Source organism: Microcebus murinus, chromosome 18 (assembly GCF_040939455.1).
Source record: "Microcebus murinus isolate Inina chromosome 18, M.murinus_Inina_mat1.0, whole genome shotgun sequence".
In the NCBI taxonomy this organism is placed as follows: domain Eukaryota; kingdom Metazoa; phylum Chordata; class Mammalia; order Primates; family Cheirogaleidae; genus Microcebus; species Microcebus murinus.
The window spans coordinates 58,999,307-59,121,202 of NC_134121.1; the positions used below are offsets into that span (position 1 = coordinate 58,999,307).

Sequence of the window (121,896 nt, forward strand, 5' to 3'; positions counted from 1 at the left end):
GAAAGGGCAGCGGAGGGGACAGCTGATGTGCATCAGCTCTGGCCTTGAACCAGCCTCAGCATCCGGGACTGTGGCTTGTTCCACTAACCCACCGGCACTAAGTCTGCTCAGAGGTCGTGGCTGGCCACCACGTTGAAGGGAGCTCTGTGACAAGCTGGACTTCAAGGAGAAAGACAGGACTGGATGTGAGCAGTGCGAGGGGCGACCCATATCAGACACTTCCTTTGTGTCCCTGCAGATCCTCTGCTCCAGCCACTTTCCAGGCTCTGAGCAGTTTTCTAATAACTCTGTACCCCACGCTCGTGCAGCGCACTTCTTGCGTTTCCTTCTGGGACTTCTCCAACACCACTGCGGGATTCCCGCAGACCAGGGCCAGCACTCTCATGTCTCATTAGTTACCTGTTGCTGCATAACAAATCACTCTGAAACTTAAAGCAACAACAACCCCTTATGGCCTCCCACGGGCTGTGGGTCAGGAATTATGGGGGGCAGGGTTCACTGGGTGGGTCTGCTGCAGGGCTCCTCACAGTAAAGACGTTGCCCCGGACCACATTGGTCTGAAGGCTCCACTGAGGCTGGCCGGACGATTTCTTTCCGGAATGGCTCACTCGGGGTTGTCAAGTTGGTGCTTCTGTTGGCAGGACGTCTCAGTTCCTTGCCACGTGGACCTCTCCCTAGGGCCACATGACGGTCCCCAGCACATGGAGGTTGGTTTCCTCCAGAGCGAGTGATCCAAGGTGCAGGGCAGACGCTGCAGTGTCCTGTGACCTGGCGCCAGTGCTTGCACTCCACCACGTCTGCAGTATCCTCCTGGTCACACAGTCAGCCCTGTCCAACACGGGAGGGGATGGTCACCGGTGGCTGTCTTGGATCTGGCCGCCACACATCTGAACAACCTGGAAGTGCCAAGGAGTTTACACCTGACGAGTCAACTTGGACCCGTGGGAGACAGGAGCCAATGGGCAATGCTTCCCCTCTGCCCTTCCAGGCAGATACTTCCAAGACACGTTTCAAAGGGTTCCTGAGAAGGTCTCGGGGAAACCAAGCACCTGTCCCGATGGCAAAATTGATGATATATTCGTCTACTGCTTTTCCCTCCTCCCCTGTCCTCTCCACCCATCCTTCACTCCTGCCCCCTGGGATCACTTCCCAAATCAAGAGGTCTTTGCCTCTGGCTCTACTTACCATGTGTGTGTTTCCATGTGTGTTGGGGAGAGGGGACAGGACTCAGGCTAAGACAGCTATGTGGTATTTGTGGTTGGCTGCTTATTTATTGAGGTACAATTATATAGTAAAATGCACAGCTCTTAAGTGTATGCTTCGGTGAATTTTGATAAATGTATATACACCCCTAAGACTAACACCCCAAATCAACGTATAGAGTACTGCCAGCACCCTAGAAAATTCCCTTGTGTCCTTTTTTTTTTTTTTTTGAGACAGAGTCTCGCTTTGTTGCCCAGGCTAGAGTGAGTGCCGTGGCGTCAGCCTAGCTCACAGCAACCTCAAACTCCTGGGCTCAAGCGATCCTCCTGCCTCAGCCTCCTGAGTAGCTGGGACTACAGGCATGCGCCACCATGCCCGGCTAATTTTTTCTATATATATATATTAGTTGGCCAATTAATTTCTTTCTATTTATAGTAGAGACACAGACTCACTCTTGCTCAGGCTGGTTTCGAACTCCTGACCTCGAGCAATCCTCCCGCCTCGGCCTCCCAGAGTGCTAGGATTGCAGGCCTGAGCCACCGCGCCCGGCCACGTTTGAATCTATCTCCCCTGCCCCAGAGGCCACTGCTACTCCCACGTCCATTCCTCTAGACCAGCGTCGCCTGAGCTTGGCCTTCATGTCTGTAGGTGGAGCAGACACGCAGCATTCTCACCGTAGCAGTGGCTGAAAGACGGCTGCAAGTCGTTGTCACTCCCAGTCAAGAGACGGAGTCTACTTCCCCTTCTCTGAGTCGGGGCTGGCCCTGTGACTCGCTTTGTCCACCGAATGCTGCGTAAGTGCAGCTGAGATCGCCAAGGCCGGGACTTTGGAAATCTGCAGCTTCCGTGTTCCGTGTTCGGGGACGCTCCCTCCCAGGGCGGCACCGGCGGGCGTGACGGCGGTGACGCGCTGGCCGCAGCTGGAGTGAGCAGCTGTAGTCGGGCCAGGAAGACCCTGGGCGTGCAGGAGGGGAGCTCGATGCGACGCCAGGAACGTGACATGCAGCCAACGTCGGGCTCAAGGTCATTGAAAAGCCCGAAATGCGTGTACTAAAAATAAGAAAGGTGGGAAATAGATGAGTCAAACACTCAATCCAAGAAGCTAAGGAAAAAGACAACAAGGAAAAGCTAAAGATAATAGAATAAGAGGGGCAATAGGTAAAAGCAAAAATTCTTGAAATAGGAAACAATAAGAGAGCACCAATAAAACGAGCTTTTTTTATTTGGAAAATCTGATGAAATAAAGAAAAACTGTCACCAACTGAAGCAAGAAAAAAAGAGAAAAAGAGAAACAAACAATGTCAGGAGTAGAAAACGGGCCTTAGCTCCAGACCTAGCAGGGTTTTTTTTTTTATTATACGTAAATATTATGAACAACTTTATGTCAATACATCTGAAAATTTAGATGAAATGGGCAAGTTTATAAATGAATATAAATTATTAAAATTCTTAAGGATAGAAAATCTGAATTAAAAAATTAACATTAAAGAAAATAAATCACAATCTATAAGTTTCCTATATTCCCCCCACTCCCCAAACACTGAGGAACAGATAATTCTTACCTTAAAAAAATTTTGTTCTAGTAAAAAATGAGAGGGAGGGGTGGTGAGAGGGAGGAGAAGGACTCCCCAATCTAATCTAAAACCCAAACTGGATAAAGGCAGTTTACTGAGAAAGGAGAAATAAAGGCCAGCTCACTTATGAAGGTATTAATAGATGCAAAATACCTAAATTAAATAATAGCAAATTTAACTCAGCAGACATATAATAAAATGTATCTTGCTTTATCCCAGGAATACCAAAACAATACATCATACTATCTCTTAGTGTTGTTCAGATTAAAGGAGAAAAGCTTTTATATGTGGCCATCCTTAATAATCAGAGAAAAAAGAAATTCAACAATATTCACAATCATTCTTGATTTTAAAATACTGTAACAAACTAGAAGTAGACAGGAACTTTCTTACTTGATAACTAGGATTCATTAAAGATCTACCATAAATATACTTAATGCTAAAATTTTAGAAACAGTGGCATTGAAATCCTAAGTAAGACAAGAATGGCCCAATTTCTTTTCAACATTGTACTAAACATAGCAGCTGATACAAAAAAAGAAAATGAAGTTTAAGCATTTGAAAAGACAAAGCAGGCTTATATAACTACCCACATAGAAAATCCAGAAAAATCTATAAACTATTAGAATTAATAATAGAACTCAGTAAGATTGCTAGGTTTCAAGTAAATGTAAACATATAGACAGTGGTACCTCTGTATTAGTACTAATAGTAGACATGTATACTGCACAAAATTCTATGTATGAATAATAACTAATGGAATCAAAGGAAATTTTAATTTGAAAAATAAGATTCCATTAACAATAAGGATATATTCAGAAGGAGCAATCTCTATAAAAAGTTTTAAATTTAAACTTTAAAAAATGAGACAACAAAATAAACTATGTACAATAAAACTCCCAGAAGATATGGGGACACCCATGTAGAGAGCGTAAAACAACTTTTTGAAGGACGTGAATGAGGAGAGAGACATTCCATATCCACTCAAGGGAAGACAATATTATATGGGCATCAATTCTCCCCAAAGTAATGTAAAAATTCAGTGTAACCCCAATCAAAAATCCAATAGAGCTTTTCATGAAAACTTGACAAGATGATTATAAAATTCATAAGGAAAAGCAAAAGACTAAAAATAATGAAGACGTTTCAGACATGCAGAATAATGAGAGATATTCATGAGCAACTGCTCAGAATAGCAGTTGGGACTTAGCACCTTGCTTCGGTGGGATGCCCCATCCCCCAGGCTGTGGAGGTGTCAGGTCAAAAGGGCTCAGCTGGGCTTTAGGGACCATCACAGACCGGACAGACGGGGTCTTCCCTGTGGTCTCCATTTCGTCCTTATAATACATATATTCCTTCATTTGGTTAATAATCCCTAAGGACAGAAAAGACAGTGTTCCACATAGAGATTCAGAAAATGGGAAGGGGGGAGTTACTTTCCTCTGGAAAGAGAGTTCTAGAAGTTGCAGTTAAAGTTTTCGGAAGGAAAGAGAACAGAAGGGAAGAGAAAGCACAAAGCAGTGTGGAAGGGAATCAGGGCGGATCGGAGACGACGCCTTAGGAGTTTGCCTTTGGGATGGCAGTCAAGCATTAAGTTGGGGTCACAATCCTGGTGCTCTTGGCCTTGAAATATCCAAGGGATGTTTTAAAAAATTAACTGGGGGGTTATAAGGCCAGAATGGCCTTGGATTCCTATGTAAGCAAACCAGAACCCAAATCCACGTAAACAGCAAAACGAAACTTAAGATTAACCAATCAGAAACCGCCAGCTAACCTCTAACCAGGGACTCTAAGGCGACTGTTCAACTTTAACGAATCAAATGTTTTCTTATAAAAATCTTCCCCTTGCGCCCCCTCAGCGGAGTCCCGAACCCCCTTCGGTTTGGTGCTGCTGTTCGATTCTTGAACCACTGTTTGCTCACATAAACTCTTTACGTCTTGATGTGCCTAAGTTTATCTCTTAACAGTGAGTTGGGTGCTGATGCTGTGACACTGGGTGACCCATGCTGGTCACCTCTGGTTAGAGGCTTTCCAGAAACTTAACCGAGTGCTTACGCTTTACCACACACTGTGGCAGGCTTGGGGGACACGCAGATGTCCCTAACCAGCAGGGTGACACGCAGGCCCGGTGGCCCTGGGCATCGCTGGGAAAGTGCACGATGTGACAGAGCCACAGCAGGTGGGGTACAGGGCACAAGGGGGCACCCGGCTCCCTGTATGGGACCAAACGATACTTTTCAAACAGTCGAAATGTAAAATGAACCTGTAGATAATTTTATTCAACTAGTTAGTTAATGGGAGAACCAATAAGCTGTGGAGACCAGTTGAAAGGAGGATTTGAAAATCAGCCGTAGACAGCAAAACCAGGAACACGGGGACAAATGTGCTAACACATGCAAAGCTGGGCAGCGTCCTATCGGGCAATGAAATGTAATGTCCAGGCCGGGAGAGGTGGCTCACATCTGTAATCCTAGCACTCTGGGAGGCCGAGGCGGGAGGATCGCTCAAGGTCAGGAGTTCGAAACCAGCCTGAGCAAGAAGACCGAGATCCCGTGTCTACTAAAAATAGAAAGAAATGAATTGGCCAACTAAAAACATATAGAAAAAATTAGCCGGGCATGGTGGCACATGCCTGTAGTCCCAGCTAGCTGGGAGGCTGAGGCAGCAGGATCGCTTGAGCCCAGGAGTTTGAGGTTGCTGTGAGCTAGGCTGACGCCACGGCATTCCAGCCCGGGCAACAGAGTGAGACTCTGTCTCAAAATAATAATAATAATAATAAAATAAAATGTCATGTCTAATGTCATCTGTTCTAAAGGACAGAAGCCAATTGTATCTCTGTGGACAAAATCCATTTGCCTTGCTGGGGACAAGAATTATTTCAGTTTCCTACTATTTAACGTCTCCCCTTTTAGAGTTGTGAAGTAGCCTCACCAACAGAAAGGCCAGCCAAGGCACGGACTCCTGAGAGCACCTGCAACCCCAGAAACGGGCTCCGCTCTGAGAGCATGCGGGACCTTTTGCCCATCTCCAAGTGTTGGGCAATTTCTCCTGGCAGGGGACTAGCTCAGTCGGTTCACACATGCAGGACCATCTAGGGCTGTGGTCCCCAATGCCTGGTCCGTAGCCGGTTAGGGACTGGGCCGCAGGGCTCCACCACCCCTCTCACAGCTCCCATCTGTGGAAAAATTGTCTTCCATGACAGCAACTGAGCAAGTGAAGCTTTATCTGTATTTACAGCCGCTCTCCATTGCTGGCATCATGGCCTGAGCTCCACCTCCCCCCAACCCCCCCCCCCCCCCCGCCACCCGCACACCCCATCCATGGAAAAATTGTCTTCCAAGAAACCGGCCCCTGGTGCCAAAAAGGTTGCGGACCGCCACTCTGGGGCATCTCGAATCTGGCGCACCAGAATCACCCAGGGAGCTTCTAAACATCCTGATTCCCAAACCACAACCCACACCCATAAAACCAGAATCCCGGTGGGTAGTGCCTGGCTGCAGAATCTTTTAAAGCTCCCAGGTGACTCTGATGTGCACCCGCAGCCGAGAAGCACAGGCTGCCTGCTCCCCACTCCCACCCTCCACCTCACCCTCCCCTTGCTGGGCTTCCTTCGTGCCTTGGGGGTGGGGGTTGCTGCAACCTCCTCAGGCTCCTGACTTGTCCCTAGTATTTTGCAGAAGTGGTTGACAGAGGCAGCCCAGGACAACTCCCCTTTCAATGCCTCCTTCCTGGGCGTCCCAAGAGATGGCATCTTTGAAAGGGTTTTGCTCCAGGACATGGAAGGAACCCACAGCTTGAGAGCAACTAATGGATGAGGAATCTATCAGCCTCAGAAAATTGCTTCCTGGCTGTCCCGCAGAGTGACAGTAATCACAGAGGCCTCTTAGAGTGCCCGGCTAAATAAATAGGTTTAATAGGAGTGATCCAGGTGCCAGCTCGGAAGCTTGCAACCGCCATGTGGGTGGGCTTGGGGCTGCCTCTTGGTGCCCCACCCACGCCCCCCAAGAACGGAAATCCGGGCACCAGGAGGAGAGGCTTCCGCTCTGGATCCTTCACCAAGATGGGGGTGGCAGATGTCCCTTTCAGCTACCAGGGGTGTGTCCAGCCTGGGGACAGGGGAAACCACAAAACTCCCCAGGCCCCCAGCCCGACCCCGAGGAGCGGCCCCAGGGAAAGGGTCCGGAGAATAGGACTGGCCACTACTGGAACTGGCCAGGTTTTCTGGCAGACAAAACCCAGAGCAAGTTGATGGGCCAGAAACAAGGTTTGGAGGGTAGGAAGCAATGGCCAATTTGGACTTGGCCACTGGGATGACCTCAAGGGCATCACTGATTCCAGCAGACCATGGGACAGTCAGGGAGTTGGAAGCATGACATTTTTACTATGTTTCTTATTTGCTGGGTGACCTCAAGCAAGTCACTTAACCTTTCTGAGCCTTTAAGAAAATAAGCAGAATAATACCTCATTCCCAGGTTTGCTTTGAAGTTAAGTGACATGATGTATGAGAAAGCACAAAGCTGGGGCACCCAGCCTGCTGAAGTGATAATGTCACTTTCCCTCCCTCCTTCCTCTCTTCCTTCATATCCGAAGAGTTAAGGGGTTGGACTTGGGGAGACAACAGTCCTAGATCTGCACCATCCAATGTGGCAGCCACGAGCCCCACGTGGCTACCAAGCACTGAAATATGGCCAGTGTGAATTGAGAGGTGCTGTGAGTATAAACCACACACTGATTTCTAAGACTTAACACAAAAAGTGTAAAATTTGCCTTATAATTTTTATATGATTATATGTTGACATGATCATTTTTTTTGTCTGTTACATTATTAAAATTAACTTCACTCTCTCTTTCTTTCTTTCTTTCTTTCTTTCTTTCTTTCTTTCTTTCTTTCTTTCTTTCTTTCTTTCTTTCTTTTTTTTTTTTTTGAGCCAGGGCATCACTCTGTTATCTGGGCTAGAGTGCAGAGTGGTGCAATCATAGCTCACCTATAACCTTGAATTCCTGGGCTCAAGCGATCCTCCAGCCTCAGCCTCCCGAGTAGTTGGAACTACAGTCACCATGGCTGGCTAATTTCTTTTAGTTTTTGTAGAGACAGGGTCTCTCGTTATGGTGCTCAGGCTGGTCTCGAACTCCTGGCCTCAAGTGATCCTCCCGCCTCAGCCTCCCAAAGTGCTGGTGGGATTACAGGCGTGAGCCACCACACGTGGCCTCTTTCTATTTTTAATGTGGCTTCTGGAAATCCTACAATGATGTGTGTGGCCTGCCTTCTATTTCTATTGGATGGGGCTGCCCTGGATGGAATCAAATGATCCATCCCAAAAGCCAGAGCACGGGCTCCGGATGGGGTCCCGGAGCCTGCGGTGTCGGGGCTTTTCTGAAAAGGGAAAAGCAGTAACTGTTTAGCCAGGTCACCCCGGTGGCTCCTGCCTGCCTCCCTGGGAGAGCTGGCATTTCTTCTGTGCCTTCTAAGTGCTTTACAGTAGTCCCCGCTGAATCCTCAGAAGTTCCATGAGATGATAAATTACTATTCCTGTGTTGCGGAAAAGGTAACGGGCAAGAGGTTAATAAACTTGCCTTAGAGCGAGCGAGCGAGCCGGAGAGCTGGTATTTGCAGCCGACCTGGCTCTCCCCTGGTGCTGCGGTCTGGATGTGGTCCTCCAGATTCACCTGTGGGAAGCTGAGTCCCCGAGGCAAGATCTGGGAGGCAGGTCCAGCGGAGGTGATCAGGGCATGAGGGCCCTGACGGATGCATTAGCGTCGCTATAGAAAGGGCTGTGGCCGGCTCTACAAAGCCAGAACAGGACATGTGCTGCCGCGTCAGTACAAGGGCGCACACTTCCCGTGACACTGTGGCAGTCAAACCTCAGGGCTCCCCCACCCCGACAGGAGGTGGTGGGGTGCAGAGGGCAGCCCTTGCCAGCTTCTGCCGAAGCCCCTCAGCCTCCGAGTGAGGACGCCCAGAGCAGAGACAGGGCTCTGCCAGCGGCCTCCTGGGCCTGCCCGAGCCGCTCCACTAGAAGGGGCTAAAGAGTCCTTATTAGCAAGAGCGGAAATCACTCAGCTGACTGCCAGGCAGCGCTCCAAGCTTTCTGAGGACTGTTTCCTCCTCTTAATCACAACTTCTGCAAGATGTGTCACTGCATGATGAGACTGTTTGTTACATCAGAGTCAAGTGTCCCATAAATCAGTTGATCACTCCCAGTCTGCAGAGGTCCTGTCACAAGTGTGCATGTGCCCAGTGTTCAGAGGGGACATTTGAAAAGAACTACCCTTCAGCAGACGTCATCTCAGAGTCCCAGCTGATGCCTGACCCTTCACCCTGGAGCCTTCCGACACCCTGCAAGGCGTTGACACACAGTCACCTCCCAGTAGTCGCTGTCCGCTTCTGGGCAACAGGAACGCCCAGTGTAGGGTCCCCCCAGGCCCCGCTGTCTTTCTGTGTCCTGACCTAGAAACAGAGTGACCTGACCACCCTGTGGCCGGCCAGCTGCATGATTCCCCCGCAGACTTGACCCCAAGCCGGGGCCTTGCACCTTCCCAGGCACTGACGATGATGTTGACGTTGTTGATGGAAACACTGAGCGATCTAGCACACGTAGAAACCAGCCTCTGCCCTGAGCCAAATTCCTGCAACCCTCCTATAATAAACTCTGCACCCCAACCCCCCTGTGGGCGCGCCTGGGCAGAGCATCTCTCTTCTCCATTACCTGCTCCAGGATGCCGAAGCCCTTGGTACGTAAGGGCCCCTAATAAATGCTCTGGATTCACCACCTGGGCGCTTAGCGCCTCTTTCTTTGGAATCCCAACCAGACCATCTTGGGAGGTTTGGGGCAGTCCCTTTCTAAAAGTCTCCTGCTGCCACTTTTGGGGTGACTCTAGCCACAGTTCAACTGGACGGGACACCCAGGTGAAGGCTACACTTCCCAAACTCCCTTGTAGCAAGGTGGACAAACCAAGGTGCTGGCGGGGCTGGCTCCTTCTGGAGGCTCCAGGCGAGAGTCTGTTTTCTTGCCTTGTCCAGCCCCACTCCCTGTCCCCCTCCCTCTGCTTTTGTTCTCCCCTCCCCTCTCTACCTCCCACCCCCTGCCTCCTTTCATAGGGAGGGACCCTGTGATTACACGAGCCCACCTGAATAATCCAGGGTAATCTCCCCTTCTCAAGCTCCCTAACTTCATCACATCTGCTAAATGCTTTCTTCTGTGTAAGGTGACATACTCACAGGTTCCAAGGGTTGGGGTCTGGCCACCGTGGGGGGATTATTCAGCCAACCCCGCAACCATCCTTTCCCTCCCACACCCACCATCCCACTGTCCCTCACGGCCTTGCCGATGAGGTCCACTGAAGAAGGCTTTGGTCTTGGAGTTCCCAGAGGAGAGCCAGCACCAGCCTCTAGCGCAGATTTGTCCCACCTTCAGGGGACACGTGTCACATCCCCCCCCCCCCAAGAACTCTCTCACCACATCCTCCCTGGCGGCAGCGCCGGGATGGGCTGGCAGGGGTGCAGCTGGCCAGGGCTGAGATGCTGCCTGCAGCCCTCCCCAACTCCGGGGGATTCTCCTGGGGTCAGCCCCCTTGTCTTGGGGTGGGGCAGGGCAAAGACGATTCTGCAAACCTGTCTTCCCCACGAGGGGGGAGGATGCTGACAATGTCCCGCCTTCAGAGAGAACCGCCCCACCCAGCGGGAGCGCCCCACCCAGCGGGAGCCCAGACGTGCTCATCAACAGATGCAGAGCAAATAGCGCACAGGACGAGTCAGGTAAGTGCAGAGAATCAGTACTAAGGAGCGTCCACAAAGAAGCCATCTCCAGGGCCTGAGCTGGCTTGGAAGGACAGGTGGCTCTGCCGAAGGGATTGTGCCTGGAGCGTCTGGAAGCCGCGTGATCACGATGGCCGGAGCAGGGCGTCGAGTGGGGACCAAGCTGTGGAAACAGGAGGTCCCATTAACGGGCCGGTGGAGCCGGGCTCTGGGGGGCTCGAATGCCCAGCAAGCTCTGAAATAGCACACACGGACAGCGGTGCGTCGCGCGTGTCCGCCCGGCTGAAACGAGGCGAGAGGACCCGTGGCAGGTGTAGGTTGTCCGGGCCTCGACTGCGCTGGGCGCGTGGACTTTGCAGCCTTTCTTCCCACGGTTTAACTCGCTGGGGTGCACGGGGGATTTGTTGGGTTTGGTGTTTTTTTCCCTAATGAAACAGAAATGGAAAAGGAGGAGGAAAGCAGCTTTGGGGCTTTAGCCTGCAGGTCAGGCTGAGCTCGGGAGAAGACCTGCCAGGGGCGGGTCTGGCTTGCTTCTGGCCCCACCTGTGGTCAGCAGCACCACCAACAGCCACCACCAGGGGGCACAGGTGGGGCCATGGAGTAGCCGCCTCGCGTTTTCACCTGCCCGGGACACCTGGATCCCTGCTGCCTTGGGAAACGTCCCTCTCCCGCTCCAGGTGGTTCTGATAGAAAACGGAACAAGGGAAGCTGTCTTAGCAGACGCCCGTCTCCTGGGCGCTCCAGCTCCGGGAAGGCCCCGTCCCCGTCCATGAAATTCATGCAGTGGTGCACGTGGCCCTAGGGACTGGGGGCTCCTCTCTGGGAATACCCGGTCTCTGCTGCGACCCGGTGAGCCCAGTGCTTGCTGAAAGCCACTGTGTTGTTTCCAAACCTGGTTGTGCCGGTTAGACTTATTATATAACCACATGATGCAATTATTATGTAAACTAATGAAATAGGGTAGAACAAACCAGAATTGTTGCTCCTGCCCCAAAACAAAAATCTAAGTTGAATATTTTGGAGTGAATAAAGCTAAAAATACTTATCACTGTACTGGACGTGAGCCAAGACAACTCTAACAGATTGAGGGGGGCAGGGGTCATAAAAACCCAAACGAGTTTGCTCTCATGTTATTTTGCAAGCGTCTTTAAGACCCGAGAAAGAGGAGCCAGGCGCCTGTAACCCCAGAGACCTGGGAGGCTGAGGAGGGAGGCTTGCTTTAGTTTGAGACCACTGTGGGCAACATAGCAAGACCCTGTCTCTTAACAAAATGCGGTTCTGATATACGCTGCATCGTAATGAACCCAGCAAATTTTATGCTCAGTGAAAGGAGCCAGACACAAAAGGCCACATATGGTACCATTCATTTATTAATATATGAGTGTCCAGAAAAGGCAAATCCACAGAGGTCAGAGGTTAGCAGGGGCTGGGGGAGGGGAGGGGGGTGACTGCTACTGGACACAGGGTTTCTTTATGGAGTGGTGAAAATATCTTGGAACCAGATAGACTTGGGGGTTGCACATTTGAATATACTAAACACAAAACAATATACTAAACACAAAACACTGAACTGTATACTTTAAAATGGTTAAAATGAAAACTTTTTATGTTATGCGGTTTAAAAAAGGAAAAGCCCCGTCTGCTGCTCTGCTGCTGTCTGCACTTGCACCTGTCAGCTGCCTCCGAGCCGGAGCTGACGGCCGTTTCCTTACAGGTTTGCCCCTGCGACATCCCCTCGGCCCACCCCCACTCTGTTCCTTGCACCTGTTTGTTTAACATCCAGTCCTCCTGAGAACGCCCCCGTGGAGACCCTCCTGCCTTCCTCCCTGGGATCAGTGGAGAACTGTCTGGATAGAAGTACATTTTTCCAACAGCTCAGCTGTATTCCACTGCAGTGCTTCTAGCCTTGGGTTCAATACCGAGCTTTCCTCTAAACCTCTGTTTCCCCAGAGGCTGAGGGGTGTGTCTGACTTTGTCCAGGGTTCCCTTTCAGGGCCACTCGCCTCATCATAGGACGTTAGACCCGGAGAGAGCTCTGGAGGGTGTCCCACGCCTTCTTCTCTGCTCTGTGGGCCTGAAGGGTCTCCAGAACCCCGCAACAGACCTCTGGGACTAGGGGTACTCCAGGCCTCGGGGGCCTGTCCTGTCCACCAGGGCATTGCCCAGTTTATCTGATTTTTCTTAAACATGTGAATATTCTTTATTATTTTTTAAAATAAGCGTTAGACTTGGAGGTTGCGCAACATTTGAATACACTAAACACAAAACACTGAACTGTTATACTTTTAAATGGTTAAGATGAAAACTTTTTTATGTTATACAGTTTAAAATAAGCGTTAGCATACCAAACAATATTGTTCCACACTTTGCTTTTTTTCTTCACTTAAAAATGTATCTGGGAGGGTGGGTTTTCTAACCACTTCCTCATTCTTTGTGTGTGTGCATGCTAAAATACATACTACATAAAATATGCCATTTTAACCATTGTTTTTAACTAGAAAAAAATTTTTATTGTGGTAAAATCTACATAACATAAAATTTACCATTTTGACCATTTTTAATGTATAGTTGTGGGCAGTTAGTACATTCACAATGTTGTGCAACCATCACAGCACGGCTATTTCCACAAGTTTTTTGTCAGCCCAAACAGAAACTCTATAACCATTGAGCAATAGCCCCTCATTCTCCACTTCCCCCAACCCTGGGAACCTCTTACTGACTTTGTCTCTATGAATGTGCATATTCTAGATATTTCATATGAATTGAATCCTGCAATATGTGTCCTTTTCTGTCCTATATCTGATATATTTCACTTAGCATGTTTTAAGGTTCATCCATGTTTGTAGCATGTATCAGAACTTCATTTTCGTTGGCCGGTTGCAGTGGCTCACTCCTGTAATCCTAGTACTCTGGGAGGCTGAGGCGGGAGGGTTGCTGCAGGTCAGGAGTTCAAGACCAGCCTGAGTGACAGTGAGACCCCGTTTCTACTAAAAATAGAAAAAAATTAGCCGGGTGTGGCGGCGTGTGCCTGTAGTCCCAGCTCCTCGGGAAACTGAGGCAGGAGGATTGCTTGAACCCAGGAGTTTTGAGGTTGCTGTGAGCTAGGCTGACACCATGGCACTCTAGCCCCAGGAACAAAGCCAGACTCTGTCTCAAAAAACCCCCACAAAACTTCATTTTTATGGCTGAATAATATTCTGTTGTATGAACAGACCACGTATTGTTTATCCATTCGTCTGTTGATGGACATTGGGTTGTTTCCACCTTTTGGCTATTGTGAATGCTGCTGCTATGAACCTGGGGCCAGCGGCGCCACACTGCTGACAGGTGACTCCTCTGCAGAAGTAGAAGGCCCATGACTTAAGGGCCGATGACTGAAGTAGAGTGCTTTTAAGCCAACGAGGGCGGCGACCCGGTGTCTTCCAAACTTCTGCCATTTCCACAAGCCCAGCAAACTCTTCCTTGGTTGTGGGGTCGGACCTGGAGTAAGTCTGCTGCCCAAACTGCTCCCTCTGCCCCCTGAGACACTGAGCTGCCGGGACCCTATGGGGTGCTGGTCTGTTGGCGGGATGAGCTTTCCAGCGGCTGTCCCGACAGGCAAAGTCGGCCCCGGCCCTCCCCAGGCCACCCGGGGTGCAGACCCAGCGGGGCCGGGAGCAGAACCACGCGGGTGTAAGCGGGCGCGGTCCCTGCACCTGCTCCCCGGGGACCGGTGGCGAGGCGCAAAGGGACGAGGCCCACATGACTCCCGGCACCCAGCAGGCTCCCAAGAGATGGGATGTCTCTTCTGCTTCCCTCGCTCTAGGGCCCTCCCCTCCCGTCCAGGCGCTCGTCTCTGTTATTCAAATCTCCGCCTGCGTCCCCTTTAAGACCGCCTTGGAGGACCAAAGTCGAGGGCGGCCCTCTAGCTGCTGTCTCGATGGTAAGTCGTCCTCGCTTCCGGCCGGAAGTGTGCGGGCGGAAGTGCTTGCGTGCAGGAGGGTCGGCAGAGAGTGGAGACGTGTGCTTTGTTCTGTCGGAGGGGGAACCCGCTCTCGCCTCCTGCTGGTCGCCGGTCCCCGGCCCGCTGGGCGACGCGGGGCGGCCGCAGCTTCTGCCGCCGCCGGGCCCTGCCTGTAGAGTGGGGCCCTGGCCCGGATGTTAACGGAGCTACTTCGGGGGCGGGAGGCGCTGCCCCGGAGACCAGAGATCCTCCCCGCGGGGCCCGGGTCTCCAGGGCCCGCTCCTCCTTTAGCAACCGGGGATGGGATAGGGGGTCGGGGGCGACAAAGGGAACTTGGTCCGCACGCAGCCACCGAAATTGCAGTGCGAGGCTGTAAGGAGGCGCTGTGGCCTGCAGAAGAGCCTCGGGGCCCCAGGCCGCCTTAGCTCGGGTTTCTGGGGCTGCGGTAAGCATCGAATGACTTATGCTTTTACTCTTTCCACCCAGGGTGTCCGCTGAAAATGAGAAGTGTCCAGTCCCCGACGGTTGGCTGAAGCTATGCGAGGATTATATCCTGCTCCGCGTTGGTGCGAGCATTCGGAGCGACCCCTCAGTTTGGGGAATCCAGGTGTGTCAAGTGTGGAGCCAAAGTGTGCTAAGGCAGATGGTCTGGGGAAAGGCTCCTGTGTTGTTGAACCCGCCCAGTTGTGGGTGCAGCCTTGTACCAGGCAGCCCAACCCTGACCTAAAGAAAATTCCCGGATGTCTTTCCTGGGATTTGAATTTGCAGTAACAGGTGTGAGCATTCTAGCAGCAGTTTGATGATCATGTATGATACTGCAAACAGGACCTATGCTGAAAGAAGGATAGTTAGTATCACAGAGCAGGTAGTTTTTAAAACCTAGTAACAGTGTTGATGTTATCTGTTTCATGCAGTAAATATTTACCGATGCTTTGGCCAGGCACCATGCTAAGTGTTATGGATACAGAAATGAACAAAACAGTCATGGCCCTTATTCTCAGGCAGCTACACCCCAGGCAGGGAGACAAGGTTAATTGATCACACTTAAGAGGGTGTAATTCAAGCCAAAGTGAATGCTCTGAAGGAAGGCACAGTCCTGTAAGAATTTATATCACAAGGACACTGGAAGGCTTTCCTGAGGATAGGGCCCTTGAGCTGAACTCTGAAGGGTGAGTAGCAGTTTGCTGGGAGGGACAGGGACAGCATGTGCCCAGTGGCCTGACGAGGGGCTGGTGAAGGAACTGTAAGTAGGCCATTATAGCCCAGAAAGCAAGGTGGAGAATGGTGTGGAATGAAGCTCAAAAGGTAGGAAAGGGCCAGACCACACAGAGTCTTGTGGCTCAGGTGAGGGTTTTGGTCTTTGCCCTGAGAATAGTGGGATACCATTGTGGGTTTTAAACAAGATAATGTACAAAAGTCCGTGATTTGTTCTTTTTTTTTTCTGCATTGAGCAAAAAGTCCGTGATTTGGAAAGATCACCATGTACAGAACAGTGTTGTCAAACCACAACTTACTGCAGCGGTAGAAGTCATCTGTATCTGCACCATCCAGAGCAGCCACAAGACACATGTCACTGAGCACTTGCAGTATGGCTGGTGTGACAAAGGGGCCAGATTTTTAACTTTAACTTAAATTTAAATAGCTACACATGGCTAGTGGCGGCTTTTGTTGGACAGTGTGGGTCTCGAGCACATGGAGGGAGTGGCCACACCTTCCTGGGGATCATGGCCTAGAGAAACATCCCTTTACATCTCTTGCACCTCCTCCTTTCTAGGATAAAGGCTGAGACGGATTCCGCCTTAGAAATCATGTTCATTTCTCCTCAGGGTCTCAAACAGTAGCTGTTTGTGGATTTTTTTTTTTTTTTAATTTTTATCTTCTTTGTTTATTTTTTGAAGTGGAGTCTTGCTCTGTCACCCAGGCTGGAGTGCAGTGGCTTGATCATAGCTCACTGCAGCCTTGAACCCCTGAGTTCATGCTGTCTTCCTGCCTCACCCTCTGGAGTAGCTGGAACTACAAACATGCGCCATCAGAACCACACCTGGCTAATTTTTTAAAAATCTTTTTAGAGCTGAGGTTCTATTGTGTTGCCCAGGCTAGTCTCAAACTCTTGGCTTCCTATGTCTCAGCCTCCTGAGTCGCCGAGATTACAGTGGTGAGCACTGCGCCCAGCAAGTTTATGGAATTTTTAATGTTTGTTTCCTTGGCTGTGGTTTCACCTGCTCTTTCTTGAAGCAGCATTCTTCCTTTTGTCTTTGCCTGTGTTGTTGTCAGTAAATAGATTGAGAGGTGACTTCATCAGTGCATTTAAGTGCCTACAGTGGTCAAAGCATTAAGTCGTATGCCTTGGAGAGAATTTAAAGAAAAGTATGGACCCTGGAGTTAGGGGCTTCAAATTCAGCAAGGTAGACAACAGTGAGTGCTGAGGTTAAAGAGGAAGGAGCATTTTCAGTGAGACCCTCAGGGAAGGTGACCCTGGGAGGGAAGCAGAAGCAAAGGCCATTTCCAGCTGATGAAGCATGTGACAAAGGCAGGAAGCATGAGAGTGCTTGGGAGGGTGTGGGGAGCTCAAGTGGGGGCCATACTGGGGGAACACATGGCAAGAGGGAAGGGAAGGCACACGAAGTAGGAATATGTAGACTGGGGCTGGGTTGTCGGGGCTTTTAATGTCAAGAGTTGGGGTGGCTTTGAAACCGGCAGGTTCTGAGACCACAGGAGGTGGTCTAAGGTCTGCTGATAACAGCCTGGGGAGAGGTGGGGTAGGAAGTCCCTGTGATAGTCTTCAGTAGGAGGTGACCAGCCTTTGCTCTGGCAGTGCCATTAGATTTGGAAGGACGAGAGACAGGTAGATGCAAGGTCCCCATGGGGCAGAATCCGAGGTACCTTCCACACTGTGTTCTGGGTAGAAGGTGGACTTAGATTTTGGAGAGTATTTCATGGTACTAACGGTTATTTTTTTATTTTTATTTTTTTTATTTTTATTTACTTTTTATTTTTTTTTTTTGAGACAGAGTCTCGCTTTGTTGCCCAGGCTAGAGTGAGTGCCGTGGCATCAGCCTAGCTCACAGCAACCTCAAACTCCTGGGCTCAAGCAATCCTCCTGCCTCAGCCTCCCGAGTAGCTGGGACTACAGGCATGCGCCACCATGCCCGGCTAATTTTTTTTTTCTATATATATTAGTTGGCCAATTAATTTCTTTCTATTTATAGTAGAGATGAGGTCTTGCTCTTGCTCAGGCTATTTTCAAACTCCTGACCTCGAGCAATCCACCCTCCTCGGCCTCCTAGAGTGCTAGGATTACAGGCGTGAGCCACCGTGCCCGGCCTATTTTTATTTTTATTTTTTGAGACAGAGTCTCACTTTGTTGCCCAGGCTAGAGTGAGTGCCGTGGCGTCAGCCTAGCTCACAGCAACCTCAAACTCCTGGGCTCAACCAATCCTCCTGCCTCAGCCTCCCGAGTAGCTGGGACTACAGGCATGCACCACCATGCCCGGCTAATTTTTTCTAGATATTTTTAATTGTCCAGCTAATTTCTTTCTATTTTTAGTAGAGACAGAGTCTCACTCTTGCTCAGGCTGGTCTTAAACTTCTGAGCTCAAATGATCCGCCCGCCTCAGCCTCCCAGAGTTCTAGGATTACAGGTATGAGCCACCGCGCCAGGCCAATGCTAATGGTTTTAAATATTCAGACCTGTTAAAGTAGAATCAAAGCTGATGAGGTGTCCTTTCTTTGCAGGTCAGTTTACTAGAAGATTTGTATGTGTGCTGGCTGGAAAGCTGACTCCGTGTCTGCTGCTTCTCTGTGCCTGGAATGGGATTGTTTTGGCTTAGGACCTGCCAGGTCTGTTTGGTCAGTTCCTGACTGCATACTTGCTGAGTGTTGGCTTGCTTGAGACCCTGTTTTGTAGGGATACAAATAAATGGAGCCAGACTCCAAGGTGACTTGGTTTCTGTGCCCAGTGGCCACGTGTCTGAGTGTGTAGCCTCTACTGAGACACACAGTTGGCAATGCTGTTTCCAACTATTTTGAAAGAGTGACTTCCAGGGCCACTCGCACTGTCCTCTGTAGGAAAAGTGCTCAGGAGGAGGCCTGAGGCCCAGGAGCACTTTGACCTGTTAGCCCATTTTCCTTATTGTCATTTATGTTTTTTCCTCTGACTTTCAGAGCGTTTTTAGCATCTTCAGCTGTGAAATCCTCTGGGAGGCTGCAGCATGGCAAAGTTTTGAGGTACTAACAGGTGCTATTTGCTGCAGGAAGACACCTACCCCAAGGGGGGAGGGGAGTTTATTGGAGGCTGTCAGTCTTTTACTGTCTTAGTTTGCATGTTTGGGCCACTCACGAAAGCATCCACCCCACAGTAAACAGTTACCTACGTTCTCCCCTACGTGCTTGTCTGTAGATGGAAAACGTGTATTGCTTAAATTAATATATTGTGTTAAGATGTGATATGTACTGGAAAAAATAATATGAATTGATGTTTCTGGAATAAATCACCCTGATGCCCAATTACCGACTCATTCGTCTGCGTGCTGTTTTTCCTGTGTGCAGAATGTCGGCCTCCTCCCTGTGGCTGTGGGGTGCCTTGACTGTCCTCAGAATGTAGGACTGTTCTAGCAGCTGTGGCCTCCTGTGTGCCCAGCTCCTTAGGGAGTTGGACGGGTCTTGGTTTGGGAGTTAAATCGGGCGCATTAGATCCTGGGCCCCCCGAGCAGTCATGTCTTACGGCATGAACGCAGATGGTATTGGGAGAGCTGTTTGTAACTGCGAGAGCTTTCCTCTTAACCCGGGGAAGGCGCTTGAGTGTCCCTGTAAGTCCAGAAGAGTCGGCCAAGAGCAGGGAAATACAGGCAAGACGAGTGTGACCATCCCGTGGCAGAGTGGCACGGGCTGAGATAACGTCCTTCCCAGGAGCCTTCACCCCTCAAGGTGCCGTCTTGTCTTTGCACCCCTGTCCTGCTCCAGTCTGCTGAAATACTGCCCGGAACTGGCTTCGAAATACTGCCCGGAGCTGACTTCTTAGCATTGAGTCACCTCCCGTTTTCTCTGTGACTGGACCCCAAGACAGTTAATTCTCCTACACAGTAAAGGGCCTGGGGTGACGGGTGTGCTGGGCGCCTTTGTGGTGATGGGAAGGAGGCCTGGGATCCACAGGAGAAGACTCCAGAAGGTTTGTGTCACTGCCTGGAGTATACCCCAGCTGTCCCCTGCTCTGTCACTCAGATCTGGCCCCATGGAGTTGGCCCCTACAAGCCTGGACCTGGTGTGCTGGACTTGTTTTCCCCAAAGAACACATGTCTAAAATAGCTTTTGGTATCGTGGCTGGGCCTTAGTGTTCGTGGCTTTCTTTTCTGGATTGTGTGAGGAAGAGCTCAAGCAGGTGGGGTCCTGTCCTTCAAAGACGGAACGTTCAGGACTAGCAAGGGAGGATGAAATATGTGGTTAAGTGTCATTTTTTAATGTTAAAAACTGCTGTGGGGCCGGGCACAGTGGCTCATGCCTGTAATCCTAGCACTCTGGGAGGCCGAGGTGGGAGGATCGTTTGAGCTCAGGAGTTTGAGACCAGCCTGAGCAAGAGCAAGACCCCATCTCTACTAAAAATAGAAAGAAATTAGCTGGCCAACTAAAAATTATATATATATAAATTAGCCAGGCATGGTGGCACGTGCCTGTAGTCCCAGCTACTCAGGAGACTGAGGCTGGAGGTGGCTTGAACCCAAGAGTTTGAGGTTGCTGTGAGCTAGGCTGACACCACAGCACTCTAGCCCGGGCAACAGAGTGAGACTGTCTTAAAAAAAAAAAAAAAAAAAACCTGCTGTGGGACACACAAGTCTTGTATCAGAAAAAGTATGAAAAGTGAACTAAAGAATGGTTATAGCAAGTCAAGAATGTGAACTTCTCTCTTCGTCCACTAGGGGGTGTGATCCCACACCAAACTCTTCTCTTCCATAACTTGGTACAAAGTTTGGGGTTTTTTTCCATTTGCGTTTTTTTTTTTTTTTCTTTTTGTAATTTAGCCAACACCTTCTTTCACCAGAAAGTTATGCAGAGGATTCATCTGTGGGGTTGGGCTCTTGCTTAGGAATCTGTAAGGGCGCCCCGGTGGTGTACAGTTCCTGGGAAGGGTTTGCAATGTCAGGGACCAGCTGCACTAAGCCCAGGCGCTCACACTTGGGCGTCAGAGCACATGCTAATGCATTTCTCGCATTCGCTCCTGGTGCCAGCTGGTGGGCAGGAATCCAGGGTGATACATACCTGCCTTTGAGGTCCCAGACAGTGTATTACAGGTTTAGAAGTATCTCTGGCACCAACATTGCTCATACTGGAAATTGAAAAGTACGTACCAAGACTGAACCAAGTTTGTACAAAGCCAGCATGGTTTAGCTTGCTGCTGCTACGTGTTAGAACAGTGTTGTCAAATGGGGTGGAAGAGTGATTATTCTGGAAATGTCATTTTAAGTAGAGGTCTTTATATTCTCTGGTTTATGAGCCTCGTTTAACAGCTTTCTGGTGGATTAAACATGTTTAGTTGAGCACTGATGCTGGCTGCAGTAAGCTACAGCCAGGAGCAAAACAAGCTCCCTGCCTTCAGGGAGCTCACATTCCAGGACAGGGGAGACAGGAAGCAAATCATTGAAAAATGTAGGAAAACACATGAGTGCTGTGGAGAAAGAGAAAGCAACTTGTCTATGCTAGGGCTAGGGCGTGGTCAAGGGTGCAACTTGCAGTTTTAGGTAGGGTGGTCAGGGAGGTGGCCTTTAGTAAAACCCTTAGGTAAGGAAGTAAGTCATGGGGCGGCTGGAAGAGCATCCCAAGCAGAGGGGGCAGCTAGTAGGATGCAGAAGGAACTAGAAGGGTTTATGAGGGTGCGGGAGGGGCCAGGTCTCATAGGGCCTTGCACACAGGAAAGTGGGGGGCTTGCGCTTTCCCTCTGAGTAGTGTAGCTCACATTCTCTTCACTTGTCACCTTTTAGGGACCATTTTCCCCCTGATAAAGTAGTTTGCAGTAGCAGCATTTCCCATTCTTGTGCTAACAGACTTGCCTGTGAGCGGATCCCAGATCTATGGGTAGGGAGCTCTTGGCCACTGAACCCCGTGTCCCGAGATGAGTGATATGGACAAAGACATTGGGATATGACAGGTAAAGTTCCTGGCTCAGCTGGCCTTCACATAAAGGACCTTGTGTCCTCCACCGTGTTGAAGCCAGAGACGGCCTGTCTCAGAGTGACCGGGAGCTCAGCCCCGGATTTGTCCTCACCCTGTGCATGTCTCATTCACAGAACTTGCCCTATTTTGTCATTTTTCCCTTGTCTATTGCCACCTCTGCATTAGCTCCTTGAGTTTAGGATCCCTGAACTGATTTGATTTTTCAGCAGAATAGATATGTTTATTTCATTTATATCACTATTTAAATTGTTATCAAAAAGAATACAAAAAGTGCCTTCTCCTATAATCTTTCCAAGTAGGAAGCCTGTTTGGGTTTGGGTTTTATGTGGTTACACCCGGTGAATGCATACAAAACAATTATTCTGGGAGGTTTTTCTTTTCAGAGCAATTATGCAGCTACAGCAGAAAACTAGTTCTTTTATTGCTAATGTAATGAAAGTAGATCTGTGTAAGTCATTGGAAGGTCACATGTCCACAGACTGTCAGCTGTGGAGAGTTATGTAACAGTGGTTATGCAATGCCACGTTAGAACTGCAGCCACCAGCAGTAAAACATGTAGATGATTGTACTGAATTAAAATAAGACTTCTACTTCCTTTCAGCAGCAAATTCCTTGTTAACTAAACCAAGACTTGGGAAAGTGTTGGCTTCCACTAGAGGCTCTGTCGGCCACATGCCACCTGTGTGGCTTCTGCGCATCAAGTAGATCTCTTGAAGTCAAATTTCTGATGTGAGCCTGTTTGGAAACATTCTTACTTATCATCTGATATCAAGATGAGTTATGGGCAAAGCCCCCCATAAATCCTAATGCACATCTCAGTCCCTTCACTAATGCACCATCTTTGTTCCAAGATACTTTCACCCCTTTGAAAGTTAATGGGAATGACCAAAAGAGATATTAAGAGGTAAAAATGAAATAGAGGCTTCACTTTTCTCTGACTTCATGTTTCTTTTTGTTTTAAATTTTTTCCTAAAGTAGGACATGCACTGGTTTAAACTCATAGAACTAAAAGGCTCCAAACACTGAGCCACACTCCCCTGCTCTGGTCTCCTAGAGAAGCTGTTTTCCCCTCCCGCCCTTTCTGGCAAGTCTGCCCGGGCCCTGTCTGGGTAGCATGCACTGCCCTGGCCCGTTGACTTCCCTTCTGGTAAATTCACACTGAGCTCTTCCGACTTCCTCTTCTGCTTCTCCTTCCTCATCCTCACGGCACAGTCATCCTCTGTACTTCCTGTTTTAAGTCGGCACTCCATGTTTACATGATTAGGCATCTGCAGAGCTCACCCACCACCTCGCGTTGCAGTGCACACTGCACTTCCTTTGTTCTCCCTGTTGGTCTCCCCCCCTGACTTGTCTTGCTTTTTCTTTGACTGGGCTTTCTTTGAACCTCTTGCTAATTCTTCCCACATTTGCTGGTGGCTTCTCGGCAGAACTTTACACAAGGTCAATCACATTAATCTAATTATAACAATTTTTTCTTAGGTGAGCGAAAGATGACTTTTCTGACAATTGAGTTGTGAGTGTGGGTTGTAGTTTTGCTACGATCTTGTATGCAAAGGGCAGGGCCCTAGCATGCCAGTTCAGAAGTTCATTTTTAGGTGGGGCTATTTTTTAGGAAAACAAGGGCTGGATTATCATTGTTAGGCTTCATGAAAAAAGAAATGTTGGCTGAACTCCTGACAGGCAGTGGGGGTGGGAGGTAACTTGTTTCCCAGAAAACTCCTTACCAATCTTGCCAATCTCTACCCAGAAGGAAATTATGAATTACACCAGGTAGAAAGGGTTCTGTTCCAAGCCTAGTTTAGACCGGTCTTCTATTTTACAGTCCCTTTTTTTTTTGACCAGACCGTAACTTCTTGGCTAGATCTCTGTCTTGGTCCAGAAGGCCCACCTTGTTGCATTTTGGTCTAAGAGCTTAAGTGAATTTGTCATCTCGTTCCAGGCTTCCCAAGCAATGTGCAAAAGAGTCCCCTGGGGATGTCATCGAAATGCAGCTTCTGGTTCGGTAGGTCTGGGGTGGGCCCGAGGTTCTGCATTTCTCTCAAGCTCCCAGGCCTGGCTGGCGCTGTTGGTCTGGGGACCACACCTTGATGAGTGAGGGAGGCCTGCCCTTTCTCGCAGGTTGTGGGACTGACTTAGCTGCAGGCTCACTTTGAAGGACACATGTATAGTCCTGACTGCTAGTGCTATTTATATACACATGGATGTTGTTCCTTTCAACGAATTTCCTGTATTAGGGAAGAATTTCCTAGCACAGTCCTGTCACGGTCTGTTGCCACGGTCACGATTTCTTGTCATTTATTCACCTGGCCTTCTATATTGTGCAAGGTGGCTTCGCTGAGGCTTCTTATTAACCTAGGTGCAGCATGAGGCAGTTATTACCATGCAAAGACCTCCTTGCTGTTTGCTTAATAAAACTGGAGTCACATGTTGGGGAAATATAATTAAAAACAATCGCACAGCCCAGAAAACCTTTTGACAAAGGTAGAAGTGAAAGAAAACAATCTTATTGTCGAATAAGCATAAACCCAAACCTGATGAGCAGTCGGCAACCGCTAACAGAGTTGCAAGGACAGAAAGAAACCTCCCCCTGCTGAGCGGGTGCAGCCCGTTCAGTAGGAAAGTGGGTTTTGCCATTTGGAGTCAGGTGACAGATAAGTTGGGCCCATCCCCTCCCAGGAGCTATCTTCTTTGATGATTACCATTCAAAGAGATGGACTCTTGGGTCCATCAAAGACCATTCAAAGGACTCTTGGGTCCTTTAAGAAACATAACTTGAGTTGTAAGGCTGGCAAGAGACTTATCTAACCCCTAAAAAGATTTATAAGCATTTGAAAAGGACAAAGAAATGACAAAAGCAAAGGGGGCAGGGAAGGAGGGTTGAGGGTGTCTTCCCATTTTCAACAGGGAGAATCAAGTCTTTAATTTCTAGTTTGTATTTGCCCTTACACGAGATGATTAATAAAGCCTAAGAGTTGACTCCTGTCTGGAGAGTTTGTGGCGACTCAAAAACAACATTTATTGTCCTAGAATTTTTTTTTCTAACTTCCCTTCTTTTTTTTTTTTTACCCATGTCGGACGGGTAATGTGCAAGGTTTGAGGGAGGCACATCTCACCCGTGCGCGTGAAAACCCAACCATCACGCTTATGAACCACAGAAAGGTCACATAACTGCCTTTCATCACCTGTGTTCTCTGAGACCAGGAACCAGAGACGTGTAACTCACCGCCCAGGCCTTCCCCAGGGCGCCAGCCCGCGCAGCCGCCCGCCCTTCCTTGAGATTCCCAGGCCTCTCCGGTGCGCCTGGCCTGCCCGGAAGTGACGTGCCTGCGTATCAGCCCGGGACTCTGGTTTCCCATGGGAAGGAGAGTTCGTCCCCAGTGTGACCCTTGTGGCATAAACAGGATTGTAGATTAGACGCCTCTGTTTATATCCTGGTAGGAAGGAGGGCGATTGTCACTGAGCCCAAGCAAGCAGCTGCTTTGCCAAGGAAAGTAGAGGGACTTTGCAAAGGCATCGTGTCACTGCGTGATCACCCCTAGGAGCAGTCTGGCAGGCGAGACCAATCTATTTGTGTTGTATTTTCACCAGATTATGGTAGGCTCTGCAGTATTCTGTTCAAAGTTCCAGCCTTGGTTTTGCTCTGGAACCACGTGGGAAACCTTAACTGACTGAACCTGAGTCTCCCTTACTTGTACGTGGCCCCACCGCCGCCGTCTGCGCTCGCCGTGAGAGCCAAGTAGGAGAAGGTGCCCGTGGTGCTTAGCAGAGGGCCGGGGCCGTCCTGGGAGCACCCGTTATGCTCTCTATAATTTCTCCATGGAAGGGAAGCCCCTGTCTGCCGGACTTACGTGGGAATGAACAGGAAGGGGGTCCCAGGACTTCAGTGAGTTGGGGGCCTGGAGTTTTTGAGGACAGTGGCTGCCGTGATGGGAGATGCAGAAAAGAGAAGGCTGGAAAGTGGTGTTTTAGGAGACCTTTGAGATACCCATTTCGGGGTAGGGTTGTCAGATTCAGCAAATAAAAGTACAGATTTGCAAGACAAGCAGTTAAATTTGAATTTCAGATGAACAACGAATAATTCTTACAGTAAGTCCATCGCATGAGGCGTGTCTGTTGAGCAGAAAACCCCGCTTGTCCTCACGCCAGGGCAGTCAACACAGAAGGCTCCTGTGGCCAAAGAGTGGGGGCTTTTTGCCACCCGCTGAGCAAGCAAGCAGCGCAGCAGACACCAGCTGGGTGTCCCCTAATCAATCCAGTGCTGACGATGTCTACCTAGAGATGGCTTCAGATCCCACAGGGTGAGGGCTCAGTCCTCAAGCCTGTCCCCACTAGAGACACAGTCGCAAGTCCCGGCCTCCGGGACTTCAGACCAACTGGCTCCAAGTTGGGGTTCCCACGACCCCCTCCTTGAGTTTCACTGATTTGCTAGTGCAGCTCACAGAACTCAGGGAAACATGTTTCCTGGTTTGTCATAAAGGGTATTACAGCGATCACAGATGAAAAGATGTGCAGGGAGCTACGTGGAAGGGTGCAGAGCGTCCACGCCCTGTCTCGGCGCACCACCCTGCAGGAACCTCCCCAACCCCGGTCCTCTGGGCCTTCTAGGGAGACCTCACTGGATAGGCATGATCGACAACTGTGGGGGGTGTGATTGGGCCAGAAGGGTGTGATCCGACACTAACAGGCTGAGTGGGGACACGCAGTGAGGCCTGCGTGTTCAGATTCTTCCTGGTCTCTGTGCAGCATCCTTCCTCCATCCAGGGCATGGGGCAGGACCCCTTCTGAAATGGGGTCTTGTGACCCACAACCAGTCAAGGAAGAGCAGAGAATTTCTCTATGGAAAGGCGGGGGGATTAGAGTCCTGCCTTGGGCGGGGGAAAGGAGGGCAGGCGAAGATCGGGGAGAGAGATCCCCATTTCTGAGCCCTGAAGGGCCCCAGCATCACAGCAAGGGCTGTGGGAGCTACAAGCCGGGAACCGTGGATGAAAACCAAAGCACAGTTATCATAACATCACGCTTGTACTAAGAAAAGTTATATGAAGTTCAGAATATAACTGGCGGTTCTGTATTTTATTTGGCAACCTTCATTGAAAAAGACCTAAGTGATTTTCCAGGGTTTCCGTAGAGGGTGCTGCTGTCCGCCTCCTTGCTGCTGAATCGGGCCTGGGCTGTGGCTCAGACCCTGCCGGGCCCCAGCCAGGAGGTGTGCACTTCCTCTGCAACTGCTCCGCGGCCCCTGTTGTCGCTAACAACGGCAGGGACTGGCCATGTCCAGCTTTACCCCAGCCCTGTGCTCCTGGAGCAGAGCAGTGGTTAAGAAACACCCCTCAGCCCTTCCTGTGTTTCTGGACACTGCTGTGTCTTGTTTTGTTTTTTAGAAATATGAAACGCTTCACAAATTTGCACGTCATCCTTGCACGGGGACCGCGCTAATCTCTGTGTCCCTCTGATTTTAGTAGATGAGCTGCCGAAGTCAGCGCTGTTTCTGGACTCGGTTTTGATGACCTCAGGTTTAGACGAGACCTACAGATTCCTGCGCCTGGTGCACAGATGATCTGCTGGGATGCCTGTCCCCACTGGGCAAGGGGAGCAAAGTGCTTGTTACGAAGCAGGGACCTTCACCAGGGTTAGGTTTCTCGCCTTCTTCCCCGGGGCCCCTGCACTTTGGCCTCTCCCCAGGGGAGCCGAGCACAGGCAACCCCGGAGGGAGCAGAGGACGGCCTGGGCCTGGCTTAGCTCTCATCTGCCCTTCCCTCCTCTCCCACACCTGCTCCCTCCTGGGCCTCTTCACTCTGCTCCCTGGAAAGGACAAGTTCTTTTTGCCTGACCCCCAAGGCTCTTGCAGACCTCTGGCCAGAGCGTCCTGTTGCAGAACAGAGAGCCGCAAACACAAACCAGTTCCGCTCACCCCCGCCAGGGCCTGTCTCTGGGCTTCACCTCCATCCCATTGAACCCCTGGAATGGATTGCTGAGGCTGGTCTCGCTGTCATCTCCACTTTGTGGATGGGGACACAGCAGGTGACTAGCGAGCGCTGGCTCGGGAGGAAAAGAAAGGACCTCACTTAGGTGGCATCAAACAAATGAAAAACACAAAAATATTAAAGTATTTTAAATACAAATTATCTATTATGTATTTCCATCCTGTGTTGTACTGAGTTGACGAAGACATGGAAGGAGAGAGGGAGATTGAGAAAGTCCAGGTGGGCAGGGAAGAGAGAAGAGAAACAGGATTCTGCAGACCAGATCAGAAGGTCCCACCCACGGCGAGCAAATCACAACCTTCTCCCACGCCGAGCGTCTTGGGTGATCCCAGTGATTTAAAGTCGCCGTCCTTAACACCTGTATTGTCCTGTCATTGCTAACGACAATACAGGATTGTCTCACAGTGGAATTCGAAAGGTTTTGTAAGTGCTAGAGGTTGGGTTGGTTTTCAAGCTTGACTTGGAGCCTGCCAACACTATCGGCAACACCTGAAAGTCCCTTTGAGAAGGGGACCGTGCTGACGGATTTTATCCCGTAGTCTCTGCATATGACAATTGGCATTGATGTTTATGTCGGTGTTTGGGCCCGTGCAGCGTGTGCGCGCGCGCGCGCACACACACACACACACACACACACACACACACGGACTCATACTTTCCCCATTCAAGCAGTTTTATTTTTATTTTTTGTAGAAATGGAGTCTCACTATGTTGCCCAGGCTGGTCTTGAACTCCTGGCCTCAAGCGATCCTCCCGCCTCGGCCTCCCAAAGTGCTGGGATTACAGGTGTGAACCAACATGCCCGGCCTCTCCCAGCCCTTTGGGCAGGTGTGCAGTGGGGATCAAATAAGTATGTTCAATAAAATCTTGATAAACCAGCTCAGTGCTGTGGGGTTCTGCCACCGTCTGTATCCGGAGTCTGGAGTTTCTGTGTTAAACGTGGTCGGCACAACCCGAGTCCGACGGGGGCGGCCCTGCGTCTCCTCTGGACAGGTGGGAGGCTAGCTTGACCCCATGCTGCTCTTGGATCCTTCCCACAGGTAAATAAACAGAGGGCTGGAGGGCTGGGACCCCTGGCCCACAAGATTATTGTATGTGCACATGTCCTCTTATATTCCAAATAATTTTTCATCTCAGTCCTGTTAAAACTGTGGTTGTCCCAAGAAAAAAAATCTGAAGGCTCAGTTGTAAAGGATGTTTTTGTTGTCTTTTTAGAGACAGGGTCTCGCTTTGTCACCCAAGCTGTAGCGCAGTGGCCATGCACAGGCACAATGATAGCCTTGAACTCCTGGGCTCAAGAGAGCCTCCTGCCTCTGCCTCCTGAGCATAGCTGGAACTACAGATGCTCCACCCAGTGACAATGTCTGATCTGTCAACTACCCCCTTTCTGCCCAAAGACAAAATTACAACAAATTTAGTGTAATGATCTCAGTTGACTTTATTTGTGATTCTAGAGCCGGGCAACACTTCTTCCCATAAAATAGAATAAGTGTTCAGTGAGCAGAGCAGAGGAGGTTGGTTTTATAGGCAGAGAAGGAGAAAGCAGAAACAAAGAACAAAGATCAGATTGTCATTCCAAAGTTACTTTCCTTATAAGGCAGGGACGACTTCAGGTTAGTCTTTAAGGATTAAAACAGGGAACTTCATCAGCATGGGGGTTGAAGACTGAAACTGGCGTGCTTGGGAAACTAGGCTGTTATTTCTCTCCTGATTTCTTGGAAGGCCACATAACAGCTCAGATTCAGTTTGGTGAGTGTGGGTGACTCCATTTTGAGTTTTAGTCTGGTCTGTTGGGGCCTCGTGCAGGAGTTTAGTCCAAAACGGTGGCCCCCTGTAATTTTTGTTTAACACTTTGAAAGAGAATGAACTGAAATTAATTATCCAAAGGTATGTTTTCTGTCTGCTTTTTATAGCTTTTATTTTTCACGCCTGGCCTTGGAAGCATATACTGTGTCAAATATTCTAAAGGAACAAGTGAGTCCATGCATACTTAGCTTCTACTAATTTCCAGCCACCAAAGAGCCCTCAGCCTCATTACAGTCTGACAGACTGTTAGCTATTACATTAACTAATGCATAAAATGCTAATATCCTCATATGCCAATTTTTTGAAAGTGGTATCATAATTCATAGTTTGCAGGCTTGCAAACATTTTCTGTGGGCTCCCCTGTGCTTCTTAATAATGTACTTTCTGTGCAAACAACACAATAGTTGGAACTGGCTGCAGGCCAACTGCTTCCTTTTAACTTTTGTCATGTTACCCAGAATAGAGGCGTGGACTTGTTTACTTGGTCTTCCTTGAGGAACATTCTTTGTCTTCCAAGGAACACATGAGACGAGTTCCTGTCTCAGAACAGAAAGCTCTGAACCGTGACTTTTCCGCCAATTAGGCTGGTTGACTGAGCTCTGGAGATAAAATATGTTCTCGGTTGCCCAGTTGCAAGCAGAAGAAGTGGCTTATATGTTGGACTACAAGAAAAACGATTGTTTCCGTGGAAGAGTCCTCAGTCTCCCTTTAGAGAGCCTTGCGCTTGCAGCGGTGGATTATGAAAGTGGCTCTGGGAATAGCCGCTTGCGGGGTGATAATGATGTGGGAGGAGTGAGCCGGCAGCCCACCGCTATGCATGTAAGAGACATGATGCATCTCGGCTATTTAATTCTCAATTAGCCCCAAATGGGAAGCAACCATAGACAAAAAGGAGAAGTCGATTAAACAAACTGTGGCACAACTGAACAGTGGAAAGATGCTTATATTTTGATGAGTAAGGAAAACAGCAGGTTTTCAACATACTGTATGATTCCATTTATACATGGTCCAAAGGCAGGCAGGAGTAATTCTAGGGTAAGCCAGGCACGATGGTGTGAGACTATATAGTCTCAGCTACCCGGGGAGCCTGAGATGGGAGGATCCCTTGAGCCCAGGAGTTTGAGACTGTGCTATGATCGCACCTGTGAATAGCCACTGCACTCCAGCCTGAGCAACATGCCAAGACCTTGTGTCTTAAAAATAATAATAATAATAATTCTAGAGTGCTAGAAGTCAGAAAACTGATTATTTGGGGGAGAAAGATATAGGCTGGGAAGGGGGTCAGGGAGTTTTGGGGACATGCTCCTGATCTGGAGTCACACGATGGTTAATTGGGTATATGCATATGTAGAAACACACCTAAAATCTGTGCATTTCACTCTATGTAAATTGTATCTCAATAAAAAAGCAAATATTATGTGATTTCATTTGTAAAGCTCAAGAACAAGAAAGCTAGGCTATGATGTTACAAGTCAAGATAAGGTTCCCTTTGGCAAGGCTGTTACTAGGAATAGGACAGGGCTTCTGGGGACTGTCATGGTCACGTTCAGGTTCTTAATTGGGGTTGCAGTCACACAGTATGCTGTCTTTGTGATGATCCGGCTGTACAGTGGGGATTTGTACTTTTCTGCTATACTTTAATACGTTTATTTAAAAATATTAGGCACAGTGTGGTCCTGTGCTTTTTTATTTTTATTTTTATTTTTTTTAAGCCCAGGTTGGAGTCAGAGGCATGATCTTAGCTCACTGTAACCTCTAGCCCCTGGGCTCAAGTGGGGCCCCTGGCTTACCCTCCTGGGTAGCTGGGACTACAGGTGGGTGCCATCATGCCTGGCAAATTTTTAAAAATTTTCTTAAAGATGGGGTCTGGCTGTGTTGCCCAGGCTGGTGTTGAACTCCTGGCCTCAAAGTAATCCTCCTGCCTTTACCTCCCAAAGTGCTGGGCTGGTCCTGTGCTTTTATGTTGAAAACATATATATGCAGAGAAAAAGTGCTAGAAGGGCCCTCACTGTATTAGTTTCCTATACTGCTCTAACAAGTTACGGCAAACCCACAAACTTAGTGGCTTAAGACAACACAAATGTATTATCTTACAGCTCTGGAGGTCAGAAGTCTGGCTCAGGCCTTAGTGAACTGAAATCAAAGCACAGGCAGGCCCCTGTGATTACATTGGCCCACCCTGGATAAGCCAGGCAAATCTCCCTTGTTTAAAATCAGCTGGTCAGCACCCCTAACTGCCCTTTGCATGTGACCTAACACAGTCACAGGTCCCACGGTTTAGAATGTAGACATCTTGGGGGAGGGACATGATTTCTCCAACCACAGGTGTATAATAATAAAAAGCTAAGAATGATAAGTTCTAAGTGGTAAGATTACCCCAACCTCTTTTTCTTATCTTTATTTTTGAAAGTTTTCCTGGAAATACACATATTGCTTTTGAGATGAGAAAAGCTAAATCTCAGTTATCTATATTGATGGTATCTTTATAAGGTGTGTTAAACTGCCTCCCAGGACGGCCCCGAGCAGCTAATTGTGTATCTGAACGATTAGTGTTTAAAAAAGATTAATTAAAAAGCACTCAAACCTTGAGCAGATCGTCATCTGCTAGCTCTGCCTTTGAAAATCTTCTGTTCTTTCCAGGAATGCACAGAGATCTTCTTATCCAGAAAAACAGCTTTTCTGCTTAAAACATTAAAATTTTAAATAAAAGGATGGTGTACTCTAGAACTTTTTTAAATATGTGAAAAAAATGAATTCTTTTGTGGGGATAGAGTATTGGTAATTTGCCAGTGATGGCTTCATGCTCCTTGGTGCCTGCAAGGAAGGCCACCTTCCCCGAGTCTCTGAGAGGCCAGTGCCACCTCGGCCCACAGAACCCCAGAGTCTCACCTCTCTGCCCTCCCAGCCAGGCCTCCCTTCCTGGGTGCTCTGCTGGGACACAGGCTGAATACACCCAAAATTGCATCTGCAGCAACACACTCGATAAGAATGAGTTAGGAAGAGACACCATGTCTCCCTGCTAATCCATCCCTGAGACACTCCGGGGCTGAAGTTATCACCGTCTTTAGGACAGTTTACATCAGAAGTAAAGAGCCTTAAGGCTTCTGCAGCGGAGAGTTAGACCTGCTTCGTTAGGTATCGTTATTCCAACCTTATGCAGACAGCCAATCTCTTATCCTCCTCACAAGCCTAAAACACTCCCCAGGCACAGCCTTCTGGTCCCAGGAGAGAGATTCTGGCTGCAAAATGCAGGTGCCAATAAAATCAGCAAAGGGCGCCTTGGGTGGGAAGGAGGTGCGGGTGTCAGCCTTCAATCCGAGCCCGAAGCAAGATCTTTTTCATAACACTATTGTGTGGCCACCTGGATATCTGAGAAATAATCCCTGGAGTCACTCCCTTCCCCTCCCCCGACTTCATGATTCAAGAGGCAGGCACAGACTTTAAACAAAACATTAAGTCCCAATAGCACTTCCTGGAGACAGGCCGCTGTAAACCGCAGCAACACAGGTCTCTTCTCAGTTCCTGATGGGAGAGCTGTCTTCTTGTTTTGCCTTTAGTCATTCAATCGCTCCCCTTCCTACTCCTTCCTGTGTCCGACCAAGCACGAGGTACAAATAAACTGGTAAATGCAAATGTGGTTTTTTTCCACAACCTGTGGCGGCATCTGCAGCTGTGTATTTTGTTTGACGCTCCAGGCCTTTCTGGTTTACCTTTCCAAGTTTGGGCAGGGGTGTTTCATCAACCATCCCACTTGTTTCAGGCCCTTTGCGGATTAGACCCTTGTTCTTGGCTGTGTGTGTGTGGGCAGAGGGTGGTGGAGGTCTGGGGCCTTCGTTCTGGGTGGCTCCTGGCCCTGCCCCATGGGGAAGGCGCCTGCCACCTCCAGGAAAAGGGATATTTTCGGTGCTAACTACCCTGGGAGTTGTTGCAACCAAAGCAGCGTGTTCTCTTGCTTTCAAAACACAGGAAACAAATCACTGTTTCTTACAGAAAAGGAACTGAGAGAGGCCGTGGGAGATGTTTTCCAAGTGTCTCCGTGTACTTGGCAGAAAGAAGCAAGAACACTTATATTTAAAATACTCTTGATCAACGCCTGTTGGAAGTCAGCTTATTGTGTGGTAAAGAAAGTTAAGAGAAGAATGAAAAAGTTTTGACTTTCATAGTTTTAAACCCTGCAAAAATTATTCGCATCAATTTAAGCATTTTGAGGGCTCTTGCTGTTGCAAGAAATCGGGGTGCCTGAGGAATCCCTCCATAAGGCAGAATATTGTTAATATGAGAACTGTAATAACGACACAAGCAAAACCTGGACCCAGAAGCCAGGGGAAGGAGGAATTAATTCTGACCCTTGGATCTGGATGTTACACAGAGGAACTGAACCAGGAAGGATGGTGTGGGATTTTGGAGGGCAGAGATTGGGAGAAGAGACCTTCCAGGTGGAAGAGGCTCAAAGTTCTGGAGAGGGAGGCAGGGGGAGGGGTGTGTGCTCCTCTCTGGACAGGCAGCCACGTGAGGGACCAGGTTTATAGCCCTGGGCTCTTGGGGCACAGTCAAACTGAAATCTCATATTTTTATCAATTTTCATATTGTGCTTTACAATTCTGACAAGCCACAGACATACATTTGCTAAAAAGTCAAGGATTTTGATTTGCAATTTCAAGGGACATTTTTGTTAGTAACAGGATGTTTGAACAATCCTGGAATTTCACAGCCTTTTCTGCAACCTCCTTGCATATCTCCCAGGAGCTACCTGGCAGAACACACAGTAGGTGTAGACTGTAGACTTCCTGGGCCTCATCAACCCCGCGGATGCGAGTCGGGGCTGGGGCCGTGGTGGGAGGAATTTTGGACTGTGATTCCAGGCCAACACCCGCTCTTTACAAAACGAAATGGTAAGCATCCTTTTCATTTGCCATAATTGGTTATCTCTGGCATTTGTTGAGTGCCATCTACCCAACAGTTTTCAGTTTTCTCTATTCTAACGCAATGGAAGTATGCCGTATGCAGAGGCACTTTTTGGGTGGGTGCGTGCAGAAATCCAATCAACATCTTTGCAAGAGACTGGTATTTTTTAAAGCTATTCTCACAGGCTGAACGAATGTTTTGACAGCCTAATGGTGATTGATGTGCTATGTACCTTTTAGATGGGGCTGACAAATTACAGAGGTCCCTCGCAGATCAGCCCTGCGCTGAGAATTCTCCCCGTGGACTTGGCCTGTCGCCAGGGAGTTACTCAAGAAAACCCAGCCCCTGTTGACCCTGCCATCTCCCGCAGGAAGAAACGTTCGGGAGGGCTGAGGGATGAGGACATCTGTCATTGTGATGGAGTCGGGGAAAGGGCTTAGTTTGGGGCCTTTAGGTCTTGGAGACTCCTTTAAACTGTCTCCCGGGCTTTCCTGTTCATTTTCACCACCGGGGTGAGTCTGTGTACAATGGCCGGGTGATGGGGCCTGTTACAATAGGCCTCTGTAGGACCCAGCAGGAAGAGAAGACCCTAGAAACAAGATCTGCCTGGCAGATCGTCCGTCCCCCTGCACGAAGTTGGCACTGAAGTTCTCTTGAGCCTGGGACCAGAAGCCCGAGGCTGGGTCTCATCTGCGTCAGCTTCAGGGTCAACGGGATGGCAGGGATCGTTTGATTTTTCCCATCTGGGCACAGAGTAGGCCAGCAGGTCCACCTGGCTCCCATTGGTCATCGCAGGGCCCCAGTGGCTGGAGGCGAGGTGTGGCCGCTCAGAGTCATGTGGGGTTGGGCACGGCAGGCCCTCAGCAGGGGCTGGAGAGCTGCTCCTCCCTCTTGCTTCACCCTACAGCCCTCTCACCCAGGCGGTCTCGCCAGGGCGTCCGTTGCCACCCAGGCTGTGCCTCCCTCCTTCTCCTGGAGGACTATAAACCAGTGCTCTTAAAGTCTGCCACCCAGCCAGGTCCCGTCTGAGAGCGAAGGGGGCGTTGTTAATAATTACCTCAGTCAGTAGGCACACACCGAGACTACCTCAGGCCAGCCGGGGTGTGTGTCACCCTAATTATAAGGGAACACATGTGACTCATTAATGAAACTCTTAATCTCCACCCAGCCGAGGACTGTCCTCTGTGCCACGCACATTCCAAGGACAATGTACATTTCTCGTTATGTAATAGTATCCCGGGTGCCGCGGAGTCCGGAGGTAACACAGTACAGAGCAGTGCCGGCTGCCAGCCCTGGAATGTCATCTGACACAGGGAGAGCCTTGGCCCCAGCCGGAGAGGACCATGCTTCCCTAAGTCGCGGTTATAATTACGCATCTCGAAAGCCTCCTTCCCGTGATTGTTCCAGCGCCCGTGGAAGGCACACATGCAGGCGGCACACCTCGAAGCTGCTGTCTATATTTAGCAGCCATTAGCATCGCCTCTGTACCGCGTTCCCATCTTGTTACGCGGGGAGCACAGGCTTCGGCTGGCAAGGCAATCCCCGGGGGATTTAAAAAGAGAAAGAAAGAACTAGTACCTCGCAGTAACCATCCCACCGTCTTCAACACGATGAAGGTAGTCCTGGCTTTGCTGACTTTCTGCTCGGGGTTCCCACAAGCTATCTCAACATCCAGGAAAATGACCCCCTGCATGCAAAGAATACCTCTCAGGAGTTGGAAGGACACCCAGTCCTCATCAGCATTAGATTAGACAAGAAAGCTAGCTGGGGGAGAACTGTACAGAAGCTGCCTGTCCTTGTGGGAGAGCCGACTGGGCTGTCGTCAAAGACCTGAGCTCTCTGGCAGGACAAGAAGCAACATATCTTTTATCCACCCACAGGATAAAAGAGTATGTATTTAATGAAATAATTTATGCAGGGTGATGCAAAATACCATCCGTAACTGCAGGTAATTAATGTCTTCATCCGTAAGAAGAGGCTGCAGTCTGGCTAGTCTCAGACGGCCCTGACGCTCGAGCACTCCACGCTTCTCTTAGGTCTGTCATCCCTGCATTACAGAAACCCACCTGTGCTCCACCCGCCCTTGCAAAAACTGTGAGTGTTAGAAAAATCAGAGCTTTTGCAGATACGTTCTGCTCCAATGCCAAAGAGAAGGCAGCAGCTTGGGACATCAGGAGCAGCTTCAGGAAGCCGATCTTGGGGACTTTCTCAGGCTGAACTGACCTTTTTAGTAAGGGCAGGTTGGCGTTGGATCTGCCCTTACTAAAAACATTTTCCTTTATTGCACCGCAAACAATTTCGGCTCCATTGTCATACTGCCTCAGAGGCCATCGGTTGGAGAGTAGAGCTGGTGAGCATCTTTGCAAAAATGTGAGACGTGAAGGGCCCCTTAGACAGGTACACTGAGGAACAGGGTGTTTTAATCACCTTGATTTGCCACTCACGTCTGAGCTCAGCTGGGAATTTACCTGGAGCGTGTCACATGCCACCTGTGATGGATGAGGACACAGGTCCTCCAACTTCCTTGTGTGTCTGCTTGTTCTGCTCCTTCTCTCCGGCTGTCCTGAAGGCTTTGAACTTTCTCCTCACTTTCTGAGTGTAAGCATCACCTTTCCGACACAGGAATATAAAACCTGCTGGAGTTCAGATGTGTGATTTAGATCCAACTAATTGCATGTTCCTGCGGGAGAGCTTGACTCTGAACTGACTTAGGTGGAGAAAGAGGCAGGGACAGGCCTTGTTCTGGACTGCTGCAGGGGGGAGCTTAGTTCTGGAGACGGGAGCAAGGCAGCCACATCCTGGCTTGGCAGCTCCCGTGGGAGCCAGTTCTTCAGTGTGATTCCGGGAGTGGGCTGTCCCTGGAAGCCTGCCTAGTGCCCGTCTCTCTGGGCCCCCCACGGCTATGTGAGCTCTCTCTATCCCTCCCGAAACCCCTCTTGGTTTGAATTAGCTGGACTGGATCCTGTTGTCTGCAACTGTGAACCCCCTGGCTAATATAGACAAGCAAAGACAGCAGGGGGCTGTGAAAAGAGATGCCAGGAAGTGTAGACAAATCCAGAAAGAGACATAATGGCCACCGTTTGTTGAGGCCATACCATGTGCACTATCTCTCGCTCTTACGACTGGGTTAGGCATTATTAGTCCCATTTTACAGATGAGGAAATAGCCTCAGAATGGTTAAGGGGCCTGCCCAAGGCCACACAGCCTTTAACAGTGAATCAGGAAATCGAACCCAGATCCTTTGTGCTCAAAGCCCAGGTTCTCCCTACCATGTTACTCTGCCTGAGCCAACGCTGCCTGCAGAAAGGAGTGGAAACTCCTGTCCCCATCCCTTCTGCTCCTCTTGGCTTCCAACTCTCAGGGCCCAGATGGTCAGCTACTGTCACAACCCAGTTTACTTGTATGGGCTTAAAAGGTAGTGACAGCTTTCATTAGTCAGGAATAGCCCATACATTAGAACACACCGATATACTGGGAGACCATTCCCAGAACAGACGACCAGCTGCAGAGAGTCCACCACTTGGGATGGGATCCCAGGAGCTGTTTAGTTTATGCATTCAGTCATCACGCTATTTGGCCGGGCACGGTGGCCCACACCTGTAAGCCTAGCGCTCTGTGAGGCCGAGGCGGGCGGATTGCTAGAGGTCAGGAGTTCAAAACCAGCCTGAGCAAGAGCAAGACCCTGTCTCTACTATAAATAGAAAGAAATTAATTGGCCAACTAATATGCATAGAAAAAAATTAGCCGGGCATGGTGGTGCATGCCTGTAGTCCCAGCTACTCGGGAGGCTGAGGCAGCAGAATCCATCGAGCCCAGGAGTTTGAGGTTGCTGTGAGCTAGGCTGACGCCACAGCACTCACTCTAGCCTGGGCAACAAAGCAAGACTTTGTCTCAAAAAAAAAAAAAAAGAATACTCACGCTATTTGAATTTTTTTACATAAAGTAGGTATATTGCTTCTGTAATCCTATTATCGCAATTAATGCCAGCAAGTCAATTGTGTAAGAGGGATGGGAAGGCAAGAAAACATAAATTGTGATTATCATGGGATGGTGAGATTATAGGTGATTTTAATTTTCTTCTTTATGCGTTTCTGCGTGATGCCTGTTTCTAAACTGAGCGTGTGTCCATGTTGCTTTTAGCTGTAAGGAGCAGAAAGCCCCGACTCGCGCTGGGTTGCACTGAGGACCTGGAAGAGTGTGCACACCCGGAAGTCAAGCAGAGGAGGACCCAGGCACAGCCGGAACAACCACGTCACCCTCTTGACCCCTCCTCTTTGCAGTCTCAGCATCCCTCCGTCAAAGCTGCTTCCCCTCCTGGGCACGGCACGGCTGCAGCTGCCCGGGAATCGGTGCGGGCACAACAGCTCCCAGACACAGAACCACGGGCCTTCTTTTTTGATGTCTCCTTTTTAAGAGTGTGGGAATCCTTCCAGAAACCCCCGAACTGGGTCACAGGCCCTCTCCTAAATCAGTCCCTGGCGGGAGGGACGCCTTAGCCTTGGGCCCACCTGCTGGAGCTGCGGCAGGGGCCAGCTTGCCCTGGAGCCGCCGGCGGGTGCAGGAAGAGGACACCAGGCGACGTCAGGGCCTTGGGAAGGAAGATGTGGGGAAATAAGCGCCATGTAGGCAGTCTGTGTGTCTGCTAAGGCGTATGCTATTTTATAATTTAAAAAATTTCATTGATTTAAAAACGTTTTAAAAAGTATCCTTGTTGCGGTTAGAAATGCCCTTGAGGACTTTGGCAGGAGCTGTGTTGATGGGTTCCTCTACTGATGAGAACTTCTGCTCCTTGTGGAGAATAATCGTAGCCAAACATGAGCAAAAACCCTGTCTTGTAACTGCTCTAGGATATTGCTCCATCTCTGGGAACCTCAGGAAGCAAACAGGTCCCACCTGGCAGCCACGGGGCCCAGGTTTCCTTTTGTGCATGTCACCGGGTCACACGAGGCAGGCCACTGAACTAACATCCCTCTCTTAAGCCATGGTGGCTCAAAATTAAGTTCTGTCCTTAGCTATGAGACGTGCTAAACTTTTATCAGACATTCTTTGATGCGGACTTCTTAAAAATCTAACAAGTCTGCATGAAATGATCTTGAAGGTGACTCAGATTCCAGCATTGCAAGTCTGAGGGCTGGAATAAGAGAAGCCACTTGGAAGCAGCTCAGGTTTACCGAGTCCATAAATTTTCTCAGTGTTCCTTTCAGCACGTTGGAACCAGCTGCAGGAGAAACCATTTATTCCTTTCAGCGTGTTGTTCCGTGGCTTAACTGTTTAAAGCAAGGTTCGCAGAAACTAAGATGGCGAATTGGATGCCTTCCTGAACGAGGCTCTGATACTTTGTATTGGGACCAAACTGACCTGGTAGCCTTTGCCGCTAGGACGTAAGAACTATTGGATTTACAGAAAAAGAGAAAAACCCTTTCTCTTATTCTCACCAAGTTAAAGACACCTTTAGTTTCCTTCGGCGTTCTCCAACATGAACTTAAACCCTAGATTCCAAAATTGCAGGGTGTTTTTTTGTTCCTCCTATTGTGTCACATGCTGGGCACTCAGGAACTCCGCCATAAGTCTCGGAGGAGTGAACGGGTGGAGGAATGAATGGAACGTTACAGACTCATACAGGCTATTGCCACCTGCTATGTAAAGAACTTATGACTCAAAGCAATTCAACTGCTACACAGGGACTATATGGAAATGTTCTAGGGCCAATGTGTTCTTGGTTTGCTGGTCACCGGAGTGTCCAGGGACACGGGCACCTGCGTCGTTAGGTGTTCACTCGGGGGGCCTTCTTGAGCGGATGGCCACGGCCAGCACATGCACCTCGTGTGCTTAGGGCTGATGGGCTTTTTACCATGATGCCTGGATGGACAAATCTGGAAACTGGAGAACTAGAGGAAAAAACAAAAATGAAAAACCATGAGTTCAACAGAAGGAAGCAAGCGCAGCAGGAACACCCCTGTGAGCCAGTGTTGGGTTCAGCTTCTCTGCTCTGTCCCCATCTGTGAATGTGCTGTTAGGAAGATGGGTGATGACACACGTAAGTGCCTGACACGGGGCCTGACACAATTGGCGTGCAACTGAGGGAGCTGCCAGTGTTCTTAGAGGGAGCTGTCATTAACCTGCAAGCAAAGTGAACATGGCACTGTGTTTACATGTTGTACGGGAGGAGAGGAACTGTCGACTGGCTCCAAAGTTCTGATCTGTAGGGACTAAGCAACCAGACTGCCTTGTGCCTCGGTTTCCCTGGGTGTGGAGCAAGCTCAGGTTGCCAGCCTCACAGGGCGTCCTCGAATGCTTCCCCGTACGGTGAAGAGGCTGGTCCCCAGCGAAGCCCACTGTGTGCCCTAGCGTGCCGTGTGAGTCAAGTCCAGCGCTCACCAGGGCCCATGAGCCTTTGAACAAGGCCAGCCCCGAAAAACGCAGCATCCTTGTTCTTTTTATAGCCCAGAGTCTACAGAGTGACCAGCAGGTCAGCTCTGTCCTTCCCTAAGCCTCATTTGCTTCACGGGCAACAGAAGTGGGTGGGTCAAGCAAGAACGAAGGGACCGTGGGGTCCAGGAGGCCGACCCTGTGGGGTGTGGGCCCCTCATCACTGCTCCGTGCTTGACAAGGTTGATGCCAGTGGCAGGAGAGGGAACAGGAGTGTGTCCCCTCTTTCCAATGGCGGTTTGTTTTCTAAACAGCTGTAGAGTGTAGACTTTGGCCTCCAAAAAAGATGTATCCAAGTCCTAACCCCTGTACCTGTGAAAGTGACCTTATTTGGAAAGTAGTGTCTTTAAAGATGTAATTAAGTTAAGGAGCTCAAGATGAGATCATAGTGGATTTAGGATTGATGCTAAATCCAATGACAGGTGGCCTTAGAAAGGAGAGAGAGGTTTGACTCATGGAGACCCAGGGGAGAAGGTGGAAATGGAGCCTAGAGGTATGCAGCCACAAACCAAGGAACGCCCGGGGCCGCCAGTAGCTGGTGAGACAGGAAGCCCCCCTTGCAGGCCCTGATCCAAGGCCTCTAACAAAACCAGGAGAACAGAAGGCACTGAAGAAACTGGTTAAGACCAGTAAGAGCCAAGATGGTGATGAGAACGACCTCTGCTCGCCCTTATAACTCATTATGCCCTGCTTATTATAATGAGTTACATGTTAACAGAAACTCCTACCAGCGCCATGACAAGGTTGGCCTCCCGGACCTCATGGTCCACTCGCTCTTGCCTGACCCACCCACTTCTGTTGCCCGTGAAGCAAATGAGGCCCAGGGAAGGACAGAGCTGAGCTGCTGGTCACTCTGTAGACTCTGGGCTATAAAAAGATCAAGGACGCTGTGTTTTTTGGGGCTGGCCTTGTTCAAAGGCTCACCATGACAACCCCTGGAAATTACCTTAGATAGCATGAAAAGAGGAGGAACCCCTCTTCCTGGAAATCTTGTACTTTACCCAGAAAATCCATGAATAACCCAACAGTTATTAGCATATGATCGAGAGATAGCCATAAATAGAGTTTGCCAGCAATGTTATCGCCCCTGCGCTGTCTGTGGGGTAGCCTGCTTGCTGTTTGTTTAATAAATGTTGCTTTGGTTTCCAACATAAGGCTTGTGCTTGAATTCTTTCCTGCACGAAGCCAAGAACCCTCTTGGCCTAAGGCCAGACACAAGTTTTGGGGTCCACTTTCCAGTGTCAGAAGGACCCTCCCAACTTCACTCTGCCCACTTTGATGCAGCTGTGTGGCACTTGGTTTCAAACGCCAGGGCAGTACTTAGTTAGCCAGTCCAGCAACGCCCCCCAGGCTGTGCAGCTGCCAGGCACACAGCTGGAGGTGGGATTGGACTCACTGCTTTTAACTGGCAAAGCGTTGGCCTTGACAACACCTTGATTTCACCTCCAGGACTTCTGGCCTCCAGAGCATGAGAGAATGAATTTCTGTTGTTTTAAGCTGCCCAGTTTGTGGTCATTTGTTAGTGAAGTACACCAACAACCGTGGGCACTTCCTGAGCCTTGTGTTGTCCCTAGGGGTATAGAGAAAGGTCACGCGGGTTCTTGGTTTTGCGTCAGTGTGGTTGTACGTTTCTGGGGTGCAGCAGAACCCCACCGTCACAAAGACATCTGAAGGTCACACCTTGGCACGAGCACAGCACTTGACCGGAGGCCGCGGACAAGGCCGGGCTGGCAGGCACAGTCCCTTTTAGGTGCAGTTATGCATTCACAATTTAGCATTTTAGGGTTGGGTGAGCTTTTGAACTCAGAGGGGTGTCAGAGACTGTTATGCCCAGCTAAGCAAGATAACTGTCTCTCCATGCACCCCCAGCCCCTTGGAGTCTATTTAGCTCGTAATTATAGAGGGTGTTTACCAAGAAAGACCCCTGCGTATTTTCAGCCTGTCTGTGCTAAGAGCCATACAAATGTCTTTTGAACAATTCTCATATTGTTTTACTGTTTTGGGGAAATTTAAGATGGGGAAGGATTTATCTAAATATAGAGGATGAGGCTGGTAACTAACTAGAGGCGTAGGGAGGTGATAATAATAACCTATGTGTACAGAACATTCTGGAGGCAGAGCTGTAGGATGCCTGGCAGTGGGGTGCATTTACATAGAGCCTAACCATTTACAAAGTGTTTTCATAAACATTTTCTTATCTGAGCTTAACAACCCAGCGAGATACATTTCCTGACACCAAATTCCATCAACATCCAATTTAAACATTTTTTTTTTCCCTTTCCTTTGGAGGAGAAAAACCCTAAAAGCTGCTTTGTGTTACTGGGATGTCTCAATCAGGCACGCAGGCCCTGCCGCGGTGGGGAAGGAGAGGAGATGGAATTTTCAGCGAGGTGTGAAATGGGCAGATGTGTGATTCTCAGCTGGAGGTCACACTGTGAACCTTCTGGGGCAGAGCTGTAGGATGCCTGGATGCGGGATGCATCCCGAATAAGAAATTGAACAGAAACCCTCTCAAGGTGAAATGGGAGATTTGAGGGGCTTGAGTGGTCCTATCTTTCAGCCACATCAAAGCGACAGTGGGGGTGGGAGGGGGGAGGAGGGGACGGGTATAACCATCCATAATGAGTGCGATGGGCACCACCTGGGGGACGGACACCACTTGAAGCGCTGACTCCAGGGGGGAGGGGAAGCAAGGGCAATATATGTAACCTTAACATTTGTATCCCCATAACATGATGAAAAAAATGTTATTTCAATATAGTTCTGCTCCCCCACTTTGTAATAAATTACATCTTTATATATGTATAAAAAAGAAAGAGAGAGAGAGAGAGGCAGTGGGAGAGCTCTGGGCTCTGGGGACCCTTGCATGTCTTCTCTGTGTGGTCCGGTCTCTGCCCGCAGAGGCATGTTGTGCTTTCTGTAGTTCGCCTTGAGAAGGCTGCTCCAGCTAAATGGATTGAGGATGCTCTGCTGTTCGCTCCTTACCCAGTGCCCCTTGTCACGTGGTCTGTCCCTTGCCGGCACTCCCTCCCTTCCTGGAAGCCAGTTAAAAGCACCACATCCAACCCCAGCTGTGTGACGGGCTGCCACACCTTCCCGGGACCCGTTGCTGCACTTGCTAACCTAAGTCCTGACCTGGCACACGAAAGCAAGTGCCACTTAGTGGCGTCAGAGTCGGCGAAGTGAGGACTATGTTTTATGAAACCAACCAACCAAACACAAATATGGTTGGGTTGGCTACTTTTTATTTCTCCGAGCTGGAAGCAAAAGGCCTCGGGGTGATTCTTTATTGTCCTAAATCTCATGGGATGCACGCTATGCTTCCCCCTGCAGAAACTGTCCACCCGGGCTGAGCCCTTTCCCTAGACTTGATGTCCCTGCTTGGTGACACAAGGTATACAAGAGCTGTCTAAAGGGGGTGGGGGGGTGCGAGCATCACCCCCAGGGATGCTTCAGCCCCACCCATGTGACAGGGAGTCATGTTTAATGCACTCAGAATAAAGGCTTGATCAAAGGCTTGTTCAGTTCAGCCCAGCCATTACTTAATAGGGTTCTGGAAAATGCCAGGTGCTATGAAAAATAGAAGAAAATGAATGGCAATGGTCCCAGTCCCAAGCAACACATATTAAATATGTATATGAAATTAGTCAATCTAATTTAAGGCATTAGGCCTTACGGTGCAAGCACAAAGTCCAAGGGGCAATGGAAAGAGCCATCAGAAAAGGATCAGGGAGGAGCGACAGTGGGCTACCGGGGGCCTGAGCTGCGTTTCGGCTGCTGGAGTTCTGTCCTGCAGAGCAGGCGGAGCACCTTGACGGCAGCCTGCTCTCCTGCAGTGTGTCTTCCCGTACCCCAGTGCTCACTACGGCGTCTGAGTGAATAAAGGTGCTGGATAAATGTTTGTTCAATCAGCAAAGGAAGGAATAAACAGAGTGGAGATGAAAATAAATAAAATCATACTGGACAAAGGGACTTTGGGGACAAGATTTATAGAGGATCTCCAACGGCAGGCTTTGAAGCTTAAATTTAATTCTGTAGTCAACGTAGATTCTGGGCAGGGGAGTGAGATTGTATTTTTGTTCTCAAGAGAGAATTGTGCCAGCAGCGTGCAGGGTGCCCTGAAAGGAGGAAGGCTCTTGAGTCAGGGAAACCAATTAAGTTATAGGGAGCTTTGCCTCCCCAGACTGCAATGAAATATTTTAGGAATATATAAGGCTGGGGGATAACTTTTGCAGATCTGGCTTCTTGGCCTGAAGTTTTCCCAGGTTGGGCATGATGCAATGAATTAGCTCAAGGCCACTGGATCCCTGCCAGGGCTCAATTAGGAAATTGTGCCTGTAGGGTAACCTACATTTTCCGTACTTTCCCAGGCTGGAAACTTTGCCAGATGGCCCATGTCAGGAGACTCTGTCCTGCCTTGCAAGGCTGTTCCTTAACTCTTTTACCATCCAATGCGAAAGTGGTCTCTTCCAGAAGTGGGCTCTGACACATCCCTGTAACTGACTGAAGTGGAAGCACAAATGCCAGGGCCTGTGAGGCCACTGGAGGATAAGAAGTAAGTGCCGCTGGGCCTCTTGGCGCAGCCTTGATAATTATTGACTCAGCATTGTTCAGAGGGATTGTTCAGACTTATCTCCTGCTTCTTTTGCTGTGGTGGAGAAGAGGTTGGACTCTGGAAGCTGTGCTTTTAGTTATAATCATCACCTGCCCCTCAGTGTCTTCTCTGCCCCTCCCCAGGCTACACCCCCACGCTGCCTGTGTCAGCACCTTCTCATGCTTTCCTTGAGATGACGCCTAACGCTGTGTTAAGAACAATGGAGAAGACATGGCCCGAGGAACCAGGAGGTGTCCCTACCTCGGGCTAACTCTGCTGGGAAGATGTAATCTGATAATTCTCATCCACCTGCTGGTGACCTTGCAGGTGTGAGTCTGCTGCGCTGCTCGTACTGCATCCTGAGTTTCAGACTCAGGCCCCTGAGGGAGGCCCAGCCGAGCAACCAAAGGAACCAGAGTGCCTTGTGACAGTTGGCAGGACATGGCATCCTCAGCCTTGTCCCAAGGGCACCTGGTAAGCGCGGCCCTTACACAGTGTCCATCAGGGCTGCCCACCACAACAGACAGGTGAGGAGCTTACTAATAAAATGCTCATCAAGCAGGGTGTTTTGGATTACACGCTTTCATAACACGACTGTAAAGAGAGTGTCTGAGGAAGCGAGGAGGTGTGCCGTTCCAGCCAGGGTGGCGCTGTTCTCATCTCTGTTCGAGTGCTGCTGTCCCACCAAACCTCCCTTCACTCTGTCTGTTCCCTGGTGCCATTTACAGGTCTGGTGGGGGGCCTTGCAGAGCATTAACTCCGCCCTTCCCAGCCTACAGATGACACTATTGGCCCAGAGAATACAGAAAGGAGGAGTGCCACTGGGACAAAACTTGCAACACTTGCACAGTTCTTATGTTTTGTTGATGTTTTTTGTAAAAGGGTTGTGTCCCATCACAGTGACTTGAGCATGTACAATCACCATTCTGGTTTCCATATTCTCTCCTCAACCCACTGTTGAATTCATGTCCAGCAAGGACACAAGTGACCCTCTTGTCACCAAGGCCCGGACGTCTCTTATTTTTTACTCTGTTTAACATCTTTCGCCTTTCGTGCCGTTGACCCCACACAACCTTACACTCTCTCAGTGAGCAGGACACCATTTCTTTCTCCTAGTTTTCCTTCCACCTCTCTGTGGATCAGCACAATCTTCGTTTTTTGTTCATATCTTGACTCTTTAGGACTCTGCCCTTGGTCTTCTTTGCATCTGTGTGCATACACGTCTGAGGGATGCAATGCTGCCACCAGCATTTCCTCCTCGGACAGCTCCCACCCTGTTCCACTGTCTCCTCCTGTGAGGCCTTCCTCAACTCCCAAGTCACTACCGCGTACAGCAAGTTCCTCCATTTCTCATTTGCAGCACTTACCATACTGCACATCTCCCCTCCTTTTATTTCGAGATATTTCAAACGCACTACATTTTAATACTTTGATGATATCCTTGATGAGAGACACTGTCAGTTGCCACCAATATTCATCCTCTGCTTCTTTGGTAGGAAAAAAAGTCATAATTTTTAGCTGGGTATGTGGCTCCTTGGAACACAGGCTACATTTCCCAGGCTTTCTTGCACTTAGGTATGCCCATATGACTAAGTCTGGCCAGTGGGATGTACGGGGAAGAGCGTGTGTGTGTGTGTGTGTGTGTGTGTGTGTGTGTGTGCACTTGCACACTATCTCCAAGGAAGTGTCCTTCCGGGGAGGAGGTTTGACTTTCACCCTCTCCTCCTACTTGCTGGCTGGAGAAGAAAGACGCACTGTGATAACGGCCAAGCAACATCGTGGGAGGGTCTGAGTCCCTGCTGATGAGAACTGCGACCACCTGCATCCACACAGCTTCACGGTCAGGGCTGGGATCCGAGACCTCCTGTGTCAACGTGACTCATGACTGGACCCCAGAGATTCTAGTTCAGGAAGATTAGACCGTAACCCAACAACCAGCTTCCCTGTTTGCTTCAGGTTGCTATGGTTGACAGGGAGGGCGGGACCAAGCGCCCTGGCTAGAGTTCAGTGGTGTCAGCCTAGCTCACAGCAACCTCAAACTCCTGAGCTCAAGCAATCCTCCTGCCTCAACCTCCCAAGTAGCTGGGACCACAGGCATGTGCCACCATGCCCGGCTAATTTTTTCTATATATATTTTTAGTTGGCCAATTAATTTCTTTCTATTTTTAGTAGAGACAGGGGTCTTGCTCTTGCTCAGGCTGGTTCCGAACTCCTGACCTTGAGCGATCCACCCACCTCGGCCTCCCAGAGTGCTAGGATTACAGGCGTGAGCCACCGCGCCCGGCCTGACAAAATTTTTAATTGAACTATAATACACTTAGAAAAAGCCTACACAAATCGTAAGTGTATGGCTAATACATTTCTCAGTGTCTTTAATCTATAGATTGTCTATAGGTTGGCCCTTCCTATTTTTTCCTTTGTAATTTGTTTGATAAAGAATATGTTTGAAAACACAAAAACAAAAAATATTTTTAAATTAAAAATAAAAAAAAAACGGAAAAACGTTTGTCTTGTAGTGTTTCCCAGTCTGTCCTTTGCCAGCAGCCTCCTGGGGTGTCATTTAGCATGTTCCTCTGTTCTGGGCTTCCTGGAAATCCGCGGTGCTAGAGCTTATCAGATCCGGCCGACTCTGTGGCCAGACCATTCTGCGGCTCCTCCTGTCAGGAGGCCCACCGTGCCTGGGCTGTCCCTTTTTCAAAGCATCTTTTGCAGGTGGACGTGGTCTCTACAAACGGGCAAGGAGCGAGTGAGGCTGAGTCTAGTGAATGATGGAGACCGAGCTGGAAAGTGACCGTTTGCGTTGAAAACCAAGGTGTGATCAGGTAACGAATGATTTGCCAGTGTGGCTGGTCAACTGGCTCTGAAGGAAATTCCAGAACAGGTCCACAAAGGTTCTGTGCGACGGCAGCATGACACGTCCAGCCGCCCAGGGTGACTAATGTCACGGAACCACAGTGACACGGATGCTGAAATGGTATGCTGGTAACAAAGTCAGCTTTGCTGCGTGGGTGGACATGCGAGGCCCACCTTCCAGGTCGCCGGCTCCTCCCAGGACTCCTACATGTCCCGTGCACACCTACTTAGGGTCTAAAGTCGGAGCTGGACCGCGGCCCCCTGCTGGGATGCGAGAGCCCTCAGCACCGCCGGGACCCGGGGACCGCGCGGGGCGGGCGCGGACGGCTCGCCACAGCCGGTGCTGACAGGGATGCTGCCGGCCGCGCCCGCCTCAGCGCCACTGCTCGGCAACAATGCGGCCGCGCGGCCCGTAGCTTCAGAGCAGACGACAAAAAATGAGGACTAACACAGCGGGGAGCTGCCAAGGCCGGCCAGAGGCGGACCTGGGAGCGGGCGCCCAGCCGCCGGCCCCGTCGTCTGCAGGTCCCGCAGACTTCCCCGCGCCCGCCAGCCCGCCGGAAGCGCTCCCCCGACTCGCAGCCCTCGCTGTGCCTCATTCCACCTCCGCCCGCTATTCGCGGAGCCCCGCCCCCGACTGGGCCCGCCTCGTGACGCAAACTGGGCGGGGCCACAGGATCTTCGGCGAAACCAGCCGAGCGATAGGGTTGACGTCTTCTCGCAGCTCCTCCCTTGTTCCCGGCCTGGAGCTTGCGCCTGCGCAGCTCGAGCCTGGCTCCGGTTGTCACCACCTCCCCCTCCCTAGCAACCGTTGCCCGCTCCCGCCTCCGACCCCCCTCGGCCGCGTTCGCGCATGCGCGTCCCTTCCGGCGCTCGGCCCCGCCCTCCCCGTCACCCGTAACAACCACTGGTGCCCTCGCCGCGCCCCTCCCCGCTCCCGCCCCCCCCTCCCGGCCCCCTCCCCGGAACCGGCGGTCGAGCTGCGGCCGCCGAGCAGTGGAACGGCGACGGCACCGCGGAGCCGCCGGCATGAGCGCCCCTCGCCGTCCCGCGTCCCGGTCCCGGCCTTTCTGACAAGAGGTAGGCGCGCGTCCCCGCGGTGGGCTCCGAGTGCGCCCCCCGCTCCGCCCCGCCCCCGCCTCCGCCCCGCCGGGGTCCGGCGCCTCCCGGGCGGGCCCCTGACCCTCGGCTGCCCGCCCGCCCGCCGCTCCCGCCGCTCCCGCACTGCCCCGGCCCGGGTCTCCTCGGCCCGCCGCCCCTCCTCGCCCCTCCTTCCGTCCCCCGCCCCCACCCGCCAGGCTGCCCACTCCCGGGCCCCTCCTTGCGGCGAGCGGAGTTCGGGTCCCGAGCCCGTCCCCGGCCCGCGTCCTCTGGGTCCCCGGCCGCGTCCCCTCGGGAGCAGCCGCGCAGGACCCCTGCGGAGCGGTCCCGAGTGCCGGGCCCCCCGCCCCCGGCCTGCCTGGGACGCTTTCCCTGGGTCTGGCCATTGGCTCATTTTAAACACCAATTGTCATGCAATAGAGGCAGCCCGGGTCCTGATGCCACTTGGCCGTTGTGACTCCGGATGCCAGTGTAGGGCGTTTATGTGGACCAGAGCATCGGAAGCCGGGAACTGGCAGGAGTTCAGAAGCTCGTGAATTAGCAGGTTCTTTAGTGTAGCCACTTGGGTTCTGCCGGGCAGTGGAATCCTGAGTGGATATCACAGTTTCTTAAACGAGCATTGCGCTGTTTTGCATCCTCTCTTCACCTGTTCGTGCCTGGTAATCGTCCCTCCTCTTATCTGGGAAATACCCTAAAATTGATTTTCTCAATTAAGTTTTAAAAAGATGGTTAGATTCTCACTGCGCGTCAACATTTGTAAGGTTTGCAAAAGCGAAGTGGAACGCGGCCCCAGTGCACTAGGACGCATCGTTCCCAGCATCAAGATTAACGAAAGCTTCGACTTGAGTTTGGAGGAGAACTCAAGACTTTGGCTCCAATTCTCAGGGTTTTAGAGTTGGAAGTCTTTCAAAATCATCTCCCCGAAAACCTCTTGTTTTACAGAGAGGAAACTGCGTCCTAGGGAATTCAGACGGCTTACTTGAGGTCACCAGCAGTTTTTCCTTAGCAGTTTTCCTACTGTCAAGCGGTGCTGTTTTCCACTGTAATCTGCTCCTTGTATGAGGTATGCCACGCATACCAGCAAGAGTTCCAGACCTGTCTAAAGTAGTAATATAGATAGAAATTTTCTGAAATAAAATATATTTTCCTAACTTTTTTTTTTTTTAACAGCTAGACTTTGGGCTCCTTGAGGGTATTCCGTTTTGTACTTTTGAATATCCTCTCACCATATTCAGCATAAAATAACATTCTTTTTTTTTTTTTTTTTTTTTTGAGACAGAGTCTCACTTTGTTGCCCAGGCTAGAGTGAGTGCCGTGGCGTCAGCCTGGCTCACAGCAACCTCAAACTCCTGGGCTCGAGTGATCCTTCTGCCTCAGCCTCCCGGGTAGCTGGGACTACAGGCATGCGCCACCATGCCCGGCTAATTTTTTATATATATATCAGTTGGCCAATTAATTTCTTTCTATTTATAGTAGAGACGGGGTCTCGCTCTTGCTCAGGCTGGTTTTGAACTCCTGACCTTGAGCAATCCGCCCGCCTCGGCCTCCCAAGAGCTAGGATTACAGGCGTGAGCCACAGCGCCCGGCCTAAAATAACATTCTTAATGATTATCCTCAGCAGGACAGGTAGGTTCCTTGGAATTACTTTTCTTCCTCATGTTTAAATAGGGAAATAAAGAGTCATGGAGGACTCCAAATAAAGGTGTGTTTTTAGAAAAATCCCCCTAGGCTGGCACTAGAGTGTGATTTTGTACCTCGCAGGAGGATTCCTTGATCTGTGAATTAGGCTTGAACATTTAATTGACTATTTACAGATACTGAAGCCATTTGAGGCTGGGGATTTCAGCGGAGCCTCTAGCCATAGTACTTGGCATCTCTGCCACCTGAAGACAGGTCTTCAAAATTGTGGTGTACAGAGAAAAAAGGGATTGACGAAAGTTTCCTTTGAAGCTGGCTTTTGAGGAGTATTCCATAATTTGAGATACAGTAGTATTTTTCCACTTTTATTTTTGTTTCCCCAGAGCTGATGTCTTAACATGTGACTCTCTTTATTTGTCTCCTAGTAGAAGTTGTTCAAGAGAAAATGACTTAAGCATTAATTCTATTGGTTGTTAGAATAATGGAATCATAATGTTTCCTTGCTGGAAAGGACTCAGGTCATCTAACCCATGCAGAGGAGGGGAATGGAGGCCTCCACCCTTACCCTGTGCTGTTTCTCTCACTCTGCTGGGGCTTTCCTCTCCTTTTCTCACTGTCTTACTACTTCCCCCGGCCTTGCATACGTAAATATCATCTTCTGATGACCTATTGTGGTCTCTTTCTGTCCTGAGAGTGTGGTATGATGTGTCAATGAAGACTTAATTTTTTTCTGTATGGTGGTTATTTACCACATATGTTTATGTTTTGCAGGTGTGAGAGGATTGCTATTGCATTACAATCATGGTGCAGAAATACCAGTCGCCAGTGAGGGTGTATAAACACCCCTTTGAGTTAATTATGGCTGTAAGTACTTTACATTTTAATTTATTCTTTGGATTATTTTTTTTAAGTGCAGTATTAGAATTTGATGATCTGTAAACAAGGTTTATTGTTTGTTTCCATTGCTTCACTTATACTTATTCTGTTTTCATGCTTATGAATTATATCTAGAGTCTGTAAAATGTTTTTAAAAGAGCCTCCGAAAATTAAAATCTATATGTTATTTAAAAATGCACCTCTGGGTAATGTATGAATTTAATTCTTCCTTTGAAAATACAGAAGTGGGATTCTGACTAAATACTTCTTCCTCTGGGCTTTGCTCTTTTTTTCCTTTGTTAAAATAGAAGAGGGATATGGAGTGTAATTTCTTCCTGCTGCTGCTGATTTGAAGAGTGCTCTGGTTATGGGTGAACTCACTTTATATAATCTTAGAACTAATCACTATAGCATGGAATTGTACTTAACATTATTCAAATGACTCTGTTGAATGAGTTTTTCCTTCTAATATCAAATCCAGGAGTCAAATTAGAATTCTACAAATGGGGTAACTAAAGTCTTAATGTTCTTTATTTACCTGGAGAATTTGGCTGAAAATAGGCATTTTATTAGATGCAAAAAAAAAAAAAATTCTTTTCTGATCACTTTTGTGTTACAATAGGGTATTCCTTCTCTTTTGTGTTATTAGGATATAGTAGGCATACAGGCAGATACATACAGGAAAATGCATCTGTCATACACATACACCTGATGAAAATATATATGTCAAACTGAACATACCTGTGTTACTGGCACCAATATCAGAACATAAGGAGCCCAGAAAGAAGTCCCACTCATCCCCTCACCCGTTCAGAGTTAGCCAGTGTCTGGACTCTAACACCATAGGTGACTGTTCCCTGCTTATGCTCTTTATATAAATAGAAACTCAGTTTTAGCATCTGGCCGCTTCTGCTCAGCATCATGTTTGTGAGATTGATCTAGATCAGTTTTGAAAAACAAAACAAAAAGTCAAGTACTCTCAAGGGAACAATTTAGATTAAGGGAGGTTTTTGTTTGTTTGTTTTTTGTTTTTTTTAATTGGGGTATAATTTACATACAGTAAAATGGTCATATGTCAGATGTACAGTTTGATCAATTTTAATAAAAGAGTCACCCACACCCTCTATCAAAACAGAGAGCATTGGCATCCATTACCCCAGAAAGTTCCCTTGTGCCTCTTCTCTGTCAGGTGTGAGGCTTTTGTTTGTGTTTATGTGTGGGTATTTCTATTAAATATATTTTAAAAGTTCTGTATTTTTGTTAAATATATTTAACTAGGACTGTTCAGTATTTTATTGACTTATCAGAAAGGTTGTTTCCTAATTGCATGTTATCTGTGCTGTTTTAGCTTTTGGTCTTATGGAGCAAAGACTCATTCCAGCCAGCTTGAGAAGTGTTTTGTTAGTGGGAACACTTGCGGTGTGATAGGAATCACACAAAAGTTCAGGAATTCCAGCAGGGATGGGCCGAGCAAGAGCCAGGCCTTGGAGGGTGGTTCCTGGCAGCTCTGGGCGCCTCTGCAGCAGTTGTCCGTGGAGCTTCATTTCACCTCATGGGACTCTGCCTTTCTCTCCCACCACCAGCTGGCTTCTTGGCTAACTCCCAGTTTCCCCAGCCCTGTGGCTTCAGTTCATGGGCTTTCTTAGCTGGCCAAAACCCCTTGGCCCCAGTTGAACTTTGTGGCATTTCTTGTTGCATTCTTTCAGTTTATATGACCAATTCTTGTCACATTTCCTAGTTCACATTCTTGAGAGAAACTTGATCTGGTTCATTTTTTCCTCCTGGCCCTTGGATATAGGATATTGGCCAGGACCGTGTGCCCTGGTGAGTTGCCTGACCCTCCTTCAGTTAGCTGGGCTGACAAGAGTCCAGGGAAGGGGTATCAGGGGTAGTGGAGGCGGAAAGGCAGCTTTGTCTAGAGCAGAGTATCTGTCCCTCTGCCTGGCATTGGGGGGCCTGTGGGCAGCAGGTGAGGTGGGACAGGCACCAGGATGGGGTGATGCTTTCCAGAATATTCAGTGTGATTTAAAAAGCTTGATGCTACCCTGATAGTTTGAAGCAAAGGTTGGTCTCCTTAGCCAAATGTTAGATTTAATAAAGAGGTGTTTTGATTGTCTTATGTTCAAACTTCCTTATTTCCTTAATGTTGCTATTTTCAAAATTGTGAAGTTTCCCTTGCCAATTTTATGCATGAATTTACAGAAGAACTTGAAATTCAAATTCTGAGCCACCCCCAATCTTTTCAAATTAAGCCACTTTTGGCCAGGCTTGTGACTCAGGCCTGTAATCCTAACACTCTGGGAGGCCGAGGCAGGAGGATCACTTGAAGGTCAGGGGTTCGAGAACAACCTAAGCAAGATCAAGACCTCGTCTCTACCAAAAATAGAAAAAATTAGCTGGGCGGCTGAGGCAGGAGGATCTCTTGAGCCCAGGATTGCTTGAGTTTGAGGTTGCAGTGAGCTACGATGACTGCACTCTACTTGGGGCAATAGAGTGAGACTCGTCTCGGGCAAAAAAAAAAGCCATTTTTAAATTTTTTTGTTTTTGAGCCAGTGGTTAATTTTCTTTTTTTTTCCTGGCCCCACCAGCTTCAGGAAATTTTCTTTTGAATTGTTAGAGAATATTTTTTAATCTCAAAATGAAATATGTTACTTACCTTTTTTTCCCCCCAAACTAGATTGTTTATTAAGTTGTTAGTGATTTTTTGTAAGGTGTTATTTGCCCCCTTTTTTTTTTTTCCTGTAATTGTACAATATAAAATCCTCACTATTTACTTTGCTTTTTTTTTTTTTTTCTCATTGAGGAAAAACAATAGTATGATAAATACCCTTTTCACTTCATCATTCAGATTGAGGAAAGAGATATCCAGTTAAGGTGAGAACTGAATGATAGCTTCAACTGACGTATTTGTGGAAATGTCAAAAAGTGAATGTGCCCCAGTAATCACAGTGCGTGGCAGTGTTGGGAGTGGCTGGGAGGTGGTGGTCCTGCGGACATGGGTAGGCGACCGGAGTCCTCGTTTATATGGGATCAGTTCCTTTGAGGAGAGGAACTGGGAAGAAACAGCACCCACTCAACACCCTTGTTTGTTTTAACCAAGTTATTATTTAGCATTGCCAGGAAATTGTTTAGGTTGAAAGCGCTTGATATAATATATACATGGTGGGGATCAAATATGTTAATTGCATTTTGATTGATTTAATGAAAATTAACCATTTGTTTTCAAGTTCTCATTAACTCATTTGAATTAAAGAATGTTTTTTAAACAAGCAAAATCGAAGTTTTTCAACAGGCATTTGCAGCATTTGAGTGGTGTTCTTTGGTTAGGTGTGAGCCCAGAATCAGTTGGAGAAGTCACCTAGCTCAACTCCCACTTTGGCGGTGAGGAATAATCTGAGACTCCAAGGCATTAAAGCTCACACAGTTTAGTGGCAGAAATCTGATTCTTGAGTTTAGTGTTGTTTTTTTCATACCATGTTTCTGCCTCCCCCGATAGTGTATATCCTGAAATATTTTATAAAGGTTTTTGTCCATGAAGATGTCTTTAAATTTTCTAGTCTTAGCTGAAAACATTTCCAAGGGCTACTTTGCCTGGCTTGTGGGGAGAAGAAATGAATCAGCGAAGGACACTGCAGTTGATTGTGCCTTAAAAGACTTACGGTCTCATGCTGGCAGGGTGATGTGACCCCACAGATTAGGAACCCTATTTAATGGCCCTTTAATAAAGATTCAAAGGAGAAATGAAGGAGGTGAGAAGACACACAGCGTAGGAGGGCAGTGTGGGACAGAAACGGTTAGGTGCCCTTACTGAGAGTCCCGTGACAGGAGGAAGAACTCAAGAGCTCATCTTCTGGACCAGACCTCTGTGGTGACAGCTGCAGGTGAGGCAATGACTTGGTCTCTGGTCTTTTTTCTGCTGAGGACAGCTGTCATTTGGACCTGCTGGAAGGCATAATAAAAGAGGCTCCACTACGTGCTGTACATCCCAGAAATCATAAGCTTATCTGGTGCCATTTCTGCCTGGGCTTTCCATTATCGGAACAGATGTGGCCACCTCCTTCTTTCCTCTCTTCACCCCCACACTCAGCCCAGTCTCCCTGTTCTGTCGGTGGTGCCGGCGTTCGCCCGGCCCCCTTCTGCTTCTCTGGGCCCTCAGCAGACATGCAGTTCTGTTCCTGTCTCTCTCAGCTACTGCCTTGTTCCAGCCTAAGTCCTTGTGCCTCTGAGTAAGGAAAGGAGGGAGACAGAGGTTATTTGTTGGTTTCCCTAATGTCTTCTGTGCCTTTAGGTCATCCTGCATTCTACTGCCACACACTTTCTGTTTCGAGGACTGTTATCTGTCCTTTCACTTCTATCTCCTGTGCTTTTTTCCCTGAGGCCCTTCATGATGGTGTCCTACCCTGCCTGTTTAACCTTATTTCATAAATTATGCACACTTTCCAACATGAACTTTTAAAATGGGTTTTTATCTTGTTCCCATGTGCCTGGACATGCAGTGTCTTTTCTGGTTCCCCTTTTCTTCTTTTTCTTCTTCTTTTTTTTTTTTTTTTTTGAGACAGAGTCTTGCTTTGTTGCCCAGGCTAAAGTGAGTGCCGTGGCGTCAGCCTAGCTCACAGCAACCTCAAACTCCTGGGCTCAAGCGATCCTCCTGCCTCAGCCTCCCAGGTAGCTGGGACTACAGGCATGCGCCACCATACCCGGCTAATTTTTTCTATATATATTAATTGGCCAATTAATTTCTTTCTATGTATAGTAGAGACGGGGTCTCGCTCTTGCTCAGGCTGGTTTCGAACTCCTGACCTCGAGCAATCTGCCTGCCTCGGCCTCTCAGTGTGTTAGGATTACAGGCGTGAGCCACCGCCCCCGGCCCCCCTTTTCTTTTCATACATCTTTACTTCAGATGTTTGCCTTTCCCCATCTGGCTCTTCAAATCCTGCTCATCTGGGCTCACTTGGCTTCCTGATGCCTCTGGAGAAGCCATTCATGTTCCCTTCCCTCTGACACCTTCTCTGCGTTGTCATCAGTATTAGGCACTTTCCCTTGAGGTTGGAGTTTCTTTTATTCTCAAAGGTTCCTGAGTGGTGTTTTCCAACTATTTCATGTGTTCCTTTGGGGCTGTGACCTTGTCTGTTACTGCTCTCGTTCCCTCAAGTGTTGGTGCTAAGTATATAGAAAGCTCGCAGATGTGCGCGATTAGCTGGTTTCTGTTTGTTTACGTGAACTTTGAATACACGGGCTTTGTAAATAGGTGTAGTGGAAACTCAGATCTAAAATATTTCCCATCCTGCTTTCAGACAAGGGATTTATGTTTTCTCCATGCAACAGAAGTAACATGCTATCGTACTTCAATTAAATAGTGCCTCCCTTAGGACCAAAGACCTTTTGTGACGACATTGGCCAATTATTTTTTACTTCTTCATAAGTTATCTAAAACCCTGTTGGCAAACACTGTCAAAGCAGTTTAAGTGCTGTACTTTTCTAGGTTGGATAACCAAAAACCTATTTGCCAGTGTACAGTTGATGATTAAATTGCTCCAACAAAATTTGTTTTTGCTGTCCTCACTCATCCTTTTGCTTTATTTTGTTTGCTTTCTTCTCTGGCTTTTGAGGCGCTTTTCCCTTTCCTCTCAGATGTCTTGTTTCTTCCCACTAAGATTAGACTAGATACATATCCAGGCCTGTCAGAGACTAGCGCTGTAACCCGGTGACCAGGATGGGGACTAGTGTAAGGCTGCTGTGAGGTGGTGCTGGAGTGAAACAGACTGCAGGGGGGAAGTGGGTGAGCAGGGCTTGGTGGTAGCCACGGCCTCCTTCTCCCCTATTCTCATGTCCTGCCCTTTTCCCCACCTCCAAATACCAGCGGACAGAGTCAGTTTCTATGTAAGTAAAGGACTCCACCATGAATGTGTGTATCCCTTTTAGATCAGTAGGCATTTATATTTAAGCTTTATTTCATCCATTCCAATTTCATATATTAAACAGTTAAGGAGACATGGGGGACCCTGGGTTAGACTTGTATGTCTTATTACAGTGTGGGGAGATCCTGCTCTTCCTTAAATCGAGCCTGGTCTTTGTGGAGTGAGGGTGTGGGTGTGGTGTGCAGAAATCCTGAGGTAGAGCACTTTCTGAGGCAGTGTCTTTGGAACAAAAGTCACCCCACGTGCAGCTGTTTCCAGATGGCTCCTTTGGTTGATTGAGGCTGGGGAGCACAGGTCCGGCTGGAGCCCCTCCATGCTTTGCCCTTTCTTGGTCTGTGTGACAGCCAGTGGCCTTCTGAAGCTCCATCCGCTCACCCTTCCCTTCCTTGCCTGAAAATATTCTGAGCTGCCATCCCCTTTTCTCTGACTTTGTCTTCTTCCTCTTACTCAAGACCCATGCACATCAGGTCTTTAGCATTATTTTAGTTATTATGAAATATTTTCATTCCATCTTTCATCTTCTCAAAGCATGTCCTCTTTCTCTCATTCCTAAATTTCATCCCTGGGCCTTTTCATATTTCTGATTCTTGTTTCCAAGTTTCTGGTAGTTAGGTGTGATACTGAAATACATGTTTTTTGTTAATCAAGGTATTAGATTTTTTAGGCAGCCTAATGTGCATTAGAGTTCATTTTTACTCAAATGAATAAGCAATCCACTTTTTTGGGGTAGCTGGCTTAACACTCTACTTTGTTCAGGTTTGAAAGTGGAGGAAAATGTTTTTTTTTTCCACGATGTATTAAGTGTCCTGGTCAGTTTTTAGTGGAGGGTTGTGCTCTTCTCATTTATAAAATTGTTGAATGCCATAGTGTGAGTCAGTCCTATTGCATTTAATAAAAGCTGGGGTGTAATTAGTCAGATTTACTTGGTTTTGAAGATGGACAATTATGGCACATGCTACTTTGTACAGAGCCTTACCTTTTCTCTCTTTTCCCTGTGCTCCCTCCCTCCTAACACAGGATGCATTCTGAATTGTTCTTGATGTGCTAGAGTGAAGGCGCTCATTGTTGCAAGAGGGAAATGTTTCAAGGTGAAATAAGTGTGGGCCGTGTGTGGTGACTCATGTCTGTAATCCTGACACTGGGAGGCCGAGGCAGGAGGATCGCTTGGGCTTAGGGGTTCGAGATTAGCCTGAGTAAGAGTAAGACCCTGTCTATAAAATAAAATAAAGTAAAATAAAATAAAATAAAATAAAGTAAAATGTGGATGAGATTCAGCTCCTTGCCTCTCTGATTTACCTGTTTTTAAAAACAAACAAAACCAAAACCTTATATTTTGGAAAATTTCAAGCATACACAAGTAGAGAATTATACAATAAACACCATGTACCTGTCACCCCGTTCTGATATTATCAACATCTTGCCAATATTTTTTTCATCTATTCTCCCCACTTCTTTTTTCCTGATGTGTTAAAAGCAGATTTCAGATATTGTTAATTCATCAATAAATACTTAAGTGTGACTCTCTAACCATTAAGGACTTTTTTTAAAAACATAACTACTGTTATTATCACACCTAATAAAAATGCTAATAATTCCTTGATATCATCTAATACAGAGTCCCTGTTCAGATTTTCTCAATTGTCTAAAAAACAAATGTCTTTTTATAAGTTATTTGGATCCTGTTCAAATAAAACCATTTACATTTGGTTATTATGTTTCTTAAATCTCCTTTATTCTCTAACATTCTCCCTTCCCTTTTGTTTCCTTTCATGCCATTGATTTGTTAGAGAAACTGGGTTATTTGTCCTGTTCAATTACCTTAACCTTTTGCTGATTTAATTGTTCATTACAGCAGATAGGCACAAGGAAAAGGCACAGACCTAAATTCAATCCATTCAGCCACTTTTTAGCAGTTTTGTTTGAACATTTGCTGATAGAGGTTGAAACTAATAGTCAAAACCAGCTGCTCCCCTTTGTTCCCATGATTATTCTAGGTAATTTTGAGTTGCAAATAAGATGCAAAGTGCTTTTTCCCAAATTAAACTGGGCCATTCTATTTATAGTTACTTTTTAACCTACTGAATTGGTCCTCATATTTTGTACTGAAAGCGGTTGAGAGGGATTAATTTATTGGCAGTGTTTTTTTTATAGTGCATGCAGCAAATGCTTGGCAGCGGTCTGGCCTGGGGCTAATGGGGTGGGTGGTGGTAGTGTCGGAGGTGTCCAGCTGTGCTGGTCAGTCACTCCTTGTCCTTTTTCTCCTTTCATTAGAGCCCTAGATAGGGATATTGGGCTGCTTGGTAAGCCCAGTGCACAGAGAAATGCACACTGTGGAGAGGATTTTGGTTGGCAGATAGTATAATTGATCCATCTGTCTTGATTTTTTTGACCTGGATAAGAGTGAAACAGACAGTTTTGTGTATTTCTAGTAGAATTCTTTTATATATTATAACAGAAAGCATATATTGCATTGTGTAATTCTCTCAAAAGGTACGATTTGATGTTAGGAGTACAGTAGGCTCTCTGTGTCCCGGGGCTCTGCATCCACAGATTCAGCCAATCTTGGATCACAAAAATTCAGTGGAAAAAGTAATAAAATAAGTGACAAAAGATAATATAAAAAATACAGTATAGCAACTATTTATATAGCATTTACATTGCATTGGCTATTATAAGTAATCTAGAGATGATTTAAAGTATACAGGAGTATGTGCATACATTATATGCACATACTGTGCCATTTTATACTTGATCTTAGCCAAAAGGCCGAGAAGTGATTTCTGTGCCATTTTATATCAGGGACTTGAGCATCTCAGGATTTTGGTATCTGTTGGGGGATCCTAGAACTAATTTTCTGCCTCCAGGATACCAAGGGGTGACAATACTAGCTTTTTAAAAAAAATAAATTAGAAAAAAAGTCTTGGCCGGGTGCGGTGGCTCACTCCTGTAATCCTAGCACTCTGGGAGGCAGGGAGGATTGCTTGAAGTCAGGAGTTTGAGACCAACGTGAGCAAGAGCGAGATGCCTTGTCTACTAAAAAATAGAAAAATCAGCAGGGCATCGTGGTGCACACCTGTAGTCCCAGCCACTCTGGAGGCTGAGGCAAGGGGATCCTTTAGCCCAGGAGTTTGAGGCTGCATGAGCTATGATGACATATAATTATGTATCATTATATAAGATAATTTTATGTGTATCTTTATATATACTGAATCCATTTTCCTTCAGTAATCTGCCTCTATTCATAGATCTGTACTATGTTTTTGCAGTAGTGTGTTTTGAGTTATTGATAAGCAACCAATTTATAAATGTCTTATGTATATTTGATCCAATGGCTGCGTGCTTAGTTCTCTCTCTCCCAAGTCTTTGGCCCATCCCTTCTGATCTTTCTTAGGTTTCTTTCTCTGTCCCACTTTCTTGCTTTCTTGGATAGAGATCCCCTCTTCTTTTTCATCTCATTTTGCTATTTGAGGACCTTCAGTTGCATATTTTGTGTTTCCTGGTCACAATAGGTGCTTTAATTAATAGTTAGTGCTATTTTAGGCATAGCTATTCAGCTCTGTTTCACCTGACAGCTCTTCTTGGGCAGTTAGCCTCATTTAAACCTGTGGCTTCAACTGCCACTTTATAAACCAGAGATCTCAAAGCTTTACTCCAGCCTAGATGCCTCTCTGGAGCTTCCAGACTCCTAGCCAGCTGCCTGCTAGACATCTCCATTTCAGTGTGTCAAGGCAAATTTAGTACCTCTGAAACAGAATTCACCCCTGTCAGCCGACACAAAAAACACACCCCAACAGGAAAACACACAAACACAAACCAGTAAAAAACCAAACTAATAAAATGCTACTGAGCAGCTCTCCCTTTTCTTCTGAGCAGCCTCTTTTGCCAGGGGCCCCACCTTGTATCTTACCCTCAGGGCAGAAACCCAGGCCTCCCAGGTAGCCTTTCCTCCTCACTCCTTGGCTTCATTCAGTGGTGACCAGATTGGAGCTGGCAGAGAGGTGTCTCCTAAGGGGTTCTGACTTTGCCCTTCAAGGACTCAGCCTCAGACCACTCCTCACACGACAGCATCTGGACTCCCACTTCACTCCCTCGCACCCCATCCCATCCTCACGGCTGCTACCAGGGAGACCTCTAAATTGTCAATCTGACCTTGTCATTTGCTAGTTTGAAATAAGGAAATGGCTGTGCCTCACCTGGGAGATGAAGTTCAGACCTTTAGCTTGGTGCCCAAGGCCCTTCCTCACCAGCCTCCTGCCTTTCCCTGGGGCCTTGTCTCCTTGGATGAGGCCCCCACATCTACTCCTCAGTCTCCTTATGTTGAATTACTTGCCCTTTCCTTACTATACCCGTTTTTCATGGCCTCAGAAGCATGTGCTTCCTTGAACTTGTCTTAAATTTGTATGACTTCTTTTGCTAATTTTCAGGTAGAGTAGATTTGTACTGTACATTACATTTTTTTTGTTGTGGTTATATATATATATATATATATATATATATATATATATATATATACATACACCATAAAATTTACCATTTTGATCACTTTTTAAAATTTTTATTTATTTTTATTCTTTATATTTTTGAGACAGAGTCTCACTCTGTTGCCTGGGCTAGAGTGCTGTGGTGTCAGCCTAGCTCACAGCAATCTCAAACTCCTGGGCTCAAGCGATCCTCCTGCCTCAGCCTCTCGAGTAGCTGGGACTACAGGCATGCACCACCATTCCTGGCTAATTTTTTCTATATATTTTTAGTTGGCCAATTAATTTGTTTCTATTTTTAGTAGAGATGGGGTCTTGCACTTGCTCAGGTTGGTTTTGAATGCCTGACCTTGAGCAGTCCTCCTGCCTCAGCCTCCCAGAGTGCTAGGATTACAGGCGTGAGCTGCCATGCCTGGCCTTGATCATTTTTAAGTGTACAGCACAATGGCATTAAGTACATTCACATTGTTGTAGCCATTACCACCATCCATCTCCAGAACTTTTTCATCTTCCCAAACTGAAACTCTGTCCCCATTAAATACTAATGCCGAATTATTCCTTTTCCCAGCCCCTGGCAGCCACCATTCTGCTTTCTATCTCTATGAATTGACTACTCTAGTACCTCAGTTGTGTAAGTAGAATCACGCAGTATTTGACGTTTTGTGACTGGGCCTTTTCTCTTAGCATAATGCATTGAGGGTTGATCCATGTTGTGGCATGTACCAGAATTTCCTTTCCTTTTTGAGACTGAATTATATTCCATTGTACGTACCTACCAAATTTTGCTTACCCGTTCATTTGTCAGTGGACATTTGGGCTGCTTCTACCTTTTGGATTTGTCTGTGCTGTGCTTTTTTTTTTTTTTTTTTTTTTGAGACAAGGTCTTTCTCTGTGGCCTGGGCTAGAGTGCAGTGGTGTCATCATAGCTCACTGCATCCTCAAACTCCTGGGCTCAAGTGATCCTCCTTCCTCAGCCTCCTGAGTCGATGGGACTATAGGTGCAGGTGTGCACCACCACAACAGCCTAATTTTTCTATGTTTTGTAGAAATGGGGTCTCATTCTTGCTCAGGCTGATTTCAAACTGCAGGACTCAAGCAATCCTCCTACCTCAGCCTCCCAGAGTGCTAGGATTATAGGCATGAGGCACTGCGCCCAGGTTGTACTGTACATTTTTAAAGGCTAGTTTTTGGCTGGGCGCGGTGGCTCATGCCTGTAATCCTAGCACTCAGGCTGAGGCAGTAGGATTGCTTGAGCCCAGGAGTTTGAGGTTGCTGTGAGCTAGGTTGACGCCACGACACTCACTCTAGACTGGACAACAAAGCAAGACTCTGTCTCAAGAAAAAAAAAAAAAAGGCTAGTTTTTGACTATAATGTCAACCAAAATTAATTACATATCTTTTTAGATTTTTTCTTTTATATTTGATAGATTCCAGATCCAAGAGGGTAAGTTCCTTGAGGAATTCAACCACTGTATTTATTCTGTCTATTCAAAATAAGGCTTTAGTTTACATCTCATGCTTGCCATTGCTGTTAATTTCTTAACAAAGAAAAGAATAGCACCTAAAAGCAGGTATAGAATGATGAGCTGAGGGGTGATCCACTCCAGTAAAAGGTGAGCTCTTGAAGTAAGGGAATGGAAGTGGTAGAGAAAATAGAATATTCTGCAGTTGATCCTATTCCACTGTTAAGTGTTCAAGTCAAGTTATTACTCCTAATTTTGTTGTCTTTGTTCTTCTAAGTTTAAGTGTGATTTAAATTGTAAATGCTTCAAGGTCTATGAGGCACAACTTGTATAATAGGCATTCAATAAATAGTACATGATAGATATTTTCCTGATGAATTGAATCAACTCCAACTATCAGCCTAACTGACTCCATGAAGTTTTTATTCTGGTGCATGAAACCGGATAGTATTTCCATAGCTCATTGCATTCTTTTATGTGGGCAAACACATGGCATCTTTAGAAGCTGACAGCTGCAATTCCAAATGCTTTTCTGAAGTCCACAAATTTATCTTTTATACTATGGAAAGTAAAACAGTACTCTGCCAAGTCCAACTTGATTTGAAGAGGAATATGCAAAACTGCTATTTTGTTGTCAGAGATATATTTATACTCAGTTTGCTCTTTATTAGACCAAAAATTTTATGGGGATTAGGAATGGTTTTTGAAAATCATAACATATTTTGGTTTCCATTGGATCCTTTCAGCATGTGATTGCTTTAAATACAAAGTTAAACACATGGAAAACAAAGAGAAGTAAAACCTCATAGCACTGTAGACATTCCTGTTTGCCTGGGGCTTAAGTAATTGTGGCATGTGAAGCATTTGACATTCAAGATTTATTGACAGAGACCAGATATCTTAAGTATAAGAATCTATTTAAAGATGTGTACACCTCTATTTTTCTAACTAATGTCCTTTGATTCTTTAACACAGGGATCTGTTAATATTGTACTTTTATTTAGATAATTGAAAAACTACATAAACAGATTAGATCATCTGGATGTCTGTCCTGTTTATAGCTGAGCACTATCAGACAGTATGGGGTTTGCTTTTGTGTTTATTTTGTGTGCAACAAATAATACTATTTTTTATGGTTGAAAGCAAATACAAAAAGAATAGAGGTGGAATTAATATGTAAATGATGGGATTGGGCCAAAGTATGTGTACTTCATAGACAGGCAGCTGTACAAATAAGGATTTAAGTAGAGCAAAGAGATGTCATCAGACAGCCTGTCACAGTGGGGACTGCAGGTTGGAAACAGCTGTGCCCTGCTGCTCAGTCCCTTGTTCATTCTGAAGGGGAAATCTGTCTTTACATTGTCATCATTCCCATTACATTTGATGTTGTTATTTCAGATTTTATAATTATATGATGGCTTTTTTTTAACCTAGTTTGCACATATTTAACATCATAATGAAAATAACTGTTCAACACTAAATGTTCAAGGAAACTTTTCTAAAATGGTTTTGTGTATTACTCAAGTTTCTTTTTTTTTTTTTTTTTTTTTTTTGAGACAGAGTCTCACTTTGTTGTCCAGGCTAGAGTGAGTGCCGTGGCGTCAGCCTAGCTCACAGCAACCTCAAACTCCTGGGCTCGAGTGATCCTTCTGCCTCAGCCTCCCGAGTAGCTGGGACTATAGGCATGTGCCACTATGCCCGGCTAATTTTTTTTTTTATATATATATATCAGTTGGCCAATTAATTTCTTTCTGTTTATAGTAGAGATGGGGTCTCGCTCTTGCTCAGGCTGGTTTTGAACTCCTGACCTTGAGCAATCCGCCCGCCTCGGCCTCCCAAGAGCTAGGATTACAGGCGTGAGCCACAGCGCCCGGCCTTCTTTTTTTTTTTTTTTTTGAGACAGAGTCTCACTCTGTTGCCTGGGCTAGAGTGCGGTGGCGTCAGCCTAGCTCACAGCAACCTCAAACTCCTGGGCTTAAGTGATCCTCCTGCCTCAGCCTCCTGAGTAGCTGGGACCATAGGCATGAGCCACCATGCCTGGCTAATTTTTTCTATATATATTTTTAGTTGGCCAATTGATTTATTTCTATTTTTAGTAGAGCTGGGGGTCTCACTCTTGCTCAGGCTGGTTTTGAACTCCTGACCTTGAGCAATCCTCCCACCTCGGCCTCCCAGAGTGCTAGGATTATAGGCATGAGCCACCATGCCTGGCCTGCTCAAGTTTGATAAGTGATTTCTCTGAGTCATAGAGATTTTGTGTTCTTTCATGAATGCAAATCAGTGAGGTCCTTAAATTAAGTTTTGTTTGAAACCCAACTAGTGGTTGAAAACAACCAGAGGTTAAGAGGGGGAGGGGAATAAACATTCTTGTATTATCCCATCAGTGTTTAACAGGAGTGGCCTGTTGGCTCAAGGTTTTTTTTTTTTTTTTTTTGAGACAGAGTCTCACTTTGTTGCCCTGGCTAGAGTGAGTGCCATGGGGTCAGCCTGGCTCACAGCAACCTCAAACTCCTGGACTCAAGCAATCCTCCTGCCTCAGCCTCCCGAGTAGCTGGGACTATAGGCATGCGCCACCATACCCGGCTAATTTTTTCTATATATATTAGTTTGCCAATTAATTTTTTTCTATTTTTAGTAGAGACGGGTCTCACTCTTGCTCAGGCTGGTTTCGATCTCCTGACCTCGAGCAATCCGCCCACCTTGGCCTCCCAGAGTGCTAGGATTACAGGCGTGAGCCACCGAGCCGGCCTCAAGTATTTTTAAATACCCACAGGCAGCCCTTTAATGCAGGGAATCAGCAGTGCTGGTCCTTTGACAGTCATTTCGATTGGGGTAGCTATTGACTGGACGGGCTGAGAATGGAAAATAGGGATGGCAGTGTCTTCATTTTCTTCTGGGTATAATTTAGATCTATGGAAATTAACACAATGTCTGGGTTTTGACTACATTGTTACCAGACAGTAGAAAGGTTACAAAAAAAAGTATGTTTGTGGATTTTCATGGTCATGGTTTCTTTTTCATAAAGGGACCTTTTAGAGTGCTTTGTAAATGATGTTAAGATCCTCAAATACAAATACATCATGCTTTTAACTTTAAAAGTTTAAAACTCCTAAAGTGTTTGAGAATATTGGTCATGTACCAGGGAGGCTAAGTAGGGCAGTGTGTCATCAGGGGATGGCAGATGATTCTAAAACAGGTTCTGGTTCTGGGGGCCTATTTCCTGGAGAGGGTCCATGCGGCTCTTGCGGTTGTAGGAGCCTGCAGCGGCAACGCAGCCATCTCCACGGGCTCCGCTCCCAGCCAGTGTGCAGTTTGTGAAAATTGATTATATGAACTGGAGTTATCTTGTCATACTCAACTAAATTAGAGTCGAGAGACCAGTGGAAAAGAAAAGCACTGTCTTGGGATTATCTTAAAGGCCAGCTGCCGAAATGACTTGCTGTAATCTTAAAACCAGTTTTATGTAGTAACTGTTGAAATGAACTGCTATAACTCTTAAGATTAGTTTTACCCACCACTGCCCTCACTTGCCAGTCAGAGCTTGTAAGTTTTTCAAAACACATGACACTTCTTTCTCATAAAACCCTAACCTTCTCTTTGCTCATCGGACATAGTGAAGACCACCCAGTCTGTGTGTATGCTCGGAGCTGCAATTCTGTTTTCCGAATAAAACATTTTGTTTAGAGATTCATTTCTGTATTTTTATTTGGCTTTAACAAGTCCTGTGAAATGATCACATTGCCTGGGCTCCTGTGTGATGGACAGGGATCCTACCACTAAATCGCTATTTGCAAAACAATGAAAGAACATGTAAAAGGTCTAGGGAGTGCTTATGTGCCAGCGTCTCATTTATTGCTCACACTTACTTTGTGGGTAGGCTGTTTTATCCCGCTTTACAAGTGAGGAGACTGAGGTTGAAATTGCTTGACAAGTGGTCACCGTGACCTGGCTGCCTAGTCCGCTGACAGTGATGTGCACTGACCAGATGCCATGAGCCCTAGCAGGCAGAGCAACTGTGCCTACCTCAAGGCCAGCAGCTGCCGTGCTCAGACTCTTAGCTTTCCTGACTCAGACCTCTGCTTTTCTCTTCCCACAACCTTTTTCTACCTCTGATCTGTCTGGTCTGTTTCCGTGCTGGGTGGTAAAACTTTACCCCTGGGCTCCATCTTTGAAGTCTCACAGGCTTTCTGCTTTCCTGAATGGGAGGCTTTTGCTTATAGGTGGTACCACTGGGGCTCCAATCCAGACCATTGACATGGAAGCCTAGGCTTTAATTTGCTCTGCCTTATGCCTCCCCGACTGCGACATGCTGGAGGGGTGGAGGGAAAGGACGCTTGACAGCTGAGCCACATATCTGATAACTGGGTGGGTAGAGGCGAGGGGGGCAGGAGAGTGGATGGAATGTTGCTAGGAAAGCTGGGCTTAAAGTTTTCAGTTTGAGGCCATAAAGTGCGGGGCAGTATCTAATCTTTGGTAGATAACTGTGCAGGATTGCCCAGAGGAGGCTTTTGTCCTGAGGACAGTAGATGACTCTCCCAGGACTATGGGAACAACAGTCTAATGTTTACATTTATTCAGGCCACAGTGGAGCTGAGCTATTTGTTTCCCGAAGTGAGTTCTTTTCTCTTCCGAGTAGCTTGTGTTCCTTCATTCTGTGGAAAACGTTAATACCATTAAGCCTGATTCTGGGCTACCTGTATCTGAAAACCTTTCCAGAAAACATCTTGTGATTCAGTACCCTCTTCCCTGTTTGTCTTATGGAAGTTCGCTTCCCAACTTGAGTCATGTTTATCTTCAGGGCCATATTTTTAATGAATTAGATGACTAACTAAATCCATGTATTTCCTGTATTTGTATTATAAAGGGAATATTTTACTCCCTGTGCCTAAATTGAAATAAGTCAATTTTTCTATCTTTATTTTCCTTTGATCTTTTCTTATAGAAGGAATTTACTTATACCTAGATCCTTTGTTTTAGTTGGCTAATTATAAACTTTTATTTTTTTTGAGACAGAGTCTAACTCTGTTCCCTGGACTAGAGTGCCATGGTGACAGCCTAGCTCACAGCAACCTCAAACTCCTGGCTCAAGCAATCCTCCTGCCTCAGCCTCCCAAGTAGCTGGGACTACAGGCATGCACCACCATGCCCAGCTAAGTTTTTCTATATATATTTTTAAGTTGTCCATATAATTTCTTTCTGTTTTTTTGGTAGAGATGGTCTCGCTTTTGCTCAGGCTGGTCTCAAACTCCTGATCTCAAACAATTCACCCGCCTCTGCCTCCCAGAGTACTGGGGTTACAGGCGTGAGCCACCGTGCCTGGCCTCAAATGGTTGCTAAGTTATTAGGGCACAAATGCTTTTAAAGTTGTTTGGACCTAATAACTTAATAAATGGTGTGTGTATATATATGTGTGTGTGTGTGTGTGTGTGTGTGTGTATATATATATATATATATATATTTTGCATTGAGGCACCATGAAAAAGTTACTGAGACACCAGAGATGCCCTGAACCCTCTGACTGGGAGCACCATGTGACAGTGCTGAAGGACAAATGTACCCAGATAAGCCAGTCAGGAATGTCTTAAATGGTTATCTTCAGTATGGTAAACAAAGCATGGAGCTCCCAGGCTAATGTTTCAGATATCAGTCTTAGGATCTTTCAGGAATATTACAGTGGAACAATAATGGGCCTTATTTTTCTAATGTAAATTAAAATGCAGAAGATGCAATTAAGCATACTAGATTATACTTTGAATTTTATTTGAAAGCTCGGCGACTCTATGTCTACCTATTAAAAAGTGTTAGCAGAAGTTTCCAGGTGGTCTTGCTTGAAAGTTCTTAAAGAGGAATATATTACAAGTACTTTAAGATAAAATATTCAAGAAGACCTTGTTAAACCAAGGGTTTAGCTGTACAGTTAGTTGCATACATGTTAGTTTCAGCAAGAGAAGGAAGAGTGTTTGTGTTTAACCAGGAACAGTCTGAAACTGTCCTCCTGTTAATACATTATGTCTAAAGCAATATCTGAATGGTAGGTAGTGTTGCTTTAGCCAAATGTAAACATGCTAATATTTTAGTAAAGTAGATGATTATTTTTCTTTTGAGCAAAATTCTTTGTGTTCATGCTTGTTTTGTGCTTTTAGCAGTGGTTCAAAACTTAGAAGCCATGGTACTCTGCTGAGTATTGTGAAATATGGATATATATTTAGTTTTCTCATATGAACCAGGAGCAGTTTTGATAGGACACATGACCGCCATGTGTGCAGTATAAAATCACAACCACAAGCTCACTGTCGTTGGGGGTAGGAGTTGAGGGTACAGAGCTGTCAAATTACGCTTGCTGGTGCTATCTTAGTTCTGTGCTGTTTGCTTGCCTGCTCCTTTGTCCCCATGCCTTTGTCTTTTGTTCACTGATTTTGAGGGACTGTCATGTCTAGCACTTGTTTACAGCACCAGAAGAGTTAAGAAAATTCATGTAAAATTTATGGCAGAAAATCTTAAATGGAGAGATCTGTATTTAGAACCAATTTCTTTTGCTCTTTTTTTGTTTGTTTTTATGGTCTCTCTTTTCACTGCAACCTCAAACTCCTGGGCTCAAGCGATCCTCCTCAGCCTCCTAGGCTCAATCCACCAGACCTGGCTAATGTTTCTGTTTTTTGTAGAGATGGGGTCTTTCTCTTGCTGGTCTTGAACTCTTAATCTCAAGGGATCCTCCTGTCTTCACTTCCCAGAGTGCTAGGATTACAGACAGGCATGAGCCACTGTGCCCGGCCCAATTTCTTTTGCCCTTTAGGAGGGGATCATTGTGAGAAATTTTGATTCAGAGCATTTCAATCCCACTTGCTGATCAGATCTGCAAGAACACTGCCTTTCAGAATAGAGTCAAGCACAGCTTGGGAATTACTAACTTGAATTATCTTAAGAGGTCAGGAAAAGCTGTACTACCCTGTGGGGTTTTTTTGGGTTTTTTTTTTTGGACATTATTTTTAAAATACAACATAGATAAGTCAGATTAGTGACCTCTGTGGAATTAAAACGTTTTACATGTGACGTCTTTTAATTTTACAGGTAATTTATCCCATGTTCTTCAGAATTGTATCACTGTTGCCTGCTAATAAAGTCATGGGAAGGTCTGTTAAAGGGAAGGTAGGACAGATAGAATTCAGTGCAGGCTGGGGGTAGAATACCCAGGTAGTCACTGGGGGTAAGGACCTTTCCTTGATGCAGGCTCACCACCCCTTCTGGTATAAATACCTCTAGTTAGTGTTCTGTTTCCTAAGAGAAAATACATGGATTTTAGAAGACATCTTCCAGTTTCCTTATCCTGTCCTCTAACAAAAATATGTCATGTTTAGAACTCTTGGAACAAAAGAGTGGGTACATGAATGAAAGAAACTATGGTATGTGTATGCAAAATTTCTCACACTTCTTACTAGTGTTTTGCCCATTTCCTTTCTGTTGTGCAGTGTAATGTATATTGAAATGGGTCCTTTATCAAAAGTAAATATGGCTGATTTATACCATTGTGTGGTAAACTGTGAGAGTGGGTGTTGGGAGAGAGGGATGGTAAAAGGAATGTATTCCTGGTCGAAAATGTCTAAAATACTTGGAATTGCAAACATTTTGGTGGGTGGTATATGAGCAACACGTTTACCATCTGTCCTTTCAGCTATAATTAATGCCTCCACAATATTCATCATGATCATACTTTAATGAGAAGGCCCAAGAAGAGAAACCCATGTATCATGATGATGCCCTTTCCTTAGATTTTATATAGCATCATAAGTTGAAGTTATAACTTTTCCAGACTAAATGTTGCTTTTGGAAAAAGTGTGTCATCAGGACCATGGAATTTGTGGTTTTCTAAGACGAAGGTTATAATTTAAACTTAAGATGTGTTTGATCTTATAGGAAATGGCTTGGGGTATGTCACATTTTTACATATTCCCTTTTTGTTTGAGTATAGTCATTGTATTTTCTTGTTTGACCTTATCACCAGATTTCCATTGTGCTGTTATAACTTGATACATTTGTCTCACTAAAGACTGGTAATTGAGGAGGATGACTTTGGTTTAGATACAGCACTTAGCTAATAAAATTGTGCGAGCGGAGCCATTTTAGAGTTGTTAGTTTGACAAAAGTGGTCTTAGAGTAGCTTGAAAGTAGCTACTGTGGGCTATCAGTGAGTATCTGGATGGATGAATGAGGTATGCCACAATTATCTGGATTGTACGTTTCCTTTAAAAGGGCTTACATTTTTATGAATTTTGGTTTTTATAAATACTTATGAACACATGTAGTCACAAATAGTATGCAATTTGAAACTTCAGTTTACTGTGGGCTAGACAGAAGTAGTTTCTCTCCATAGCCTTCTGATGAGGAGACAAGAGCCCACAGAAGACTGAGCTGTGATAAAATGCAGTCTTTCCTGGGCACTTGTCACTCATGATCTAGAATTAGCTTGAACATTTATTTGCTTTTGCATTTCAGCAGTAGGCCACGGCGCTGAAAGCTATTCGTGAGAGGACCACTTGTGCTTGAACTGGCTTCGAAGCACACCGTCTTGCAAACAGATCTGAAAGAGTTTATCCCTCAGTGCTTTGCTGCCTTTTGGTTTGCTGGCGTTCCTACCACCAGGAATGTTCCTTTCTCCCCGGCTTAGTTCTCCACAGCTTCAGGGCTCTCTGCCGATGGACTTCCCCAATAAACCCTTTTTTAACCATTCCAACCTGAAGTGGTTCTCCACTGAGTATATTAGGCAGTTTTATTGTCAGTGCAGCTCGTTCACTGTCAGTCGCCTCGCCCGCAGCCCTCTTCTCTGTTGTACAGTGTTAAGGTTTTTTGTCTGCCCTCCCCACACAAGCCATGCCCGTCTTTCACTCTCCTATCTCCAGAATCCCTAGCGTGGGGTCTGCATACGGTAGGCTGTGTCTACAGCTGTTATTTTCATAGTTGGTGCATTGTAGAATTAGGCCTCCAAGGGACTTTGGTGAGTTTGCCACATTTTCTTGATGTGGTGAATATTTGTTTCTTTGAGCACTGGTAGCTTCTAAGAGAGACTCAAGCTGTAGTGTTTTCACTTCTGATTCTTTCCAGGGTAAAACCAGATCTGTTTATAAATGAGTTTGATAGTCATGTCTAGTGCCATAGATATCCCAGTTGTATGGAAAACAGCTGGCTTGGATTGTTGGCTACATCATCTATCAACATAGTTCAATTTAATAAAAGTAGATTCTTTAAATGGAAATTCTTTTAAATGGATTTTCCTGGCAGAATGCAGCATTCAGCTCATTAATTCTCAAGTTGAAAGTTCTTCACTAAAATATGATTTTCTTTAGCACAGTACGAGCTTTTAATATGTCAAAATTGCATTCAGAAGTTGGTTAAAAACTGAAAGTACTGTTGCCAAGCTTCTAAATTGCAGGCTCAGAAATCCCTTTTGAAAGAGAATAGTGGGTGTTGGAAGGCAGGGGAGAGCAAGGTGTCCAGAAGGCAGCTTTTCCTCTTAGGGCATGCTGGGAAGGCCCTGGTGGTGTTTTTATTAGGGAAACAATTGCTATGTTAAAATGAGTGATAAAATGATTACAATAGTTATTTCTTTTATAAAAGTAATTTTTCCTTTAAAAAGGAGACATCAAAAATCATTTCTCCCTTTCTGAAGAAACTATTTCTGGAAGAGTTCATTTTGTGTTCAACCTTTCTTGATTTTTGTATTTGGTAAATGTTGGATGTGAATAGGAAATGGCTAGATAATACTGCAGATAGTTTGCAAAAAAAAAAAAAAGACATTTGGAAATTACTGCTGCTTTTTGGCACGGTGATTTGAACCCGGTGAGAGTTGAAAAAGGGCTTCTTCCAAGGTTCTCTTAGTGCAGAGATCTGCACTTAGAAAGCCTGCTGGTGCGCGGGCTGTTTGGCCCAAAGAGGATTTTGAAAATAGGGAACTTCCCATGCAACTCCATATTGCTGTCTTCTGTGGAAAAGCTTGAGCTCCCGGGGCTGCCACTCCTCAGAGCCCTAGGAAGCTGGAGCTGGGTGGCGAGGCCCCCGTGAGGAGACCGGTCCCCTGCCTTATACTGCACACTGGGTCTGCCACCACGTTGGCTAGAGCTTTGGGCAAACCTAAGGTTACATTTTCATGTGTAAGATGTGGCAATATTTAGTTACTTGCAAAAGACTATAAAAACTGTAGGTTGGTTTCTTGATTTGTACCAGTCTGTGTAGGCTCTGGTTTTGTGTAATAAAAGCACTTTCTATTTTACATGTGGGCTTTACTCCCTAAAGCTGTGTTTTTCCTATTAATGTTTTTCTGAAGTTTTTAATTTGAGAAATTTCCATTTTTTAAAAAGTTGATAGAAAAGTACAGTGAACACCTGCATACATTTCACCCAGATAAATGAACAGATTTGCTTTATGACTTTCACTCACACACTCACGTGCGTGCACACGCCCATTTATTTTGTAGCAACATTTGAAAATAAGTTGCTAGCATCATGACACTTTACCCCTAAATGCTAAAGCATGTACTGCCCAAGAATAGATGTTCCCCTACATAGCTGTGATCATTACCACCCCCAAGGAATTTAATACTGGTAGAGTAACATTATTTAATATGTAATGCATGCTCATATTTTCTCAGTTGTTCCTCAGATGTTCTGTACAGCTATTTTTATTCAAATCCAAAAGCTAATGCAGCATTGCATTTGGTAGTCCTTTTTAGATGCCTTTATACTAAACAGTTCTCTGCTTTTTGTTTATCTTTCAGGATAGTGACTTTTTTCCTAAGAGTTCAGCTAATTGTAGTGTAGAATGTTCCATAATTTGGATTTGTCTGATGACTTCCTTGTGATTAGCTTCAGGTTAACAATTTTTGTTATGAGGACTACAGAGGACTACAAGGTCATGTATACATTCATTGCGTCACGTCAGATTGTTAGATTGTCCCGTTATTGTTCCTAAGTTCATTTTGTGACGGTGGTGCCTACTAGATCTTTCCATTATAAAGGCACCTTTGCCCATTTGTGACTAGTAATCTGCAGGATGGTTACTTGAGGCTGACTACCTCCTCTGACCACCTTTCAGTAGCGTCCATGGGTGATCCTTGCCTGAGTCAATTATTGTACACTGGTGGTTGCAAAATGGTGATTTTCTAATTTTGTCATACCTTCTGTGATTATTAGATGGATAACATTTTCTATAAGATTTCCTCCCCATTCCCTTTTTTTTTTTAGTATTGCTATATGGTTTGTAATGCTTTGCCACCTTTTTTCTTTCTGGGACTCAAATTATTTCAGATGCGATGAGAAGAATCCCTTCAGGCTGGTTTCGTGTGTCCTCTGATCATGCTCCATCAGTCATTGAGTGTGCCCTCGCTTTCTGGAAAGAAACGTTTCTGACTCGTGTGCTGTTTTCTTGCTCTAGATTTGTAGTCAGCCATTTCTCAGGAAGCACTGATTGCTTTCAGTAGGCAGTGGAGTTTAGAGAGCCAGATCTGGGTGCCATGTGTGCTCTCTTCGATCTGAGGTGTCATTGTTTCTAGGCCCTTGCAAGGGGTAGAGCTAGGGCACAGATTGGTGTTTTTAATAAAATCAGAATACTTCTATTTTTCAGGGGCTGTTTACACACTTTGTAGGAACTTTTTAGGTTGTAGTTAATGCTGGGAAACTAGGGTACCGGTATCTGTAATCAGTCCCAGAGATGGACGTTATATCACCTTTTTGTAGTCTTCCTTTTCCATAACTCTCCAGAAAGTTAGAGTTTTATATGTTAACAGTGTTCAGAATTCATTGACCACACATATTTCTGAAAACCAGGCCAAGGTAAGTAAGCACAGAAACAAAAGGCTGGATTCATTCATTTATTTAGTAAGCTTTGATTCCATAATTCAAAAACTGTTTGTTGAGCAATGGCTTTGTTTTAGGTACTGAGGCTCTTATTCTCCTGGGAATGGGAAGAGAAGTAGGTAGGATTTGGTTTCTGCCCTGTGGTGGGTGATCCATTTAGCCACAGAGGGAGGGAGTAGAGGACATGCTTACTGACCACTTTTCACACTGACAGAGCTGTGGAGGGAGGTACTGATTCTCTGTGTTAGCCGCTCCTTGGCCTGAATACCTTAAATGCCATCTGGTTGGGCATACCAAGGTAAAAGTGAATGTCTCTGCAAATATGAGTCTATGTGGATGGATAGTTTTATAGGGAATGGAAAGTTTTTAGTGTGGTTTAGATTCAAGGCTGGGCTGTGTGGGCAGTGCCTTATGCTGCCCACTCTATTTCAAGAACTTAAAGTATGTTGTGGATATTTTGAAAATGGTCTAATTCAGGTACTTAAATAGGAGAGACCTAGCTTAGGTTGTTACTTGGTAAGACTTACTCTACTTTTACCTAACTTAAAAAGAATTGTTTTGTTCGAAGTCCTTATATCTCAATGTCTTAGTACATCATAGTTCTGGAATGTACAAAACCAGTTTTTTGTGTTTTTTTTTTTTAACATAGTATAATTTAAAAGCAAGTTTAGAGGTTTTCAGTGTTGGTATAGAACAGATGATGGTCAGCAGTTCTTTTTTCTAGAATCGTTCCTGTGTTCAGTACTTAATAGTAACAAATTCCTAGGGCCTCATATGAGACTGCCTGTGGTGTGTTCTGAGCAGCATCTGAAGTGTTGTTTATTATAAAACGCATTAAGAGACAGAGACTGTGTGATTTCAAGATTCTGGAGGTAATGGGATTCAGAATGTAATTGAGTGGAGGAAGAGAGTAGATAAATATAAAAAATGTATTTTTAACTTTCAAAGTAAGGACATTTAAAAAGCAAATATAATTGGTCACCACACATGGGTTTTGCTTCCTTTCCAGACCCTCCAGTAGATGACTCTCATATTAATTTTCTGAAAATGTGACTCTAGTCACATGTGAGTGTTCCCTCCTTCCCTGTCCCCTGAAGAGGAGGAGAGCAGGGCCGTCTGTGCCAGGTGACACATTGTCAGTGCTCAGCAGGGACTTACTGGATGAGGAAGCGCCTCATCACAGTGTCACTGCAGCGATCCCTCCCCTCCTGCCACCTGCCTCCCCTTCGGGTTGTGGGTCCCTGCTCCCACCTGAGGTTTCCTTGCAGCCCCACTCCTGAGTTCTCTTTCCTGGAAACGCTCTCCCCTTCACTGACTATAAACAGACCGTTGCACACTCTGAAACCCAGTGTAAATGCTCCTCTGGCAAAGCCTTTCCCCGCGCTGTCTCTCCACACGCAGTGTTTACGCTTTCTCCTTGTTTCTTAATAGCACTTGCTTATTCTTGAGACACTCTCATGGATTTCATCAACTCCCTTTCCTGAATTGTTGACTTCATCTTCCCCTCCCTCCCTTCTGTACTGCCTAGCATGGCGTAGCATACCTTTTTCAGATTGATGTAACTTTATAATGTTATGGAGAGAAGTGAGATACAAGAAAACTGAGGCTGACTTTGAATGGAGTTGTAGTGAAAACCCCAGGTAGAGGAATCCCGTGATACTCTGGTGCCTTCTGGGAGCTTCATGGCAACTTTTGTGATCCAGGTATTATATGAAGACAGGCAGGTCTGTTCAAGGTAAACAGCAGGAAATTTCTCCACAGAAGGCCGTGTTTCTTAGTATGATGATACTCTGAAACTGCTTGCATCCTGTTAGAGGTAAAATCAAAGCAGCATGGGCCATTTTCCTTAGTCTTTTTAATACCATAGATTTCTTTCTTAAGTCTGTTTTTGGTTGTGGTTAAGATAGAAAGTCACAGGACTCTCCCTCATCCCATTTTTAGTTCAGGTTGAGCATCCCAATCTGAAGTCTGAAATGCTCCGACATCGTGATACAGTCACGATGTAAAATGTTCCCCAAATTTCCCTCTTGTTGCCTTTTTACAGCCACATCTACTTCCCTCCTGCCCACACCCCTTCCTTAACCCTAGCAACTACTAATTTGTTCTCAATTTCTGTAGTTTTGCTCCTTCAAGAATGTTACGTATACAACTGGCAGAGCTCTTTTGTAAAATAAATAAATAAAAATTTACATAAGTGGAATCATACAGTATATAATTGTTTAGGCTTTTTTGCTCAGCATGATTCTCCAGAGATTCATCCAAGTTGTTGCATATATCAGTAGTTCATTCCTTGATGTTGTGTGTGGAAATAAAAAAAAAAAAAGAATAGGTTTGGTGGCTCATGCCTGTAACCCCAGTACTTTGGGAGGCCAAGGTGGGAGGATCGCTTGAGGCCAGGAATTTGAGGCTGCAGTGAGCTGTGGTTGCACCACAACGCTCCAGCCTGGGCAAAAGTGCAAGACCTTGAGTGCAAGAGCAAGACCTTGTCTCTCAAAAAAAAGTTCATTGTTTTTTGGGTTTTTTTTTTTTTGCTGAGTAGTATTCCATGGTATGAATGTTGCACAGTGTGTAGTCATTTAATTTACTCATTGAAGGACATTTCTGAGTTGTTTCCAGTTTATAGCTATTATGAGTAAAGCTGCTGTGAATGTTTTTGTACAGGTTTTTATGAGAACATAAGTATTCTTTCTCTGGGATAAATGCCCAGGAGTGCAGTTGCTGGGCTATATGGTAGTTGCAGGTTCAGGTTTTAAGAAACTACCTACCTCTTTTCCAGGGCTGTTGTACCATTTTACATTCTTATCAGCTATGTCTGTGTGATTCTGTTTCTCCATGTCCTTGCTAGCATTTGGTGTTGTCCCTATTTTTTATATTAGCCATTCTGATAATTATACAGTGATATCCCTTTGTGATTTTAATTTACATTCCCTAATAGGTCATTTCTCTAATGCAGTGGGCCCCAACCATTTTGGCACAAGGGACGAGGTTCATGGAAGACAATGTTTCCACAGGGGTGGCAGGTGGGGGTGATGCCAGCGGTGGGAGTGATGGGGAGCGGGGTGGGAGCACAGCCCCTTAATTGCAGGTGAAGCTTCCCTCCCTGGCCGCCTGACCGCCACTCATGCCCTGCTGTGTGGCTGGCTACTAAGTTTCATTATATCATTATAGATGATTCCCCCCCCCAGATGTGGGGTGTGGGGGTTTGGCGGGGTGGCGGCTCAGGTGGTGCTGCTCGGCCCAGGGGGTTGGGTTGGGGACCGCAGCTCTAATGAACATCTTCACGTGTTTACTTGCCATCTCTATGTCCTCTTTGGTGAAATGTCTGTTCCTGTCGTTTGCCATTTTCTAATTGAATAACTGTTGAGTTTTCTTTGTTTTTTAATTGTGGTAAGAACACATAAAATTTACCATCTTAACCATTTTTAAGTTCAGTAGTGTGTCGGAAGACAAAATTACAACAAATTTAAAGATCTTAATTGGCTTTTATTTGTGATTCTAGAATCAGGCAACACCTCATTCCCTAGAATAGAATTTGTATGCCAGTGAGCCGCTGACAAAGCCGCTGGCTTTGTAGGCAGAAAAGGCTGATGAAATCAGGAACAGAGAACAAAAAGCAGATTGGTTGTTTCAAAGTTAGTTTCCTTGTAAAGGTTAGAGCAAACGAATGATCATGCCGGCTAAAACTGGCCTGTTTGGGGGTTTGGCTGTTCTCTCTCTCTCCCTCTTGATTTCTTGGAAGTTCTGATAAACAACTTAATTTTGGCTTGGTGGTAGGGAAGTTCAGCAAGAGTGACTCCATTTTTATTTGGTCTGTTGGGCCTAGTGCAGGAGCTCAATCCAAAGCAGTGGCCTCCTAGACATTTTATTTAACAATTGTTAACTATATTTCCACTGATGTACAACTAACTGTTGAGTTTTGAGGGTTTTTTTTCCCCCATTTTGGTAGAGACAAAGTCTCGCTATGTTGCTCAGGCTGGTGTCGAACTCCATCCTCCCTCAGCCTCCCATAGTGTTGGGATTATAGGTATGAGCCACTGTGCCCAGCCAGGAGTTTTTTTATGTGTTCTAGGTACTGGTCCTTTGTCAGATAGACATGTGGCTTGTGAATATGTTTTCTCAGTTTGTAGCTTGTTGGTTTTTTTTTTTTTTTTTTTATCTTCTTAATAGGGTTCTGTAGCAGAACAAAAGTTTTACATTTTAATGAAGTTCATTTTATCTATTTCCCTTTTCTAGATTATGATTTTTTCTAGCCCTAGATCCCCAAAATTTTCTATTTTTTTCTGTTAATAAAAGTTTAATTTTTAAGTTCATGACCCATTTTGAGTTTTTGTATAAGATGTGAGGTTTAGGTCAAGGTGTATTTTTGTTTGTTTGGTTTTTGCCTGTGGCTGTGCAGTTGCTTGAATAACATGTTTAAAAGGCTGTCCTTCCTTGAATTGCTTTGTGACTTTGTCAAAAATCGGTTGGGTATACTTTTTTGGGTCCACATCTGGATACCATATTCTGTCCCATCAGTTTCTATCTGTCCCTCTACCACATGGTCTTGGTCACTGTATTTGTATAGTAAGCCTTGAGGCCAGTTTGAGTGATTCTTCCCAATTTATTCATCTTTTTAAAAATTATTTTGCTATTCTAATCCCTTTGCCTTTCTATATAAATTTTAAAATAATCTTGTCTATAGCTAGAGAAGAATCTTGCTAGAATTTTGATGAGAATTATGTTAAACCTGTGTATGCATGTGGGGGAATCAACAGCTTCACTAGGTTGAGTCTTCCAATCCATGAGCATAAAATGTTTTTTTTCTTTTTTAATGAAAGCGTCAGATGTAAAGACACAGAGAGTTCTGATGGCCCCTGTTGTCCTTTATTGAGAAGTGCTTTTGTTGCAGGGAGAATATCAACAGACCATGATTGCATCTTTGTTCAATCTTTTTTTTTTTTTTTGTATTTTCTTTTTTTAAATGCATAGGCCTACGAAAGGAGGTTCCCTACATGTCCTTTGATTCCAATGTTCGTGGACAGTGACACTGTGAATGAATTCAAGAGTGAAGATGGGGCTATTCATGTCATTGAAAGGCGCTGCAAACTGGATATAGATGCACCCAGACTGTTGAAGAAGGTAACTAAAAAGGACATCTTAGATGGCAGTCTCCCAAAAGACAAAATGAAGTTATGCTTACAGCTCCTCTTGAAGTTGGGTGTTATTCATCAACCCTTTTTCTCTTTATGTCTTTAAAGATTGCCGGAGTTGATTATGTTTATTTTGTCCAGAAAAACTCACTGAATTCTCGGGAACGTACTTTGCACATTGAGGCCCATAATGAAACGTTTTCCAATCGGGTCATCATTAACGAGCATTGCTGCTATACCGTGAGTAATCTCCGTCGTTCGGCAGAAGATGGCAAGATTGTGCTCACAAGGATTGTTTGATCAAGGTTTTAAACAGTGCATCTCTTTGTGTTAGAGGGCTGTTCTTCATCAGATGTTGTTACTCATTTCTGACTAGTGAGATCGGAGGGTAGCAGACGTGGTCTCCTGCAGAATGGGTTATGTGGTTGTGGCAGTTAAGGCAGCCAAGTGATGCTTTGCTTTGTTTTCAGCTGTTACTTTCACGAACCACCACTTTTCTGGTCGCCTATACTACTTTAGAAATATATATTGAAGGACCAAGATATTGTGTACCTTTAGATTAGAGCTGGGAGCGTTTATTTGTCTTAGCATCTTCATTGCTTACCACCCTGGTTCAAGAATTTCTTTTACCAGATTGTTAGAATGATACCTGCCGGGTCTCTGTGCTTCTGCCCTTGCCCTCTTGCACAGTATCCTCAACACTGAATCCAAAGTGATCCATTTACAGTATGTCGGATCACATCGCTTCTCTGGGCCCCAAACCCTGTAATGTCTCCACAGTTCACTCAGAGGAAAAGCCCAGAGTCCTTCCAGTGGCTCACACGGCTCTGCGTTCTCTCCTGCTTGTATCTCTCCTGTCCCTCCTTTGGTGTGCGCAGTCCTGCCGGCCTTCCTGCTGTTCCCTGGCCATGAGGCAGGCCTCCCCCAGGGCTTGGCTCTAAGAGGCGAGGCGATGGCAGGACTGCTCTGCCCAGATCTCTGCTTGACCCCCTCCTTCGCCTCCACCTCCATGAAGCCATCCCTAACTTGCCCTGTTTAATTCTGCAGCCTGCCGGCCCACCCCAGTCCTTGTAACCCTGTTCCAGCTTTTCTTTATTCCATAGCACTTACTTTCCAACAGCCATGTAGTTTCTTACCTGTAATGCTTATGGTTCATCCTCTGTCCCCCATCAGAGAGGAAGGGTTTTTTTGTTCACAGTGGAGGACGCATAGCATGAGTAGTTGAATACATGAAGGAACCAAGAATGAAAATGAAGCTCTCCTTTTATGGTCATTTTTAGAATATTTGGGAAAAATTATTTGGATATTTTCATGATTTTGAATCTGGCTGTATATTTTGTTTCTGCTGTTTTCATGGTAGTGATATTTTTCGTAAAATGAGTGTTTCTTCTGGTTCCCAATTAACTGAGGAGCTGACAAACAGTGATGCAGTGTCAGTGTAGTTAGTGGGAATCTTTCTCTCTATCTGTAGGTTCACCCTGAAAATGAAGATTGGACCTGTTTTGAACAGTCTGCGAGTTTAGATATTAAATCTTTCTTTGGTTTTGAAAGTACTGTGGAAAAAATTGCAATGAAACAGTATACCAGCAACATTAAAAAAGTGAGTTGATCTTGGGACTCTCTCTGAAATGATGGGTGGGCAGTCTTCTTGGAAGGCTGGGGAGGGGTCAGCGATTGGTTAAAGAGGAGATGCTTTGACCCTGCCTGTGCCTTAGTTTCAGGTATAAGGGGTCTAGATTGCTAATGCTGAAGGAGGGAGGAGGCGCATGTAGCTGCTGGCCACAGCACTCTGCTTGGAGTTGCCGGGAAAGATGGAAGCTAGGGTACAGCAGCAGCAGCTAGCTTACGGCACCCCCAGGTCCCACCCAGGGTTTGCTGGTGAGGACTACTCTTGCACTGATACAATTCTTACCAGGCAGGCTCGCAGGGGTCCCCAGCCCTCAGATGGTTAGTTTCATTTTGCAGGGATGACCTTCCCTTCCCGTTTGTGTGCTGCTGCTCACCGGTTATTATGGAATCATGGTTTTGAAATATATCCTATGGGATTTTGAAGGCTTGTTTTATTTTTAGGGTACTGTATTAGAAAAAATTGGGCCTGAGACATAAAGCATATATTGAGCACAAGTACAGTAAATCAGTGTTTTAAAATAAAAAGTTCCACATCTTTAGATATTATTTCCTAAACTTTTGGAGAAGAGGAAGTAAAATAGTTAAGAAAAACAAAAATGCAAAGGTGTTTGGCTTTTGTTCCTCTATTTATTTTTATAACAATTTAGTTTTATTAGTGTTTTAAAAACTTGCGAGGGTTGAATAATTTTAATATTGAATATATATTTACCTTAAAATGGGTTTTGTTTTAAAGGGAAAAGAAATCATTGAATACTACCTTCGTCAGTTGGAAGAAGAAGGCATAACCTTCGTGCCCCGTTGGACTCCACCTTCCATCACACCCTCTGCAAAACCATTATCATCATCTTCATCATGCAAGAAACAAGCAGCGGTCGCGGCCATCGTCATCCCAGATGCTGCCCTTAAGGAAGGGCTGAGTGGCGGCGAGGCCCTCGGCAGCCCTGGCGGGGCCCCTGAGCCTGTGGTGGGGACTCCTGACGGTAGGTCCAGAAGGTTCTGAGAGCAGGACTAGGGATGGACGCGGCTTCTGCTCCTTCTGCTCACGCCGCCTGCTCTGGTTCCTTGGGACGGTAGATAGCACGTGAAGAAAAGACCCAGCTTTTGTTTCTGGCCCTTGTCCTCTAGCTTATATAACATACTCTTTTTATTTTTTCTTAGATTTTTTAAATAGGCAGGAAGTGATATCAAGTTACTCTTTTATTGAGACCGGAAAATTATTTCTTTTCATTTATGTTAGGTGAAGGTACCTTCAAGTGAATTGTGAGGCAACAGTCCTCTCAGCACAATGATAACATCATCTAACACTTTGTATGCTTACTGTGTGCCAGGTACTGTTCTGTTCACTCAGGTAATGACGGGTCCTTTTAGGTAGAAATGCTTATTATCCTCATTGTATATACGGGTTAACTGAGGCACAGGGAACTTGAGTAACTAGCCTAGAGTCACTACTAGTAGGCAGTGGCCTGGCTGGGTTGAGCCCAGGTGGGCTGGCTCCAGGGTCTGTGTTTAGCGCCTGTGCTGCCCGTCACATTTGTTAAACACATACACGTGCATACAACCCTTTTATTTTTAGCTATAGGGTAATGCCCCTTGTACAGAGTTCAGAAAACATAGAAAAAACACAAGAAAATTCTGCCACTCAGAAGTTTTGTTAAGATACTGGTGTTTCTATTTCTATACATTCTTCTCTGCAGCCAAACTATGCCATTTGTTAGCTTTCAACAGGTGGCGGGTGTGGGCAGATGGTTCAGAATACATTTTATTTTTCCCCTTGTGAATTTTTTGTTATACTTATTTTGCTATCTCATTCTTCCAGTTTGTTACCTTATCATGAAAAAGATTTCTTTTATTCTTGAACATAATAGCTCTATTCAAAATAGATTTATATCCAGTTTTATATATGTATATCCTGTAGGGCCTCTCTGTATAACTTGGAATTAAACAGTCATTAAATATCTGTTATAGCCATTGTTCTATTATGTATAGTATTGAGACTTGGCGAATCAGGAAGTTTACCTGTGGTTTAGTCAGTGATTTGACCTTAAAGACTAACACTGAAGTTCTCTAGGGTGTCTGGTTTAAATCTGCCATCTCTGCAGTCTCCTTCACCTCTGAGACTCTAGGAACACACGTTAACCTCACTGAGCGGAGGACTTGAGAAGCCTGAAGTGTAGTGTCCTTTGTTGTGAATGATGTCATGCCACTTATGTTTCCAGACAAACTAGATGCAGACTACATCAAGAGATACCTGGGCGACTTGACCCCACTGCAGGAAAGCTGCCTTATTAGGCTTCGCCAGTGGCTCCAGGAGACCCACAAGGGCAAGGTGAGCGTCGGCACCAGCATGTGGGGGTGGTGGCCCCATGAAGTCATGGACTCTCGTCCCACCCATAGTTGCTGAGAGCAAATATTCCCAATTGCCATACCCAGAAATATTCCTTCCAAACTGAAAGTCACTGAATTTCTATCTTGTGTGTGGCATCTTGGTCCTTGGTGGCAAGTTATAATACACACCCTTCCAAATATAATTAGCTGTTTTTTTCTAGACTTAACAGAGAATGGTCTAGATTAATGTCAAGTTATAAAGCAATAGTGTGTCCCAAATATTCATACATTTAAATTTTTAGAGGTTTAAAAGGAGTTCAGGGATTAGAAATGTTTGAGCTTGAATTTTGAGATTTTTGGTGAAATTTTAGCCTCATGAGGAATTAAATTTATATAAGTCTTACGTCGTAAGCAGAGGCTCATTAGTGTGTGTAGCAAGTTACTGACGTTATTTAGTGAAGGGAAGCTAGGCATTGCGTGTAGCCAGCCTAATCTCTAATTTTGTCAATCCTGATTACTAAAGACCAAATAACTGTGTACTGTTCAATACCTGTGATAGAGAAGATAATCACAATAATGATAGCTACCATTTGTTATATATCATGTATTAGACCCTGTTTTAAGCTTTCTATTAAATCCTCCCAACAGCTGTATGAGGTGGTACTGCTTTCATCATCTCTGTTTTACATATGAGGAAACTGAGGCAGAGAGAAGTAACTTGCCCAAGATCTCACAGCAAGTGGTGGGTCAGGATTTGAACCCAGGCCTTTTAGTTCCAGAACCTGCATTCATAACCACCTCCATACAACTGGTCCTTTCTGAGTGAAGATGATGCCAAATGAGTAGGTCACATGGTTTTAGCTGCTTTCCCAGGAGTGGGGTGGTGAGTGGGCTCTGCACCCACTCTCTTGGTCTGCCAGTGGACCAGCTATCTGCATGCATAGGCAGGTAGCTATGGAGGAAGGTACCTGGTCCACACGAGACTCTGAATACAGTCTTGGTCTTGTTCTTTACTCAGGGAGGCTGACCCATCAGTTGACAGTAATCGAATCTACAGAAGGTTCTTGTAAGTTAGGAGCACCCCCACATTACCAAAACCAGCGTGCTTTTGTATTCTCATTTTTTATTTAAGTGTGATATATACACAGAAAAGTGCACAAATCATAGTTCTTAGATTCATGATAGTTCATGTAATTGAAATGTTTGCTTAAAGAAATTATGTATGCCTTCGCTCTACTGTGCTGAAACTAAAATGGAATACTATAAAGATTATTCAAACTAATAATGTTGGTTTTCTAAAGTGTTAAGGAAGATTTTTTGGTAACAGCTACTTTTGAATAGCATAATAAAGCAGCTTACTGTTGATAAGAAGTGGGAGTTTTAGAGTCTTATTCTCCTAGCAACTTGGTGTTTTTCCTTAGCAACTTTTAACATTACTTAGAAACATCTTTTTCTCTTAATAGATTCCAAAAGACGAGCATATTCTTCGGTTCTTACGTGCTCGGGATTTTAACATTGACAAAGCCAGAGAGATCATGTGTCAGTCCTTAACCTGGCGGAAGCAGCACCAGGTAGACTACATTCTGGACACCTGGAACCCTCCCCAGGTCCTTCAGGATTACTACGCGGGAGGCTGGCATCATCACGACAAAGGTGTGTATGAACATGCAGCTGTGTTTCAGTCATGTCTGTCTGGCTGTGTCATTAAAGACACCCTTAGAGACGTCCTTCCATAAGTTACGTGGAGCCCACATGGATGAATTGTCCCTCCTCACTCTCAGAATTTGGAAACTTTCCCCAGCTTGAACACATTGACTATAAATTTCATCATGACCACGCTGCCATTCCACCCTGGGCAGCCAAGGATGGGCCTGTGACTGCTGCCCTTCATGGACTTGAATCACACTGGGAAATGACTTCACTTCCCTAGTTCAGTGGAGTTAGTTTTGACCTATTAAAAACACTGAAGTGTCTGTGGCAGAGTTTTTTCAGTGGCGTAGTGCTAATAAAGGAACTTTTAAGTGACTTAAACCCCTACAGTAGCTGTAAAAATGTTTAGGCAGATATTTAATATTCTATATCAAAACAGTGAAGAATTCAGTGCTGCTTTCGGGAGTAAGTAAAGCATAGATGAAGGACAGTGATACACCTAAAATGAAGATAGCTTAAATGTGGCCTGGTGCGGTGGCTCATGCCTGTAATCCTAGCACTCTGGGAGGCTGAGGCGGGTGGATCACTCAAGGTCAGGAGTTCGAAACCAGCCTGAGCAAGAGCGAGACCCCATCTCTACTATAATAGAAAGAAATTAATTGGCCAACTAATATATATAGAAAAAATCAGCCAGACATGGTGGCGCATGCCTGTAGTCCCAGCTATGTGGGATGCTGAGGCAGTAGGATTGCTTGAGCTCAGGATTTTGAGGTTGCTGTGAGCTAGGCTGATGCCACAGCACTCACTCTAGCCTGGGCAACAAAGCGAGACTCTGTCTCAAAAAAAAAAAAGATAGATTAAATGAGAAACTTAATAAAAAGAAAACTATTTTTAAAATGAGAAATTGAAAGCGCAGTTCATCCAAATTGCTTTTCATATCACGCCTTGCAGGAAGGACCTGCACTGTCAAAGATACGGTGTCTGTGTCCTGGTACAGAGCGTGGTAGCTGGACAGGGTGGCATCACGGCACTGCAGGGCAGTGAGGGGTGTGAGGGGTCACCACGGACCTGGCCCCTTCTGCCTCTGTGCAAGCCCTTTTAAAACTGAGGGGCTCCGATGTGTCTGTATTTCTGACTTAATCTTTTGTGTTTCTCCAGATTAATTGTAGCTTTATTAAATTTTTACTGACAGCATATAATATTTATATTTACTCTGTGACCCAACCCTTAAAGGGTTAAAACGTTTGATAGTAAGACACTGACAAATGTGTCTTATTAAATGTTTTATAAATTTGCCTGTCAACAAGGTCTTGGGGCACAAAGAACATAATGCTTTAAGTAGGATGGTTGTAGAGCCACATTCTCCTCGGATATGAAGTTCACAGGGTGATATATACAAGGTGAATGTTATAGCACCTCCCAGCCCCCGTGTCAAGGTGACACTCTGGATCCTACATTAATGACAGAAGACAAGTCTTAGCTCCTTTTCAGGACTACGATCCATCTGTGTTCTTTCTGCTACTCCCCTTTGACACTAAGTGGTAGCAGGCTAGGTAGTGCTGACTCTAGGGATATGCTCTGGCCTGCAAGATCTTTTTCCCCTCTATGTAGCTGGTCCTTGATGACAAGGCCTTGCATAAAGAGTTAGGTTCCTCTCAGGCTCCATCCATTAAACCTCCAGGCTATAAAGAATTAGAACCAACATGTGCTGGTTGGTATGGATTTAAGGATTTCTAGGATGTTTTCATTTATCTTGGTCCTTAGAGTGGGAATTGAAGGAGGCTGGCATTTTAAAAATCTTGACGCTAACTTTTCAGTAACTTATGAAATAAATTATTTTTCTAAGAAGAGAAATGTTAAAAGTGCTCTGTATTCATAGGAAAAGTGTGCATGGATGCTCTGGTGTCCCCCGCTGTTGAAAATCAGGGGTCTTGCCCAGCCCTGGTTGTTTAAGCAAGGGGACTGCGCCCAGCCTGTGGACAGTGCGGGAGGTTCCTGCCAAGCCCAGGCAGGGGCCCCAGCTCCACTCCCTTCTCCAAAGCATGGCCGTCTCCAGGACCCTGCTCAGCTGCCATGCCAGTTGCCTCTTACTCTTTCTTTTTGTGGGAAATGTTGGGCACACCACCACACACAAAAATCAGTCGCTGCTTCTATGAGTAGGAAAGAACCTCAGGCTCCTCTGGAATATAGGAGAACACATTTCCTTAAGGTTCTTAGAGTTGTTTCTTCAGTTTCACGTCAGGGGTGATGCTAATAATACCCTCCCTTCCCCTCCCTGCAGATGGGCGGCCGCTGTACGTGCTCAGGCTGGGGCAGATGGACACCAAGGGCCTGGTGCGAGCCCTCGGGGAGGAAGCCCTGCTGAGATACGTAAGTGCGCGGCTGCGCGGACACAGGCTCCGCTTGCCGTCACCTCCTTTCTCTGCCAGCAGGATTGGTTTATTACGATGGATTTATTTACATGTTTATTTACATGTAGCAAACATGTATTGCTTTTATAGTTAGAAAGGAAGTATTAATATATTTTAAAATTTCAACAAAGGACACAAATGTTATAGAAATGTTTTCCACCGTGGAAGCATCAGTGAAACAGCGTGCCTCCTCCCGATGCCTGCTGCAGAGCTGACTGCGAGCCGTCTTTTTCCCTTCACTCCCACGTCACATCGGTCCCCACCTTCCACCCCCATGCTCCTGAGGTGTCACTCACGTCAGATCTCTTTTTTTTGTTTGAGACAGAGTCTCATTCTGTTGCCTGGGCTGACGCCACGGGCCTACCTCACAGCAACCTCAAACTCCTGGGCTAAAGCCATCCTCCTGCCTCAGCTTCCCAAGTAGCTGGAACTACAGGCATGCGCCACCATGCCTGGCTAATTTTTTTTTTTTCTGTATATTTTTAGTTGTCCAGCTAATTTCTTTCTGTTTTTTAGTGGAGATGGGGTCTTGCTCTTGCTCAGGCTGGTCTCAAACTCCTGAGCTCAAACGATCCTCCTGCCTCGGCCTCCCAGAGTGCTGGGATTATAGGCGTGAGCCACCACGCCCGGCCACGTCACATCTCTTAATCGTGTTCTTTCCACTGGCGCGTCCTTAATGCAGGCTTTTAGCGTCTTGCGTCTGGACCATCTCAGAGGCCTGCTGACCTGTCCTCCCCCGACTCAGGCCACCTCTTCCTCTGCCGCAGCTGGCGTGTTTCCCCTCCCAAGAGAGAATAAACAAAAACCTAAAGACACAGCTATAATCTCATATTCTAAAATACCTGCTGGTGGCGTTTCGTTGTATATTCTGTTAGGTCCCCTTCCCCACCACGTGTGCGTGTGCGTGCATACGTGCATATCCATCATGCACACACGCACGTGGAGGTGTGGGCAGACTGCTTCCATAGGGGAAGGTTTTGTTAGTGTAAATCGAAGGGCTCTCTTAAGCCAAGCTTTAAGTCTGTCTGAGACTGCCTTTTCTCTTGGCTGGTACGTGTGGTACCAGAATGTTCCCACGCTTCACAGACACTTACCTCCTACTCCCCCGAGTGCACTTGTTCTGAAGACAGGTCCCCAGATGGAGTCCTCCCCTGCTCATCTGGTGACTCCTCTGAACTCTTACTTCACTTCCGATAGCTGCTACCTTTGCCGTAGATGTTAGTGTTTATTCACTTTTTGAGAGTCAAATATTCTTTTTTTTTGGTGATATGTTTAGTGCGTATGGACATATGAGAACATTTAAATAGATGACTTTTTTGGTTTACACGCTTACCTATAATGCAATGTATTAATGTCACTCTCTTTCGTAGCTTGATGCAATAGTTTCGCCCTCCTTAGACTGATGGTGAATCTTTGTGGCCCTTTATGCACAGGTTCTCTCCATAAATGAAGAAGGGCTAAGACGGTGTGAGGAAAATACGAAAGTCTTCGGTCGCCCTATCAGGTAGGTGTGGAGTTCTGTTTTTCCTTTCAGCTTATTGAGAATATGAATTAAATATTTCTAGTTGATTTTCAAAACCAAAATCTAATAGTTTACTGTTTTCCAAGGTGTTCTAAAAGGTTGAAAATAGATAAACATGTAATACGGTCAGTATGGGGCAGTTGCTGGGGTTTGGTATTTTTTGTGCCCCCAGGCGTTGCTGTCATGTCAGTCTGGTGGGGTGTGGCCTGCCTGTTTGGCTTGTGTGGCCCTCAGGAGCCCAGGCTGCAGGCTGTTTGCTTGTTAGTTTTTGCCTCCCCTCTACCCAAAGTTATTCTGTATTATTGAACCATGCTTCTAGTTACTGTACACTGTCTTGAAAGTGTGCAGTGATTCAGAGGCTGACATTGAGAAGGTGTACATAGGTGGTTCACTGGAGTGTGAGTTCCATGAGGGCAGAGGTTTCGAGGGTTTTTTCCTCACTGCTATATTCTCAGCTCCTGAGACAGTGCTCGACTCAGTAAATATTTGTTGAAGAATAGCTCAATGCGGTTCAAACATTGCATGTTAAAATGCCAGATGTGTGTCCTGTTGACAGCAGGTCAGGGGAGTGGCTTGGCCTGTCTAGGACGGCACATTGTGGCCTTGCTGCATCACTGAGCGTGTCTGAGAGAGATTTTTATTCATTGTCAATCAGCCGCTGATTGCTTTGATATTTCAAGTATTGGTCCTACCGTACTGATTCTAGTGTTTTACTCAAGTAGATATAAATAGAGTTCCTATCACTATACTTTTTACAAAACTGATATATATTTGGAAATGGCTATCAATGACAAAAAAAATATATATATAGGACACAGTTTGCTAAATATGCCATCTATTGAATAAAACACTTCTCTGGGCAACCTGCAGTTCGTGGACCTGCCTGGTGGACCTGGAGGGGCTGAACATGCGCCACCTGTGGAGGCCGGGAGTGAAGGCGCTGCTGCGCATCATCGAGGTGGTGGAGGCCAACTACCCCGAGACGCTGGGCCGCCTGCTCATCCTCCGGGCGCCCAGGGTGTTCCCTGTGCTCTGGACGCTGGTGGGTGTGGGGCCGGATTTGTGGTAACTGTTAGCATCGCTAGCCATTCAGAAAGCAGATGTGCACGCATTCACGTGCAGGTGTCTGTGACCTTATATCTTAACCGGTGAGGAAAAAACAAGCATGAGAAGAGAAAATATTTCAGATTTTTAAGGAGAGGAACAAAAGCAAGATTTTTCTGAGTGTCCCAATGCCGTGCGAATAAACCTTACAGAAAAGTTTATCAAACTAGAAGTCCCCGCCCCGCCGCCATCCTACTCATAGTATCACATTGTAATTTTAATCTTTGAGAATCAGACAGCAAAGCAAACATGACTATATAGTCTTTTCTCCACACGTCTAGGTTAGTCCATTCATTGATGACAACACCAGAAGGAAATTCCTCATTTATGCAGGAAATGACTACCAGGGTCCTGGAGGCCTGCTGGATTACATCGATAAAGAGATTATTCCAGATTTCCTGAGTGGAGAGTGCATGGTACGTATCAAGCGTGGAGCTGCACTTTTGGCTACTTATAGGATAGGAGATGTGGGTGTCGGTTTGCACAAATAATTGTGAGAACTTTTAGTTTGGATTTTGTTTTGTTTTCCTTGGCTGTCATCTCTCTGATCCAGGGTTAAACCAAAGAGAACCATTTAGATAAGTGTTGATAATGCACGTTTCTTCATTATTAAATACAAATGAGAATTTGTTTTAGAATCTGATATAATTGCAGTTTGCTTTATTTGCATAGCTTTGTGTGTGAGTCAGATCTTTTACCTGTTTTAGAGGAGCTGCGCATTAAAACAATACAGTTAAAATCAAATCAGTTCTCAAGATTTCTCCCTTGACAATAAATAAATCAAAATAACATTTTTAAAGTGAAAAAATTAAGGGAAGTGTTTCTCTTTCATGTAAGTTTGGGGTTTTTAATACACTGAGTTGCTGGAGGCAAAGGCCTCCACTTCCAAACCCTGCACTATGACAAGCGGAGAGCCTTGGGGCCTTACAGCCACGGCACATGCCGAGCCATGGGGGGGGGGGGCGTTAAAGACACTGAAGCTGTGGGGCCCAAAGGAAGTGCTCCGTGGTACACGCTGGCAGCTAAAGCCAGTAGGGAATCATGGTTCTTATCAGAGAGGATCTTCAGTCATCCTTCATACAAAGTTAGCTTTTTGAGATGTGTACCCACTGGATTCGACTCATGTAGTTAGCTAATGAATTGGGCTTTCGGGGAATCTTTCTGAATGGTTAGAGAAATTTAGAAAACATACGAGGTTAGCTCTCAGCTCATCAGTTCTGCTTTGAGGAAATTGCAGGCATAATCACGGCGCAATGCAAAGAGCAAGTAAATTATAGGACTAACTTATCCAGTGCCCGTGAGATAGACCGCGGGCTCAAGTTTATAGAAACTCATGAACTGCTATCATTATAGAAGCCACTACTCCCAGTTTTTGCTCCTTCTAATCACGACTAGAAGAGTTGAGCTGGAGCAGGAGACTCGACTCACATCCATCGTGCCTGCATGTGTCACGCGCTGACCCCGTGACGCACTCGCAAGTGAGGGTGTTTGTAATTGATTCCCAGCTCTCCCGAGCTGCTGTCCGGCTGGGTGTTGAAGAGGAGGCCATTTGCTTCCACTTCCTGTGGCTAGAGGGTGTTTAACCACTATTCAGTCTGGTATTTTTCTAACATTTTGTCATTGCTGTGACATTTTCCATTCATGCTGCTCTACAAGCTGAAGACTGTTTATTTTCCACATAGTTGCCTCCCGGGGCCGATAACTTAGGCAGTACTTGGATTTTATGAACTTGAGTATGAAGTCATTATATCAAGGTTATTTAAGGAAATTTATGGTATATACAAATTCTAATTCAACTTTACCTAATTCAAGCAAGTGCAAAAGAAATTCACCTTTATTAGCTTTTTGCTGGTGTTATAGACCAGTCGTTTGACTTGGATTAGACACAAAACTGTATTCATTGATTATATATCTTGACTGTAATTTCATATCATAAAAATAATGCCCGTGGCTGTTAAGAATAAAACTTTTTCTCAAAATAATGATCTTCCTTTACAGCGTGATGTAAATACTTCTAATTCTTATATAAACCAGCTTTCATAATTGAGTCTAGTCCCTCATGTTTATTAGTATGGATTCTGTGGGAAATCTGCCTCAACTGTTCCCGTTTATTCAAGGTAAAGCATATGTATTTAAGTGGTTTTTAGGAAATATATTGCTCAGCAGTGCAGAATATTTTACCACCTTGCCAGTGTTTTCCATTTCTAGGCAGACTCCAGGAGTTGGGCACGTTGGGTGGGTGCTGGCCGGCACGCCTGGGCTCCCCAGGGTCGGTTTGTGTTAGCACAGCGTTCACTGCTGTGTTTTCTTTTGCAGTGTGAAGTGCCAGAGGGCGGACTGGTCCCCAAATCTCTGTACAGGACTGCAGAGGAGCTGGAGAACGAGGACCTCAAGCTCTGGACTGAGAGCATCTACCAGTCAGCGAGCGTGTTCAAAGGGGCCCCGCACGAGGTACTCGCGCCCCTCGGGCTCCTCTCCACAGTTTCTGCAGCCGGCCTTCCTGCCAGGCTTCCTGTAGAAGAGTCAGCTCGTCTTTCTGGTCTTTGTCTTTGGACTTTTGTTGACACTTGATACTGAGTTTCAGTACATGTCAATGTGGGCGGGTGGGGCTCTTGGAGTAGAAAGTAGCTGTGCCCGTCAGCTCACTCAGACCTGGAGAGGGAATCTGACCTCTCGACCCCCTCCCGACCCCCATGTTATACTGTCGCAGCACAGAGACGGAGTAGCAGATCTTTCCTTGTAGGAAGATTTAGCTCCCGAATTTAGTTTATTTAATGGTTATAGAGAACAAGTTTCATTTGCTATTTTTTCTTGACTGGATTTTGGTTATTTATGTTTTTTAAGGAATTTGCCGATTTTTGTAAGTCTTATGGAATAAGGAGAAACAGCTCGTCTCTATTCCCTTCTTGCTATTACATTGAGGTGCAGAAGCAAGAGTATTCCTGTGTTTCTGTGCACCATGTGTCGTGCTGTAGCGTCATGAATGACCTTAAGCTGCAGGACCCACAGTGGAATCGCCCTTCTTAGCTCTAGGGCAAGGTTTGTGGCTCGTAGTGGTTGGAGAGGACGGTGGCGCTTTGTACAGAGCAGGTGTTGAGTGAGACTGCGGTGCTGGCTTGGCCGCTAGTGGTAGCCAGGAGCTGACCCCTTCCTGCCTTCTGCCCTGGTAGCACCGGCTCAGGGCATTATTGCTGCAGTCGGTACTTTCCTATGGCCAACCTGACACTTGTGGGGCAAGTGGACAAGGGAATACTGTTGCCATGATTTGAACAAGCAGAGACAAGCGGAGCCTGCCTTACTAATCAGTTCTACAGGGGGAATCTCAAAGTTTATAACTGTCTCAAGGATTATGTGTATTAATTTCTCACTTGGAGGGCAGGCTCGACAAGGCAGAGTCCTTGCTTGTTGCGTACGAGGTAACTGTCAGTCTTGTCCATGTTTCAAAACTTAGGGGCTCTGCATGTTTCCTTTGTGTCACAGAGCATCTGTAAATGTACAAATGGTAAAAACTTTCATTCTGCTTTGGGGATTATTCAAAGTACAGATGCAAGGAAGTAATACACCTAAAATGAAGGCTGAATTAAATGTCCCCGCTGTGAATGCAGGAAGTGCCTGTCAGAATGGGGGACAAGGTCTCAGGATGGATCTTCCCTGGGGAGCCACTTTGCTGGAGATAGTGCTGTGCCATGTCGTGCCACCTGTTCTTGAATCTATTTAAGGACGTTCGGAAGTGGCATTTTAGTAGTGAGAAGTGGCAGTGGTAGGGTTGGGGAAGGCGTCCGGCGTGCAGAGCAGCGAGTGCAGAGGGCACAGTGGATGCCCGCAGAGGCTGACAGGCAGCTGCGGGGGCGAGGGGCAGGGCCTGCTCCTCTGCTTCCTTGGTGGGAGGTTTCAGTGACTACGGAACTCCGTGCAGCTGCCTTTTATCCTCACATCCTGCCCACACTAATCTTTTGAAACTATTAACTTTGATCATTCCCTGCTGGGAAGCTTCTGTCAGCGCAGCGTAAGTTCAGGTTTTAGATTGGCACTCCACAGCTGGGGCATTTCCCAGCCCTGCCCCCACCATGTCCAAGCAGCCTCACTCTGGCAGGCCCACGCCTGGCTCCTGCCTCACCCCTGGCGCAGGACACTGCCCTGTGGTTCCTCTGCCTGCTGTTTATGGAGCTTCCACCTTCTCCAGGGCCTTCTGGTGCTTTGCAGCTGCGAGCAGGGCACTGAACCCGTACGTGCAACCCCACAGTGCTCCTGTGCTGTGTTATTAAGACCCAGTCTCTTGCAATGCTGTCTGAAGGTCGTGTGCTAGAAATGTCTGGCCTGTGGGTACAGAGCACAGCACAGAACTTGGTACATGACACAGGTAGCAGGAACCACTGGCCGAAAGAATGAAAAGAGTGAGTGGGAAGGCTGGGTGGTCATGGTCCAGTGACTCTGTGAAAAGAGACCTGCCCACAGGGATCAGTCCACACAGACACACACACACACACACACACACACACACACACACACACACACACCGCTCATACACATCTGGACTGAGAGGCCCCTGGAGGGGACGATGTTGTCACAGCATCGGGGTGGGGCTCATGCTCGTGGATCTCAGTTGTCTGATGCAGTCTCTCTTTCCAGATCCTCATTCAGATTGTGGATGCCTCTTCGGTGATCACTTGGGATTTTGACGTGTGCAAAGGGGACATTGTCTTTAACATCTATCACTCCAAGAGATCACCACAGCCACCCAAAAAGGACTCCCTGGGGGCCCACAGCATCACTTCTCCAGGCGGGAACAACGTGCAGCTCATAGACAAAGTCTGGCAGCTGGGCCGTGACTACAGCATGGTGGAGTCGCCTCTCATCTGCAAAGAAGGAGAAAGCGTGCAGGTAACACCACGCCTCTGACCTTCTCTGCGGTGGGCAACTGGCTTGAGAAGAGTGTTTCACTTTGTTCCCTCAAGAAGCTGTGTGGCTTCTCGAGGTGCCATCCATCTGTGGAGAGCCCTTAGGTGTGGCCAGTTGTAGTTTTGCTTCTTGACAGCCAGAATGGCTCCGGAAGCCCAGTGAGTCTTAGAAGAAAAAGAGCTCAAGCCTAAGCAGCAGTTTTGGACAGAATCCAGGACTTGTATCTAAAAGCACATGAATTTTCTCAAAAGCAACATGTGACAGGAAGGAAAGAGCATTATTTGCACATAGACAGCTGGGTTTCAGAAGGCTCCACTGAGACATAATTTGATCGTGTTGTGTTTGTCTTTTTCAAAGGAAAATCACACTAAATAGAAGTGAGAGGAACAAGTACTTAGAGAACTATTAACTCTCATTACCAAACATTCTAATTTGTTTAAAAATGCTGTCAGTTCATTTTTAACATTTTGGCCAGTTATTTTGAGTGCCTGTGCTCAAATGGTAGTTCTCTGGGTGTTTTTGGCCTTCATAATAGATGCATAATTTTGCTGCCTTTACAGTTTTCGGGATAAGCCTGTCAGTGTTTCAGTGGTCTTAGATGTAGATTAAAAGAGAATGTTTTATCCAATTTTTAAAATAATGAACATTTTAAGCTGTATTATTACAGTTTTTAAATCCAGAATTAATGGAGAAAGTAATTTTCATAGATTGACTATAGATTGACATCTTTTGAGCCCAGAATATGCCGGTAGATGATTGGAAGCACCTCAGGGAAAGAACTGCCTGGCCCAGAGGGCCTCTGCTGAGCCCCCAGCCCAAGCGGAGGGCCCCTCCAGAGCTCTGCCACCCGCCATGCACCTCCTTGCACCTTCCTCTCCATGGGGGTGTGGCCTCACCAGGGCGGCAGACACAGCATCTGTCCCTTGGCCTTCCCAGCACAGGCAGAGCCTTGCCACAGTTCAATAGGTGGAAGGACATTGTTGAATACCTGATAGTGAACCGAGATAGCAGGTCCTTGTTCCCATTGAGATGGACACATAATTACTGTCAAATAATGAGACTCAGAGACACCTGCCCTTGGCAGTGGTCAGACCATTTTAGGGTCATGATCCCTAGGAGGAAGGAAGTCCTCCTCAGCTGCCACTGCCTTACTTGTTTTAGGGCTCACACGTGACCAGGTGGCCGGGCTTCTACATTCTGCAGTGGAAATTCCATAGCATGCCTGCGTGTGCCGCGACCAACCTGCCCCGGGTGGACGACGTGCTGGCCTCCCTGCAGGTCTCCTCTCACAAGTGTAAAGTGATGTACTACACCGAAGTGATTGGCTCTGAGGATTTCAGGTATGGCTCCCTGGCCGCAGCTGCTGCTGCTGCAAGAACTAAGTGCGGTCAGAAGGAGGCTGCAGTTCTGTGCCATGTATAGGGTCAACAGTGATGGCAGATCCTAGGGATACTCGGGGAGTAGCTTTGGGGTCCTCTGTTGGTGCTGGGACTCCTTGCACTTGTGCAGCGGGAGAGCGTCAGGGAGGTGGGGCAGACTTTGCTTCTGCTTTGCGATGTCCACGCGCAGGCCATGGTAAGCCACTCCCCAGGTGGGACACTTACAACCCACCTCCACTTTCTAGGTGCTGCAGGGGACAGAGAGGAGTGGGCAGAGAGCAGGGTGGGCTGGGAAGTCCAGAAGGCAGTGTGGGCAGGTGGGCGACTTAGTGGTGGGTCCTCACGCCTTGTCCCTCCCTGTGCTGTTTGCAGAGGTTCAATGACCAGCCTGGAGTCCAGCCACAGTGGGTTCTCCCAGCTGAGTGCTGCCACCACCTCCTCCAGCCAGTCCCACTCCAGCTCCATGATTTCCAGGTAGTGCCGCGACGCCTGTGCCTAGTGTGCGGAGGGGATGGCCACACCTGCTTGGACAGCCAGCCACGCTCCGCCGGCCCGCCCAGCGGCGACATTGTGCAGACTCCTCACCTCTAGATAGCAGATAGCTCTACAGATGGTTAATGTAGTCATTTGATCCCAAAGCTATCTTGACAGGTAGTTTTAATCTAACCCTAACTTTAACTCAATAGCCATAGATTTTGTATACAGTGTGCACAAAATCAAACCAGAGCACAAGGGCTCTCTTGAAAGCAAAGTAGTTTATATACCAATTAAGAGATTGACTTTATCTCAAATATTGATGCAAAAAATTTTTCCAACAAACTCTGCATTGTCCATTAGTGGGTGAATTCCTGTTACATCCTCCAGAGCTGAGTCCCACTCCTCCCACGGAGCAGAAGCTGCCAACCTGTTTCCCCTAACCTGCATCGTAGTCCTCACGTCTCCATGCCGTTAGTCAAGAGGGTCTGTGAATTTAGTGACAGCCCTCGAGGTCCCTCCTCTGAGAGTTCAGAGGCAGCCTGCGGAGCACCCAGCCCCACGGCCCCGTCCCTCACTGTTCTGAGAGTGGGCGCTGGGGGTTCAGGAAGGACTCCCCGAGACTCCAGGAAAATGCCGCCATCATTAAACATTACTTTCTCTTTCCTCCTTTTCAAATCTCTGACATTTTTCAGAGCAGGATTTTTCTGTGTTAACTTGTGTAGGGGATTCCTTCCCCTTTTTCTTCTGTGTCGCTCTTAACTGTAGCCTGTTTCGAACGCACTGTCGATCATCTCCTCTGTGCTCTCCAGTGGCTTTCTGCCCTCAGCACAGGTGGCCCTTCCAGTCGCTGGAAGGGTATTTTGGAAACAGAGTAAGTCACACTTGCCATGTCAACACTCTGCAGTGCTGGTTCTAGATAACCAGCATACGTCCACCTTGCCACTCAGGCGGCCTGTGGCTCATAGGAGCCCTGCTGCTTTGTATATGGAAATTGTGGGCCTGTGTGTGTGCGTGTGAGTAAGCGTGTGCTTGTTCGTGTGTGCACACGCATGGCAGTGGGTGCTCGTGGGGAGGGGGCAGATAGAAACTTAGGTCAAGTCACAAAGGATTCTTCATAGAAGCAAATCAGAGTGTGGGGTTAGTTTTCCCTTTTACATTTATGTTTCGATTCCTGATGACAAAGCTACTCTATCTTTATAGACCCTCATTTTTCCCCCCAGCTTTTTATGTGAAAAGCAGGTTATTTATAAATCTGTCCAGAAGTTGCATAGGGACATAGGGGTAGCCTATGTCCCTATGCAACCCCTATGCATAGGGGTTGCTATGCATAGGGGTTGCATAGGGACATAGGCCTATGCATAGGGGTAGCCTCCATGATAAAGACATGTGATGTGTGTTTTTGTGCGTGGCAGAGGCTGTGCTTTTAAAGATATGTGTGAAAATGTACACAGCCATCATCTGTGTGCGTGGTAGGCACATGCATGCTAGATTCCGTTGTCTTAGCTCCACTCTGAAGGTGCTAGGTGGGTGCTGTGTGACCACAGGGCTGCGTGGAGGCCGTGGGCCCCGTGGGGGGGGGGTTGGGAGGGCTGGGGCGAGACCAAGAAGCCCCTCACCTATCAGGTGAGCCCTCATGGCTGCCTGCACACTGAAGACGTTCCTGGGCCTCTCCTGGGATTGCCAGCCTTCCTGGACCACAGCCATGCCTTTCCTTTTAGAGGGTGGGCTCCTCATTGACACCTGCAGCCCGTCGCCCGAAATCTCGGCAGGGTTAGTCAGTGCCTCTGTGCTGATGCCACTTGTGCTTCCTGTTTCCAAATTATAAGGACCTGAAGATGGTCCCCTGCTTTCTCTTTCTTCTCTCTTTCTCTGTGTCTCAGATGGCGATTTTGCTGACAGCTGCCAAGAAAACGCTCCACTCAACAGTCCTCATGTGCCCAGAGATGTTTATAGAACTATTTGAATTGCAGCAATCCCCCCACCCCCAGGCTGAAGATCTGTTCTTTTAAGTTGACTCAGGAGTGGCACTGTTTTAGCCCATAGCGTCCAATGCATCTTTAAGAGTTCAAAGCACACAGCTGCACAAACGCTCACAGGGTTTACTCTTGGGTAATGACCACCTCATTCTCCTTGTAAGGAAATTACGGGGCATCTATGGTTTGAGTATGCGGTTTGTGTTACGTCTCTCTACTTTTAGTACCTTGCCACTCTTTTACAATGCTGCTGTCATTTCCCTTTTTTTCAGTACTAATGATTCTTTAGTTTTCCCTCTATTACTAGTGTCTTAATTCACTTTCCTTCCAAAATTCATTATTTGCATATCAAATTCTGTAAATGTTTTGTAAACATATTACCTCACTCTTGGTAATACAATACTGATAGTCTTTAAAAGATTTTTTTATTGTTATCTATAATAAATGTGAACTGTTTAAAGAAAAAAAAGGGTCTTTTTCTTGTTGTGAAATGGGAGTCTCCCTTGGAAGTTTGAAATTCCTAGGGGACTTCAGAGATTGAAGAAAGAAGAGAGCTTCGGAAGCCAGAGTCCTGGTATTCTAGAAGTTCGAGAAGAGTGCTGAGCTTGTGCAGGACTGTGTTTCACAGACCATCCTGCAGGCAGGTCCCAACTGCCTGTAAATTTGCTGATGCAGAAGTGAAACCCAGTGTTTGCAATCCCCTTGCTTCTCTAAAAAGATACGACATATCTTTTCTTAAACTCAGCCAGATCAAACATGACTATTGTTATGATACCTGATGTGACGCTTCTTTAGTAATAAAAAGGATTGCTTTAAACAGGAGCCTCCTTTAAAGAAAATAGAAGGGGCAGGTGTGAGCCTTCAGAATCCTGGGTCCCCTTACCTCGGCTCAGCAGGTGGGTCTGCAGGGGCAGCAGGGCCCGAGGACGCGGCAGGCCAGGAAGCAGCTTGTGGTCAGCTTGCCAGGGTGCAGAGGCCGGAGCCGCCTCCCTCAGGAACTTGGAGGTCATTTGCTTTCCTAGCCAGGGTCTGTATTGGTGGGACACAGCTGAGGGGTCTGGTGGGGCCGGGGTGGGAAGTGGGGGATGCCTGAAGGCGCCCCACACGTCTCTGGGGTGGCCTGGGCTATGAGTATGGCCACAGGCAGTCAAGACAGGTGACTTCCTAACCGCAGCTGCACCGAAGTCATGACTGTGAGCCAACCTCTGTTGACGGAAGGAGAGACTTTTCACGTGGATTCCTCCTGGGCGCCATGTGCCTGTGCTGCTCGTTGACTTGGACCTGCCCTCCCACCTTCGGCCTGGCGGTTGATTCTCAAGGTGGAAGCTGGTGGCAGTGTGGAAGTGAGCAAGGTCAGGGGCATCTTTACCCGCAGCTCATCTCCCGTTGTCCTCAGGAAGTGCCACGCTGAAGTGGAACATCCTGAACAGCAGTCATCGTGTTTTTATATTGGGCCACCAAGCTGTTCATACGTGTTTATCTTTAAATATATCATGTTTCCTTTAATAACAGATCTCTGTGGAACTTTGATAGAGCCAAGCCCGCAGGGTGCCTTCCAGTTCCTGAGCCATGGGGGGCATGCTCATCAGCATCACAAAACACACCAATTGGATCAGTTTTGCTTGAGAAGTTAGGGCTTTGCAAAGCAGGGGGTTCTGGGAAGATGGTAGTGGCATCCCCAAAACAACTAGATTGCAAAACCTTGAACTGGTGGACAACTGAATTGCACACTTCAAAACATGACATTGTCAATGTTGGTTGTGTTTTGCCACAGGAAACCCTGTGAACATCATTTACAGCACGCTAGGTAATAAGGCATCCCCGTAAACCCCCAATTGGGGGCGTGTCGGGACAGACCACCAGTGGTCACAAGACCTAGCTGACCACCAGGTTACTGGTGCTTTGGGGGAGAAAGCAGAGGTTACACAGATGTCTCAGGGATGGGAGCAGGAGAACCCTGGGGGGTACGAGGGCCAGTGAGTGAGCAGCAGTGACAGGCAGGGCTCCCGCCAGAGAGGCCCCGGCGGGGGAAGCAGACTGGCCCCTCTGGACTCCCTAAACTGCCCTGCCCGGGCTCCCTTCTAAGAAAGGACCCTGCACTGAGGAGAAACGACTTGGAGTGGAATAAAAATTAAGCAGGATGGGGACAGAGTCCAGGCTGGGAGGGGCAGGCGGCTCTGAAAGCAGAGGACACGTGGTTAAACTCTCCACCAGACAGAAGAGGGAGCTCTGCAGCACTAGAGATTCCTTCCTGAAGCCCACTGCATTCTGGAGGCTTATGAAGCACCTTTATGTAAGAATGAGCCCAGAAAAGTATCACACTCAGCTGCATCCAAAGCTGGGAAGCAGCAGCGGAATGAGACCCGCGGACCACGGACGCCAGGCGGCGCCTGCAACACGCTGGGAACCAAAGCTTGAAGATTTTAAAAAATGAACTTCATAAGTCAATGTTAGAAAAACTCAGAAGTGAGGTTGCAGAACCCAGGAGAGAATTAGCGATAAATGAAAAAATCATTTCAGAAATTTGAGACTAAATTAGGAGGAACACGAGGTGGAAAATACAACAGACGCTGCCCAGCGAGAAGACAGGATGATTTTGTAAGTCAGAGAGGAAGAAAGGGCGCAGGAGACGTACAGGGTGGGCTGCGGAAGGCACGCCCAGCAGGCTGGCCCCTTGACAAGGCTGGCAGAGCCGGGACCTGGGAACGGCCCACTCCAGGGACAATAATAGGAAAAAGAAAAATCCTGGGCATCCAGGGAGGGCAGTCAGGCTTTTCAAGGACTAAGCTCTGTGCCAGAAGAAAATGCAATCGTTAAGATCACTCAAGGAGAGAGTAAGCAAACCTGGCTTTGCAGTGTGAAGGGCACTGGCGGAGCTGCTGGGGCGGGAGCGACAGCTGGGGGGAGCCGCGCCCGCAGTCCGGAGTGCGCGACTGCACGCAGGCGGCGGGCAGGGGCCTGGCGCTGTCTGTGGAGCCCAGACTGGCGGGAGAGGGGCAGGCATGTTGACTCTGCGCCCTGCCAACTGAGAGCACGCACGTCTGTTTTTTTAAATGGGAGGAGAGTGGCGGGGGCATGTTGGGTTGCAGGACTTGCATTAGTGGCAGCATTGACTTGTGGCTCTGGGAGTGTGGGCGCGGGGGCCTGGGATGGGAACGAGGGAGGAGCCGGGTACTCTCCTAACTCCAGGCTCCTGTGGAAGGTGCCGTAGGGGAGAGTGGAAAACGAAGGCTCTGTGGTCTCAGATTTGAGCGGGAAGGTTAATGTGAACTCGCGAGGTACTTTTATCTTTCAAAATGCATGTGTGTTTCTAAGTATATTCATATCTTTTAGTCCGCTTATGCTGCTGTATAGAAACACCGGAGGCTGAGGTTCATTGGCTGTACATTCTGCAGGCTGCACAGGGAGCCTGGCGCCGGCGCCTGCCCCTGCTGAGGGCCTCTGGAAGCTTCCGCTCGTGGGAAGAAGCCATCAAAGACTCGAGGGTCCTGTCACATGGACTCAAGAGCTAACTTGAGGAGCTTCCACTGGCCGGGAACGGGGCACATCAAACGTCAGTAGTAATAACTGCAGTACACTGGGGCCCACTGAACGTTAACATTCATGAGCTCGCCAGGTGCGGTGGCTCACGCCTGTAATCCAGGCACTCTGGGAGGCTGAGGCGGGAGAATCGCTCGAGGTCAGGAGTTCGAGACCAGCCTGAGCAAGAGCGAGACCCTGTCTCTACTATAAAATAGAAATTAGCCAAACAACAAAAAAATAGATGAACTTATAGTTGCCCCCTTGTGTGTAAATAAATAAATAAATAAAGTAAAAAATTTAAAAAAAAATTAGCTGGGCACTGTGGCACACGCCTGTAATCCCAGCTACTCGGGAGGCTGAGGCAGGAGGATAGCTTGAGCCCAGGAGTTTGAGGTTGCTGTGAGCTAGGCTGACGCCATGGCACTCTAGTCCAGGCAAGAGAGTGATACTCTGTCTCAAAAAAAAAAAAAAATTCATGAGCTCATAATTTTGGTAAAGAGTAATTTTAGAGGATAAGGAACCAATTATTTTGAAAACTGAGAAAAGAAGCAAGCATTTATCCCTGCCTTTCCTAAATGCACAGTAGATGAAGAGAAGTACATAGCAAAGTATTCCAACGAAGACATATAAAAGAAATGACCAACTGACATCACTTTGCATTTGCAACCGCAGTGAGTGAGTAGATGCGGGTATTCCGCATCCTTGGCTGCTGAGCTCACAGAGGCAGCAGGTGATCCGGGCCTCCCCGACAGCCACAGTCCTGCCGGCCTGCGCGGGTCCGGCTGCCGGATCGCGGCGAAGGCAGAGACCGAGGCCTGCGTCGCCGTGCACCGTACAGGAACCGCTCCCCGAATTGAATTCCTTTCTCCTTACAACAGAGAAACTAAGTTTGGGGCAGGCCCTGGTGTGAGTGTGGCCTGGGCGGTTCTAGCTCACGGAATCGCCTGCTCAACTCATGCACTTTCTAGAGCCGCATTTTGTTTTACAATAAAAAGGTTTTTATTATTGTTTTTTGTTTTCAGTTGAGGGGTTTGGAAGGGTGAGTTTGTCTCGAAGGAAGGTCACACTGGTTCTTTACTTGGGAACTCAGGTCATCTTCTGTCCAAATCACAGGGCTGTGGTGACCTGTGGCACAGGCAGTGCATTCTTGGGACGTGGCCTGCAGCAGCTGGCATGTGACCCGGCCTGTGTTGTGGCCGTGCCAGGGGCAGCAAAGCAGCCCAAGCTGGCTGGGGCAGGGGGACGCGGGGGTCCCTGAGGTTCCTCACCTCACTCGGTCCCCAGGAGAGAATCTGAGGCTGCCCTGGCTGGAGCTCGGCCCTGCAGTGCACTGCCCTGGCCCGTGCCGCCTCCAGATGCCAGCAGCTCTGCCACCCTGACCTTGCCTTTGGGCTTAAGAACTGGGCACTGGGACCCAGTTTTGACAGTGACATGGAGACAGTCATGAGCCCTTCCCAAGTCTCTGTGCGCGGGCCCAGCCACTCCGTGTGCAGGTTAGAGACACGGAGGAGGGAAGAACCTGCCGCCTGCTTGCTCCGGGCTTTCTGCGAACCCGAGAGGGCGAGAGGCCCGGCTCAGCTCCTGACGAGCACAACGGGGCCACAGAGAGGAGAGGGGCCCTCTGTGTTCTGCTGAGTGCACGTTCAGTCCCAAGGGGACCTCAGAGCCACCGTCTGGCTGCCAAGCTCTGCCCCTCCCCTTTGCAAGGCACGTCCACGCCCGAGACCTGGTGGCCTCCTGGCGCTGCACCCAGAGAGCGAAGCCACGCAACAGCAACCAGGGCGAGCCTGCTGGAGCTGGTCCTGGCCCTGCCCCAGAGGCATTCCTCCCCGGCGCCACCTGGGGCCACCTGTAACCAGGCCGCGCTCTTGGAGCTCCGGGCAGTGGCAGTCTTTGCTCCCTTCAGCTCTGCTCGTGGAGCCAAAGCCACAGGGGGAAATGCTGCAGCCCTCGCGCCTACCGACATCTCACCTGGTTAATTTCACGCGTCAACTTGATGGGCCACACGGTTCCCACGTATTTGGTCACACGTTATTCTGGGAGTTTCAGTGAGGGGGGTTTTTGGATGAGTTTAACATTTAAATCAGTGGATTGTTTGTTCCTGATGTGGGTGGGCCTTTTTCAGTCACTTGAAGGCCTGAGCAGAAGGAAAGGGTCACCCTCCTCCAAGTGAGACAGTGCTGCCTGGAGGCCTCCGAACTGGGACCCTGGCTTTCTCCTGCCTTGGGACTTGACATTGACTCTTCCTGAGTCTTGAGCCTGAGGCCAGAACTGACCATCAGCCGTGCGGGGTCTGCGGCTTGCCGAGCGCAGATCTTGGGACTTAGCTTCCATAAAGGCATGATGACATGAGCCAATTCCTTCTCTCTCTCTCTCTCTCTCTCTCTCTCTCTCTCTCTCTCTCTCTCTCTCTCACTCTCGTTCTCGCTCTTTCTGTCTTTGCATCTCTGGAGAACCCTGACTGATGCAGGAAATGTGCTCCAGAATCCTGGCATTGCAAAGCCTTTGACTTTTGCAAAAAACTGGTTAATCTGGAATCATCATTTCTTTCTTCGTGTGGTGTATGTGTGTGTTTTGGTTTGGGTTTTCCCCCAGTCAACAGGCTTATCCTTCTGATTGTAGAATAAAACCATAAGCTGCTAAAGCTGGAAGAGAAGCTTGGAATGAACTAGTGCAGGCTCTTCCAGCCCAGAGAGGCGGGGGCAGGCAGGACTGGCAGGGGGCTGGGCGTGGCCTCCCTAAGCCTCCATGGAGGCTGGGTCTCACTGTTGCTGTCCCTGGTCACGTGGCATGGGAGAAAATGGGCCGTCTCATGGGGGTTTATCCGGTGCCATGGCCCGGGTGGTTAGGTCACTTGCACATTTGCCCAAGCTCTGCGGATAGGAGGGTTTCGGCAGGATTCTAGACCTGCCAAGGCCCCGGGGCACAGCCCTGCGCCCAGGATGCAGGAGAGCCAGGGCGTCCCTGGCCCGCAGGGAGGGGCTCTGGGGAAGGAGACGCGCTGAGCATCCGGGGCTCAGGGACCGGTAACATCAGTGGAAGATGAGCCACCAAGGGAGAGGTCAGAAAGGGAGACTTGAGGTTAAAAACAAAAGAATAAAACCTCAGAATACATTCTCTTCCCTCTTCAGGAGAGGACATTTCGGTAGGGGCTGAAATTAAAATGTTGCCAGACCGACCCTCAGCTCAGGATCCGGCAAGATTTGGAGCCCGGGGTGTGGGGGACAGTGGGCCGGGAAGAGCTGTCCCCAGGCCTTCCAGCACCTTCTCTCTTCTCTCCCCTACACATCCTTTCCTGCACAGCTCCACTGCCCCCAAGGCTGAGATGTTCCTTATTTCATGCCTCTGTCCCTTGGCAGTGTGACACCTAGAAACCCCTGTGGAGTCTACGTGGAATGGATTCTGGAAGGTTCTGGCCTTGTAGACAGGGCCGAATTCGGACTTCATGGGCCTTGGGCACCTTTGCCTTCCTGGGCCCCTCCCTCCATTGAACCGTGCGAGCGCCTGTATGTTATGACAGTGTTGGTGTCAAGACCGATAGAACCCAGTCTGGGTTCATTACGGACTCAGCATTAGACTCATTTCTTCTTCTGATTTTAAAAGAAATTAAAATTAAAACATGCTTGTGGTTCCCTAAAAGACCATGGGTGCTGGTGGAGAAGGAGGCCCGGCTCCCACAGGCTGGGGCAGGAGGCCTCAGTGCTCCCCATGCCCTGCCCCCCGGCAGAAGGGGAAGGGGAAGGGGAAGGGGAAGGGACCTTCGGCGTCATGGGCAGTGGCAGAGCCAGACAGCAGGGAATCCTTGAGCCCTGCCCTCCGTCCTCCCAGAACCTGCCATCTGGGGAAAGACGGGCTGAACAGACTCTTTTATGAAAGGGCGTGAGGGTGCCACCTGCTCGTGCCCCTCCTGCTGCGGGCGTTGGCAGGGTCTGTGCCCACCCTCTGCCCACCAGCGTGGGTGCAGAACTCAGCACCTGCGGAGTCCTCAGGGAGGTGTGCCCGATTGCCTTCGGGGGCTGTGGGAGAGGAGGAGGAGGGGTTCCCTGGCTGCTGGGTGTGGGGCAGGCTGGCCGCCGGGCAGGCGCTGAGCACAGGTTTCTAGGGGACAGCTGCTTGCTTAGGCCTGGGCAGTCCCGCCTGTCCAACGGGCACTCCAATAAGGCCATGCCCTGATTGCTCCCTGGAAGGAAGGAGGTGACAGCCCCAGCTCAGTCTGAGCAACAGAGGAGCACAAGGACTGACAGCTTCTAGAAGGCTCCACAGATGGGTAGGGAGAAGACCCTGGAGACCTTCAGGGAGTCACAGCCTGTTCCCACCTCCTCTCCCCCTGGCCCTTGTGCCTGCCGGGCTCGGCTGGAAGAGCTGGGAGCCCTGCACGGGCTGCCCACACCCTGCCCCAGGAGGGTCTGGCGGAGTGTCTGTGTGTCGGGCCACACTGGTCCTGCCCTGTGGCCCTTCGGGTCCTCTCCAGACCCACCCGCCGCCTCGGTGTCTCTCTGTAGTTTTCCACTTGTGCCCAAGTTGACCCATGACACACACCCGAGATCATCCTGGCTTCCCCCCTCCCTGCCGACCCCAATTCAGGGAGGGCTTGGGGACGGCGTGAGAGGAGGTGGACGGAAGCCCCGGCTGGCCCAGTGCAGGTCACAAGGGGTGGGTGGGCCTGTCCCCAGGCTCACACTCGGGATCCCGCCGCTGTTTTGTTCACAGCCTCACAGGCGTTCTCTGGCAGAGCGGAGGGACGAATTAATTTATCCTTTGTTGACTCTGAAAGTCTAAAGCTCCCCAGCAGAACCGGCTAATCTCTTTCTCCTAGAGGCACAGTGCTGTTTGTAGAAGGATCTGAGCCTGCTGAGTGGCACCTGCACTGGGGTGGCCCGCAGGGCGCACTGCCCTCCTCCCGGCCCCTCCCGCCAGGCCTCCGGGCTCTGGTCTACCGTTCCCTGTGCCTGGAACCCCCGCCCCGAGCCTGGGAAGGAGACTTAAGATTGGGGGGGAGGGGAGGGCGGGGCCACCTCTCTGTGTGTCCCTCTGTCCCCTGCACAGGCTTTGGTGCAGCCCTGTGGCAGCTATGGAGCTGACGACTTACGGAAGTGCCCATCTCCCTTTCTTCCTGCATCTGTGTGACCCAGATGCCACCCGTGCTTGGCACGTGGAAGGCGCCAGTGTGTGGAGGGTGGGGGCCAGACGGGCCTCCCGCCGTGAGAAGGGCAGGTCCCCCGCGGCGTGGGTGGGCTCCCGTGACCTGGCACGAAGCCGGGCGGCTTCCAGTCCAGGCTTCCCGGGCTGCGCCTCACGGGCCGGAGCACTTTCAAAGACTGGCCTGTGGGGTGTGCCCTGCCGAGAACTGGAGCCACCGTATCACCCCGGAAAGGGCACAGAACACGAGAGGGGGTGGGACAAGATCCAGCCTTTCAGTGCCGCCTGCTCTGTGAGGCTCCTCTTGTCCCGATGTGGCCAGGTCCCCTCGGTTCTCTGAACGTGTCCCGGGCCGGCCCTGCCTGGAGCCTGGCCCCTGGGAACCCCATTCAGACTGGCCGCCCCCGAGGGCAGGGACGGGTGCTGGTTCCCCCGAGTGCCCGGTGCCTGTTGCAGAGGGTGGAGGAGTGAGGAGCACGGCGCATTCGGCACAGGCCTTTCCTGCTCCATCCAGCCCTGAGGGTCCTGGGGCCCCTTGAGTCAGGGCAGGGCGGAGGGGCTTTCTCCAGCAGTCCTGACTCGACAACCCAACGCGCTAACTCGCCAGAGCCCTCTCTCTGGCCATGCACTGGGCTCAGTGCCTATGGGGTCAGTATTACCAGCCCCATTACACAGATGGGGGAAACTGAGGCTCTGAGGGGTTGGGGAATTTGCCCAAAGTCTCAACCAATGACATGGAGGCAGGATCCGGCCCGGCAGCCAGCCCTGGGCCGCTGAGCACTGCCCTGTGTTCCCACCTGGGGCATGAGACTCTCCCAAGGCCCTGCCACAGATCTCGGCTGGAGGGTGGTCTGACGGCGTCTGTGTCCACAGCAGGGTGGGGGGCCGGCCGGCCGCCTCCCTGGCAGCCCCAGAATGATCCCAGCCGGGCACAGCCACAGGCTCCTCTCTGCTGCACCTGCCTCGCCGGGCAAGAGGCATAAGCACAAAATGCACCAGGGAGTGACGGCTGCGGAGGGGAATGTGGCTGAGAAGGGTAAGAAGTGCCCGGGGATGGGAGGCTTTGATGTTGGCTGTGCCCTATGCCCCCACCGGTCCCCAAGCTGTCAGTGCCTAAACTCCAGTCCCATCCTTTTCCCCTTCCTGGGACTCGATGAGCAAATCCTTCACCCACACGAACCAGCAGATGCTGCTGGGCCGCCCATGGGTGGCAGCGTCCTGCCCCTCCCAGGCTCGGGGGTGCAGGGGCCGGCAGGTGTGGGCCGGGCCTGCGCAAGGGGCCGCAGGGGATAGCATCCCTCCCTCAGCTGCTGCGGGGTGGAGTGGAGGCCTAGGAGGGCGGGAGGGACCCCACGGGGGGCCTTGGCAGTGCTCGCTGGGGCCGGGGCAGCGCAAGGAAGATGCTCCCGGGACCCCAACACGAGGAAATGGTCCTGGACTCGGGGCAGGTGGCAGGAGGGCTGGGAGCTTTGTGAAGGCGAGTGCGGGGGACGCAGAAGGCGGCCGTAGACGGGGCTGACAGCCAGGTGAGGGCTGGGTGTGGGGAGGCAGGGAGCTACTGACAGGCCTCAAGGGTACTTGCAGGCTGGACACTGAGAGGTCAGGGCCCATCCAGGCCCCAGGCCTGGGTGAGGCAGGTGACCTGGGAGTGGGGAGGAAGTGCCCCCAGGAGCAGGGCTGGCCGAACTGCCGCAGAAAACTGCAGCCCAGTTGCAGCCCGGTGTGTCTTGCTCCTGGGGGAGTCCTGCAGGGGTGGCCCAGACTCCTGCTCCGGGACATGGGGGCCTTGGCTGCTCTTGGCCAGTCTCAGCTTTGGGGCTCTGCTGGGACAGCAGGAAGAAGAGCAGCTGGTTTCTTGCTTGGGACCCTTTCAAGACAACGTCCAGGGTGCAGGTGAGTGAAGGACCAGGCCTTGCAGAATCTGGGAGTTTGCGGCTCCTGGTCTGAGAGCTGCTGCTCTTTGCTGCCCTCCACAGGGCAGTATGCAAACAGCAGCCCCTTTGTTGTGACCGCAAAATAGCGACTATCCAGTGCCGTGGGAGGCAGCAGGACAGGGACGGATTGTGATTCTGTGCCCAGGTGCCTGCTGATATTCTCCCCATTGCTGTGGAATTCGGGTTTGTGGCCACAGGACTAAACTAATTAGGGTGAGCTGAGGTGACGAGCCGCCTGCTGATGTGTTCAGACGGCCTGGTGCTGAGAGCAGCTCTCGCCACACGCCCAGGGTCAGTTCCAGCAGGGACTCTGCCTGGCAAGGTGCTCACACCTGTGATCCCAATTGTTAGGGACCGACCTTCCACAGCCCCACCGGACAGAAAAGCAGAGACATCGAGGATCCAATCACACAAGAGGGGGTTTATTTTCTGGATAGCCAGGGTCCAAGCCCCAGAGCACCAACGCAGTGGCCACTCTCGCAGGCAAGGACCCCGACCGGAACAACGGCATGCCTTTTATCCCCATGGTGCACAAGCTGCGCACAAGCTGACTACGCATGGATCATGCGTTGACCTTTAAAATGATTGGTTGCCCACTATTGCCTTTTGAAATAATTGGCGGGTTGGTTGCCCTCTATTGCCTGATGGGCCAGTCGCCCGTGCTTCAATGACCTCATCCCATAATTCCCGTTACAGCGGTGTAGCGAGCAAGCAATGACCAGAAGCAAAAGTTTGTGGTTAGCTCATTGCCCCACCCAAGTAAATTCCCGACAATTGGAAGAATTCTTCTGCCCTTCCTCTGTCCTACAAATTCCTCTGCCCTTCCTCTGCCCTACACCAATCCCAGCACTCTGGGAGGCTGAGGTGGGAGGATCATTTTAGGTCAGGAGTTCGAGACCAACTTGAGCAAGAGTGAGATCCCCGTCTCTACTAAAAATAGGAAAAAAGAATTAGCCAGGCATGGTGGCGTGCTCTGTGGTGCCAGCTACTCGGGAGGCTGAGGCAGGAGGATCGCTTGAGCCCAAGAGTTTGAGGTTGCTGTGAGCTAGGCTGATGCCACGGTACTTTAGCCTGGGCCACAGAGCAAGACTCTGTCAAAAAAAACCCCACAAAAAACGGGGTCTCTGTTGTCTTTGCACAGAAGCCTGGTCTCCTAGTCAGGGTGGGCTCTCTGTTAGTGCAAGTGTGTTTGCTATTGGTGTCACCCCAGTTTATTTTTTAAATAGCAAAACCAAAACGAAGCCATTGAATCAAGTTTTGTGATATGGAGAAGGCCTGTATCTATTTAAAAAATTTGTTTTGAGACAGGGTCTCACTCTGTTGCCGGGCTAGAGTGCCGTGGCATCAGCCTAGCTCACAGCAACCTCAAACTCCTGGGCTCAAGCAATCCTCCTGCCTCAGCCTCCTGAGTAGCTGGGACTACAGGCACATGCCACCATGCCTGGCTAATTTTTTCTATAAATTTTTAGTTGGTCAATTAATTTCTTTCTATTTTTAGTAGAGACGGGGTCTCGCTCTTGCTCAAGCCAGTTTCGAACTACTGACCTTGAGTGATCCTCCCCCCTTGGCCTCCCAGAGTGCTAGGATTACAGGCGTGAGCCACCGCGCCTGGCCTATTTTTAATTGAGATTTTTACTGAGGTAACTTGTAGACCCACATGCCATTAACAAATGGTACAGAGAAACCCCTTGTGCCCTTGACTCAGTTGCCACCACCAGTCAAAACCCAGAGCGCGCCTGTCACCGCAAGGCCCTCCCATCTCTGCCCTTGTGCAGCTGCCCGCCTCCCTCCCGCCTCTTCCGGTCACTGATGTTCTCCGTTTCTAAAGCTCTGCCATGTCGGGAAGGCTCTGTAGGTGGAATCTGGACCTCGGTGCCCCTGGGCCTTCAGACTCAGACACCGTCAGCCTCCCGGCTCTCTGCCTTCGGAGTGCAAGTGACACCCCCGGCCCCCGGCCCCCGGGCTTTGGGCTGGGGCTGGAACCGCGCCCTACGGTGGGCAGTCACAGGACTGTTCAGCCTCCGTAATCGCGCGAGCTGATCTCCCATGACAGATCTCTTTCTAGATATCTGTACATATCCCGTTGGTGCTCTCTGGAGAACGGCAACTAATACGGTATTAACCTCTTGGAATCGCTCTTTGGTCCTCGCGTGACTCCCTGGAGACTCACAACGTTGCCGTGTCGGCAGTTCTTTCCCGTCACTGTGGCGGAGCGTGCCACGGTGCGGATGTGGGCGCGTTGGGCTAGCCACGCCTCATGGAAGGACACCACGGAAGGTTGCTTCCTTTTCTTGTTTGTGTATGACAAATAAAGCTGCCATGAGCATTTGTGTGCAGATTTTTACGTGAATGTAAACTCTCATTTCTCCGGGATAAATGCCCGAGAGTGCAGTTGCTGGGGCAGATGGCAGTTAGTGGCATGTTTAGTTTTACAAGACACTGCCGCGCTATTTTGCGGAGTGACGGTACCACTGCCACCAGCCACGCGTGGGCCCATTTCCCTGCTTCCTCATCAGCGTTTGTTATTGCCACGATTTTTTAATTTTAGCCATTCTGATAGGTGTGTAGGGACATCCCGTTGTGGTTTTAATTTGCATTTCCCTAATGGCTCATGACATTGGATGGATTTTCATGTGCTCATTTGCCATCTGTGTGTCTTATTTGGTGAAATATTTATTTATATCTTTTGCTCATTTTCTAATTAGATTCCTTGTTGCTTTATGGCTGAATTGAGAGTTCTTTATATATTCTAGGTACTGCTCCTGTGTTGGATGTGCGCTTTGTGACTCATCCGGTTTTAACATAGAAAAGATACACCCCTGTGAGTCAAAACTGAAATACTATAAAGATGTAAATATTAATACTTTCAGATCACTCCCTTTTAAAATTGCAGATAGATGTTCTCAGAGGAGGGTGGTAGTATTGTGTTTCCAAAGGCCTTTTGAATCTTGACAGAGCCCCTGTGCTTCTAGACAACCCGAAAAGCAAATTAATGCATGAATACAAATGCAAGGTTTCAGGGGGCGATACCCCCCCTTTCTTAGCTCTGGTAATTTGAGCCTCCCTCCCTTCCCTCTCTCCTTCCTCATGCTGAAATCCTCAAACAGAACAGAAGGGGTAAACCAGAAATAAGCGTGTCCTCCGCGCCCGCCCCCTGCCCCTGGAAGCAGATCGCATGCGTCACTAGCAGCTTGTCCTTGGCGCCCCTCTCTCTGCCCCTGTGGTGTCACAGGGTCACTCCAGGCTCAGACAGAGCCACCTTGTTCTCCAGCTGCCTGTCCACCTCCTTTGTCTGGTTGTCATCCTGCTATCGGTCCTTTTCTTTTCAACTCGAGTCTCTTTACCTCTCCGGGGAGGTGTCCCTGGGTCTCACTGGTTGCAGGTATCTTTCCCAGTTCCCCATTTATTCACTGCTATCACGTGTTGCCCTGTGCCCTGCAGGTCCAGGAGGGTGGACACAATCCCCCCCCCCCAGAGCTGGAAAGGGCAGCTGTGCCCTCAGGGAGCTCACACTCGGGCCCGGGGGGGACAGGCAATGGGAGACCCCCCAGCTCCCCAGCTGCGGCCGGCTGCCCTCAGCTCTGTGCTGGGCCTGGAGCTCTGGGAGGAGCTGGAAGGAGAGAGGGGGAGAAAAGGGACTTCTTTTCCACTTCTTGCTTTTGGTGGCATCGCCCATCCCTACAAGAGCAGCCAGCCAGGGCGTCAGCTACCAGCTTCTGCGGCCCCAGTTCCATCACAGCCTTGGGGCTACCAGTGCCAGGCAGTCCAGGCCCCTGGACAGTCACCTCCGGACCAGGACACACTCCGAGCCCTCGGAGTGTCTGCCAGTCTGTGCCCCTCTTAAGATCTTAGGGCCCCAGGCTGCACCCCTCTTCAGACGCCCAGAGCTGCTTGGGACACTCCCACAAAGCTGGGCCCTCCGGCAAGGCCACCCCCCACAACCCATCCCACGTGCCGCCTGCTCCAGCCCTAGAGCTGGGAGCTGCTTCCTGTCACCGTTAATCCCTTCTCTCCTCCCGCCTTCCAAACCTGTGCAGCCAGCTTCCTATATTCGATCCCGGTGTTTGGAATCCCTAACAGTTTTTCAGCTTTCCTGACTGGACTGTGCCCAACATGCTGTATCAGATGGTGGCAGGTGCTATGAGAAGAAGAGATCTAGGAGGGTAATGGGACAGGGGGGACAGCGTGGGAGGGAGAGATTCCAGTCTTCAATACAATGACCAGGTGGTACTGAAGCGGGTGAGGGAGCTGGCTGAGCGAGCAGATTGGCCAGAGAGTAACATTCCAGAAACAGAGAAGAGCTAATTCAATGGCTACGAGACAGGAACAGTTCTGTGTGTTTAGGATAAAGCAATGAAGTCAGAGCAGCTGGGTGCATGAGCCAGGATGAGGCAGGGCCTGGGGCACAGAGACACACAGTCACTGAATATTCACATCTGGGCTGTGCATTACAGGAACGTGTGTCACTTCTGGGTGGAGGCACTGAGGAGCAGGTGTGTGACACCCATCCTTCCCTCCCTGTCTTGATGATCGCTGGAGGCACGAGCCTGGATCCCTGAGTCACCGCCTGGAGTAGCTGCCACCCTGGAGAGCTGCCTGCCCTGCACCCGGCTTAGCGTGAGAGATAAGTCAGTCTGGACTGCATCATGCCTTGGAGACGTCAGGGTTTATTTGCCACTGCTGGAAAAATGAACTCATCCTGACAAATGCAGGCACGAGGTCAGAGGTGGTCGGGTGTTGGGGGGCGAGGCCAGATCCTACAAGGCCTTATGGGTCTTGGTAAGGACACCAACATTTAACTTGGCCTCCAAGTGGGATGGGAACCAGCTGTCTTGTGTCATTTGGCTTTGATTTCATCCCCCTACACAGAAATCTTTAATTTTTATGAGGTCAAATTTATTATATTTTTCTTAATTAAGCTTCTGGGTTTTATATCTTGCTTAGAAAGGACTTTTCCATGTTGAATTTGCCTACATTTTCTTCTCGCACTTTCATGGTTTTATTTTTTTACATTTACATCTCCGCGGCATCTGATGTGGAGTTTGTGTCAGGAGTGCGTTCGGGCTGTTGAAGAATGTGAAATGGTTCTGGAGGTCTGGTGGCTGCGTGACAGGGCCGGTTTCTGACTCTTTGAAACGCTCTTGAGAAATCCTTTGGGGCCTGACGCCGGGTCTGGGCTGGCAAGGGCGTGGGCGAGAGGGGGACCCCAGCAGATGCCCAGGGAGGGCCAGGCCGGCTGGGCAGCTGCCTGTGACAACTGGACAGTCACGAGTGCTGAGACGTTATGGGACTAAATCCCAGCGCTAGTGCCGAGGAACTCAGGTGTGCACCTCGACCTTACACAACCTCGGCGTGAGGGGTTCCGGGCCCACCGCAGCAGGCGTCCTCCTGTGGACGTGACGAGGGTCTTTTGTGAGGCGCCCTGTCTTCGGGCCACGGTGGCAGGGAGCCCGGGCAGGCCCTGCCGTCAGCACCCCTGTGTCAGCACGTAGTCATGCTGTCTCCCGGGAACAAGCGACTTGTTTTTATTGCCTCATTTTAAACACCTCAGCGTGCCTCCCGCGGAGCTGCGTGGTTTGGAAAATCACAAGACGAAGCCGTGCCCAGCCCGGCCGTCCCGGATGGCGTCCCCCCCACAACTGGGCCACCTCGGGGACCCCAGCGTGGCGACAGGGAGGTCGGGGTCGGGGCCGGCCTGCCATGAAAGGTCACCCACGCGCCCAGAGCGAGGCGGGCGCGGGAGCTCGGCCGCGCAGGCATCGGAGCCGAACGTGGGGCGCGGGTGGCGTTGGGAAGGCCAGTGCCCAGGCGCCCGCCCGGAACAGCAGAGGTGGCGGCGCCGACGCAGGCAGGGGACCCGCGCGAAGGCTGCACATCCCGGTCTAGGCCCCGCCCCTTCCGGGCCCCGCCGCTCCGGGCCCCGCCCCTCCAGGACCCTGGCCCCGCCCCCGCCACAGCGCGTGCCGCCTGAGGGGCGGGGCGGCCTCGTCCCCGAGGCGACAGCGCCACCTGCCGGAGCCTGCGCGTCTGCACACGTGGCACCGGCGCCCGGATCTCCTGCCGCCTCCATCCAGCGCGCCCTGGGGCCGGGACGCCCGTCCGCAGGGCGACGTTTCGGGGGCCCCGCCCCTGTCCCTGAGCGCCGCGGCCAGGAGCCTGGGCGACCTGGAGAAGGGTCTGATTCGGGCTCTGGTCCGCGGGCGCTTCGCTGGGACTCCCCGACCTCGGGGACAGCGACCTCCCGCCTCCCTCCGGGGCTGCTGGGGCGAGGGGCTCACCACGCCGGGCGCTCCGTGTGCACCGCCCTCGCCCGACCTGTGGAGTCCGGCCGTTCTCTCTCCATCTTAGAGACGAGGAAACTGAGGCACAGAGAAGCCCCCCCCCGCTGGGCGGTGAGGCCTGGGATTGGACCCCACCCAAGCTGGTTGGCTCCAGTCACCTGTGGTTCTCTGCCCAGGTGGCAGCTTAGCGGTCACCTCCTCCAGGAAGGCTTCCTTGCCCCTCCACATTAGGGAGGGCGCGCTGCCGTGTGCTCACCTGGCAGCCAGCATGCCCCATGGTGGCCCTCGCAGCTGTGGCCGTCTGTTCACTTGTCTGCTTTCCCTGCGCTCCTGAGGGCCACTTGTGTCTGTCTTGTTCATCTGCCCTCGTGATGAACCAAACCCGCAACTGAGCAATGCAAAGCCAACCTGCACGGGGCTGAGAGCTGTGAAGGAGGAGCCAGGTCACAGGCTGCCCTGGAAGCCCATCTCCCACTGGGGTGGCCCTCCAAGGAAGGCGCTGAGCTGGGCTTGGAGCCCCGTGGAGGCAGGATGTCTGCCATGCTCGGGGGTGGCGCCAGGACCCTTGTCCATCAGTGAGGTCCAGGGGCAGCTCCCAAAGCTGGTCACAGCTCACATTTGGCTGGGGCGTCTTATGGGGTGCTGACTTGTCACTCAAAACTTTCCGCTCCATCTGCCCTCCTGCACCTTAATCAGGTCAGACCTCTGAGCCCGTCCTCTGAGCAGGTGGGCCACCTCTGAGGTGGTGTCCACTCATGCTCCCCAGCGCTGGGTACCCAGGGACAGGAGGAAGGCTGGGCATGCCCTGGCTCCCACGTGGCTTTAGGTCTGATCCCTGCCCTTCCACACCTGCCCCCCAACCCATCAACCTCCCCCAGACCATACACCTGCAGAGGGCCGGGGCTGTTGGGTTCTCCTTCCCCCGTGCCCGGATTTAGTCGGCACCCAATCACAGATGAGGGACTCTCCGTCTGTGTCCCTTTCCCCACCTCCGTGGAAACTGTGTCTGTGTCCGTCTCTCCATTCCAGGCTGAGCTGTCTTCTGCTGGGAACCTGCACCGTCAGCCATCACCTCCCTCTTCGAGCGTGGACATTCTCTCTTGGAACATAAATGTGCTCAAGGCTCTTGGATCACAAATCAAGGAGTTGTCTCCCCCCCACCCCACCCCCCACCCAGTCTCCACTTCCTCCCTCTCCTGGACTCTCCCACCCCTTCCCCATCCTTCCTCTATGGCCCTTGCCATGGTCATGGTCATGGTCATGGTCATCGATGACTGTTCCCTCCACTGCCAACTTGCCAACCCAAGAGCTGCAGCTTGGTTCTTCACGGGCAGTTCCGGGCGTGTTCGACTCCAAACCTTGGGTCCCTTGTCTGCTGGTGCAGTTCTGTCCTGGTTTTCCTCCTGGCTCTTTGACTCAGTCAGCATCCCTCTGCTCTTGACCCTTGTGTCGCTGTGCCCTGTCCCTCTTTGTCTCTAGTAATTTCCTTTCCTCTGAAACCTGCTTGGTGTCTTGGTGTAGATTTCTTCGGCTTATCCTATTTGTAGTTCGGTGTCTTGAATCTGTAGCGTCTGTCTTTCACCAAATCTGGGAAGTTTTAGCCACTATTCCTGCAAATGCTTGTTCAGTCTCGCTGGCTTTCTCCTCTGGTGATGTGAAGGTCAGACCTTTTGTTATTACCCCTGAGGCTCTGTGTACTTCTTATCTGTCTGCTTTCTCCCTGTGGTTCGGATTGGGTAAATCTGATTGATGTGTCCGAAAATTCCCTGATTTTGCCCCCTTCTCTGTCATCTCTTCTCTACAACTGAGTCCAACAGGGAGTTTAAAAAAAAAATCTGCTATTATATCTTGGAGTTTTATAATGTCCACTTGATTCTTTTTTATACCTTCTGTTTCTTTGCTGAGGATTTCTATATTTTCTTTGTTTCAAGAGAATTGGTAACTACTTGTTCAGTTATTTTTATGATAGTTGCGTTAAAGTCGTGGTCACATAATTCGAACATCTGACCCATCTTGGTGTTGGTGTCAGTCAGCTGTCTTCTCATTCATCTTGTGATTTTCCTGGTTCTTGGTGGGACCCGTGAATTTGATTGTATCCTGGACATTGTGACCATTATGTTAAGAGATTCCAGGTCCTGTTTCAATCTTTTACTTCAGTAGCAGTTGCCCTGGTTAGGCTTAGCATGCAGACCTTGGCCTACTTTCGTGGGCTGTGGTTCCAATGGCAGTCTAATTTTCAGAGCCTTTTCAATGCTATCGAGGCCAGCCTGGTTTCCGTGGTGCTGCCTGAGGGGCAGAAGGAGCTTTCCTAGAGGGACACCTGTGGCCTCCAGGTGGGAGATGAGTCTCCAGCTCACTTCCTGGGCCAGCTGCTTGTGGTGGTGGGCCTTCCCCTCGCCATCAGCGTCCCCCGTCTCCCTGCTGTGAGGTGTCTTTGGGTAGGGAAGTGGAATTTCAGGCCCAGAAAGGAGGAGAGGGTTACCCTGGCCGATTACTGTCAGAGGGCCTGGCTTGCCCGGTGTTTCGGTGGGACTCCTATTTCATCCAGGAGAGAACCCCTACTTGGGCCGCCTTCTGTTGCTAGGTTGGGGGGTGGGGAAAGTATGCCTCGGTTGGTCCCTCCTTCTGTTGGTGAGGGTGAGGGGTGTCACAAGCTGTCCTGCTGTCACGTTTCTGACTTGGTCCTGGGGCCTTAGCTGGCTCTCCTTCTCTCCACCATTCAGAATTGTGTTGTGCTGTGTCGGTGTCTACACTGCACTTAGCAGACAAGCACAGGGAGAGCCCCGTCTCTGCTGCCTCCCCCAGCCTGGAAGCCGCTAAACATTTGGCTGTTTGAAGGAAAGAGATGAACGTAAGAACCTTGAGCCGGACTTTTCTCTGCAGAGCGCAGAGGCACCGGCTCCCGCTGGACCTCTGAGGGCCAGGCTAGCCCCCGAGGCTGGCCAGCTTCCTTCACAACCTGCGTGACTTGGCGTTTGGTGGCATCTCCTTGCAGCAGTGGGCACCGTGGGTTCTGGAGAAGCCCTGGGGCATGCGTTCCTGCGTGGCTTGTCCTGCAGAAACCTCGGGAACCCTGGGGAAAAGCAGCCAACTGCTCCTCAGCTAAGGGGGTGGAGGGAAGCAGGGGGGTGGGAAGCCCCCCACCCCAGAGAGACCCCCTGGGAAACAGACCCCTGCTGTCCCAAGATGATGGCTACTGATGTGATGGGGGCGGTTGTGACGATGGCGGTGCCAGCCCTGGAGTGGGACTCAGAAGGGTCGAAGGACGAGAACTAGGAGCTGGCCCAGAGCCCCTGAGGGCCAGTGTCTTTCTCTGTGCTCCAGCAGGGAGTTTCCCCGGCAAGCACACAGCAGGCCGGGGGGCCACAGGCATCCTGGGTACATTGCTTTCCCTGCCCCGGCAGGTATCTGGGCTCCCCCGTGGAGGCCATTAGCTGACAGCTGACAAAGCTCACAGCTCGGCCACAGGCCTTTATTCCGGGGGTGATGGCCGCTGGCTCCCAGGACCCATCTGGCCTCCCAGCTCCTTGCTGCCCGGACTCTCTGCCACTGGTCAGCGTGTAAACACCTCTGTGGGGCATGGGGGGAAGGAGGCTCCGTGAAGGCAGCTTTTGAGGGATGGGGAAGAGAGGGGGACCCCAGAAGCTAGTTCTTTCCCTCCAGTTGTGTTTCCTCCCATAAACAGAGGCAGTGTCTTTCTGCACCCAGCGCTGTGCGGGGAGGGCATGGGCCCCACAGGGGAACCAGCCCCGCCCTGCTCTCTGCTGCCATTTGCAAATCCGAGATCCTCAGCTCGGCCCTCTGCACGCGCCCGGCAGGCCCAGGAACGCAGCGCAGTGAGTCGGCTCTGCAGTCCTGCCCGACAGGTGACGATTCGGAACGCGGGAGGTTTCCAAGAGCCAGTGTCTTTGCACAGGGCTGGTCTCTCCCGGCACCTGGCAGGGCGAGGGGCTGCCCCCTGACCGAGTGGGAAGCTGAGGCTCACGGGGGCCGGGCCCCCCGGGCACAGCTCCGACAAGATGAGTCTTGTCTCCCTCCTGCCAGGGCCCAGCCCCTGCCCCACCCTCCAGGCCTGTCCCTGTCCCTCTCACCTCTCCTGCCAGGGCCCAGCCCCTGCCCCACCCTCCAGGCCTGCCCTTTTCCCTCTCACCTCTCCTACTGGGGCCCAGGAGGTGTGACCCGGGCACCTGTGGGCAGGGCCTGCTCTGTCCGGCCCTCCTTCCCCAGCATGTATTTAGGCTCCTCCTGGGCTGCCTCCCCCGACCGGCCCACCATCTCCCTGGAATTTCCACAGCCTGAGTCACCCAGGCTGGCTGAAGCTGGTGAGTGTGCCACCCGGCACGGGGCACTGCCATGAGCCACCGGCTCCTGTCCCCTGCGCTTAGGAGAGGGAGTAGAGCCCAGAGCCAAAGCCACATGCTCATGTGGCCACGCTAGGGCCTAACAGTGGGGTTCGCTGGGGGCCAGTTTTTAGGAATAGAGTTGGGGGGTGGGAAGGGGCGTTTCCCCCCACCCCAAGCCAAGAGAGGGAGCCCCAAGAGAACCACTGGCAGTTAGCTGAACTTCAGAGTCCAGGCCCCGGGGCACACGATGTGGGGAGAGTTCTGGGGGGCTTGGCCACGTGGGTGCAGGGGGGCAGCCCTCTCTAGCTGCCTGGGGCCGCGCTCCGCATGTCTCCTGTTTCCTAGAGGAGGATGCCCAGAGCTTCGATGTGACGCCAGGAGGGGAGGCCACGTGGGACACTCCTGAGGGGCTCGCCGCTGGAGAGGCTGGGACCTGCGGTGCCCTGGGCCACCTTCCGTGGGCTCCCTCCAAACGTGGGCCCCTCTCCCCTTCCAGTCAACATTAACAATGAAACGCTCCACCGGAAACTGAAGGCCCCTCCGTCCCACCCCAACCCCGCTCTTCTTCCTCCTTTCCCGGAGCTGGCTGCTGTCCTCGTGCCGCGAACGTGCTGGCTTCGGTTGGATGGGAGGTGTTTGGGCGTTCTCTTTGTC

General features: G+C 48.4%; 1 protein-coding gene, 2 long non-coding RNA genes, 2 other non-coding genes and 1 pseudogene across 12 annotated transcripts; 4 read left to right on the forward strand and 2 right to left on the reverse strand.

Moving 5' to 3' along the window:
* The first annotated feature begins 14,501 nt into the window (after positions 1 to 14,501).
* Positions 14,502 to 28,491, forward strand: LOC105866718 (uncharacterized). 4 transcript variants are annotated; one of them, XR_012913124.1, is made up of 4 exons: positions 14,502 to 15,083; positions 18,212 to 18,325; positions 23,580 to 23,642; positions 28,315 to 28,491. It is a non-coding gene; the product is annotated as an uncharacterized LOC105866718 (long non-coding RNA). The 4 variants fall into 4 exon arrangements; XR_012913123.1 differs by lacking the exon at positions 28,315 to 28,491 and adding an exon at positions 27,097 to 27,740; XR_012913122.1 differs by lacking the exons at positions 23,580 to 23,642; positions 28,315 to 28,491 and adding an exon at positions 18,641 to 19,070.
* Positions 15,120 to 15,303, forward strand: LOC142862329 (small Cajal body-specific RNA 16). The gene has a single exon (XR_012913394.1).
* On the reverse strand, positions 24,710 to 24,801 carry LOC142862357 (uncharacterized; annotated as a pseudogene).
* Positions 27,017 to 27,120, reverse strand: LOC142862284 (U6 spliceosomal RNA). The gene has a single exon (XR_012913353.1). It is a non-coding gene; the product is annotated as a U6 spliceosomal RNA (small nuclear RNA).
* A 20,662-nt stretch (positions 28,492 to 49,153) lies between the features above and the next one.
* On the forward strand, positions 49,154 to 100,492 carry SEC14L1 (SEC14 like lipid binding 1). Of its 5 annotated transcripts, none has more exons than XM_012756266.3 (17): positions 49,154 to 49,288; positions 51,719 to 51,811; positions 80,494 to 80,643; positions 80,763 to 80,894; positions 82,126 to 82,254; positions 83,017 to 83,263; positions 84,500 to 84,609; positions 86,072 to 86,261; positions 88,540 to 88,628; positions 90,103 to 90,173; positions 91,062 to 91,233; positions 91,577 to 91,711; positions 93,612 to 93,746; positions 95,925 to 96,176; positions 97,356 to 97,534; positions 97,946 to 98,047; positions 99,931 to 100,492. In XM_012756266.3, the coding sequence occupies exons 2-17, from the start codon at positions 51,749 to 51,751 to the stop codon at positions 99,944 to 99,946; spliced, it is 2,172 nt and encodes a 723-aa protein (XP_012611720.1). In that variant the 5' UTR covers positions 49,154 to 49,288; positions 51,719 to 51,748; the 3' UTR covers positions 99,947 to 100,492. The 5 variants fall into 5 exon arrangements, with proteins under 5 accessions (XP_012611720.1, XP_075850907.1, XP_012611723.1 ...); XM_075994792.1 differs by lacking the exon at positions 49,154 to 49,288 and adding an exon at positions 49,688 to 49,853; XM_012756269.3 differs by lacking the exon at positions 49,154 to 49,288 and adding an exon at positions 49,862 to 49,968.
* Positions 100,493 to 119,656: 19,164 nt separating this feature from the next.
* Positions 119,657 to 120,766, forward strand: LOC142861877 (uncharacterized). Its single transcript, XR_012912984.1, has 3 exons — positions 119,657 to 119,750; positions 120,304 to 120,451; positions 120,718 to 120,766. It is a non-coding gene; the product is annotated as an uncharacterized LOC142861877 (long non-coding RNA).
* The last annotated feature ends 1,130 nt before the right edge of the window (positions 120,767 to 121,896 follow it).

Coding starts and splice junctions, on each gene's coding strand:
- SEC14L1 (XM_012756266.3), top strand. CDS start 51,749: ATGGTGCAGAAATACCAGTCGCCAGTGAGGGTGTATAAACACCCCTTT. Junction 80,644..80,762: donor CACCCAGACTGTTGAAGAAG/GTAACTAAAAAG, acceptor ATGTCTTTAAAG/ATTGCCGGAGTTGATTATGT. Junction 90,174..91,061: donor GTCTTCGGTCGCCCTATCAG/GTAGGTGTGGAG, acceptor GGCAACCTGCAG/TTCGTGGACCTGCCTGGTGG.